This window comes from Hoplias malabaricus, chromosome 2, assembly GCF_029633855.1.
Source record: "Hoplias malabaricus isolate fHopMal1 chromosome 2, fHopMal1.hap1, whole genome shotgun sequence".
NCBI lineage: Eukaryota > Metazoa > Chordata > Actinopteri > Characiformes > Erythrinidae > Hoplias > Hoplias malabaricus.
The window spans coordinates 76,093,116-76,237,294 of record NC_089801.1 but is presented as its reverse complement, the minus strand read 5'-3'; the positions used below and the strand labels follow the sequence as shown (position 1 = coordinate 76,237,294).

At 39.6% G+C, this 144,179-nt stretch overlaps 2 protein-coding genes and 1 long non-coding RNA gene across 4 annotated transcripts; 1 reads left to right on the top strand and 2 right to left on the bottom strand.

Moving 5' to 3' along the window:
- Positions 1-29,115: 29,115 nt before the first annotated feature.
- Positions 29,116-31,265, top strand: LOC136687212 (uncharacterized). The gene is made up of 3 exons (XR_010800418.1): positions 29,116-29,562; positions 29,651-29,740; positions 29,844-31,265. It is a non-coding gene; the product is annotated as an uncharacterized lncRNA (long non-coding RNA).
- A 24,399-nt stretch (positions 31,266-55,664) lies between these two features.
- Positions 55,665-98,971, bottom strand: micall2b (mical-like 2b). The gene is made up of 17 exons (XM_066648795.1): positions 98,485-98,971; positions 97,723-97,771; positions 80,112-80,253; positions 79,398-79,519; positions 77,262-77,392; positions 72,859-73,314; positions 70,226-70,522; positions 68,947-69,119; positions 68,256-68,316; positions 66,011-66,222; positions 64,842-64,912; positions 63,463-63,586; positions 61,849-61,951; positions 61,680-61,753; positions 60,332-60,446; positions 59,211-59,257; positions 55,665-56,828 (listed from the first exon to the last, which is right to left on the bottom strand). The coding sequence occupies exons 1-17, from the start codon at positions 98,625-98,627 to the stop codon at positions 56,767-56,769; spliced, it is 2,382 nt and encodes a 793-aa protein (XP_066504892.1). The 5' UTR covers positions 98,628-98,971; the 3' UTR covers positions 55,665-56,766.
- Positions 98,972-102,048: 3,077 nt separating this feature from the next.
- gaa2 (alpha glucosidase 2) lies at positions 102,049-125,967 on the bottom strand. 2 transcript variants are annotated; one of them, XM_066661623.1, is made up of 20 exons: positions 125,915-125,967; positions 122,735-123,376; positions 120,172-120,317; positions 119,532-119,697; positions 119,230-119,326; positions 116,584-116,703; positions 116,341-116,459; positions 114,892-115,023; positions 114,547-114,657; positions 113,815-113,928; positions 113,609-113,693; positions 113,049-113,166; positions 111,977-112,110; positions 110,931-111,082; positions 109,977-110,125; positions 108,877-109,018; positions 107,796-107,894; positions 106,022-106,186; positions 105,588-105,734; positions 102,049-105,483 (listed from the first exon to the last, which is right to left on the bottom strand). In XM_066661623.1, the coding sequence occupies exons 2-20, from the start codon at positions 123,365-123,367 to the stop codon at positions 105,421-105,423; spliced, it is 2,892 nt and encodes a 963-aa protein (XP_066517720.1). In that variant the 5' UTR covers positions 123,368-123,376; positions 125,915-125,967; the 3' UTR covers positions 102,049-105,420. The 2 variants fall into 2 exon arrangements, with proteins under 2 accessions (XP_066517720.1, XP_066517719.1); XM_066661622.1 differs by lacking the exon at positions 125,915-125,967 and adding an exon at positions 125,586-125,793.
- Between the last annotated feature and the right edge of the window lie 18,212 nt (positions 125,968-144,179).

Sequence of the window (144,179 nt, the reverse complement as noted above, 5' to 3'; positions counted from 1 at the left end):
TAAGTACATGGCTTCTTCAGACCCTTCATTTAGAGCTGTATTCTCACAGTGGAAACATGGACAGATGTCAGATGAGGATTTTTTCAGTTATAAAGCAAGTGTGGGATTTGATTTCCCAAGTCCTCAGAAGCTTTTAAGGCGACGTTAATGATTTTATAACATTTATAAGATGTTCCTCACCATTTGCTAGCTCTCCGGCCTGTTTGTTATTATAAAGTGATTATATTACAAAGCTCCAATAACAGTAAACGTCTTTAAATAAATAAAAAAGTGTCTTGGGTAACATGCTAGACTTTCTCTCTCTCTCTCTCTCTCTCTGCTCATGACAGAGAAAAGGCATCTGGAATTGTTTAGACAACTGAGAGACCAACAAACTCTGAAAAGCATGACCAGAGATGAGGATAGTGCTGTATTCCAGCTCAAATGTTGGGTAATATTGACATTAATTTTTGCTGTAGTTACTATTTAAGGTGGAACTGACTCAACTTAGGAGGGCACTTATTGCATGAAAGTAAACACAAACTGAAAGTGCTAAACATCGAATCAACTCGAGTTACAAATGAGTTTCTGTCGTAATTCAAACAGTGAATAAAGTCTTAGGCATATTAAACATCGGCCATGTACAAACAAGTTTAAATTTTCCAGTTACAAATATCATTCCACCTTAAAATACACAGTGTAAACAAACCTGAGAGTTTCAACAGAATTGTTGATGTTGCCTTTAAGTACTGTCTGCTAGTCCCAGAGCCTCTCAATTTATTTAACATATGTATTATAACTTTACAGTTTTATGTGCTTCTTATGCTTACTGTCCTCTGAAACATTCCCATAAAATAACACAACTTAATACCTTTAAATAAATTGATTGTGGTATTTGACATTTCCAGGCTGTTGTAGGCTGGCTGTTACCATATATTTAGCCTTGAAAACGAGTTGAGAATTTAAGAAAAGATCTAATGGATTTGTTCACCCAATAAACAATGGAATTACAGAATTTGAATCACACACACAACACTTTGATACAATAAGACCATGCACCTAAACTGGCCAAAATGCGCAGACAAATAAAAGTGTTAATGATGTTGTTATTGTTAGCATGAGAGCATCCCCATTTCATGATCACTTACACTCTGCTACTGCCCTAATGCTGCTGCCATGGAAACAATGTGGGGCAACAAAATAACCCCTGGGCCTTTGCTTTAGGGGTCATATGGGATTTGGTAGGAAGCAAGTGGTGAGGGGTGTACACACACACAGTCACAACTATATATAACCCTCTTTCACACACTCTTCAAAACTCACAAATACAGTCACATGCGAATGTTTATTAGGTTTGTTTTTTTGGGTTCATATAAAATGTCCCAGAAGATTTTCACAGACCACAGTGTTTTGTTTTCCCCTTAATATATTTCATTTATATTAAAAGAAGTTGGCCTACAAGACTAATCATGATACAGATGCAAATGTAGTTATAAGAGTATAGCCTCAGAACTCTCGAGCCTCTTTCACACATAACCCAGAAATATACCACCGTTTACCCAAAGGAGCCATATGCAAATGCGTAACATTTGTCCCAGAATATACGTGGACTTTGTCCCGCTAACCCTTCCTAGTAAAGACTCCAGGTAATGTCAGAGTCAGCTCATGTGTGAAAGAAGCCGCTAATGTCCCGGAGTATGTCCTGCAGACTACACATTTCTGATGCAGGAATCCACCTGACACAGAAAATCTCCTGCTATCCGCTGAATGAGTGAAAGGACAAGTCCAGAACATCTCTGGGCCTGATACTCTGGAATTTCACTTCTCCAGAACTCATATGTGAAATGGGCTTCATAATGTCGTCTGTCTGCTTGAATTAAGAATCAGATCCTAGTCTTCCCCAAGGAGGGCGCCACACTATGACAACCACAGGGAATGAAGCTCGGTAATGCTGATTGTTTATTAAATACACAGTGTTTTCTATAGATGATGGGTGAATTAAATAATCAACAAATCCAAGCATATTATCCAATGGTGTTAATACACTGCATATGAAGGTATTTATGATTATGTTTTAGAAAGAAAGAGAGTGCATATGACTATGTGCGCACACAAACACACACACACAGACAATCATTGTAAACCCTTGATAGCTGTTATTAGGTTTGTTTTGTTGAAAGGCTTTATGTCAAAGGGTGGAATTGCTGCTACACAAGAACAAGATATGAAAATCTCCATTCTTAACATACCTCATTCTCTCTCTCTCTCTCTCTCTCTCTCTCTCTCTCTCTCTCTCTCTCTCTCTCTCCTAATCTGTCTTTAAGTGCCCTATTGTCTGCTAATTGGATTAGCTAAGTTAAGTAAACAGACTCAGTGCTAATCTGTCAACAGCACAAATACACACACAGCACTTTAACCTCAGTTACTACAACACTAGAAATATTCACTGAATGCTTGTATCTACACTCACTGTCTATGTTACCAGTTCCACTGACCAAACAGGAGCACTTTATAGTTTACAGACCGTAGGCCACCTGTTGCTCTGCATACTTTCTTATCCCCATTTCGCTCTGTTTTTATTGTCAGGACCCCCACAGAGGAGCAGGAGTGATTCCGGTGTTGGATCATTCTTAGCTCTGCAGTGACACTGACATCATGGTGGTGTGTTAGTGCAGCCCTGCTCTGTCAGATCCACTCATACCAGCACAACACACATTAACACACCACCTCCACATCATTGTAATGAGAGCGCTAAGAATGATCCACCACCCAAATCATACCTGCTCTGACGTAGAATGGGATAAGAAAGTATGCAGAGAAACACATGGACTGCAGTCTGTAATTGTAGAAATACAGCATCCTCCTGTATGGTCAGTGGAGCTGATAAAATAGACAATAAATGTAGATACAAGGTTGGTGTTCCTACCTTGAAGGCATAGAGAACCCAGGAACAATGAATATGCCAGATTTGTGTACCACCAAAATCCCCCCATCAGAAAAACACTACTTAAATCTTTCATCTTTGAGAAACAGGAGAAAATCCTCAGACCAGAAGAAAAGCCAAAGGTGTTTCTGCCCACCTTACCTTAAAATAGCTGAATTCACTATGTGTGTATGAGGGGTGTGTACACACCTTTGGGCCTACAGTGCAGCTCCAACTAAATGATTAAATCCAGCACTACGTTTAAGCCCAGAATGGGGTGTCTAATTACCCAGTAATCACCTTCCATTTCCTGGGATGACAACAAATAAGTATTATATTTTAATAACAATGTTTCGTGAATAAATGTGTGACAAATTTATTAAAGAACTGAAGAAATTAAATAATTCCAAACTAAGTAGAGCATTAGCGGGCTCTTACTGGAAGCACAAGCATGGCTAAGATAATATAATTAGTGTTAAGATATTAGCATCAAAAACAATCACTAAAACTAGTGCATGGAAAAACAAAGTCTACTAAATTGCAAATATGCGGCCCCAACTTTCTCTAGTCGGAATGTAAAAGAAAATGAAAATAAAACAATAATCAAACACTGACTAAAAATGTATATAAAAACAAAGTGAAAACACTGATTTTTATGAACACGGGGAAGCATAAACACAGCACAAATTGAATAATAAACACACACAGTGCCCAGAATGGCGCACTAATTAACTATATGCAACACTATTATAGAGAACTGAATTTAGGAGGCCAGGGAATGATTCCAGACACTATCTTAAGCGGTTTTCCCAAACAATGCAGTGAGTAATGTGTATCTGCTATACACTAGTGTACGGGGGTTTTACATAAAATTGTCCAGTGTTTTCAGACACTACAAAATGGCAGAACCCCAAATATAGTACACTGTATTGTGACTAGGGCACAGTTGCATAGATGACTGAATACACCAGAGAGAGAAACAGAGGTGCTTGAATACACAGCACTTTTCTTCCAACCATGGGTGTGTTGAGCTTACGAAGCTCCAGAGAGAGCAGAGCCTCAAATAAAGCGTTATGGTGCAGTGGGACTGGATGTGATCATTTACAGCGTGTTAAATAAATAAATAAAAATAAATAAAACAGGAACATGCTCTGTTTGTGTGTGTTTCTGGGGCTGTGTTGATCTCAATAAGAGGCGCATGGGCTACATTTCTCCACTGTTCACAAAGTCAGCAGCACTGTTCAGAACTCACATGTGTATAATATATCACCATGATCTGAACTCGCTGTAAACATGATTGTAACTATGATCCTGTCCTGACTCTGAAGGTTTATCTATGGCTCTGATGTTAATTTAAGCCACACGTTTAAGATGTATTCTTCAAAACTGGTGGAAACGCAGGCTGATTTAATGGAGAGCACCAAGGTTCAGAAAATCCAGAATGGAACTTGTTCAAGAACCAGAGATCTTTTAGTGGTTAAGGGCTAACAGTTGACTCTAAGTCTGTCATTAGCTGACAATTTGTAGGTGTATGGTGGGACCAGCTAGGAAACACAAGGAACAGAGGGGAATGAATAAGGACCAAAACACAACAGAAAATCACACAGAAATTGAACAATGCAAACCAGCATGAGGGCAGGAAACCATACAAGACAGGAGCAGATGCCAATCAATATACTGTTCCCCTCCAAGCTTGTTAAACTCCAACAATATCGCATTTACAGCAGTTTCAAAAGGTTCCTGTACGAGTTGCTGCATGTGCTGTCTCAGTGTCCTGGGTTCGACCCTGACCTCGGATCACTGTCTGTGAGGAGTGTTCTCTCAGTGTCTGTGTGGGTTTTCTCTGACTGCTCCAGCTTCCTCCCAAAGGCCAAAAACACATGCCGGAAGGTCGACTGGCTGTGTGGAATTATCCATAAGTGTAAGTGGGAGGGATCCATGATTAGTTCTGCTTTCTAAAATCCATTCCAACATCTATCCCAATTGTACTAGATGGTGCTCTATCATTCCAGAGAATACAGTACCACTTCTCCACAGCCAGATGCTTGTGTGGCTAACCCTCCAATGCTTTCTATGGATGTTATACAGGTGAGCACCTTTTTCCTTTTTCACCAGTACATATGGCCTTAAGAAGTAGGAATCACTCATTTTAAAATGCATAAAAGCATTTCGAAATATAGTGCATTTGTATTTTATAAATTAGGCAGTTCATAAATTTTGTTGCTCTGGGGCGACCAAAAGGAGATCTGAAAGAATAACAGATACAAATAAGGTGAGTTTCCCCAGGGTAATGTAGAGTTAATGAGGACCTTTACAGTTATCCTGTGCTGAAGATGGGGCTTTGTTGATGTTGGTATCCAGGCACCCAAATCCACAGACGAAAAACTCACATTTCCGTCATTAGGTTGAAGGCTTTTATTAGTCTCAGTTCCCCTTTGAGGATCTCTGTGGACTCTGTGGATTAATCACTGGTTATTTAAGTGTGTTTATATAAAAGTGTGTTCATCAAAAACATCTGGATCAGGTTTGAACACTTTAATTCCATGGTTCATAATATTTCTACATCCATTTTCCGCTCCACTTACCTTGTACCTATACAATTACAGACTGCAGTTGCTCTGCATACATTCTTAGCCTCCTTATACCCTGTTTTTTTAATGATCAGGACCCCGAAAAGGGCAGAGCAGGTGGTGCACTGAGCTGAGCAGCACTACAGTGACACTGTCATACAGGTGGTGTGTTAGTGTGTGTTGGACTGGTGAGTGGGTCTGACACAGCAGTGCTGCTAGAGTTTTTAAACACTGAATTCCCTCTCACCAGGCACTTTATTGGACAACCCTAACTTTTTGATCTACCTCATAGATGTCCGAGAGAGTAGACAGTAGCTCATCTGTGTCAGGATCACGGGGCCGCACTGACGGAGGCGGACGCACTTGCTATAACACAGTGACTCTTATTAACACAAGATAACAATACAGAGACAGACTATGATAACTAGAGAGAATACCTAAACAAAGACTGAGACAGAGAAACTTGGAAACAATGACTTGGACAGCGAGAGGGAACTGGACAGAGAAACCTAGGTAGAGGGAGCTAAACAGACAGAGAGAGAAACAGACTAATCTTAGACATAGAGCTAAATAGACATCTGGACAGCGAGAACTAAACAGACAAAGAAAACAGAAACAGACATGAGACAAGAGAGATACAAAGACTGACTTGGAAAGCATGAGGAAACAGACTGACCAGAGAGCACAAAATGAAGGTGGAATGTCTAACAAACAGGAAGTGACACAAAGGAACTTAAATACACAACACAGACAAGGGACACCTGGAACAGACAACGAGGAGGCAGGACTATAAATGAGGACACTGACGAGGAGGAGGAACAGAGGCAGGACAAGGGCGGTGACATGGACAATAACAAACAGAGCCATGTGCTAGTAAGCACGTGGTGGGGAAACCAGACGCGAGAGGACAAGGGTGAGTTGAGTTGCTTGTCTTCTAGTCCTTCATCGGCTGGTTATTTTTGGTTGATGTCCTTTGCTCAGTCCAGTGGTAACACTGAAGTTACAAAGATCTAAATAATACAGTTTGAGTAGTGGTCCTGACCATTGAAGCACATGGTGAAGGAAAGCTAACAAAGTATGCAGAGCAACAGGTGGACTACACCCTGGTCAGTGAAACTGATAAAATGGAAAAGGAGTTTAGAACCAAGGAGATCCTTTTAATATCATAGCTAGCTAAAGTATACTAAAATTTGAAACAGTCTCAATGTTAAAAGGAACTGCTGTGTCATGTGTCGCTAATGATACCAATGTTAAAATAAATAAATAATTAAAATGAGGTGCAAGTCAGCTGATGTACTGAAAATAATCAGCCGATATATTGCTAATAAATAAACCAAAGCTGACATGTTTGAACTAATCATAAGGCATTACACCAGCTGGGCATTGGCTTATTTGGGCACTGACTACACAACTTTGTAAACACTATTAAGTAATGATTCAATAAATATTAATGTGTATAGCAACTTGCAGCACATGATACATAACATATATATTATAATATGCTATGTATTTGTGTGAATTCAATAATTTAAATAAATAAATACATTCTGGTACTGTTTCGACTCCTTTATTCATTTTACCATCTGTTACTGTGTTTGCACTTGGTAAAACTACCTCCATGTACCACCCTCATAAGTGTAGTAAGCCCAGCTGATGACACTGATGACTGGCTTGCAAAATAAAAGTCATATGCCATTTTTTTACAAATGTTGGCAAGTTTGAATCTCGAATGAAAGCAAGACTACAAGGTAACAATGTATAACTTTCTTGTTCGGTCTGTTCCAAGGCAAGCCGACTACAAGCATGAACACACCCATAAACACACCTACTATCTGTGAAGTATGGTGGTGGATGTGTAATTACATAGCCGTTCATTTTTAATAGGCCATGAACAACTTTATATAAAGTATCATGTTCAGATAAATAGCATCATGACTCCTTCAAGTACCTTCAGATATTAATCAAATCTGGTTTCCTCTCTTAAAGAAATTACATTGCGCAGTTTCTGCAGTGCTGAGCCTGGATTAGAAATGACAGAGGCTCTTTTCTTCATATTAGATGTCAGTGAAGCATCACAATGATTTTGAAGCTGTAATTTTAAGGTGTAAAATAAAAAAAATACCTAATGTTCTTATAACTCTCTGCCATTCATTGTAAGGTATTTTGTATGCCACGGAATGGCTTATAACACAGGATTCACAACATAACACGTTAGAAATGTTACTTTTATCAGCATTATATTGACAAGTTTTTATTGATGATGAATATGGTTTTGATATTAACTTAGAATTGCACTGTAACATGGTATAAATATGTCTGAAAGAGGTTATACATGGAAACAAAGGAGAGAGGGAGCGAGAGACACCAGCAATCACCTCTGCGTATGCCATACCCATATGTAGCTTTAACAGGAGCCTGACTTTCTTAATTAGACCCCAGAGAGGGAGGGGTTAATTACTCCAGTTGCAGAGTGAGAGAGAGAGAGAGAGAGAGAGAGAGAGAGAGTCCCTTGAGCCTTCCTGTCTCTGAAGATGTTTAATGAAGTGCTAAACAGGCAGAAGCAAAACACACACATACACACTTGCCACTGGTTTTCCTAAGCTTGAATGGAACCCTAAATCTTAACGTGCCAGTCATCTGCCACACAGATTTTTGCATTTTTGAACCGATGTCAGCGCTGTCACTCAATATTCCTACCATGAGTGTGTAGACAATGACACACATACTGTACACAGATTTAAGTAGTAGTGCTGTGAATAGAAACACTAAGAAGGAGGGGTTAGTGGGAGATGATATAAATGTGCTATTACTTTGTTCATGTGTGTCTCATTTACACATTCCCAATACATATAACAATGTGCATGCGCACACACATACACATAAATGCACACAACAAGTGCAGTATGGCTTTTTGTTCTCAATTTACACCTTTTGCTTTGTTGTTCATTGCATCAAATTTACATGTTTTACACGATTTACACGATTGTTTTGTTGAAAACAGCAGGGTGCCTTTTACTTGACACATATAATTTGCTGAGATTCTGATGGACACATACTTGTGACCACAACTTAAAAACCTGTAAACTACACTGCAAAGTTATACACAGATATAAGAAACAGAGATTGGATTGTGTACAAGAATGAGTATAAACACTATCAACACTGGAGCACTGATTAAAACAGAGCATGAAGAGAACAGAACATTGCTGCGAGGAATTGGTGGCATTCAGCCATGATGGTATTAGTGAGGTCCCATGGCTGATGTTGGATTAGTTCTGCATCACAACTTATCCCAAAGGAAATAAACAAAGCTTCATTAACTCAGAGAACCCAGTTCCACTGTTCTACAGCTCACCGCTTGGGTGTTTTATACCCCTCTAGCCCAGGCTTGGTATGGATGGTGAACTGAAGCTCCTGTGCAGCTACTCCAGATCATATCTTTTCATTCAGTGATTTACTCTGAGAATTAAAACAAGCTAGGTGTGGGGTAGTGTACAAACCCATTTCCAAAAAACACTGTGTAAAATGTAAATGATGTGCAAATAATATAAATGCTATATTTAAAAGAGTACAAATAAAACAATTAATGTTGAAATTTGTGAAAGTTTTACAGTTTTTTGAAAAAAATATTTGCCCATTTTCTCTCTTCTGTTAACAACATTTTGTAAGTGTTTGGGAACTGAGGAGACCAGTCGCTGTAGTTTTGAAAGTGAACCGTTCTTTGATTCTTGCTTGTTACTGTTTCAGTGAGTGACAGGTCTGGACTAGTTTAGCTCCAGGACTCTTTTACTAAGTAGCCATGCTGTTGTAATCCATGCAGAATGAAAATGTACTAAAATAACAAGGCCTTCCCTGAAAAAGATTTTGTCTGGATGGCAGCATGTTGCTCCAAAACTATTATATATCATTCAGCATTAACAGTGCCTTCACAGATGTGCAAGTGACCCATGTCCCGTTGTACACGTTATACCATAATGGTTTCTGGCTTTTGAACTGTGGGTTCATAAAAAACAGGATGGTCTCTATCCTCTTTAGCCCAGAGGGAACAGCATCCAAGATTTCCCCCCCAAAAAATTAAATGAGCTCTGACCCAGAAAAAGTGGATGCATTCCTGGATTCATCTTATATATGATTCCTTCTTTGCATATATTATTATTATTATTATTATTATTATTATTATTATAACTCTATGCAGCAAATTAAAAGTGTTCACAGTGGATTGGGAAAGTGGTTCTGTGTCCATGCAGTGATTATCAGTACAGAAATGTCTCTGTTTTTAATTCACTGTCATCTGAGGGCCTGAAGACCACAGCCAGCTAATACTGGTTTTGGGCTTTGTCTTGCAATTTAAAGATTTCCCAGGATTCTCTGAATCTTTTAATGATATCATGTGCCATACCTGATTACATCACCAAGTTATTTATTATTTTAACATAAGAACTTAAGAAACATTACTCTGAAAATACTTCACAGTTTGCCCATGCAATTTTTCAACCTACTGCCATTTAAACCAATTTAATTATTATTTTTTGTAACATTATATCATTGTGCTCCTGCATCAGAAACCGAATGCAATGCTACAATAAAATGAATCATAGCATAATGGGTTATGATAATCATTTGCAAACCTAAATGTTATGCATATGTAGCCTGCTAACTGTTATTAACATATGTGGGTAATCATAGGTGGACTGTATGTACAAGTGGCTGCAAAATGCCGTGAATATGTATCATTATCATTATCTGTAACCGCTTATCCAATTTAGGGTCGCGGTGGGTCCAGAGCCTACCTGGAATCATTGGGCGCAAGGCAGGAACACACCCTGGAGGGGGCGCCAGTCCTTCACAGGGCAACACAGACACACACACACTCACACCTACGGACACTTTTGGAGTCGCCAATCCACCTACCAACGTGTGTTTTTGGACTGTGGGAGGAAACCGGAGCACCCGGAGGAAACCCACGCGGACACGGGGAGAACACCGTGAATATGTAATGCTCTTCAAACATCTCTGACACATTTGTTTGATAGTGTGGGTGTTAGATCATCTAAATAAAGATTCAGCAATCATTTTCTACTTTAACTCACCTGACTTTTTGAGTCTTAAACAGTTGTCTAGTGTCCTCATACCATGACTATTGTTGACTAGCTTGTACCAGGCTATACCATGAATATTTCAACCCACACCACCCCTACATGAGACCTCAGAAAAATACGATGTGCAATATTTATATCTGAAATAACATCTGTGTGAACACTGCTCAGAAACAGTCGCGCAGAGTTGGGCTGACAACATGGTCACTAGAAAACACCAAAGAAGTCATTCAAAGTCACAGTCCCCTGTCATAAAGAGACGTAACCAGTTATGGTGGTGTTGCCTGGTTATCGCCATGGTGATTTGCCTCCTGCCATCCCCACACGACGACCCACAGAGGCAGGAGCTAACACACAAACACAGACACATTCACATACGCGCACACACACACACACACACACACACACTACAGATGGTTCACTGCGAGTGACACCTGTTCCCTGTGTCTGAGGCTCAGCCTCCTGTCACTGCACAACTTAATACAATTAAACACTGACACTGTGTGTGTGTGTGTGTGTGTGTGTGTGTATACACAGTGAGTCACAAATGTTTTGCTGACTTTCTAAGTGATAGTAAGCACATGTGTGTGTGTAGAAAACTCCTCTTTAAACCTACAATTGGAAATGTTATGTTACTTTGCTGAAATTATTTCTATTAATGTAATATATTTCTTGAATATAATTCCAATGCAAATACAATTATCAGACAAATACCTTACTAAACACCTGTTTCAGCATTCTCTCTCTCTCTCTCTCTTTCTCTCTCTCTTCTCTTCCTCCCACCATTTCTCTTTCTCTCCCTTTTCTACATGATGTATTAGATCCAGTGACTTGTTTCGCTCTCCATATTTTGCCACCTGATCTGTCATCTTAACCTCCTCTGCCAAGCAGCACACACCAATTTAGCCACAAACACACACACGCACACACACACACACACACACACACACGCATAAACACGGCACACAGACGCACACACCAGATGCCAATTTCAAAAGAGACATCTTAATAGTGCTGTCAATGAATTAATTAGACGTGTTAATGAGCTAACGGCAGCTCGCTCTAAATTAAATTAATGCTGTAATGGGTCCAGACAGAGAGAATTAGCTTCAACTCTTCAAAACCAATCTCAAGTGTGTGTGTGTGTGTGTGTGTGTGTGTGTTTGTGTATATATATGTGTGTGTGTGTTTGTTTTTGTGCATTGTCAGAACCCATGCTCTGATTAATTATTATTTTTTTAATATCACCAAAAATTAATTTACCTACAAAATGGCATATGATGGAAAAATTGGGATTTATACAAATTTGTTTATGGTGTATATACACATACATTCATCTGTAAGCATTTCGTCCCGATCAAGGTCGGATCAAAAGCCATACATATGTATATATATATATATATATATATACAGTAGTTGAATGTAACTGTTGGAACAAAATGTTAAATTCCATTTGTTTTCATTCAGTTTTTTAAAATAAATGTCACTTTTTGGTCAATTAACAGTTAACAATTTTTATCAAATGAAAAGAGCAGCTATTCTTCAGCTGTGCATTGTAAGAAAATTATTATGATGACTTAATCAATGGAAACTGTCCAAAAAATCTTGGCAAGGGCACATTCATTAAATTTTTATAAGCATTTAAAAGAAGATAGCAATACTATTTACTGATAGTTATATTATAAAATATTCAAGAATTTAAGAAGCTACAAAGTTCTACTCAGACAGTGACTATGTGTCATATCTATGAAATGCCTTATTCCTATCTCCAAATGCTACATTTACAGGAAACTCTTTAACTGGAACAGTTTTGTGGAGCAGTTGTTGCCAAATTATTTTACACCATAGATCAAGTAATGCTAATGAATTATTAATAATTCTTTTTAAATTCTGTAAAATCATGAAATTAATCAATGGATTACAAAAGAAAAAACTGGATATTATGATTTTTATTTTTATTGGAGGGGCATTCATGTCCTCACAATGTACAAAAACAAGTGTGTGTGTGCGCGAGCGAGCTGTGATGTGAATATAATGGATTGTACACAACTAAAAAACCATGTCCTGCAAAGCTAATCAACAGACAATTTGTATTTAAGAAACTTAATTACAAAAGCTGAGGGACAGGGGATGCTTGACATTCAAATGTAACGGTGTTTTAGAAATGAAGAAATTACAAAATAAATAAATAAGTAAAGGATATGATGAAAGGGAACAAAATGTAATAAATGTGATATTGTGTTTATCCTTTACATGTTCATATCAAAACTGTTGGCAGCCTTGGCCTAATGCTTAGAGACCGGGCTTAGTACCGGAAGGTTGCTGGTTTGATCCCCAGGACTGACAGGAACATCCATGGCTGATGTGCCCTTGAGTAAGGCACTGAAACCCCAAATGCCCCCCCCAAAAAATGTGTGAGTGTGTTCACTACCACAGATGGGTGAAATGCGGAAGACACATTTTGTTGTACGTTGTACAATGACAAATAATTGTACATTATTTACAAAGAGAAACTAGGCAAACCTAGGTTTGCCAAACCTAGCCATATAGCCAACATTAGCCATATAGCCATTGTCACAGGGGTGTTTCTGGCATTTCAAAAATGCCCAAAATACATCCCTTTGTCATTGGAAGGTCTGGAGAAGCTTTTGGCTTCATATCAATGTCTTGGTTTAGAATAATAAATAATAACAAACTATAAAAATAGTTTATTTTGTCAGTTGCTGACAGTGTGTGTATGGTCAGGGAAAGCCTGTTATTTTCTGTTCATTTAAAGCTAGCTACAAAACTGAAGCACTGTGTTGAGATGACATTGAAGTAACTCGTTTACCAGAAACCAACAAAATAACATTTAAGTTTTTAGCATTTCTAAAACCAAGCACCTGGTGGACAGCGCTGGAGTTCAGCAGCGTTATCAAAGTGAACACTTCGATGAAGGATTTAGGGCTTATGTCAAGAAATTGGACAGGGGAAGAAAGCAAAATTGATGCTGATTGTCTGATGCTGATTTCTTGGCCAGATGCAATTTTTAGGTCCAAAACAGTGGACTTGTTCGGGGAAAAGAGGACGTTTGGTCACCGACCGAACAGTTCCAAATTTAGTTAACGTACTGCAATGTGAAATATGGCTGAACTAACAACAGACGGTGTAGTAGCCCCACCTTAAATTCTCTCTGTGAAATACGGCTGAAGTAACGGTTTCTAATCGCGCATGCACCTTTCAGCATTAGGAGTCAGTCATTAAGCGAAAATGCTTCTTTTTATTTTCAAAAGCATAATGTGCCGTTTCCGCAGATGAGTGTTTGAAATAGATTAAACAGTCATACTATGTATTTTACATAGTGAAAAATCACTGGATGTTTTGGATTTTGGACCTAAATTACTGATATAAAAATTCTAAACCCAAAATCTTAATTGCATTTTTCTACTGTCACAAATGTTATTTTTATTTACACAATTGTATTTACACAAAGTTGCTGTCCTTGGTTGAGACAAAATCAACCATATCAATATATCCAAATCAATATATCATGGACATATATATATATATTCCTCTGTGACTATATGTTTTGTGTTCTGACATTTCCTGTTCTATTATCTGTACTCTGTTTAGATGTCTGATGTGGAGTGAGACAAAGTAAAGTTGTGTGTGTCGATGTGCATGTTGGTTGTGTGTGTATGTAGTCCTGGGGTTTTGCTCTGCTGGGAGCTTCCATCAGTCGCAAACACCATCTGCTAACTACAGGATCACCTGCTAGCAAACATTTAACCAACACACACACGTACCTGCCCCTCGTGCAGCTAGCCGCCTAAACAAAGGATTAGCAGGGAGTAACAAGGAATAACAATGTACATGAAAGGTTGAATGATTGTCTGGCCAAAGAGTGAACCAAGGGTGAATTAAATTAAGGTTAGATTAGATTTCTTTAATTTAGCTTATTGCTCAGACCGTTTTAAAACATGATGTTCACTCAGTGTTCACTCTGGTAGACACACCAACCTCAGCTCATCTGTTACTGCAGTGTTTGTGTTGGTTGTCCTCTACTTTTTTATCAGTGGGCACAGTATACTGCCCACAGGACACTGCCAGTTGGATATTTTTGGTTGGTTGACTATTTTTAGTTCAGCAATGCCACTGAGGGCTTTAACTCCAGTAGCACTGCTGTGTCTGATCCTCGTGTACCAGTAAAACACACACTAACACAACGCCACCGCATCAGTGACAACGCAGCGCTAAGAATGATCCACCACCCCAATCATACCTGCTCTATGGAGGTCATTACAACTGAAGAACAGGGTGAAAGTGGGCAAATAATGTATACAGAACAACAGAAGGTCTCTAATTTTAGAGACACAAAGTGCTCCTTTGTAATAGAGCTGAGAGAATGGTCAGTGAGTGTAGAAAGGAAGTGGTCATAACGTTATGGTTGATAGGTGTACGCTATAAAGGGGAGAATTAATGTGTATTCAGAGAATACCAATGCAGCAAAAACTAATGAAGTTAAACTGTAGCGTAAAAGAAATGCATACAAGGATTTCACACTTCCAGCTTACTTCTGGAGACGCAAAAATCCAATAAGATAATTATGCTAAGCATAAGGTAGGTATATGAAGACTGTAAAAAGGACAAAAGCTGACCATTGAAAAGGCACTTTACAAAGCACTATATATAAATTCAGCTTTTCTTCTTGACTGAACATAATGACAAAAGAAGATGAGATGCTAATGTATATTCTCAATCAAAAATACAATACAGCAAAATCAAATAATGCTAAGCTTTAGCGTACAAAAAAGATTTGAAAACACAAGTATTGACCATTGAAGAAAGGCAAAAAGAAGGACAAATTGAGGACAAATGTAGCTCTCACTCCTTGAGTCAAATCTGGATGAAAATCCTCGTAACTGAAGCGTTGTACCAAAACAGGTTTCTCATCTCGGCGTGATCAGGAGCCTGCTGCCCGTTGCTTGTTAATTACTTCATCCTGCTTTTTGGCTGCGACACAAACAAACTACAATAAGCACTGAGAAAAAAAACCCTTTGCACTGCTCCCTTGTGGAACCTATAAAAAGCAGGCGTTTCCAAAGGGAAAGAAAAGCGTGTGATGCAGTCCCCCATTTTGAGGAGTCTGCAACAATTAGGTTTTGTTCCTTCAAAAACAGGGATAATATTAGTCACCCCTCAGATGCAGCTTAGAAACCTTCACACTTTCTCGTATGCGGCTATAATGAGGTTATCATGACGTTAAGATTATTCACCCCCTTGTTCGACAAGCCTCGTCTTCCACACGTACGTAAACAAACAGTAAAACCTAGCGTAGCATCATTAGCATACAATCTCCATAAAGAAGCATTGTTTCCCAATCCCCTTAAAAGGGAAGCGCAATAAAATGGAGTTGAAAACAGCTTTTCAGCTCTTTTTCTCTCCCCTTTTCAGCCTCTCCTCCCTTTCTTGTTCTCCTGTAATTCACCAGAGCCCGAAAAGCTAATCCTACGATTTGCAGTTTTCCAAAAAACCTCTTTTGCCTACAGAGGAAAGTTAACAGCCGAGAAATCTCGTACATAGCATCCAGTGTTGTTGTTATTTTACTTGTTTGCGGTGTACAAGTGTTGGAATCCATTTTTTACACAGATACATTGGCTCAAATGTAGCACTTTGCTAGTTCAGGCAACTTTATAAAGTACCAAAACTGTGTGTGGAAAGTGTGAAAGGTCAATTTAAGAGAAGGCATCAATGAGTGTTTTGGTGTACATATGTAGAGCCTAAAAATGTACAAAAACAGCTCTGAAACTCCTTCAAATCTGCGATCTGGAACATACAAAAAATCAAAGAGTATGACTGTAAGTCAAATCGATCTGCTCAAGCCACTGACTTGCTGTCTTGTCCACATTAAGGCTTCTGCAAAGGATAACAAGGGAATGGAATCACCAACACCGTGCTTTGAAGCAGGGCAATGCCTCTAAAGAGGCTTTTGAAATGGCAGGTTTCACACTTGGAGTGTTGTATGAAAGGCAAGTAATAAAAAGCACATCTCAAAGGGGAGACGTGTCAGAAGACGTCCCACAGAGAAGTAGCAGATAGGAAACAAGGTGAAGAATGAGTCTTAGTACATAGTTACAGCTGCGATGTCTGCTTTTGACACGATCATGAGAGTAGCATGAACAATGATTTACAGAACACGTATTATTCTTCTATTTATTCCTTTACTGATGAGTTTCTATAAAGGCATTTCAACACTCAGCTCTTTTGAAGCACCCACCTTGTAATTCCACTCACTGCCACTTTAGACTAAGAAAATGCCATAGAACCACTCTGTTTTCTATGAAGAACCTTTCAGTGAATATTTCTTTTCATTTCTGTAAATTTGACAAAACAGTCCATAAACAAATAAATCATAAATAAACAGATAAATTAACAGCATGGCGTGCTCTGGACCGGACAGGAGTCTGAAGTCATCAAAACTATCACATACACACACACACACACACACCACATAATTCACGTAAAACAAGCATTTGCACACACAGAAAACAGGAAAGGCCCACAGCAGCTCAAACACACGGGCACTGACTGACAAGCACGTGAAGTGCTCACGCACACGCACGCACAAACACACACACACTCGACATGCTAATTATACAGAGGAGTGTGAAAGCTCATTCGCCGGCCAGACTAATTAAACAGCATCATCTCATTTAAATTCGTAATTAAACACTTGAGCATAATCACACAACGCACCAGGACTCCAAACGAATCAATTAAAAGTGTCTGATTAATTAATTTATTCCAACTATGTTCGTCCCTCTTTCCTAATAAATGGATGCTTTGTAGCCATATAATTTTACCCTCATTTATCTACCCCCTCCCCCTCCTCCCCACTCATTATTCTCTCTGTTGTTTCTGGTGAAATAGACTGCAGGTCTAATTTGGGTCACATCATCTGTTTTTTTTTCCCCTTCTCTTCCTCTCATTGCAGTTGTATCACATTTTCACTCTTTAAAGTCACTGTGGCTGTGAGGCTGAAAAGGAACATGAAAATGAAGCGTGTGTTTAATTCCAGCTCCCAGTGACGAAAGCCTGTACTTAATTTTATTGCACAAGAAACTCTGGAACAAATAGCCTCCTGCAGAAGTGGACCCTGTCACTTACCCAGTCTATGTTGCAAACACTCGTTAACCCTGAAAAAGAACACACAGTGTCATTGAAGCAAAGCCCTTGTGTGGCACTGTTAAACACGAGTGAGTGAGTGAATGAGTATCAAGCCAGTTTCAAAAGAAGGACTGAATATTGCCACTTGGGGAACATTTGTTAAACATGAGTGAGTGAGTTGCAAGCCAATTTCTAAAATAAGCACTGAATAGCGCTACTTCAGTAGCATTTTTAAACACGAGTGAGTCTGTGAATGAGTATGTGAGTGAGTTACAAGCCAGTTCTAAAAAATGCACTAAATGTTACCCCTTGTGGGGTATTGTTAAACATGAGTGTGTGAGTTGAAAGCCAGTTCCAAAAGATGTATTAAATAGTGCCCCTTGTGGACCGTTGTTAAACACGAGTGAGTGAGTGAGTTATAAGCCAGCTCTCTTAGATGAGTTGCTACTAAAACAATTATAGACCATTGCTTAATTGCTGACCCTATTCATGGATTGATGGTTGCCATGGTGATAGTGAATACAGCCTGATTGTGTTGACCACTATATTGTTCACTCTTTTAATGTGTTTTGAGTATGTGGTACTGTTTGTCCTTTCAGTCTGTATTCCTAGTCTTGACAGGTCTTTTTTAGTTAGCCTTGCCTTGTCAATTACAGGCTAGTTATTTATCCCTGCCTGTTAGCACGCCCCAATTAAACTTACCTCACAATTACCTCCTGCTAACAAGTTTCCAGCATCACACTGCCCGGCCTAAGTTGGAATCTCCTCAGTGGTGAACTTGGGAATACGTATATACACTCCATGTAGTTTGTACATTTTTTGTAGATATTATAACACACTGTGTTATTGTGTTATAAGGCTTTAAAATATGAATAAAGGCTTAAAAATAAAGTGTTTACAGTGCCGCAAATCCATACGAAAAGAGAGAAGAGTGAACAAAAAAGAAAGCCTTGGTTTTATACACTGTCAGACATATTGTTATTATAGTGGGGATCATATCTGTACCTTATTCTATAATAATTGTAGCTTTAAAAATTGTGTTGATTTTACACCCCATCTGTACTTTTAACCCCTGTTGTACCTGTAAAAGGTACGGTGTACCTTTAGTGACCAATAATGTACTTCTACCGTACCTTTTTATCTGAGAGTGTACTTTGAATAAAGAGGTATTCTCATCACGGAACAAGTGGAATATCTGACGAAAGATTGTTTTCCTGCCCTCAAAAAGTAAATATAGCTACAGTATATAATCACCCACCTGGAGGTGGGCACTATAATGATGTTCATAACGTTATTTATGAATCACAAAACGTCACAATACGTTTTCTGAACATATGGTGGATGTAATATTTGTTTAGATAACTCATAATGAGGTTCTTAGCAAAGAGAGCATCGACCTGTTTAATTAGATTTTGTGCAATATATAAAATGTTTAACACACACTTTCACAGTTGGTTAATGTAAAAAACAAATTTAGACCATTTTCTATTGGACAAGTTCTAATTAAATGTAGCTAGTGTCAGTAAAATTAAAAATAAATAAGTTTTAAAAATTTTTAAATGTATACGACTATAAACTAATCAGCAAAAATATTAAAAAAAGGCTCCTTGAATCTGAACTGAATTTGTTAATTTTATAGTTCTATTCATCACATATGTGCAGTTTGTAGGTCTACAATTACAGATTCGGCATACATTTTAGACCTCTTTCACCCTGTGCTTCAGTGGACCACCACAGAGCAGGCATAAAAAGGTAGGGGTTGTGCATATATGTGTGTGGATCAGACACAGCAATGCTGCTCAAAGTTTCAAACACTTAAGTGTCGCTACTAGACTAAAAATAGTCCACCAACCATAACTTATCCAGCAATGCGCCATGATACATACCAATATATACAATGCAACAGAGGGTCAGGGGTGCTGACAATGAGTCTCTATAGTGTGAGGGAGAGAGAGATATTGTTTGCGTATCCATATGTCGTGATACAAGCACATTCAAGGGTATTTATAGGTAGTATATAATATAATGGTCCAATCATGATGTTGGATGATTGGTTCTAAGTTGCAAACCTCACTCCAACTCATCCCAAATGTCCTGTGGGATTTAGCAGTCACCTGTCAATGTGCATGGTGCTTTTCGTACGCAGCTACTCCAGAGGCTCTTACATGTTTCATGTTTTTCTATGAAGATTATATAAGCTCTACTTCTGTGAAGCTGAATTCACCAATAAAAATGGGTGTTTACACATTGTAGGACATATGTGGTACATTTGAAGACAAACAAGCAAGGGGCCTGTACATGAACTAGCTTAACCTGAGGGCAGTGTATCTCACACACACACACACACACACACACACACACACACACTGTGGTGCTCCCCTGAGCTCTACGTCTCTATCATTTATGTGTACGGTGCAAGGGGAGAGAATGAAAAATGTATGTTGACAGAGGGTTGTGTGTGCGCCGTTGTGTGTGTGTGTGTGTGTGTGTTTTCTGTCGACTGCTTCTAGCCCCAGTGGTCCCATTTACCTAGCGCACTGTTCGGGTCTGCGATATTAATTAAGATAAATTCACCTCCACATTCGGCGGCCACGCTATCACCCCATTTATCAAAATTAGCTTCATTATTTCTGCGCACGGGCCAGAATTATTACCTTTTTCATGTCTGATTTTTATTAATATTCATAATTTAATAATGCTGCATTTGAGGCTGTCCACAGAGGGAGCATCTGTGAGATAAAGCACCATGACATCCAGACAGGGACACGCTCGCTCGCTCGCGCGCACACACACACACACACTAATGTTTATCAGCAGAAAGAGACATAAACTCACCATGTACACATAAGCTGCATTAATAATTACCACCGCTGTCAGTGTCTTGCTGTTTTAAGTGGCTGCTTAAAGCAAATGTATATTTCTACTGTAGCAAACCTTTATAATTACATTTACTGTCTGTACCCTATGAGTGTGTGCATTATAGAGGATTTTTTTTTAGCAGCGTCCCCTACTATGACTATTAGAGTTAGGTCTTTGGTTAGGGAGATAAATGCCAAAACTTCTCATTAAAAATGTCTGCATTTCTACTAGCACTCATATGGAATTTAAAATATTATGTGAGCACTAACAGTAATCATATGTGAGGCAGTGCCAGTTTCAACACACAATTATTTATTTTACAGTGTAATCTTGATGTTGCATTTTTACAGGGACTCCTTCGGTAATAATACAAGCTGCAACTGATTTCCGTAGCTAAGATCGGACTGGAGCCTGTTTAGACTACTACTAAACGCTAGCCTGTATCTAGAATGTCCAGAAGGCTTGAAGAGATATTTGTTGAACTCTCCTTTCATTATTTTTTTTTAATTGCAAGCTCTTGAGGGTCCCTCACTGATTTGTAGAATGTTTTAAGGCCTGTCCAGTGAATAACAGGCATCTCCAAAATAGAAACTTTAGAAAATAATGTTATTCTGTTGTCCTTTTATCATGAAATATTCACACAGCTTGTATGTTAAAATTATGGAGTAAACAATAAACAGAGAAAAATCTTTCACGGTGATATCTTTCATTGGACAGCAATGATATGCTAATGTACATATAGATAAGAGCTTGATCAATATACCTTGCTGAAACACTATCAGTATACCATCCATAAACTACAAGCTTGGGTAAATGCTGATGTTGTATATTGTATTGTAAACAGTTCTAACATAAAAGTCATTTATATGTCAGTTTATTAACTGCTGTGCATGTCAGAAACTCAAAAAATAACAAATCCACTGAGAATGCAGAACTGACTTCATAATAAAAGACCCCACTGTTAAACGTTTACTTGATTTAAATAAATAATAAAATATAAAATAAACTCTATGCTTTTACTGGAAGTAGACCTTCAATCCTACAAACGTCAGCCTCTCCTGGACAAGACCAGCCGAATATTGGCCTTTGGAGTTTGAAGACCCTTAACTTATAATGCTGCTGTATATCATAATTTACTTGTATTGATTATACATTTTTGTTTGTAATAATAATGTGCCACTGTGCTGCTTTGTAAAAACATTGTATGTACAAATTGTATTTACATATGTATTATTTTTTTTGATATTTGTTTCAAATATAACTTATATATTTAAACCAAACTGACTCACTAAAAGCTAACATACATTAGTGGACTATAACTGCTATACTTTGTAGCACTATATTATGCACATTCTCATTCATCTCTCTCTCTCTCTCTCTCTCTCTCTGCAGGTGAACACAGCTGAATTGACATTTTCCCTCGTTTGTGTTCCCTCTCTCCTCCTCTCCGGTGCTGTAATTTGGCATAATTAATGCTAACATTACTGCTGATAATTTAGCTACTTAATTAAACTCAGAGGACTTCATTAAGGCCAGGATGGCACAGTGGAACGCAAGTGTGCATGTGTGTGTGTGTGTATCAGGAGTTCAATGTATGTGTGTCAAAGTGTGTGTGGAAGCATGATTTGACTGGTTAATTGTTTCTGTCATTAGATCATAGGTTGAAATGTACAGACAAAGATTACATATCAAACATTCATTCTAGCCCAGGTGTTCATAAACTTCATCTGCTGTTTTTATAGTGGTCAAATGAAAGAAAATGTGTTATCGAGCTAAAGCATTGACCGTGAAGCCCAGAAAACATGCAACCTTCATTAAAGGAATAATCCTGTATATTATACACCAGTTACCCATGCTGTGATAACCTTCTTTTGGCTAACACTCTTCTTATATTTTGGATATCAACCTGCTATATAGTGTAATGCTTTAAAACATTGTGATTAAAACATTTCACTCTTGTTTTGTCCCTTACCCAACGTTTTGGACTGTGTTGCAGGCATCTAATTCATATTTCGTTTATATTTACGAACCACAAAGGTCAGTGAAAACCTGTCTTTTTCATATTTTTGTCATAGATATTTGTTCATTTTTAAAATACTCCATCTCCCAATAACAATGTATTTATTCATTCTGCTTCTGTAAATGCCTCATCCTGACAAGGAACACACTCACACACACACACACACACACCTGTGGACAATTTCACACAGTGAAATGCCAACAGTTTATTTATTTATTTATTTTTCAGGAACCTGGGGCACCTGGAAAAAACCCACACAGACACAGGGAGAACACACCAAATTTGTCATAGGCAGTCAATCTGAAGTGCCTACTGAGGACCCAGAAACCCTGGAGCTGTGTGGCAGTGACACTACCTGCAGTACCACCATAATTGATGCAAATTAATAATTTAAATACCCAGATTAAGTTATCATTATGTATATCAGCTGTAGGACTGTGTGTATATACGTAATCAGACTAAATAATCAACCAGACTAAAAAGATTGGATGGCCTACCTACCTCATGAACAGTCCACATATGGGCCCTCTGTAAATGCACATAAAGCAAGAGCAATGTGACAAAACCTGAGGAATGGGAATTGACACCATATTTTTCTATTGTTCTGTTGTAGCAACAATCTTTTGTTGTTTTTGTTATTAATGGGGAGTGTGAAATGACAAATATTAATTTGTTAATGGTAGTTGTTTTTTTAACATGTGAATAACATGAGGTATATGAAGAGAGCAATATAATTGATGCTTTGAACCTTTCTATCCACTCGACCTTGTGACCTCCTCCGGCTGTAGTCAGGCAGCATTCATGAGTTTTGGAGTAGCAGCTTCGGACTATCGCTGCTTTTAAGTCCTGTTGGAAATATTTTATTTATGACATGAGTGTACAGGAATGCCATGGTAATGCTGCACTTACTAGTCGTAAAGTTTTATTTCGGTGAGACCTGAATTTGTGTTGGGGCTGTGTTAATAACAAAATGGTGGCTGATGGAATGGATGCTTTTTCGTACAGTGAGTGGTTTGGAGGTTATCAGTGGTAGTTTTCATGTTAAGTGTACATTTCAAGCTTGTATATGTATTGTATACATCTTGTAACATATGTGTAACTTGCACAACATGCCCTTATGTTAATGAGGTACAGCAACAAAGCTAATCAGAAGCAATGTGTGAAAACTGGTCACTCGATACGTGTCCTACTGGTGTAACTTTCTTGCAGTAGGGGGAATAAATGTCCTGTTTCTGATGACATAAAATCAAAAATTTCCCCCAGACCATAACCCACTTGAACTCATATAATCTGTAATTATTACCCCCAAGTTGTATGTAGGAAATCCCAGGAATACTTGAAGACAGGAAGTATTAAGCGCATGGTATGAACTACAACAACAGCAAAAATAAATAAATACATAGGAATTATCTTCACATACATAAATATACAATAAAAACAGTCAATGGTAGATTTGAATCCAAACTGGCCAAACATGTTCTCTACATGAAAATCAGCAAACCATAATATAAACAGGAGGCCTATACTTAGTGGTTACATTTTATGATATATATTATATATTAGCTTAGGCTTACTTTTCATAGGTTTCTAAGCGGAATAAAAAGTGACCAGAATGTAATATAAGATCAGCTGTGGTATCAGATGCACATGCCCAACATTTCTACACTGTAGCCAAAATTTCTGAACAACCAACAGTTGGAAATTAACGATATTAACAGGGAGTATGTCCCCAGTTTGCTTTAGGAACAGCTGCTGTTGTTCTAGGAAGGCTTTGTGTAGGCTACTAGAACATAGCTGTGAGGATCTGATTGCTTTTAATCATTCTGACGGTGACTTATTAGTACCAGATAACACTAACACCCCAACTCATCCTGATGACACTGGATATTCCACTGCTCCACATCCCTTCTATTTGAGCATGATGACCTCAGGCTCCAGAGCATCCAATTCTCCTGACAAATCTACATTTTGAGGCCTTAACCCACGTTGTGTATGCGTAAGTGAACTCTTGTCCGAGCAATAAGTAGCTGAATCTACCAATTAGGACTGTTGGGTCTGTTTGTGCTGCATTTCAAAATACAGTCTGGCTTCTGTTTTAAGAGAGATATAAGTTGACGGGTACAATATTTTTGTAAAATACAGATGCAACACATAGAAACTGGCTTGAAAAACACTGGACTGTTCCATTAAGTGAATGAAGTCACCGTCGTATAATGTGAAAAGAGACACTGTAAGAATCACGAGGCTAACACAGAGCTCTTTATGCGAAAACAGATGGAAAAAGCCTTAAATTTACAAAAATTTCTTTGAATTGGACACTGGGATCATCCAATCCATGGAGAATAAATCAATTGTCCGAGCCGAGCCTTTCTGAAGAGGATCCTCATTTTCTCCTCGGCGACGGAGAGCAGTTTAAAGTCTGTCTGTTTTACTAATCACTGTCCAAATGGTGGGATGAAATATGCTGGGCTCATACATTATGCATGCGAATCACTGGCAGTGTGTAACTTGGCTGGTGAGTTTGAAAGGCCCCATAATTCAGCGCCGCTGTTTTCCTACGACTCCGTGACCTCGCTCTCCCTCGCCTTTTACCACTTTACCACAACTGATTAAGCAAAAACGGTAAAATGGAGGTGTGAAGCTACCATGGAGGGCTTTACTGCCCATTAGCGTGGGGGATCCAGTTACATTGTCTTAAGACTGGATTACGAATCTAAACATAAAGGTCTAGTCGATTGTTTGCTTCAGCAGTGAGCAGAACAAAGGAAAGTCTGCAAATATGTAAACGCAGTGGCAGCACAATTTTGTCTGTTAATCATTATCATAATCCTCATTTAACACTGGTTTTCACTACCAGTGCTGTTCACAAGTTTGTGGACGACAGCTCATCCAAAATTACCTCTTAAATCAAAAGTATTAAAGCAACATTAGGTAATCTAAATGTTTTGGGGTTTTTTTTTGGCTCCCTCTACAGTTGCAGCATGTAATGCATTTTACAGCACTGCTGTGAAACCTCTGTGGACATTAGCACTCGCTAACTGCCAGCTACAATATGAAAGAAAAAAACAAAAATAATAATAATAATAATAAAACAATTACATTCTGAGGATGTTTCCTCACAATTTGCCAGCTCTCCAGACTGTTTGCGTGCTGGTATAACGTGTTTACGAAGCCACAGTTTCAGTAAATGGTAAAACAAACAAATAGTCTCGGTGCTGTATGCTAGGATCTCTGTCTTGAATCACAGCAGAGAAACTGCATTTTGGAGGTTTCTCCAAACTTTGAAAATCAGGAGCTGAGATGAAGATATTGCTCTATTCCTGTTCTATAAGTGGGTAATATTGACCTATTTTCTGTAAACAGAACTGTCTTTAAATCTGGGAGAGCATCAACTGCATGAAAGTAAACACAGACTGAAAGTGATACAAAACTAAACAATTCGAGTTAGAAATTGGTTTCTGTAGTAATTCATAAAGTGAATAAAAGTAATTTTTTTCCTCTCAAACAAACCATTCCACCTTAAAAGATGTGGATAACTGTCTCTGGAGCGTCATGGGATAGGTAGATCATAAAGCCCAATGCTAAGGGCTCATTGGATTTGTGTAAAACTTGCTAGCGTTATACTGTGACATTGTGTGTGTGTGTGTGTGTGTGTGTGTGTGTGTCTAAAGTGAAGCTTAGGTTCAGGCTTGTGTTCATGCTGAGTGTGCATGTGTGTGAGTGCGTTTGAATGTGGGGTCCAGATCTGGCCTGCGTTCATGCTGTGTGTGTGTGTGTGTGTATGTGTGTATGTAAAGGTGGGTTCCAGATCAGCTGTGTTCATGCTGTGTGAGTGTGGGATTATGTGTGTAGTAATTAACGCTAGGGCTGAGCAGGTGAGAGAGAGTCTGTCTCATGACGCAGAAACACACACACACACACACACACACTCACACATACATATACACACACACACAGTTGAGACAAACAAAGAGGAATCCATCTTAAAAAACTGAAAGTTATTTGCTTTGTGTTATAATTTTAATCTTGATGTTTCCGATTTGACCTAAGTTTGTTTGCAATGTAATAATATTGTGTGATTATATTCATTCATTTTTTTCATCTCATTCATCTTCTGTAATGTGTCCGTCTTGTTCAGGGTTGCCCAGACTTGGGCCCAAGGCAGGAACACACCCTGAACAGGGCACCCTTTCACACAGTGACCCTAAATGGGAATTAAACACAGAAACTCAGGACCTTGGGGTACTGTGGTAGCGACAATACTTGTTACACCACCGCTTAGCTCTGGTAAACAGTCAAGACTATCTTAGAACCAAAATAAAGTTGTATAGTACTCAGTATTAGAATGTTGGGCATGTTTAACTGGAATACATACAGAGATTACAGTTAGCCATCTTTACTTCACATGGTCTAATCCAGTGTTTCTCAACCTTGTTTCACTCAAGGCATCCTTTAAACTTATGCCCAATTTGAAGTCTACCCAAACTAAAACAGGCACTGGGAGCTGTAATCAGCCATATTTTTTTAAACATACTTCCTTGAAAATGAAATAGTTCCAACAGCAGATGAACTGATGATGGACTTATTTAATATTTTGCTTGATAATGAAATGCATTTTTGCCTGCATCCACTGTGTCCAATCAATGCAAACCCACCATCCTTCAACCCTGAGTGTGCAAAACCTCAGATGTAAATACTGACTAAATCTCTGATCAAGATTTTTTTTGATTATAAGTGATGATAGATATTCTGACTTTATTCTCAAAATATTCAGACTTTATTGGAAGTCTTGGGCATTGTGTTACGACCCAGTCTAGGGTTGAGCCGTAACAGAATGAGGAATGTGTTGAAATTAATATATATGAAGGGAATAACTGTAGCAGATGTAAATGGTGAAACAAAAAGGACACAAACGGAAACACAGAATGAATAATGAATAGAATATATATTGTAAATGTGATATGTACAATGAAACCAAACACCAGTGAACTTCAGGCTGGCCTTTAGCCGACAAAAACAACAAACAAACACCCCTCCTAACTGACCCACAAACAGCTCTAACTTACCTAAGTGTAAACAAAAGGAAACAAAAGACAACACCTTACCTTCCTCCCTGTCTATCCACAAAAACACACACAAAACCCACTCCCAAAACAAACGGCAGCCAACCCTACTCTGGTGAAATATATACACAAAATTTACAAAAGATAGATCTAGCATCAGTGTTCAAAAGGGCAAAAACAAACTCGTAGTCGAAATTGGAATGGATCAAAGTCAAAACCAGGCAAACAGAATTCAATATACACAATACAAATCACAGCACAAAACAAAGCTCTCTAACATCGTACACAGACACGTATTTATGACTCCCGCCGAGATGACGTAGACGAAGTGATGACAGACAACACATGGACTGGATGGTGGACTGGATGGTGGACCGGACTCTGGACGGTGAACAAATACACGAACTGGAACATGGAATGGAACAGATTGCAGAACCTATACATTTACAGAGATAGTGAGAGAGAGAAAACACACACATACACAGCGCAGCGTAACACCCCCTCCCACAAATACAAACCCTAGTAGGAACAAAACATTAACACCTAGACAGAGCATCTGCAACAACATTATCTACACCCCGCTTGTGACAGATAGACAAAGAGAAACCCTGAAGTATGAGAGACCATCGCATTAATCGCTGGTTCGAGTTACACATACGGCTAAGGAAAGTTAGTGGATTGTGGTCAGTGTAAATGGTGACTGGAACAGAACTATTACCAATATATACTTCAAAGTGTTGAAGTGCTAATAATAAGGCGAGTGTCTCTTTCTCTATGGTGCTGTACATTAACTGATGTTTTAAAAACTTCTTAGAAAAGAAGGAAACCGGATGGTCAATGTGATCTTCACCTTCTTGTAAGAGGACAGCACCCGCTCCAGTATCACTTGCATCTACCTCTAATTTAAAAGGCTTATTAAAGTCAGGTGCTGCAAGCACAGGGGCATTACTAAGCAGCAGCTTCACAGCGTCAAAAGCTGTCTGACACTCAGAGGACCAAACAAAAGAGACATTCTGTTTCAGAAGATTGGTAAGCGGTAACACTAAAACAGAGAAATTTTTGCAAAAACATCTATAATATCCAGCCATACCTAAGAAACGTCTTAGTTCACGCCTTGTCTTAGGAACTGGGAAAGCATTAATGGCTTGCACCTTGGCATCTAATGGCTTCACTTGACCCTGACCTACTATTTTCCCAAGGTAAGAAACAACTCCTCTACCAAATTCACATTTTTCTAAATTCAGAACAAGAGAAGCATTATGTAGACGAGTGAAAACTGATTCTAAAATTTCCAGGTGCTGGTCCCATGTGTCAGTATATACCACAACATCATCTAGGTAAGCTGCACAGTTAGGTACATCAGCCAATACACAATTCATTAATCTCTGAAAAGTGGCAGGTGCATTTCGGAGTCCAAAGGCCATGACTGTGTATTGCATAAAAGTATCTGGAGTGACGAAGGCAGAAATCTCTGAAGCACGAGAGGTAAGTGGCACTTGCCAATAACCTTTTAGTAAATCAAGTTTTGTTACAAACTTTGCAGAACCAACCTGATCAACACAATCCTCCATGCGGGGCAGAGGAAAAGAATCAGGCTTAGTGACTGCATTAACCTTTCTGAAGTAAGTACAGAAACGGTAAGTACCATCTGGCTTAGGTACCAACAAACAAGGGGAGGACCAAGGGCTAGTGCTGGGTATGGCAAGACCATTTTTAAACAGATACTGTGTTTCTTGTTTTAAGATAGCACGCTTAGCTGGATTCACACGATAGGGGTGTTGTTTAATGGGACCATGACCGCCAACATCAATGTCATGTTCGATTACAGAGGTACATGAGGGAACATCAGAAAACAAAGAAGGATATTTGTAAATAATGGTCTTAAGATCTGCCTGGATATCAGAAGGTAAGTGAGCTATTTTATTATCTAAGTGTAGAAGTGCTTCTGAATTGGGCAAACGGGCACATGGGAGACTATAGCGGCCTATGTGTAGTTCATCAGATTCAGGAGAATACTCAGTGGGAGACACATTTGCCACAGAGGCAACTACGGAGGAAGAAGACAGATGAGGGGCACGAGAGAGGTAAGGCTTTAAAAGGTTAATGTGGCAAACACGAGTTTTCCTTTTTCTATCCGGGGTCATAATTACATAATTTGTGTCACTTAATTTTTCTTTCACTTCATAGGGACCAGCAAAACGAGTGTGTAGGGAGGAGCCTACCACAGGCAGCAAAACTAAAACCTGGTCACCCACCTGAAAAGATCGGTGCACTGCATCTCTGTCATAGCGCTCTTTCATTTTATTTTGGGAGGACTCTAAAGCACGTCTGGCAACATCATGAGCTAACCCCATGCGCTTTCTAAGGGAACGAACATACTCTAGGACAGGCTTGGCATGTGTATGCGAACTGGGAGACAACCACTGCTCTTGCAAGGCCTTTAATGGACCTCTTATCACATGGCCAAACACTAGCTCAGCAGGACTAAACCCAGTTGACTCCTGCACAGCGTCTCTAATTGCATATAAAAGGAGTGGAACCCCCTCATCCCAATCCTTACCAACCTCAAGACAGAAAGTCCGTAACATGTTTTTAAGAGTTTGGTGGAAACGTTCAAGTGCGCCCTGTGACTCTGGGTGATATGCACTAGACACCTGATGTTTAATGTTAAGCTCTTTCATTACCTGAGAAAATAGTCGAGACATAAAATTGGAACCCTGGTCAGACTGTATTACCTTAGGTAAACCAAATGTAGTACAAAACTTAATCAAAGCCTTAACAATAACTTTTGAATGTAAAGATCGAATGGGAACAGCCTCTGGAAATTTAGTAGCAGCACACATTAATGTAAGTAAATAACTGTTCCCTGAGCGAGATTTTGGCAAAGGGCCCACACAGTCAATCAGCAGACGTTCGAACGGTTCACATGTTATCTGTATGGGGTGAAGTGGAGCAGGCTGAATAATCTGGTTAGGTTTCCCCACGAGCTGACATGTATGGCAGGTGCGACAGAATCGGGTAACATCTGATTTTACTGTGGGCCAAAAGAAATACCTAAGAACACGCTGATACGTTTTACGAATGCCGAGATGTCCAGAACAGGGATGGTCATGAGCTAGGGACAAAACTTGAGATCTAAAGGGCTGGGGAACAACTATTTGACACACATCAGCACAACCATCCAACGAAGAGGGGGGAGACCATTTTCTCATTAAGACATCATTGTCAACATAATAGGGACTAAAGGGTTTATCAGGACAAACATCAAGTGCAGAATCAAAACAGCGTTTAATTGTGGGATCTGACTTCTGAGCAGCAGCAAGCTCTGTACGAGTAATTCGCGCATCGGTGTAATTAATGTTACAAATATCTGTCCCTTTATCACCACTAGTTGGAACAGAAGCATCACAAAATGGGTCATCTTTACTTAAAAATGAGTCTGATAACCCCACTACATCCTCAAACTTTCTCTTTTGAGCCCGAGTGAGAACACAAGATGGAAAAATAGATGAGTTCTCCACAGCAGAGAGGGGTTCAGAAACCACCTCAGGTAGTGTAAACAATTTATTACCAGCCAGGTCATTACCTAAAATAAACGATACTCCATTTACTGGAAGTTGTGAACGAACTGCAACTTTAACGACACCTGAAAACTCAGGCGTTACCAAATAAACTCTATGGAGCGGCACACGGACAACTCCTAACTCAATCCCTTGGATTAAAACGTCACTACCACAATAACTAGAGCCAGAAAAAGGTAAAACGCTGTCTAAAATAAGAGACTGTGCAGCACCAGTGTCTCTTAAAATCCGAATAGACTGTTTATCTCCCGTATCACCAAGAGAAACAAACCCAGAAAATGTAAACGGTTTAAACAGTGCTTCTACCGAGGGCTGATCAGACGAGCAGTCACTATCAGGGGTCTTATGTAACGAACTAACAGCGTTAACTTTCTTTGGGGCTAAAGTGCGGGCTTCTTTACGTTTTAAAACGGGACAAGCAGCAATTAAATGACCAACAGCATGGCAATAGAAACATTCTCTATTTTCAGAAACATTAGACTGAGAGGAACTAACAGCAGGTTGTGAAGTGGGGGTGCGGCGAGACATGTCACGCTGAGAACTCGGGGCGAAGTTTGTTTTATGTGTGAGAACGAATTCATCAGATAAAGTAGCTGCAACAGACAGATTAGTGACTTTTTGTTCATTGATGTATACCACTATTTTTTCTGGAAGATTGTTTTTAAAATCTTCCAGGAGAACCAACTCCTGAAGCTGCTCGAATGTCGTGACATTACTAGCCGCACACCATCGATCAAACAACAGAGACTTTTCTCTGGCAAATTCCACATACGTCTGGCTGGGGGTTTTTGTAAGACGTCTAAAATTCTGCCTGTAGGCTTCTGGAACTAACTCATACGCCCGAAGAATAGTACTTTTCACGACGTCATAATCCAAGCTCTGCTCCAGCGACAGAGAGGAACAAACCTCCTGAGCCTTGCCCACTAACTTACACTGAAGCAGCAGAGACCACAGGCCTTTAGGCCAACTAAGAGTGGTAGCGATCCGCTCAAAAATCGGAAAATAAGCGTCCACCTCACTTTCCCTGAAAGCAGGAACCAGACCGATCTGCCGACTCACATCAAAATCCCGCGCTGTACTTAAGGCCGATGAGCGAGCTGGAGAGCGGGGCTTGGGAACCGGTGGCGTGGCCGGTGCCTGAACGCTATCAGGAGCAGGAGAGTGCGCCGTGGGAGAGGCCGCACTGCGAGGGAGAGGGACAGGCTTATAATCCCCCAGACTCATTCTTTTTAACGCAAGCTCCTTCTCAGCTTCAACTTGCACTGCCTTAAACCGGAGTAACTCTGCCTCACGCTCCTGAATCTTTATTTCCAGCTCTAGCTCTTTAAGTCGAATGGCCAAGCGCGGATCTAACACAGGAGAGAGGGAAACACCGGGATCTATGCGCGGCAGAAACTCAGAGTCGTCCACGGCCTCCGCCGCGTCCGTACTCCGAGCTGGACTTAAAGCAACACCCGGAGAACCCCTCCTCTCAGGCAAAATTCCCCTGCTAACTAACTGGGCCTCCAAGGCCTCCTTAATCTCCCGTTTTGGAGCAAAGCGAGGGACACTTACGGAAAACAAATCCGCTATCAAAAGCAGATCGACAACACGACACGTATCAAACACCTCCAAAGTGGGGCAAAGAGCAAACGCGGACAAATCAAAACTAGCCATCCTCACCCCCCCACAAAAAAGAAAACCACCAGCCAGAAAAAACAACAAAGAACAACCAGAAAATGAAGATAGGACGAGCCCCCAAATTCTGTTACGACCCAGTCTAGGGTTGAGCCGTAACAGAATGAGGAATGTGTTGAAATTAATATATATGAAGGGAATAACTGTAGCAGATGTAAATGGTGAAACAAAAAGGACACAAACGGAAACACAGAATGAATAATGAATAGAATATATATTGTAAATGTGATATGTACAATGAAACCAAACACCAGTGAACTTCAGGCTGGCCTTTAGCCGACAAAAACAACAAACAAACACCCCTCCTAACTGACCCACAAACAGCTCTAACTTACCTAAGTGTAAACAAAAGGAAACAAAAGACAACACCTTACCTTCCTCCCTGTCTATCCACAAAAACACACACAAAACCCACTCCCAAAACAAACGGCAGCCAACCCTACTCTGGTGAAATATATACACAAAATTTACAAAAGATAGATCTAGCATCAGTGTTCAAAAGGGCAAAAACAAACTCGTAGTCGAAATTGGAATGGATCAAAGTCAAAACCAGGCAAACAGAATTCAATATACACAATACAAATCACAGCACAAAACAAAGCTCTCTAACATCGTACACAGACACGTATTTATGACTCCCGCCGAGATGACGTAGACGAAGTGATGACAGACAACACATGGACTGGATGGTGGACTGGATGGTGGACCGGACTCTGGACGGTGAACAAATACACGAACTGGAACATGGAATGGAACAGATTGCAGAACCTATACATTTACAGAGATAGTGAGAGAGAGAAAACACACACATACACAGCGCAGCGTAACAATTGCTAAATCTCCAGCTGTTCCAAACAGGACCAAGGCCCACCCAGACAGCCACTGTTAATTCCCCCAACTCTGGGCTGACGCACAAGTGAGACGAGGGGAGCACAAACGTAAAAGTAAACTGCACACAGTCAACCAACTAATCTGGACACTCACTTTTACTTACCTTCACCACTGTATGTAATTAAATTACATGGCACTGAAATTATTCAGGCCCAGCTTATGGCATTGTAACTGCATTTTCATGATAAATATAACAAGCATAGTCACAAAACTTTATGTCAGCAATTGTCAGAATCAACACATGGTTGAGAAAGGCTGGACTCAGCTATTCTTTATAATGATCAAACTGGTTAACAAGCTGGACATTTAGCTGAACTAGTTAAAAACAAGCCATATTCTGGTGAACTCGCTTGTTAAGCTGGTAGACCACCTTGAGACATGTTTTTGATTGGTCTACCAGAATAATCGGCTTGGACACACTGGTTATGCTAGCCTGCTAGTTGGGTCAGCTGGTCATGGTTGTCTGCCAGCTTGGTTAGGCTCATAATGTTGGTTTATTTGTTTGACCATGAGGGTCATGCTTGGTCGTCATTGTCATTAGCTTGGTTGGTCATGCTACTATAGCAGGTAAGAACAGACACTATAGTGGTCAACTGGTCCTGAGAGTCCTGGCAAACTTGAACTTCTTTGCTCATAGATACTAGATGTATTAGGAATTTCCACTGAATTTCTACAGATTACTTCATAAGGCAATTTCCATCCATCCATCCATCCATTATCTGTAAGCGCTTATCCAATTTAGGGTCGCGGGGGGTCCAGAGCCTACCTGGAATCATCGGGCGCAAGGCGGGAATACACCCTGGAGGGGATGCCAGTCCTTCACAGGGCAACACAGACACACACACATTCACTCACACACTCACACCTACGGACACTTTCGAGTTGCCAATCCACCTGCAACGTGTGTTTTTGGACTGTGGGAGGAAACCGGAGCACCCGGAGGAAACCCATGCGGACACGGGGAGAACACACCAACTCCTCACAGACAGTCACCCGGAGCTGGAATCGAACCCACAACCTCCAGGCCCCTGGAGCTGTGTGACTGCGACACTACCTGTTGCGCCACCGTGCCGCCTCATAAGGCAATTTTCACAACATTAATCCAGTATGCTTTTTTATATAAAATTCACTTAATGTTTCCTCAACATTTGCTATCTCTCCAGTGTCCTTGACCCCAGAAAAAAAGGTGGTGTTTGTTTGCAGCCCCTGGCGTTGTAAATAGGTAACAAACAAAGTATCTGGGACAGAGCTGGCTCCTCAATTGCCTGTTCAGGCAACGCAGAGATACAGCATCTGGAGGCGTCTGGATGGTGGAGAGACTTCTGAATGTTGAAAAGCATGAAAAGAGATGAGTATGTTGCTCTATTTCTCTTCCGTATATATTGATTTTATTCGCTGTTACAGTTACATAACGTAAGGAGAGGCTGACTCCAAATTCACGAGAGTGCTAACTGCATGAAAACAAACACATGCCGAACACATTTCCATGATGCTAATTTTGCTCTTCTGCTTAAGATGTGTTTGGGAAGATACTAAAAGCACTGTAACTCGAGTATGGATTAGGGCTTATCTACCCCCATCTAAGCTGGTGGAGCGATTAGTTCTTGAACTGAGAGCTGTGCAGTTATCAGCTATTAGTTACTATTGGAGCATAACAGGCAGAAAGTATCTGAAACATAGTTCAAAAGCAAGGAATGATTCTCCATTATTAGCTAGAAGTAAAATGCAAGCGAGAGAACAGGCCTATCCAGCGACTCTAGGCAAGATGATACGATAAGGCATAATCAATCAGGAGCGTGCAGAAATCCTTAAGTGGCTGGTGTAGCCTCCCTCAAATTCAATCAGCCAGCCTTAGAGGAAGCCCATACAGTGTACAGAACCGTTAGAGTGAGCGTCTAGGATATCGGCTAATTCCATCATAGCAGCATGATGAAGTTCTACACACCCGTCGGAAAGGCAAAACTAAAAGGTCGGAGGATTTTTTAATATTGAAAATTGAGGGATATTATATCATTCAATTTGTAAGAGAGGCACGGGAGATCTGATTATGGCGTCTAATGTGCTTTGGTTGAGAGAGGCATCTCGTCCTCCACAGCAAACCAACAGAGAGGTTGTAATATACTGTGATTAACCGTCTAATCCACTAAATGGAGCAGGATCTGTCTTCATCTGTGCCGACTACATGGGCCGAAATCCGGTTAGCACTGAAATGGGAGGAGAGGGCAGGAGAAAAGAAGAAGGGAGGAGGAGAGGTGTAATGAGAGAGGGAAGAATATTGAGGACAGGGAGAGGGAAAATAAAGAGGTAGTGCACAAAAGCGAATGGCTGGGAAGGAACATGCAAGGACGCGCCATTAAACAAGTACTCACCCATTCCAGAAATGTTTGGCCATCTTTTAAAATGCAATAAAAGCAGGAATTTAAGATTTCTTTATTCTAATGAACCTTGCGAGCAAAGATTAATCGTAGCTCACCACTTTGTGACACACTTAATACGAGAAATGTCCAACAGTCCAGGAAGACTCAATGCAAGTATGCTAAGAATAAAAAAGATATATTTCTTGATAAGTATCGTGTATAAGTATAAGTAATAAGTAAGCGTAGGAGTGTTTCTGTTGTCATTTAAAGGCGATACAATTCTGAGAATGCTTCCTCATCAGCTTAATGCTGCAAAAAGGTTGAGTACTTTTATGCATCTCTGCTAGTGCTGGATGATAAAACGATATCGATTTTTTCGTGATTAATTTTTGCTCGATAACGACGATAAGCTTTGAGTAACAGAGCTTAGTAAACCTTAATTTCTATTCCAGGTTAGCACTGCCAACTGCAGTGTATACTCCTGCTATTGCGGTAAATGAACTTAGGAGACCACATTAAATTGAGAACGTAAACAAGACTAAAGGTTTAGTTCAATATATATATATATATATATATATTATAGCCTCCTGTTTACTCTGTTTTGGGGTGTATTTTGTCTGGTGTGGTGTGGTGACCCCCGATCACAAGCGCAGAAACTTTCCCTCGTGAACAGGGAGAACCTTGACTGTCCTCGCACAAGGTGGGTTTTTACTTTAATCAAAGTGTATTTTCATTTGAGAAATGTTTTCCCGTTTGCGAGAGCACTGTTCTTTGACTGACATGTTTTTTTCCTCACACAAAATTATATTCTCTCAGATTTTAACTGGATCCAACGCCATAGATCAGGCTGGATATGTGATTACATACAAAACTGAAAACGTTCTGGCTTTCCCACTTTTACAAGCACTGTTCTAAGCCTTCTAATGGGCTAAGTGCAATATGCTTATACATTTATTATTTTAAACTCTTCTTAATCAATCTTTTTATCTGTTTGTATTAAAAATAAATAAATGAATTAAATATGAGTTACGCATACACCATAGTTTATTACTTCTGTAAGGAAATGAGGGAGGGACAACGTTCACACAGTTTTCCACAGTGGGAAGGTGATCCATCAGTATTTTGTGAAATCCATGACGTAAGCAAAGGCAAGAGACCGATGTGAGCAATTTGGATTTTATTACAAAAAGGGCAAAGAGGAAACAAGAAAAAAACAAGCCGAGACCAATCCCGAGAAATAGTCTGGAGCTCAGAAAGACAAAATTCAGAGGCAAAACTAGAGACAAGTGAAGAGAGAAAATGGTATTTGGCTGTCATAAAAGTCGCTAGAAGTCACTAAATGACGCCATCGCCTAAATTGCAAACTTATTTATTCGTAATTGACGCTGTAGAAGAGAGAAATAACATCGTGGGAGAGACAAAAAGTGAGTAAAAAACACCCTAAATATATTCAGAACTACAAATGAACTTTCTACTGTTGATCATTTGTTTTTTACATTTTTGTCATTGAAATAGGCCATCACTTCTCAAAATAACTTCATGACTTTAATGCTTTGTCTAGACCCACGTTACATAAATCAGTTTCGCCCTGTATTGTTAACTGTTAGAATATCAAATTTAATCATAAGGCTTTTGTGGGGTGGAACTGCTAACTCTACTTCCAACCCTCCTCCTCTATCCGGGCTTTGGACCCACAAAATGGCATTAAAACAGACACACTGGCAGAGTTACTTAATTTTTTATTATTATTATTATTTTATTTATTTATTTTCTTAAATTGGGTCCAGTTTCAAACATTATATACACCAAGCTGCGCTGGCTCAAATGCAGTGATTTAAGTGATTTATTTTAGTGTCACACTGAAGAAACATTTACATCCCGCTCTGTGAGCCTTTGGGCATGCCCAGTTCATTTTCAGGCTGGATGCCGAGTGGAGTGGTTGTGGGTCTCCTCTCTGCTCTGACTGCCGCTACTGGGAGACCGCCAGTGAGTGCTTTGGGACAGGGGCTCATGGCAGCACCCGCGAGATGTGCCGTCATGTCAGAGTCTCCAAAAGTCTCCAGTAACCCCAGAAAAAGTCGCTAGATTTGTCACTAGAGGGGTCTGAAAACTCGCTAAATATAGCAACAAAGTCTCTAAGTTGGCAACATTGGGTGGTATTTGGTCTAAAAAGTTTGTGAACCACTGACCTATGCCATATAGCGCTGTATTGTAATGAACTATGGACAACTTGGTCTTTATACATGAAATAAATTGACATGAATATAACAAACAAAATGTTGCTATCTTTCTTTGATACATTTGAACAGCTGGCGTTCATGGACTAGCTGTGATTGGCGTGGTGAAATAAGTTACTGAAAATAGAGGATGAGGAGGATGTTTCACCTTGTTCCACTTAATATTATTTTAACTTTAGCGTCCGTTGTGAAGACGTGCCACATTTAAGCACTACCAGGTCCATCGCCAATGTTCTTGCACTTTACACCTGAGTCCTGAGTTTAAAATTAAGTTTGAAATACTGGAACAAAATATAGTTATACTGAAGAGCACAAGCATTTATTGGAAATCATACATGTATAGCACAACGTTTGAGCCCAAATTTTTTTGTAATTAATCGCCTGGATAAGCACATAAATAAATTAATCTGTTGATGGCAAAAATTCATGTGTTTTCACATTTTCATTTATATTTAAGTGTTCAGATTAATGATTCTAATGGAAATTTAGCACGCCATACGCATGATTAGCATGGAAATTTACCCAAAGTCTGTGCTGTAAAGCAGCAAATACACAAACAAACTTAAAATTTTGCCCTAAATAATTTACATTTACATTTACGCATTTGGCAGATGCTTTTATCCATATATATATAAATATCCATATCCATATATAATAAATAATTTTATTCATTCATTCATTATCTGTAAGTGTTTATCCAGTTCAGGGTCGCGGTGGGTCCAGAGCCTACCTAGAATCATTGGGCGCAAGGCAGGAACACACCCTGGAGGGGGCGCCAGTCCTTCACAGGGCAACACACACTCACACATTCACTGACACACTTACACCTATGGACACTTTTGAGTCGCCAACCCACCTACCAACGTGTGTTTTTGAACCGTGAGAGGAAACCGGAGCACCCGGAGGAAACCCAAGCGGACACAGGGAGAACACACCAAATATGCTGCCCCTATATAGAGTATATTTAATGTAATATCACTTTGAGACAGCTGTTAGAGGCTATTAAACTGTTTTGATATTTGATTCCTACCACCACTACTTCAATGTCACTAAACATTCTCTGAAACTGAGAACTTCTCTCCAAACACTTTGAAAAATGTTGTTTACTTTGAAAAATGGGGAAAATCCAACTTCAAATTCATAACGAATTTCATTTAAAGTGACTGTCATCTCCATAAACATGAAAAAAAGAGAATGTATTTAATTTCAGCTTATTTTCATTGAGCTAACTGAAGAATAATTGATAGTACATGTTATAAATATAACAAGACAAAATCTTTTAGGCCCAGCTCAAGCTAGCAGTGATTTAGCACATTTTTTGGCTTCGTTACTTCAAATTAATATCTCTTGGCAAAAGCCTGACATCTTCTCATTTCTCTATAGTGTTTAGCAGACTGAGGGGACAATTCATTATGAGCTGGAATAATACAGGGTGGAATAATTCTTAAGTAAGCTGTCATATTTTGGGCCACAACGTGTTGGCGTGGCGACGGCTAGGCGTTTTGTTCGGGAGGTTATTAGTCAGAGTATAATAAACGTCACAGAGAGTGATGGTGGTGATGATGGACAGTAACCAAATGCCTCACGTGTCCAAATTGAGGTCACACTTGCATGCGTTCGGACAGAACGTCTTCGGAGAACAAGACGGGTGCGTTCAAGAGACCGGACAGCATTCCATCACACTGCAACATAAATAGCAGACCAAAAAACCCCCAGAAAAACAGTCACTCGCTACTGACGTCAATTTGTGCATTCACAAACACAATGGCACACTGAGCCATAATTACGCTCCAGCCACGTTAGTCTTGGCCAGGGACTCTTGTTCGTTCATGACTTTGAGTTATCACTTCATATGGGTGTGTGTGTGTGTGTGTGTGTATGAGAGAGTGAGAAAGAAAGACACATGACAAATCATCCGTGCACTCTGACACTCACGTCAATGGGGGATGATTCACAACTTCTGAGTGAAAAAGCAGTGCCACACTGTATTACGCATAATTTTCCTTCCCTCTCTTTAAAGCCCTTCAAAATGGGGAGGACAGCATAGCCTCAACCAAACTGTGGGTTACAAATATAGACATTTTATTTACTATTCAAATCCACCATGAACTCGCACACGTCTTCCTACACAAGTTTCACCAGCCTTGGAGAGCCCCCGATAAAAATGGGATGGAAAAACTACATCCATACATTCGTAAATGTAAGCCTCCAGTAGCAAAAATTCAGCCATTTTATTTACTACTAAAAACCAGACTGAGAAGAAACCAGCAATATTTTAGCAGCATCACAACCCCATTTCAAACAACTATGACCAATGCAGGTCTAGTGTTCTCCCCGTGTCAGCGTGGGTTTCCTCCGGGTGCTCCGGGTTCCTCCCACAGTCCAAAAACACACGTTGGTAGGTGGATTGGCGACTCAAAAGAGTCCTGTGAAGGACTGGCGCTACGTACAGGGTGTGTTCCTGCCTTGCGCCCAATGATTCTGGGTAGGCTCCGGACCCACCGCGACCCTGAACTGGATAAGCGCTTACAGACAATGAATGAATGAACAATGCAAGTCTAGTCTAGGGTTCATGAGGGAGTAACATAAATAAAGACAACATAAAAAACATGTTAAAAAACTCTATATTGGGAGTGTAACATGCCATTTTTTAAAACCTCGATGTAAGCTAAATACCAAAAGAATAAACAAAACAACCACAAACAAAACTTATCTACCATTAGAAAAATGAATGAAAAAGAAACTCAACATTAAATATTTTTTTTTCATTTCATTTTTTGTAACCACTTATCCAAGAACCCAAGTCTAGCAAACCCTGCTGAAACCAACAATCCAAGCCAAAATGGCAGCCAGATGGTCACCGAACATTGACCAGACATCACCCTGCTGAAATACACTATGTGGCCAGAGTTGTTTCATTGTAAACCTCCTTAGAAAAGTTTTGGAACATGAAGGAACAGCCATATATTAGTTTAAATTTACCACACCCCAAGCCAAGTGTCGGCTGAAGAAGTATACAGTGCCCTTGTCTATAAAATACTCTTCATTTCAGAGTATTTAAGGGGCTTGACTGCTTTGGATCATTCGGGAGTGCTGTGTTAGCCTGGGTTGGACGTTGAACTGGATAACAGAAGGAGCAAAGAAGGTGGTAAATGAATCTTACTTGTAGGACACCTTTCCTAGCATGCCTGAAAATGAAGCCAAATGGGCCTTGGCCTTTAAATGACCTGACTACCTGATACTAGCTGGATCCGTATTAGCAAATATTTGCAGCAAAAATCACCTTGATTTTTCTCAATGTGTGCTAACTCAATGCTATCTGCAAGCCGTTATTTCAATTTCCAGTGTCAAGAATCAAGGGATAGTTTTACTGATACATTTACTTAGTTTTCCATTAACTTAGAGTACTGTTGAAATTTGTGTTTGTCAATTTATCCTCTTTTATGAATACTCCCCACCCCTATCCACATTTTATATTTCCATTTCCGTCAAGTGGGCTCTGCTGTTTTTAGGTTGCCATTTGTAAAAAAAGAACTTGGTAAAGGTTAAATGATATTAATAAATAAAAATGTACTAAAATTTACTAATTTTTTTTCTAGAGTTTAAACGCTATGTCCAGTGAAAACATTTTTAACATATGTGTGTGGTGTTTTTCATTTGCTAGTAGGTGTATCATTCATGAAATATTTGAAAGTGTAGTGCTTAAGGAGACTTTCCAATAGGTGGATTCCGACAGCCAGGGTTTCTTAAGTCTTAAACCTAAGCAAGCGATCCTATCAGCTCGATTGGTGGGTCTTTCAAGCTGAGGATGATCTATGAAGGGTCAAGGGTTAGTGTAATTTATTTTCACAGCACAGTACTGAAATAAACAGTTAACGTCACTGTCACACAGCTTCAGGGCCCTATGGTTGTGGGTTCAAGCCCAGTGATTCCAGGTAGACTCTGGACCCTGAACTGGAGAAGCTACAGACAATGAATGAATGTAATGAAATCAATGGGGAGGGCGGGAGAAGGTTACAAAGTTACATAGTACAGTTACTGCAGTGCTGAGCCCAGAATAACAATAGCAATGACTCTGTTATTCCCATTACAGCACGCTGGGCATCACAAATATTTAACAGCTAATTTTAAGGTAAAAGAAAAATACCTAGTGTTCCTTTAAGGCATAGTGCTGTTGTATCTAGGCAGTTTTTAAGGGATTCGAAGACTTCTAAAAATGTCAATTCGATGAACAAATTTCAGTCTTTGGGGTCGTCCTAAAGTCACTGTCTGGAATGGAACGTTAACCAGTGCTACCCTCCATTGTTTGTTCAGTTATTCTCTCAAAAATAAATAAATAAATATATTTTTTAATAAATGGAAAAGTGACAGAAAAGCATCAATTCTATGGCATTCATTTTGTTTTAAATCAAATCTTGCAGTAGTATTATCTAGTGCTTACTTAGTAGTATCTGATGCTCACCAAATAGAAATAGGTTATAAAAAAACACTGGTGTCTGTTTCATATCCTACAGCATTTCAGATGCTCTACAGCATGGATTCCTTCATTGTAGGTAGTCAGTAGTAAAATATGGTAGAATATTAAGTGTAAAATGCTTATGATGACATTGTTTGATGTATTTATTTTCAAGTTGTTAATAGAGGTTGCTTAAGCAGGGCACTCAGACTAAGAAAATATAGCCTTTATTTTTATCATATTTTTCGCTTTCTAAAAGAACTCCACATATCTCTGTGCCATGGGTCACCTTCAAATGAAACGGCAATACAATTCTGCTGCATTTAAGTAAATAGATAAACACCAAAGTGAGGGAATAATGAAAGCTGCTGATAAAGGGATACTTTACTGCATTAATATCTGGGGATATTTTTCTACTGAAAGTCACATAGTTGTGGTAAGTAGTTAAAGGCAATTAAATTTGTCTTCATGATCTAAAATAAATCACAGGGTCTTTAAATATCAGAGAGAAAGAAATCACATTGCTCAGAGATCAAACAAAAATAAATAGGAAATTGTGGAAATCATGGAGGCTTATTTTCCGCCTAACACAACAGCAGAAACCCTTCAAAAATAACAAAAGCTAGACAATATATCTGCATTCCTACTCAAATTTCCAGTATCAATCTCCATCTCGCGTCTTGACCACAACAAAACCACAACCAAATGCTCTTTCTATTTAGTTCTGTGGAACACCATTCTCCATACATTCCTCCTGTTAAAGGTGACCATGTTGGTAGGTACTGACCACTGCTGAGCAGATGTTATCACACCAAACTTTGTGTTGAGGACCAAATTACCTGGACATGATTTGGTCCATGTCAAAGTCACTCAGGTCTTCATGCTTGTTCATTAATCCTGCATTAACACCTCAGTTACAACGGACTGTTCACATCCTCTCTAATACAGGTGAGTGCACCTGTTTGCATCCACTTACTCTAAAATAACAAAACTATTTAATTTTAATATATTTATGAAGCTTTTCCACTGCATGGAACTTACTTGACTCGACTTGGCTTTGCTCTTTTGCTTCTCCACTTGCCAAATCTGGTACTGAGTACCCTTGAAATGAGTACTTTAATTAGTCACCTGGTACAAACAGAGAAAGCTGACAAAAAAAGCATCACTTGTACAACTTTAATTATCAAAAGCATACATATTTTTCTGTCCTCAGAATTTTTCCTACTAGCGTTATGAGGCTGAGGGGTAAAATAAATAAATAAATGAATGAATGAAAGAATTTATTTTTTAAAAACTAGCATGTTACACCACTTTTGACTGGTAAGTATAGTTAGATATTGTTTTCGGTTAACCCTCAGGGATTTGTTGATACATTTTTAAGAGAAAAAAAAAATTCCGAGGATCTAGGTCAGGGGTAATTCATTAAAATTGATTAAGTTCCAGTTAGAGAAAATTTCCTCAAGCAAAGGTCCAGAATATAATGTATAACTAGCATTATGATCAGTGTCATATACTTCATATTTGAAGTAGTCTTAGCAACATTTTATGTAGTTAACCACTGAATGTTTAATCCAATTACACTTTCAATTACATTTCAGCATATTTCCAAAAGATTTATAAATAATTATAAATAACAAATACTCTAAATGAAAATAATTTTTCTCATTTCAAGTAAAATTTACAAGTAAAACAATGAGTTCCCCCCCCCCCCCAAAACAAAATAAAAAATTTCAAAAGTCCCTAATAATTTTAGTGCGTTTCGATAACCAGCAATCTGATTGGCTTTTATTGGTGGAGGGCGGAACTTTATCTGTTAGCCGCATTCTGATTGGCTCTTAATGATGAAGGGCGGGAATTTATCCGTAAACAGAATCCGTGTTCAGCTTCATGAGAATATTTGAAACGGTAACCATTCCCGCCATATTAAAGTTTCTGGTGTTACCTCACACAACACTGTCGTCCCGAAAATGTCCCAAAAGAGCTTTTATGAGTTTTAAAACACTGTGTTCAAATTTAAATATCACTTAATAGTTTATCAGTTACCGCCTATTTGTGACCCTTGATCTAGGTATTAAAAGTGACCATGCTGTTCCAGCTTTGACCAAAAGGAAGCAGTCCAACTCAATAAATGCGTCACCCCTGAATCATGAGTGAACTGCCATCAGGAGAAACAAATTGTTCAGCTGTTGTTTATTATAAACACAAAAACACTCAAATTTCTGTATTTTGTTTTCTTTTGATATCCAGACTCAACGTCTCAAACTAAACATGCTAGCTAGCAAAATGTCTTTTAAATACATTTTAATATTTAAAATATTTCCCATTAAACATTGTATTTTTTATTCCAATTTTAATAATTTCCTGTTCCACTCAGCTAGCTAGGCCTGTCAGTTAACATCACCACCAAGTTAGAGAAGTGGATTCAACCGCATGCTTCTTCTGAGATGTGAAAAACCAAAAACTACTTCTTTTCAAACTGTTCCTACAGGGTGTTTTTTTTTACTTCTAATCATGCTTGGAGGAGAACACTAATTGTCCAGTGCTGTTATGCTAGCTAACAGTCAATCCACTTGCTAGCATCTTGTTATTTAAGCCCCCCTGTAAGTAGGAGTGCTAAGCCAAAATGGTAAGACCTGTTGTGTTCTGGTGGCACTTTTCCATTGCCTGCTACCTACTCAACTCGGCTCGGCATGCTTTTCAGTCCCTGGTCGCTCCCCCATGAAATGTAGCTGATGACATCGTAAAACCCTGCATCTAATGGGAACCACATGTTTTGAAATGTGGTCAATAATGGTGGCAGTAACATTAAGCACTGTTTACTCGTTGTGTATTCACATGTTTTTATTGTTTTATTGCTGTAGCTTGGAGATTTTTATAAAAATTTGTCTTTCTGGTTAATCAGTCCCTTTGCAGGGCTTACCTGTCATGGTTTAGAGGTTTTGTGGACAAAATGCAGGCATGCTATAGTTGGCTAAGACTTGACTCTACTTTGGGCTTCACCTTTTTGAGGGCAAGTATTGGTTTTAGAAACTTCACACTCAGTCTACTCTCTCAATCACATTTACCACAAAATTTCAGCTTGTCCTTCCCTGGAATGTCAATCACTGGGCCAGGTGCTTCCTCATTGGGATCCTGTGGTTACTACTCCTCTGCACTCAACTTTGTGTGTTCAGCTCCATCAAATCTGGAGGCGCCCAGCTCGCCAGCTTCAAATTCTTTTACTGTGGAATTAACATATGTTATATACACAATATATACAATGATTCTTTATTTGACATTTAAATATCCACGATGATAAGCTTTAGTTTTAAGAAGGGACAGTGCAATGAATTACTGCAAATTGTTCGATTAATTTTCTTTAATCAGTCACATTACTGTGCAGAAGACTTAGGCACGTGAGATTGTTATTGTTTAAAATAATTTATCCTCTCAATTAGTGTGGTGCTTGTATAGAATGATAAATAATTACAACAAATACATGAATATAAAAAATACAGTAAAATGATTTATTTATTCTCAGGGGAGGTTAAGATTGTCCAACTGTATGAAATAAATAAGTAAAAAAAATATATATATATAGCTTCCAAAAGTAATGAACAATGCTCCTTCACTCCTGAGAAAGTAGATCCACTGCTCCAAAGCCAAATGCTGGGTTTAAATTTCTGTAGCTGATGCTTTGCATTGTGCAGAGTTACCTTAGACTCATTTGTAGCTGCTCCAGTGCTCCATTCTATTGTCAGACATTTTCTTTGACAATTATTCAACCTTTACATTTCTGTGTCCAGAATGGGTGCACCTTAAATCGGATATATTTAGAAAAATTAAAAAAAAAGGCCAATAATTATTTGGAAATACAGTGTACAACCTTTAAACTTCTGAGAACCGCTATACTAAAACAACCTCGCAGACTTCTGGGGGATCTGGGATGCCTGCGCTGCTATTCATTTAGATGCTCACTGCTGTTTCTCCACACTAACTCAGACACTTCCCATTTAGCAGACATGGAAGAGTTAGATTTAGCAGTATTGCTCCTTGGGGCAGTACTGGAATGCTTTGCTGACTCTGACTGGTTACATAAAGTTGGCTGTGTGCAATCTGCATACCTGGAGAACCTATGGTATTGCAAGTAATGTTTTTCACCTTGGCTCTACAAATGGAGGTCACCCTCAATGTACTCCAAGTTTAAATACAGATTGATTGATTGATTGGTTGGTTGATCTATCTACCGATTTTCCTGTGCTCGTTGTAGCTTATTTCCAGCTGTGAGTTACTACTACACAGAAAAATGTTTTCTTTACAGGGAGAATATTACACACCACTTTCCACAAGATAACTTACATTTTGGTTAAAATACCACAAACATCAGACACATTCTAAAACAACAAACCCATTCTCCCTGTGTCCCCCCATTCAGTCCTGTTCAGACCAACTGGTTTCAGCACCTGCTCCTTTAAATAAATACTACAAAATATCATACCTAATGTTCCTTTAAGTGACACTTAAGAGATATTTCACTGGACTATGAAAAAGAAATAGGTTAAATGCATGTGCACATTAATTCGGGGATGTAGAGCCTAATAATACACAAGCTGTGAAATAAGTCACTCCAGTAAGGCTCACCATTTGCTGGTTCTCCATTTCGTTTGTGTGCTGGAAGATTTACGAAGCCCTGTGTTAGTAAACTGGTAGAAATCAAAGGGTCTCAGTCTCAACCTAGGCTTTCTTTCTCTCTCTCTCTGCTCACAGTAGAGAAACGGCAGCTGGTGGTGTTTAGACATCAGACAGCACTCCAGACTTAAAAAAAAAGCCTGAAAAGAGATGAGGATGTTGTCTCTGTCTTCCCCTCTTTCTATCTCTGTCCTTGGCAGACCTAGAGGTTTTTTTAACAAAGGAGGAAACTCCAAATGTTGAAAGGCACAAACTGAAATTAGAGTATTGCTCTATTCCTGCTCCATAGATGGGTCATATTGACTTATTTTGTACTGTTTCTGATCACTTAAGGTGGATATGTCTCCAAACTCAGATGATGGCTAACTGCATTGCTGAAAGTGCTACAAAACTAAACTCAGGATACAGATGAGTTTGGAAGCCCATTTCTGCATCATAAAATAATAATAAAAAAGGCACCAATTTGTTTTCCATTACTATTTAAATATTTGACGGAATATAATTGAAACTGAATATAATTTCAATAATTTCTCAAAATTTCAAGATACTATCTCATTATTTTGAGATACTAAGTCAATATATTGAGACACTATCTCATTATTTTGAGATACTAAGTCAACATATTGAGACACTATCTCATTATTTTGAGATATTAAGTCAATATATTGAGATACTATCTCATTATTTTGAGATACTAAGTAAATATATTGAGATACTATCTCATTATTTTGAGATACTAAGTCAACATATTGAGACACTATCTCATTATTTTGAGATACTAAGTCAACATATTGAGACACTATCTCATTATTTTGAGATACTAAGTCAACATATTGAGATAATATCTCATTATTTTGAGATACTAAGTCAACATATTGAGACACTATCTCATTATTTTGAGATACTAAGTCAACATATTGAGACACTATCTCATTATTTTGAGATACTAAGTCAATATATTGAGACACTATCTCATTATTTTGAGATACTATGTCAATATATTGAGATACTATCTCATTATTTTAAGACAGTATCTCATTATTTTAGATAATAAGTCAATATATTGAGATACAATATACAATCTCAATATATTGACTTAGTATCTCAAAATATTGAGATAGCAAACTGCATAATAATGAAAAATAAAAACTGGTGCCTTTTTTGTATTATTTTGTGGCGGAAACAGTCTTCCATAAGTTTCTGTGGTAATTCAAAGAGTGAATAAAAAGTTACACTTCAGCCACATACAAACAACAGTCGTTTTTTTCCCCCTCAAACACACACCGTTCTACTGAATGTAAACAACCGGAGAGAACAGCATTTCCCCACAATAACAGACGCTCCCTTTAACTGTGAGGAGAGGTAACAAGGCTGTCACTTTGTCCGGTGTAGTTGCTGTGATTGGCTGCAGGAGTGTTGGGGTGTGTGTGTGTTCAGGTTTAGGCATTAGGTTTCATTATTTTCTATGGAGATGTGGTGTATCTGCAAATATATGGATATGTAGTGTAGTTGATATATATCACTCCACACAAATGTGTTTGTGTGTATTTGGTAGTTATCACAGCTATGAATGGCAAAGTGTATTTGGATAGAAATGTTACAGTGGGGGACATAGATGGTGGAGTTGGACATAGATTGTCTCTCCAGGTCAGCTCAAATTGTTTTTCCATCGCTAATGTCTTTTCCAGGAGTGTACACACACACACACAATGAAAGGATTATATTTTAAATGTGTGTTGTGAGTGTCAGCATAAACTATTAAAGTGAAAAATTTGAAGTTGGCAAACCGCTGATCTGAATCAATGGCACTTTTCTATGGGATATTTGAAAGCAAATGTATCACACTTAATTACTTTACACTCCACATCTGAAAACATATTTTAGTCTCACAACCAGAGCTGTTATAAGTGTTCAGGACTACCGCCGGACCACCACAGAGCAGGTAGGATCATTATTAGTCCTGCAGTGAAACTGATGTTGTGCTAGTATCAATGGATCAGACACAGCAATGCTGCTGGAGTTCACTCACTGTCTACTCCTTGGTCAACCATGTCAGAGAGAGTAGCTCATTTTGTGTTTGTGTTGGTCGTCTTCTAGTTCTTCATCATTCTAACCATGAATGAATGAATTCTTGGTGTTTAATGACAGCATTTTTGATGATAGGATCTGCATTGAACATGCATTTTATGGCATGATGATATACTGTATGTAAGTGATTACAATATTAGAAAGAAATATTACATATTATCATATCTACAATTGAAAGGAGGCTCTAGTTCCCTGTTGGGCTGCCTCTAGCCTGGATGAGATACAGTTGGGCATGGTATTCAGGTATTAAGGTATTCAGATTCCTTATGGGATTCTGCGGCACATTTGCTCACATATGTTGCAGCTGGGCCTGTAGATCCTGCAGAGCTGTAGGTTGCTGAAGCTAAAATTCCATAATTTCTCGATTGGTGGACTGTGTGGAAGGACATTATCCTGCTGGAAAATGCCTGTTGGATGCCCTGCCATTAAAAAGTACATGGGGCCACAGTTTGTCCTGCACATATCACTGAGCTGTGTACCTCGTGACACTACCAGAGGTGATAAACTGCCCTATGTAATGGCTCCCCCAAATCATCACACCACAGAGCTTGTTGCTCCACAGCAAAGGCAGGATTAAATCGCTCAACATAAGGCCTCCATACTCAAAACCTACCTTTTGTCAGATCCCAAACAAAACCTGGGTTCCAGTGTGCAGCAGTCCAGGTTTCTCGTTCACAACACCACTGCTCCCAACACCTCTCAACGGCTTGGTCAGAATGGCCTAGATGACAGGTAATTATCAAAATGACCATCCTACATCTTTCACTTCAGTGATATGCCCCTTCTCAAAGTCTGTCAACTGGAAAAATGTCTTCGAGTGTGTTGTAGAGGCACGTCCATCTCTCACCATGTGGTACACTGCCCAAAAGTAGCATTGAGAGGACGGGCAGAGCCAGTTTAAATGTCCATAACCATGCTCACCACTGAAGATTTATTGCCCATTTACTGCAGTGATATGAGCTCTCTTTCAAGCCATCTGAGACACAAAGAAGTCAAACATTGTAGAGTGAAACTTACACAAGGGGTTGACAAATTTCAGCATCACTTGTGTATGATCCACTCTTGTGTACCAGGACTGCACACACTAACACACCACGCCGCATCAGTGTCACTGGAAGTCGTCCACCAGCTCTACGGTGGTCCTGATCATTGGAGAACAAAGTAAAAAGGAGCTAAACAACTTTAATTGTAAAGTATAAAAAGCATGAACATGGCAAACATTCCTTTTAAAAGCACTTTCATGGCTTGCTTTGTAATTCTGCTTTAAATTACATTTAATATACTCAGTATACCAACTGGGCTTTGCAGAGATGCTGTGCAACAACTGGAATAAACCTTTTAATAAATTATTTATTGTCAAATATTACATTAAAAATAAAAATGTAAGTAACTTCTGTGAAATGTTTTAGTTTTACATTTTGATTTAAAATATATCTAAAGAGGCACAAAAGTTTGGCATTTCTCCTATTTTAACAGGTCAGATTAAAACTTTTAGGTCGCTTTGGCAGTCAGCCACATGGCCCCAGTTCTGCATCTAACATTTCAGAGTCGCGGTGACTTTACCAGTCCAATTGGAGAATTTTGAATGTTTATATGTTATTTTTTAGCCTTAAAATTTGAATATATATATATATATATATATATATATATATATATATATATATTGGTGGTTGGGTGCTTTTGGCAAGTCTTCCGGTGCTTACACCTTGACCAGTGAGCAAGGAACGTCTCTGGACGTTCAAAATAGGTCTAAAAAATAATCAGTCCGTCAAGGACATATTTTTAAATGTCACTGGATGTCCAAAATACGTCTGATAGTCGTCTTTCCGTTAACATTAAGAAAACGTTGATTAGATGGCAGTTATTCATTATCTGTAACCGCTTGTCCAATTCAGGGTCACGGTGGGTCCGGAGCCTACGTGGAATCACTGGGCGCAAGGCAAGAACACACCCTGGAGGGAGCGCCAGTCCTTTACAGGGTGACACACACTCTCGCATTCACTCACACCTATAGTATGGACTTTTGAGTCACCAAACCATCTACCCACCTGTGTTTTTGGACCATGGAGCACCCGGAGGAAACCCATGCAGACACAGGGAGAACACACCAACTCCTCACAGACTGTCACCCGGAGGAAACCCACGCAGACACAGGGAGAACACACCACACTCCTCACAGACAGTCACCCAGAGGAAACCCACACAGACACAGGGAGAACACACCAACTCCTCACAGACAGTCACCCGGAGGAAACCCACGCAGACACAGGGAGATCACACCACACTCCTCACAGACAGGTCCCTGGAGCTGTGTGAATGCGACACTACCTGCTGCACCACCGTGCCGCACCTAGACGGCAGTCATTACGTTATTTCAGCATTGAATCAACGGCTAAGAGTTTACTGGGCCATAAGCCACTCCCTTGCTCTGCCCGCTGATTGAGAGCCTTTATATGGGGCAGAGGGGACACACTTTTACATGCTTGTGACAAGACCCAGTTTCTAATCAGACCACACCTCTAATCATTTATATATCCACCTGAGACCTAACTACATGCAGAGTGTTGCAGCAAGCTGGGTGTATTTTTCTTTTGTCTATGGGTTATAATGGAAACCATTATAAGGCATAAGGGAAAGGGAATGACCATTATTAATGCATCTTTCTGGGGTGAGCAGAAACCCACATTTTAGGATCCTTTATCCCTTCTGCCATTGAAAACATAGGCCTACCCCAGTTAACGCTGGTCATTTCTACCCATAAGTAATAGCAGCATAGTGTGTAAAGAGCAGCTGCTCTACAGTGAGCTGGTGTCCTGAGTATTGTGGTGCTGCAGTGGATCAGATGGAGACGAACAGGCTTAATCCACTCTGCCTATCAGCTCTGACTCAGTCAACACACACATTAGCATATGTTAGCATTTCCATTCTCACAGCTCTACATGCTCTATAATCTGTCAGCGCAGATTTCTTTACGGATCATGGAGAGCTAAAGATGGATAAACTGGGGAAACATGCACACATTAAACGGCATGCACTCCACAGTATGCAAAATATGCTTAGTTATAAAGCTGAATTACTGAATACAGTAGGGTGATGTTGTACAGGAGCTATTTCTGAGGAGATCCAACAATTAGGTGTGCAAATATGTTTTAAAAAGTTTTATGCGACGTATAATTGGAATTCACATTTCAAACAATCTCCCACTCGTTATTTAATGGTAACTTGCGTATTATTAAAAATGATTATTGCACTTTTGCTAAAACAAATGCTAAAAGTATTAATACACTACATTCACCAACACTAACATAAAAATCACCATTTTTAAATAGTCGAAACCAATATTCGGCGGCACGGTGGCGCAGCAGGTAGTGTCACAGTCACACAGCTCCAGGGACCTGGAGGTTGTGGATTCAAGTCCTGCTCCGGGTGAGGAGTGGTGTGTTCTACCCGTATCCACTTGGGCTTCCTCTGGGTGCTCCAGTTTCCTCCCATGGACCAAAAATAGACATTGATAGGTGGATTGGTAACTAAAAAAAAGTGTACCTAGGTGTGAGTGAATGTGTGAGTGCATGTTGCCCTGTGAAGGACACCCCTCCAGGTGTCAATATTTTCCCTAAGAACAGAACTAATCAATACATGTTTTGCAGCACTTTTTCCCAGATGGACCTTTTAACTACACATTATTCACACCAAAACCAATTGAAAAAATATTTATAGCATCACTTGTACAATTCAAATAACCATCAATTACATAAAATAACATTATTTTCATCCTCAAAATGTCTTTCATATAATTAAAGTGAGTCAGAATGGTTAAAAAAATATGGCTAACGCTTAGCTTGTTATATCAGTTTTGACCTGCAGATTTTTTTTTCGGTTACCCCTCACGGCTTAAATGAAACAGGAGAAAAAAATTCTGGGTTTCTGAAAATTCTGATTATAGGTCAAAAAGGACATGGAGCTATCTTACTGAAAAGGAAACACACAATATATATAGAAAGTATGCATATTATTGCTAAAAAAATGTATAATTTGTCTTTAATATTTATGAATACAAATTAAATAAATTGCAAGCAGCTTCTTTGTTTGAAGCATACATAATAAACATGTAATACTAAATAACAATCACCACCAAAAAATCAGATGCTTCTATTCTACCTCATTGTGGATGTTATTAATGCTGCTCTAGACTGAGAGATGGCTTCCTTCCATTTCTCAATGAATTGCTAAATGTATCCAAATGGGCCATCTGGCAAGTGGACAATCAGATCCCATTGCAGTGTATTAAATGAGAAGGCGCAAAACAATCTACATAAATTGTACGCATCTTTAATTAACGTCTTCATTTCACACTGGCATGTGTATGTTGCAGTGCAGTCTCGCCCAGTTTGGATGCATTATACAGCGTAGATTGGCTGCTACTGGGTTAAAAATGCAACAAAGTACACAAAGGTTTAATGCAAGCCTCCAGAACATAACATATAATATTTCTAACAGGATTCCACTTTTTTTTTATTGATCATACACACCATATGTGCTGGTACAAGTGGATCAGACACAACAGTGCTACTTGAGTTTATAAACCCCTAGTCCACTCACTCTGCACTCTGTTAGACCCACCTACTTTGTTGTTCCACCTTTTTATATATATATATATATATATATATATATATATATATATATATATATATAATGCAAGACAGTAGCTCATCTCAGGATGCTGTTGGCTGAATATTTTTGGTTGAAACTGGATAAGAATTGGTATGTTTCTCTTGGCCTCTCCCTACAGTTCATTCATTCATTATCTGGAATTCTTATCCAGTTCAGGGTCGCGGTGGGTCCAGAGCCTACCTGGAATCATTGGGCACAAGGCGGGAATACACCCTGGAGGGGGCACCAGTCCTTCGCAGGGCAACGCAGACACACACTCACACTTTTGAGTCACCAATCCACCTACCAACATGTGTTTTGGACTGTGGGAGGAAACTGGAGCACCCGGAGGAAACCCACGGGGAGAACACACCAACTCCTCACAGACAGTCACCCGGAGCAGGAATCGAACCCACAACCTCCAGGTCCCTGGAGCTGTGTGACTGCGACACTACCTGCTGCGCCACCGTGTCGCCCTTCTCTACAGTTGTAGAGTGTAATTAACTTTTAGAGCACTGTCCTGAAATCATGGAGTGGGTGTTGTGGTGGAGGTAGGGAGAGGGATTGTAATTTCCTATCCTCCTCCAAGTTACATAGTGCATTTTCTGCAGGGCCGAGCCCAGATTAGCAAGGGCAGTGGCTCTGCTCTCCCTATTACAGCTCAGTGAAGCATCACAATGCTACTGAAGGTATACATTATACCTAGTGTTCCTTTAATGTTGATTTTAAGATTAGTATTAGGGTATTTTGTGTAACCAGATAAGGTGCTACTTTCTTTTAAATCACTTACAATTAATGCATCATAAGAAGGTAGCATTCCTAGTTTTAACACCTGCAAAACTCACTTGAGAGTCCCTTGTGGTCCTGTTTTATGAGGCGAGATTTAAATTTAAGTTTTCAATGCCCTAGCATTCATTTGTTCATAATTTACCTGAAATATCCTTTCAAATACACAGCTTTTATATATTACTCTTTGTGTTGCTTGGCTGTTGACCAGTGGACGATAACCTTCTACTCCAGGGGTGTCAAACCAGATCCACGGAGGGCCGTGTGGGTGCAGGTTTTCTTTCCAACCACGCAGAAGCCACACCTCATTCCACCTGTTTTTAATCATTGGATCTAATCAATAGATCTTGACTTTCAGTAGTGTGGGGCTTTTGCGTGGTTGGAAAGAACACCTGCACCCACGTGGCCCTCCGTGGATCTGGTTCGACACCCCTGCTCTAATCCAAGTCTTGCTTCTTCTCAAAGTTTCTTCCTTGTGCTCTGAGGGAGACCGTCCCTGCCACTGTGTCATTTGCAACACTCACCTGGGTCTAAGACACAAAATGATCTATACACATTCATTTTATATATGTACACACACACACACACAAATAGATTTATCCATTCTTTAATATCCCAAATCTATGACACCAGGTTGCTATTAACTGAGAATGGAGACAACGTTAAGCTTAAACTTTATTATACATTTTAAACATCATCTTAGAAGAGTTTGAGTGACCAGAAAATCAGAGTAATAAAATTCATCTTTCATTTTTTTTTTTTTTAAAGTTGGATAAAACAGCGCAGATATTTTACATTTCACACTTGACTGAAGTACACTGCAACATTTAAAACTTACACATAAATAGTCAAAGTTAACTGTTTAATACTGGCACGTTTATGTTGTAATTATAATGATGCTAGCTTTCAGTTTTCTATTTACATGTTCAAAGAGTCTGAGGCTTAAATCTAACAAGAATACAGGCTTAAACATCCTGGGGTTTCCATACGTGACTAGATTTTTACTTCAATGGTAGAAACATCAAGGATTTTAGGACCCTGGGTGCCCCCTGCTGGTCCACCGTATACATATGATGACCCAAAAAAAAACACAGTAACGGTATTTTATCAACAAACTCTCCTCTACACCCCGTATAACACAAGCAAAAACAAACAAACAAACAAAAAAGTAACCCCCCTTTATAAAAATGTATGTTGTATAGAGGCTGGACTTTTACAAGTGGTCCGTTTTAGCAAACTGGATCCAATATGAATCAGTACAATGTAATATTCATGTTTTTAAAGCTCCCAAACATAACCCGAGAATTGAGAAATAAAATCTATAAAAGTCCACACAAACATCCGATTAGACATGTGTTTTGTTGATTTTCAAAGTGAACATTTGTAGACTATGGAACATTTTCTCTCAAATATGAGTTTAACATATACATTTTAAAAAATTACTAATTAGTGCAAAGGTCTACTTTTTCCTCTTTATATTTAACAAATAACACAGAGAATATTTTTTAAAATGTGAAGGAGTGTGTTTCCATTAGATGGTATTTATTACAACTAAATTAAAGTGAAATATAAGTACATACGAAGGGGTGCTCAAACATTTGCACACAACAGTACATTATGTCCGTTTTCTTCTATATCAAACAACTCGTGCACTGACTGAATAAAAACCTGTGTACACTTCCTTCTTTTGCTCGAGGGTCAGCTTTCTGCCGCCACGTGCTATGATTTCCAGCCAAACAACTTAGACATGGGGGACTTTTTCTTTTTTTCCTTCTTGATATCTGTTGAAGAGCAAGAGAGCAACAAGGTTCACACGCTGGTCACACCAGGTCAAACATATAGATATATATAAATAAAAATACACTGAATTTAAAAATAAGGGAACAATTATTAAACCTGCAAAAGTCTGTATTAAATGTAATGTAGTGGTTAATAAAGTGTAGTACATTATTTAAAATATCCTGTGCAGAGACTGTACAGTAAATTCTCATGTACATAGTGTACAAGTAGCAAGGCAAGGAGTTTGGGGGGAGTGGGGGAGAAAAAAATAATAATAAAAAAGTGGGGAGCTTGCCTTGGAGTTCATTACATCGCTGAACATAGTTCTAGTGTCGTGTTGGACTTTCACGAGTTTAATGGCCTTCACATTATAACAAGACTCAGAAATAGGTTTAATTATTAGCATTTTAAAAGAACACTAATATTTCCCCCTTATAATTACAGCTGCACTGCAGAAACTGTACTATGTAACAGTTGGAAGAGGATTTGAAAACTCTTCCCCTTCCTTCAGGAGCAAGCCCAAAATTATCCATCCATCCATCCATTATCTGTAACCGCTTATCCAATTTAGGGTCGCAGGGGGTCCAGAGCCTACCTGGAATCATCGGGCGCAAGGCGGGAATACACCCTGGAGGGGGTACCAGTCCTTCACAGGGCGCCCAAAATTATTTATTGATTTATTTATTTTACCTAGGGTCCCTTTAATTAAATTTACAAAATTTCAATAAACATCTTTCGATTGTTTTGTCCTTCTACATTATTTGGACACTCCTTTATTCTAGGTGAAAAATAAAGAAGAATATGCATACATTTATCATTTTGGATATACACAGTTTTGACCTTCTTTGCTTAGATTTATTCAGGCTACATCATTTTACATCAAACCTCTACTCCAGTCTTAATCAGAAAATTCTTATTAATTCCTATGATTCTGTGATGATGCATGAACAAAACTAACTGATATATACACACACACACACACACCAGATCCCGTGCTGCAAGTGCATTAAAGCATTAATATTGACGGCATTCTCATGGACACAGTGTATAACCATGTAAAAAAATGATCTTGCCATATGTTATGCCATAATTGTTACGGGAATAATAAGAACTACTTATGAGCAGTTATACATGCCTATACCAGTTATTATAAGGTGGTATGTGTACCATTAAAAGACACAAATGGATTTACAGAGGGTGCTGAGAGGGTGCAGAATTCATAAAAGCGGTTAGCGACAGTTCTTTTGACTTAAATGCGAGTAAAATCAAAGTTAGCTCCGTCTAAAAAAGAAGCCAAAGGGTCATTCAAAGGGATACGACACAAGCTTTCAACACATTCACAAAAATCATGAATTGCAAATGGTTATGACTTTTGCCCACATTTCTGGGGATGGCTTAATTGGGTTGGTAAATTATACATTTCGCTAATATGCATTTCAGCGCTTAAAACGCTGGCGAATCATTAGCCGCGCCTAGATTCTGATAGTTTTCCATTAGTGGTCATTAAATCAAAATGGAATGCAGAACTTCTGTTGCTCACATTTTGGCCTTTAAAACACACACACAGAATACATAAACACGCACACGCCAATTAATGCTAAGTTTGTGAGTGTAGTTAGCGGAGGTGGAGGAGGGCTAAAGGGTCAGCTCTACCCAAAATGAAACTTTGGTTTTTACCAACTTTGTTTCTAAACAATATTAGCGCCTCAGCAGACTACACTGTAGCTCAATGGAAAGTGTTTATGACCTAAAGTTCTCGCCCCAAAATCAGCCTGCAGTTTCATTAATGTATGAATACCTCTATTTGTTCAAAAATATATTTATCAACCCTTAAACACTGACCGATCACTGGATTAGGAACACCTGCCTTTTATCTGAAATCACCGTCCATTCTGTCAATGTCTCTGACCACACAGGAGCACTCTGAAGATCTACCTGTTCTCAGCATACTTCCTGGTCCCCGTTTTACCCTGCTGAAAAGCCCACCAAGGAACCCCACAGAGCAGGTATGATTTAGGTGGTGGATCATTCTCATATGAGTGGATCAGACACAGCAGTGCTGCTAGAGTTTTAAAATCCCTCCATGTCACTGCTGGACAAAGATTCACCAACCAAAAATATCAAGGCAACAGCATCCTGCATCCACTGATGGACTGGAGCATTTTCTCCCTCAAGTTTTTTTTTTTTGGATCATAGCACTCTTTAAAAGTATGCAAAACTTTCCCAAAAGTCACCTCAATCTTAAACATGAAAAAAGCTACTTCCTTTAAATTCAGGAAGTAAACAGTAGTTGTCCACTGGAACACGCAGGCATTTTTTCCCCCACTGTAAATGATGTGCGCATGTATTCACTTGTGGCAATGGGTAGTTTAATCTAAACTTACCAAGGTCCTGCATCATTTTATTTAACTGCTCGTCCTCCTCTTCCTCCCTACGAAAAGCAAAATGATGAAGACATTAAAAGGATGGAAAATTGTAAATAAGAGGGTTGCTGTGAAAAGTTTCTAGATGAAACTTCTGGTGCTTGAAGCTGAATTCAGTCACAATTTCATACAATAATTACCATCATCAAAAGGTCCTCGACAAGCTTTTTGATTAAATAGCAGCCTCCCATCAGTCAAAGTGACATTAAGCCTGCTTGACTTTAAATAGGGCAATAAAGCCGAGATATAACTGTACGTCAAACATGACAGTTGATATGAAAGGTCAAACAAATAAGGGAGCGATATAATACCTATTATATAAACACAATACATTCCCACGCTACAGCTGTATAAAAGACAGTGGAAATTATAATAAGGAAATATGAAAAATACACTAAATATAGTTAATTATCTATAGGTTGAAAAAACTATCTTGAAGTTTAATTAATGTCAGAAGACTTCACACAACTTGAAATGTATGGAATACACCTTATCATTACACTCAGAGGCCAAAATAAAATTGTGCTAAAATTATAAATAACACAACACAAGTTTATAAATGGTTTACAATCTGTTCATTAATGATGATTAATTAAGCTATAAATGTATTAAAAGTCATCAATAATCATTTTTAAAACGTAAATAGAAAGGGTTACAGTGACCCCGTTGTTTGCCAAATAGTGAACCCACAACCATCTCCGCTGTTAAACCTCGAACCTTGCCAGAAACTGACCTTCTCCATTAGTCGACATTAAAGTTTAACCATTTACTCAGTTAACAGACAGTATAAATTTTTAAACATTGCTGATAATGTGGTGTGTACTTTAATATACGAAAGGACTGCAAAAACATTATACTGTAGCAGAAATATTATCTCAGTTTGGTGGAATTGGTCTCTCAGCAGAAAGGCCTCTATTTGATTCAAAACAATAACTTTCTCAACTTGGGTAATATGCTAAAGATACCCATACATTTCATCAAAACACTCAAACAACAGACTGGCTAACATCTGACCTATTCATGTACAGTATTATAGTACATGCTCATCTCTTTGCATAAGGAGTGTTACATGGCATACACACCTCAGTCTGTCTTCATCTAGTCCATCCACAATAGCGTTTCTGTCATTGACTATTTCTACCAGTTTCGCCATCAGCTCCTCTTCTCTCTTGCGGTCCCGATATGTTTTCAAATGGTCTGAATAAAGAGAAACATTCATGTGACAGGGTAAATTCAACTGGGTTCTTTTTTTCTCTCCAGTGGAATCTGCCACATTTGTCTTAGGAAAGAGTCTTAATATTCAAAAATTCTCTTATTTTCTCTTAAGTCTAGAGGATTAAAATAATTTTTTTTTAAACCTGCCACCCCCTGCTGGCCATTTCAAAAAATATATTTATACCTTCGGGTTGCTCAGCTTGTAGTAAATTCATTTATGTATTTATTAAAATAATTAGATGATTTATCTATTTATTTAAAAAATGTGTGATGGCTAAAATTGTACAGGTAATGTACTATTTAAAGTAAGTAAAGTAATGTGTTTTCAACTGTTTTTTGGTGTGTATAACAGGCAGGGAACATAAACGAATGTGGAACTTGGTCTCAGGAACATGCACATGAGGGTTACAAGGGGGAAAGAGGCAAATTGTTCAGCTGTTCTTAATTATATACAATTTATATATTTATAACTAAGAAAAGCTGAACAGTTTATCTCTTCTGGCTGTGTGACGGCCAGTTTGCTCATGTTTCAGCTGTGGTCACCGTATTGCGTTGGACTGCTCCCTTGTGGTCAGTGTTGGCATAGCATGCTAATTCTTAGCACTTAGCTGCTCCAAAAAAATGTGCCCCCCTCTTCTGGCGACGTATGGGGAGAGGGGGGAATTATCAAATTATCAAAACTGGTATAACACTCTAAAATGTTAGCCTTTTTTTTTACCTCCCTGTAACCTTCAGGTGCACCTCGCTAGCAGGAAAAAAATGACTTTTTATGGCTAAAATTGTGGTATACATAAAGTGTTACATACATTGTGGTATACAAAAGTGATGGTATACATTTTAACAGTTGTTGGTGTATAATAGGCAGAAAAAAATAAATAACGTGGAACTTTGTGATCTGAGGAACCCCTTGTACTTCATGCCTTCCATAGTTTTTTGTTTTTTAAAAACTATCCATCCCTTTCCTTCAGCTTCCTCCAAAGCCACTCCCCAAAACACACTGCCTGACTACAGCTGGAGGAGTCCATGACAGACAGCATGTTGGATAGAGGAGCATAGAAGTTTATAAATGCTGTATTTCTTTTCTTCTGTCCAACTGAAATGACTGGACAAGTTTTTACAGTTCTGATTAACAGTTATTTTTCCAATTATCAGAGCATTTGATTTATGTTAAATGGACTGTTAAGTGCATTAAAAAAAATTAACAAAAATGCATACCTGGTTTTTCCATCAGTTTTCGAAGTTCTGCCTCAACATTAGGCTGCTCTTCTTCAAGGTCCTGGGTCCTTGCTCTGTCAGAGATTTCAATGTATTTTTAGAGATACTTCAGTGATGTGTGTCAACATACAGTAAATATAATCCTTCTTTTATGAATCCTCACACTTACATATAGACCAGTTCAGACTCTCTGCGCATGTAAACCTGCTTGTTTCGAATGAGGTTGAACCACTCCACCATTAAGTCATTCATTGATGTGTCTTCTTTACCCTCTGAAAAAGAAACACAAAAATTAATAAGAATTCTTATTTTTAAAGAATTCACAATTTTCGTATCCACGCATGTAGTTCCACCTTAAATGGATCGGTTGAAGAATCTTATTTGCTTTGTTCTCTAGTTTTTCTTGAATACTCATTTCCACCTTAAACAGCTATGCAAAGTTAAAGCTAGCGCTAGGATGTACAAACAAAACTCATTTGGAAACATTTATTTCCCTATTTATCGAACAATCTACCAAGTGTCACTACAACATCTACCTACCAGTGAAACACTTAAGGTTGCTGTGTACTACCAAGCTTGATTTCTCCGTTCCACCTTAAATAGGTGAATATGCGAGGCCTTTTAAACACAATTCTTACTCCTTAATTTGTTTAAAACAACCCCCACACACACAGAGACATGAATCTGCTTCAATTTCTTTAAAACAAACAAAAAGGTATTTACACTTTTGAATCATGTTCTTAATCACCTTCTTCGTATAAAACACACAAAACACAGTCCTGACACCTTTCAAACGTTGCTATCCCTCACTTTCTTTATATAAAACACACAACCTATGGCGTTTACTCCTTTTATCAGTATCTTAGGAGCTCTGCTCCGGACTGGGCACTTCTGAAAGAGAATATACTGCTTCAGCAATGCTGTGAGAGGCTGCAGTGGTTTCCTTAATCTATGATCACACCCTCTGGTCATTTTATGACCAAGAACAGTAAATATCCTACAGATTGCTCCTTTAAACAAGAATGCTGCATATTCCAAAATGTTTAAGCACACACTGCTTTTAACGCCAAAAAATTCAAGTCTCATTTCGAGACTTTTGCAACCAAAATTACACATCATGTCTAGTTTTGAAAACTTGTTGAGGTCATGTGACGTCATGACAGGAATCCTACCAAAAAAAATGGATGATCAACATTTTGCCACCCCCCAACCACAGGGAATTAGAGGAATGAAAATGTGCTATTACCAAGATCTGCTACAACAGGGTCATGCAACATAATAAGCCGACAAGCTCAATATCTCCTCACCAAGATATTTACGCTGAGCTCCATAATTATTCACTAATTAAATCTAATTAAACTGAAAGCTAATAACCTGCAGCTATTTTAGTAATATATGTATCGTCGTATCGCATGTATCATTCCAAGCAGTGAGATGATAACCTCTATATATTAAATCAGGTGTTATATGTAGAGCTAGATTAATAAATAATGACTGAGTATTCTAAATTAGTGAATATACGAATCCCAGTTCCAAAAAAAGTTGGGATAATAATTAAAAAAAAAAATTGTACTTGTTATTTACCTGAAAAAAAGTACAAAGAAAACTACTTCTGTGTTTTTACTGATAAACTTACTTGTTTATTCTGTGTTGAATGTAATAGAAAAAACAAATCTAACTCATAATTGCTGACCGCTAACATTGACAGTATGGCTATTCTTCTAATCTGAAAAGTTTATTATTAACTACGTGAGTCAAAATATTCACTGCATTTTATACTCACCCTCCTCACAGGATCTGAGCTGTTTCTCCAGGAGCACTCCTTGCTTCTCCAACTCATCCAGATTCAGCTCTATGTCCCTTAGTTCTCCCATTATCTCATGCTTAGGAATGTAGTTAGGCTTCAGCTACAAACAAAATTAAACATGCTTTAATATTAACACAGGCTATGAGTATTTATTCAATATCAGTGTAGAACTGGATGTAATTGATAATGATACACTGCCGGACGGTAGTGTTGCAGTCACACAGCTCCAGGGACCTGGAGGTTATGGGTTCGAGTCCCACTCTGGGTGACTGTCTGAGGAGTTTGGTGTGTTCTCCCCATGGGTTTCCTCCGGGTGTTCCGGTTTCCTCCCACAGTCCAAAAACACACGTTGGTAGGTGGGCTGGCGACTCAAAAGTGACCGTAGTTGTGAGCGTGTGAGTGAATGTGAGTGTGTGTGTCACACTGTGAAGGACTGGCGCCCCCAGTAGGGTGTGTTCCTGCCTTGCGCCTAGTGATTCTGGGTAGGCTCCGAACCCACCGCGACCCTGAAGTGGATAAGCAGTTACAGATAATGAATTAATGAATGAATGATACACTGCCTTGAATCTGAGAGGTATAGGACGGTCACAAGTGATAGATCATATTATATAGATATATTATATAGATTACAAGTGATAATTAAATGAATGATCATGATTCAAACAGCTAACTACTTGCTGTAAAATCATTACAAATATACACATGTATTTCAATAGACGAGCTGTGTGGGGATAGGTTTACAAAGATAAGCTGTATATTTTTACACCAACATAGAGAGAAAACAAATATTTACTACAATTATTTGTTCCACGTTCTAAAGGTGACAGAATGTAACTGCTGCCAATTAAGGTTGAATGGAACCCCCGAATAAGTAGTCCGTATTAGACTAGCAGGTTTACAGATCATTCCGCTTCTTCAGTCTAAACACTGAGACGTATTCTTTTTGTTGAAAACAACACATATTTTATATCTTTACCTTCTCAGATAGATACAGCCTCAGTATATCTGTAGGCTCATTAATCGCCATTAAAAATATTGGGGACATTATGAATAAACATAATTGAAAATGATCTCTAGACATGAGCATTTGAATTATTATATTCTATCAGTGGTAAATTTGAAGTTTATTATTAGACACACTACTAAGCACTATTCATTCATTCATTCATTGTCTGTAACTGCTTATCCAGTTCAGGGTCGCGGTGGGTACGGAGCCCACCTGGAATCACTGGGCGCAAGGCAGTAACACACGCCAGTCCTTCACAGGGCTAAGTACTTTTCAGTATATAGCTTTTAGATACAGCAGTTAAGAAACAACAAAACAGAACAAAAAATAATAATTTAAATAACACAACCTTGGGCAGATTCTCTGTCTTTGTCTCTGAAGAGGAGTCTCCAGGTGTTGTACTGCTGCCAGACTTGGAGTCTAAACAAGAATAGGGACAGAAAGAAGACAGTAAACACTAAATTAGCTTAGGGTACACCATCATAAGTCATTCGGGAATAGCATTAGCAATTTGGTATTTAATTACCCTTGTGAATCTGTACTAATGAGAGAGATAAAGGAAGAGAGAGATGAAGGAAATTATGAATAAAGGAGAACAAAATGGAGTAATACTTGAAGACAGATACATAACACATAAAAAGACACAATATAAAAAAATGAAAATAAATAACATTAATTCATTGTGTGAAGAAAAAAGCTATACAAATAAAGATTGGCCGTATACCACTATTTAAAATGTGGACGGTCTCTTAAAATGAGGGAGGTATTTATGACGTGGAGAAAAAGACAGTTCAAATCTGTTAGCCACATTAGCATTTTCGTCACAGGATCTAATGGAAAACTGTTAGCACTTCAGACGCTAATGCGTTTCTCTGCTCTTCCGTCTGAATCTGAGTGAGTTCTTCATACACAGATCATATACAAGCTTCAGTAATCGTTTTATCTCACGCATGTGTTGTTTTAGCATGTAAGAGACATTCTTTTCCTCCTGTTTTACAGGGAAAATGATCTGATCCCACTGTCCTTACGCTCTGAGTGGAACACATTTTTGGTGGACAGTGTTTTATTGCGACTGCCTGCTTAAATCAGCGCATGATTCCTGTCTGTATTATTAATGTTATAATCTGTGATGCACACTATGTAGGGAATGTGGGAATTACTTTATTTTAACATTTAAATGACTACAAGTGTTGACAGAAACAATAAAAGTATTTAAATATCAGTTTTTAATTTGAGTTTTGTTTTTTGTAATGAATAGGTCCCTATATTTTAGCACTGAATTATAACAATTGCTAAATTAAATTCAATTTTGATTTAAATTTTTCTCCTTAAAGAAAGAAAGACTCGGCCCCAGTAAAAATCCATGATCACAACGAGTGAACTTGAATATTTAGGTGTGACAAATGCCTGTCTTTCCTCCCTCCAGGATGTCGCCTATATACACTCACAGCTGCAGAAAATACTACAAAATTTGTAGCGTAAAACTGAGAATCTATATTCATTTTTGTTCCTACTTACCAATGTCCTTACTGAAAGGCGCAGGCCCATTTTTGCGTGGCTTGGCTACTGGAGATTTGGGTCTTTCGCTGCTTGTAGAAACAGGAGTGGGGAGAGACGGAGCAGCTCTGGAAGACAGTGGAGTGTTTGTGTCTGGTGCCATGGGCCGTGACACAGACTCGGGTGTTTTGCTGTGCATGTCAGGAGGTGTGATGATTTTGGTGTTTCCAGATCTGATAAACATAAAAAAATAAAAATAAAAAGAAGTCAACAAATTCTAACTCACAACCAAGTGTGACGTGCAAAGCAACCTTCTCACCTCTGGCTACGTGAAAGCTAAGGAGGACTAGGAACAGAAGAGAGAGAAGCTTTCAGATGCGACATGCTGCTGGTTTTGTGCGGCGTACAGAAGAACGCTCAACCACGAAGCGCGAGGAAGTTAGAGCAACAGAGGATCTGGAGAGTCAACCAATCGGTTAAAAGCAATTAAAAGCAAGTCATGGAAAAGCAGTCAGTGTTATAGAGAAATACATAGAGCCAGTATAATCCACTTAAAAACTGTGCCAAGTGGTTTTTATTGCTTTTGTTTGCTGTTTAAAAGAATACTACGTAGTTTTTTGTTTGTTTTTACATAGTTTTAAAAACAACGTGATGCACCACTGAGCTGTTAAAGAGAGAACAGAGCTTCTGTTTTTGCTCCTCTGGACTCAGCACTACAGAAACTGCACTATGTGACTTGAAGAAGAGAGAAAAACTGTGTTCCTTTCAACACTTAATTAATTACAAGGTTGAAGGAAAAGAATAACGTATTCTGTTGATTTAAAAAGGCCCATATACCCCCAGTCTACTCAAGTGTGTGTAGTTTTTATTTGTATGTCATTTCTACACTAATTTTCCTACGTAGGATGAAAAATGACAAGTATAATTTCTGTTGTTGAATCCTAACCCAATAATTGTGTGGCTGCAGGTAGGAAGAGAGTGTGGTGGGCTCTATGTGAAGCTCAATCAGATTGCTCAAACAGTGGCTTATGCTGAGGCAGTAAAACCAATAGTACGGGTTAGTACAGGTCAGTATACTTAAATCACACATAATTAAACAAGCAGTTTTTGTTACTGTGCCTTTAAGGCTGATATATGTAAGAGTGGGTGGACACATGCAATGGTGTCTGTGACATCACAATGTCTGCCCAATTAGGGACTAACTACATAGACAGCTTAAGTAGGCAGTGTTCTAAACCTCGTCTGTCCTCATGAAGCAGATTATTATATAGCTGTCTAGAACTAGAACTAGCAAGCATGTTATGTCATAGTGTGCTTGCTCTTGACACATGAGCTGTCCCAATCCTTCGATACCTCATTATGCCGTCTACTAATGTCGCTGTTCCACCGCATGGGTCCGGCTCTAATCGACTCGACTCTACACGGCTCTGCTCGCTTAAGGCTTGTCGCTCTTCCACTGGCAGGGCTCCCCCACGATAGTTACGAGCTGCTGTTTTGAGTCCGATAACAATAAATAGGAAAGCTACTGTAGTTTAAGACATTTTACAAGCAGCGGTTTGTGCTGGATTTGAATGAGCTCTGCATTTCGTGATGATTGACATGGCTCTGGCCAATCAGTGCTCTGCAGGGTTCACACATCACCATTTAGTACCTACTCATGATGGTTGGAACCCTCGAGGGAGCTGGGTCTGAAAACCCACCAGGTTCCAGGGACCAGGTACTGGATTTGGGCAGTGGAAAAGCCAAAGAGTCGTGTAGGTTTTATGCAGCGGAAAAGCCCCATAAGATATCTTAATTTGGCTACTTTTTAAGCCAGCTTCGACCCTTTCCCAGCCGCAAAGGCAGTCCCATGACAACCCCCATCTATTTCGCTCTTCTCCCCAAGCAGTAGAGTAGATTCCATCACGCTGAGGGAGGTAACAGCGTTTGCATGCAGTGGGCCGGAACAAGCCTTGACTTCAAGACTTCTTGAGCAAGCTCTCTAACTATAGTATCTCAATAATCAGGACAGACGACAGTCAGAATTCTGCCGATGCCAAAAGCTTACTAGGTAGTCAGCGCCTACTTAGACAGCTCACTAGATTTTGAGACAGACCCACAATAGCAGTGAACAGAATGGTGAGGTGCTTGCTGTTTAGTTTCCGTACACAGACTGCATTGAACGGGGATGAAAAGACATCCAAAAGATAAACACTAAATAATTCCAAAACTATGAGAAATATTTGAGAAGCGAGACAAGCAGGTAGGATCAAACAGCAAGACATACTTTGTGTCCTTGGCAACAGGCTTGAGCATAGACCTCCAGTCAGAAGGAGCTGTTTCGGCTTCTGAAACGAGTAAACAAATGTGTATCATCAGTTTAAGTCACATCTCTCAACGTAAATACAGCTGAAGCTGTCAGTCCAGTAAATGTATAGATCATCCACAACTTTAAAATCGACCTCCTTGTTTCTAAGTCTATTGTCCATTTTTAGGGTTGTGATGCGTTCAGGAGCATACCCGGTATCACGGGGCGCACACTCTGGACAGGGCCCCTGTCCACCTGTTGCTCTGCATACTTTGTTAGCCCTACTTTAGACTGTTTCTCAATGGTCAGAGCTCCAACAGAGCAGCGTGGTGGTTCATTCTCAGCACTGCAGTGGTGGTGTTGTGTTGGTACAAGTGGATCAGACATAGCAGTGCTCCTGGAGATTTAAACACTGTGGAGTCACTGCTGGACTAAGTATAACGCACCAACCAATAACATCCATCTTATGGGAAACATCCAGTGACCACTGATGAAGGGCTAGAAGACGACTTATGTAAACTGTGCAGCAACAGACGTGAAAAACAGAGTGAAATCTGTAATAACATTTTCTGACAATTAAATAAAGGGTGGGTGTGGCTGTGACTGTGGATGAATAACAATGGTGCAAACATTGTAACATCCACAGCTAATGTAATCAAAGCCCCTTCACCTTTGTTACTGGGAGGCGGTGTAGTAGCTGGTTTTGATGTCTCTTTATCCTTGTTTCTGAACCATCCTGATGAAGGCGAGTTGTTATTTGGTTCCAGATCTGCAGCCGGGGGAGTTAACTTTGTCCTGACATGAGGTCCTTTACTGCTATTTCCCACAGGAGAAACACTACAACTGTTAAAAAAAAAAAAAATCATTAACAATCAAGATTCACAAGGGGGCGACATTGACCAGCACTTGAACAAAACCATGTTTCAAGAGAAAAACTGCTTTGAGGGAGTATAATGCATTTATGCTTTCTGGGAAGGCTGTAGACTAGGTGTAGACTACATTTCTGCGAGGATCTGATTGCATTCGGCCACAAGAATGATAATGAGGTTAGGTGGTGAAGTTGTGCGGTTAGCTGTGGATCACAACCGCAACTCCAATCACGCTGCTTTTACTGCTCCATAGCACAACACTCGTCCATTGACGAGGTAGATGTTCCTCTCTGTGTAAATCTGACATTATTAAAGTAATGCAAATTACTAATACAATACAATACATGTGGTAGACGTTTAAAACAGGTTCAACAGCTGCCCCAGGGCTAACTGCTTAGCGAAAGCGAATGTGAAACTGTGGAAACAGCCACAGATTCATGGATTTGAGCAGCGTGATTTCCCGAAGAAACCAAAAAGGCATTAAATCATGACCCAAAAAAGAATCCAAAATCAACGGACACAGGATAAAGAAACCAAAAGCTTCAACTCCTTTATCCATTTAACATTCCCACATTCCACCAGACTGAACTGGGACAAATTGTTTACAGACTCTGGCAGTAAAGAGAGGAGAAGAGCCCAGTACAAAAAAAAAATAAAAAAAAAAAGTGAGATTTTAGGCAGAAGTTTCTCTTTCAAAAGACTACAGTGAGAACTCTTCAACAGCAATAAAATAATTCACCAAGCCCTTAGCAGTTCTGAATGTAAGATCCAGTTATAATGAGTGCAGTTGACTGATTATTAAAAAAAATTAATTAACTAGTTGATTGCACAATTTGTGAAATTAATCAAACAAACGCGAACCTGTGGTGATTTTACTGCTGTCCAGATGAGAAACATGTTTCACACTACAAGTCTCATTTGTCAATTCAGTTTGTTTTGCTCAGATCAGATTCGGCTGTGTGGACTGTTCACATTCATGAATGTAAGTGGCTTTTCATGTGAACTAATCTGTTTCTGAAAGGGCACATACGATTCACATGTGACATGACAGAAAAGTGTTTAATAAGATAAATAACATACGTGACATTTGTTTTCAATTTGTATCTGTTGCTGTTTTTGCTGGTTTCCTCAATCACCAGCTGGCTTATGAAAGATTTGGCTTTCTCCTTCTCGTTCTCTTTTTCCTTTACTTTGTCCTTCTTCTCCTTCAAGACGTCTGGTGGCTGCAGTAGAACCCTGCCTTTCCCCACACCTCTGCTGGGGCCTGCACCTCCAGCTTGACCAGAATTTGCCACCTTCACTTCAAAAGACGGACTTGTCGTGCTGATATTGCTGGCCGTAACGCTGCTCCCTGTGCTTGTGTTTGCCTCGAAGAATCTGTTAGAAGAAGAAAGAGGAGTCACTTTTCTACCTCACAGTTAATCACATTCCAATGGCCAAAGAGTATCAAGTGTCAGAAACCGTGAATATCATTATGTTATTGTAATTATTTACACCGATCAACGTGATCACATTGTTTCTTCACTCAGTGTCCATTCTTTCAGATTCACTGACCATACAGAAGGACTTTGACGTTCTACAACTATAAACTGAAGGCCATCTGTTGCTCTGCATACCTTGTTTGCCCAGGGACCATATTTTATCATCTATTAGAGACTCTCTATAGCGGAAATCTCTACATTAGCATCAAATTCTCGTCATTAAAGAAGCAATAATTAATATATTTACAGAACTAAAATATTTCTTTAGATTAAGGAAACATGCTAAGCGTAAGCACTAGCATATTTAAAAACATCTGCCTCCTAAACAATGACATTGTACATGGGGCGGGGGGGGGGGGGGGATTTTAAGTAGAAATGGAGCGTCAAACATGAAGCTGGTAAATACAGGTAGAAACGGCAGCTGCTTAATCACTTCTTGCCTGAAACATCATACAGTTCACTATGTAAATAGACCGATCGTGGCACAATATTTATAGCTATGAAGCGCCAATATTTTAAACTCAGTTTTCCTCAACCTGGCAACCTGTAAGAGCTTCATGGCTGGGAAGAAGGAAGAAAAGTGGGGCAAAAAACTCTCTCCAGTGTTTTTAATTTGGACTGCATATTTGAAACAGTTGCTGTCAGAAATAGAGATTGCTCCTTTAAGGCTAATGCTACGTAGTTTGGCCTTCTGTGCAGCAACAGCTTCTACTTGTCTGGGAAGTATTAAACTAGATGTTGGAACATTACTTTGAGGAATGCACACATTATTTGAGGCATTCCATTGCTTTACTGAGGGAAGGAAACTGATGCTGAATGCTTAAGTTTTAGATCACAACAGTCACTGCAACAGTTTCATTGCTACATAGCTGCTTAACACGCTTTGGTGGATTAATGACATGCAAGTAGAAGACAGGTGATGTAAACTGAATTTGTGCCTGAGAAAATGCTTTAGATCATCATCACCTCTAACCAGGTAATTCTGATCAAGGTTGTGGTGGGTATCACTATTTGCAAGGTTACAGTGGGTCCAAAACGCTACAGCTAGGTTACAAGGTTACTACAGCTAGGTTCATTTTCATTGGCTCCTAGTCGCTTTCAGTATTCGTTTTAAAATCTTGCTTTTAGTTTTCAAAACCCTTCATGGCTTAGCCCCAGTTGCCTAGCGGAGTTGATAATGCAAGGTCGCTCCGATGTATTAAAGCTGGGATTTTCCCCTAGTGTTGTTCTGAGATTATTCATCACATTTTTTTGAGCAGTGCACTGTTCATATTTGGTGATGTGATTGTGTAACGGTTAACTTAGGTCACAAACTGTTTCTTCAGTGTTTACATTCGACTTTTGTCTTGTCTTCATATCAACACGTCTTAACAACAGACACTTTCTTTGGCACAAGCTGCTCGGTTGGTCTCAGTGTTTAGGGTCTCCTCCACATTTCACTTAGGCTGTTTCTTATTACAATGTACGAGTACAAACTCCAGAGGACGGGAAGACGTGTGGGCTGCATTAGGTACCTGTATTACCCTGTATTAAGTGAACAATCAAAAATATTATTTTCAATATTAAAATTATTTAATTCATTTAGGCAAGATTACGTTGATTTGAATTCCTGAATGTTGATTTCAACATTTTTCAATTTATTGTCCAAAACCTACTACCTACCAACTTGTGTCTTTGGACAATGGGAGGAAACCCCAGCAGACACAGTTAACACAGTTAGGGAGAACACAGTTAACTCCTCACAGACAAAAGAACCCAGGACCCTAGAGCTGCAGCAGTAACACTACCTGCAGTGCCACTGTGTCATTCATTTGTCCTCCATTCAGCTGAATGGAAAGTTGTGATGTCACAATCAACTCTAGCTGTAAGCCCAAACTGGCAGATTCCACTTTTCAGCAGAAAATCCTTCTAAAATCCTTATACTTTTACATAGGAACGTCATTTAAACTTTAAATGATAGAGAGATCCTTCCTCTAACACGTGTGAAATTCTTGTCAAATTAAACTGCTATACACAAACAGAGCTTTGAATGATACTTAGCTTTTCCGAAGCTTATGAGTGTCTGAATGTCTCACACTTTCAAACTGCCAGCAAGAGATATCTGTATCTTACATATACTTGTATCTCTACCAGTGAACTGCAAACACATGCTCGGTTTTGACAGAAAATGCACACACTAGTTGTGTGTGTAAAAATAAACTCAAAGTAGTCAACATTAACTCTTATTCTCACCTCTGCCTGGCCTCCTGGTTCTTTAGAACAGTGCTGTTGGGACGCTTAGGCGTCTCTGTGAGCTGTTTGGTGTCTGAGGGACCTTTCACAGTCACATTGAGGGCTTCAGAACGTGCTGTTGGGAGATTCGAATGAGGGGTGGGTTTTGGGCTAGAGGGGCGATCAGTCTTTCCAACTGACCAAGGAGAGCTTGGTTTATGCTGAGCAGGGCTCTTCCCTGAACTTGTGGAAGCTGGTGTTGAATTCTGGTCTTTTGGAATGTATGGTGTGATTTTGATGGCTGGCGTGGTCTTGACGGCCGTTGAAACGCTGTTATTATGCAAAGTTGGAGTGGCCTGTGTGGCTTGGGCAGGTGGAGGCTTCTGCAGGTTTGGGTGTGTCTTGCAGATAAAAGTGTTGGGCTGTTTTCCAGGTTTGTAAGTACCAGATAGAAGAATGTTGGAGCACTCGTTGCACCTGTTAAAAGAAGTGTTAATACATCATTAAGGCCTTAATATAAACTTAAGCTGTCATCATTATATACGCTTTCTATTTGTAGACATTTAGAACCTAAAATCTTACATCCATTATAAAGCAAATATATTTTAAGCCTTCTATTCAGCTCCTGAAGACCTAATTAGGCTGGATCATCCATCTACCTTGTACCTACACTCAATGTCCATTTTATCAGCTGCATTAACCATACAGGAGCAGTTTGTAGCTCTACAATTATAGTCTGTTTGTTAGCACACTTTCACACTGCTCTTCAAAGAATCCCTACAGGATTCCCCACAGAGCAGGTATGATTTAGCTGGTGGAGCACAGGTAAAATGCTAGTTTCATGGGCCACCAGCTTTGGGAACAGGCCCAACACACCATTACTATATCAGTGTCACTGCACCACTGAGAATGATTCACTAGCCATATTTGGTCTGTGGTGGTCCTGTAGGTGTCCTGAGTATTGAAAAACAAGGTGGAAGGGGGCTAACAGAGAAATGCAGAGAATACAGAGAAATAGATGGACTACAACGTGTAACTGTAGAACTACAAAGTGCTCCTGTAAGGTCAGTAGAGCTGATAAAAATGGACAACAAGCAAAAATACAACGTAGGTGTTCCTAATCCTGTGATCGTTCAGTGTATATGAATATGAAAAAAACTAACAAACAATAAGAAGGTGTTTCAATACTTATCATAGTATAGACCAAAACTTAACAGTCAGCAGCTTAATTCCATAAATGTATTATGTTAAAGTGGCTTTCGAGTGGTGCAGCATTGGCCCTTCTAGCAGGATCACCAGCATTGTAAGCCAGGAGATGCCTCAGCTGTTCAAGGTAATCCAAAAGAGCATAAATGGCTTCTCTCTTTATGGGTGGGTAGAACAGACCCATTCTCCCACATCATTGCCCATGGTGCTAGCCAGCACAGGCAACAGTCAACTGATGCAACAGATCTGGACAAGTTTGAGTTCAGTGGCATTGCATCATTGGCAGTTATTAAAAAAAACCCCAATAGCTGTGGTTTAACCTCAAGTGTCTCACAAGAAGCTAACATTTGCAACCAAATTGGGGCTACTAAATTGGGCATAATATAGTGTGGCTGTCCAATTATACACAAGGCTGTTTCTCACTGTAAGAGTTTAACAATAGGGCTGTGCCATCTCGTATCATGAACAATAATATTACATTTTATATATATATATATATATATATATATATATATATATATATATATATATATATATAAAGTGATTATCGTGATATTCTGATTTGTTTACATAATGACGTCATGTGGTTGCACGTAATACGGCATACATATAAATATATAAAATATCAATATTCTAAATAGTTTTAATACAATGTCAGAATCTTGGTAAGTTATGGTTGTTTACAAAATAATCAGATGTTCACACATTTATTTGTTGTTTCTTCTGAATGTTTGAAATAGTTAGATTTGTATTAAAATAAAATGTAATTAAATATATGATTATTTTAATATAATTAATACTAATATAACATTTACTTTGTTATAATAGTGTGTTCTTGAAATAATACAATTATTTTCAGTGTTTTTTCGTATCACCAAGAATATCGTTCGCCAAAATACCCTGAAATATCATGATATTATTTTAGGCCAAATGTCGCCCACCCCTAATTAACAATGTATATAAAATTGTAAGTTTCCAATCCAACCTCATTTGTCCAGCTGTTATGGCCTGGGTGCACTATACAGGGTTTCCCCAAAAGTAAGGAGCCAGAAATGAAAGTAAACACCCATATGTAAATATGATGATCCGATTTTAAAAGCAAGCTTTGAGGCGAGGTGGAATCATGGCCTAACAGGTTTTGCTCTTCCCTTACATCATGTGTCTAAAATTGGATCACCATTTTTATGAGTGATCACATGATCACATTGGGTCATCTTGTAGATAAAAGCAGTGCCACATCTACAAATTCGCCTACGTTTGCTTAATTTTATTCATGAACATTTGGTTTCAGATCAGTTTAGATTTTAGAGTGTGTCTGCTTTTAGCAGAATATACAAAACTGCTGCACAGTGCTTAAAGGCTTAAGGTCAATTGTTGTTCAACACCCTCATGTCCCAGACAATAGCCATGAGTCACTGGTCATATGTAGCTGATGATATTTGACAGCACACGAGGAGCTAAAATTCCAAGCCAGTAGGAAGTGATTCAGCCTGTAATTCTTACATGTGCAATGACAAAAAGTAAAAATGCTATATTTAAATGGTTAAAAACCCAATGCAGTTTGTAAAAATGTACATGTTTGTTGCTATTTAATTGATATATTTTATGACAACATAAACATTTTATATGGGTTAACCAACTAAAATGTGGAGGAACTAGTCTTTGTTCTCTCTTTTCTTTTCTTTTTGTGAGAAACAGTTTGTAACATGAAGGTCACTTTTGGGTTGTCTTTAAAAATATTCAGCAAACTTTTGCATTAAACACATTCCAATTCCTTCAAATGTTACAACAAAAGGTATTGTATTCTGACATGTTATAAAAGCGTACAGAAAGATTTGCCAATATTTATTTCATTAAAATAAACCAAAATGTCAAATAATATCATTTAACATGTGATACCTAACAAAGTTCACTATTCCTGAATTAATGGACGGTATGAGGGAGTTTTTTGGGGTTTTTTTTAATGCCAAAAATCATCATCTTGAGGCAATTGGGAGGGGTTACACACATTAACCTGTGAAACAGTTAGTGCCAATCCTCCATTCCTTTTCTCTACTTAATAGCACAGTGAACACACCCATATCTTCAGTCTGTTCCAACAGCCTCCAGTTATGAAGAGTTAAAAGAGAGACAAATATTGATTTCATTGAAAATTCAAGCAAACACAAAATGGTTTGTAACAACCATTCTGTTTCTTCATTTTAATCCACAAAGCTGGCAAAATAAAGCAGACCGATACACTAAATTGCACAAAATGCAATATAGTGGCATCCCATTCATAATCCATAGGGTTTAATATGATATCGGCCCACCTTTTACAACAATAACAGCTTTAACTCTTCTGGGAAGGCTTCCCACAAGGTTTAGGGGTATTTTTATGCAAATTTTTGACCATTCTTCCAGAAGCTCCAATTCATCCCAAATGTCTTCTGTCGGGTTGAAGTCAAGACTCTGTGCAGGCTCATTCATTTCTTTATTGACCTTGCTTTGTGCACTGGTGCACAGTCATGTTGGAAAAGGAAGAGACCATGCCCAAACTGTTCCCATAAATTTGGGGGCATGAAATTGTCTAAAATCTCTTGCCATGGGCTTGGATCTGAGGGTCCAAGCCCAACTCCTGAAAGGCAAGCTCACATCATAACCCCCCACCTCCACCAAACTTTATACTTGGCACCAAGCAGTCAGACAAGTACCGCTGTCCTGGAAACCACGAAACCCAGTCCCCCTGCTTGCCTAGGTGCTTGGTTTTATAAACCTGTGGCCATGGATGTGATTGAAACACCTGAATTCAATTATTTGGATGGGTGAGTGAATACTTTGATAATGAAAATGATGATTTAAATTATATTTTAAAGGTCTGATAATCAGATAATATTTTCAGAAATATTTTAGCAAATTTATTGGAGAAAGCATAGACAATTTGGCCCTTTTTCAGGGAACATTATTAAACACATAACATGCTTGGCAATGGGAAGAACACATCGGGTATACATATCATAAGAGCTCCCCAAAGCCCTGTCCCCTTAAGGTAATCATGACACGCAGGGACCAGAGGAACAAACAACAAATCATTTTCCTATAATTTTCCGTAGTCGATGGTTCTTGCGGCCCAGACCCCAACAATGGCCCGGTACAAATCCATGGTCCAGTGGTTGGGAATCCCTTTTATATGTGCTGCCCTCAATATATAAGTGCTATGAAAAAAATAATATTCGTACTTGAAACAGTTCCTGTGATAGAGCTTCCCATCCACTAGGTGGCGCTGCACAAGGTGGACATGGTTCTGGCAGACATTGCAGTTGCTGCTGACGGAGCCTGATTTATTGGAACGCTCAATCAAAACATCTCTCTGTAAAACAGTAGAGGAAAAAAAGAAATAATTAAGAATTAGTACGCCATGGACCCAATTTAATACAAGTCAAAACTATCATTTAGAATTGTAGGTAATTATTTAGTGTTTAATATTAGTGAAATAAAATCAAGGACATCAATGTATTAGCACAGTTACAGCATTCCTCTGCCTGTGAACTGGTGGTAAGACCTAACCGTTGTGGGACTTTGAAATCTTTACAAGTGCTGTCTTCATAATATTGACTGGGCTAATTCAGTGATTAACATTTATTGCAGAAACCATTACATAACAAATAAAAATATTTATGAACTTAATTTTAAGTCAAGCAGGTGGCTTTGTGTCTCAAGTATGAGGTGAGCCTTTGAGTCACAGGTCATTTGATATTAGTTGTAGAATTTAAGTACTGCCTGAATCACGAATCATATGATCTGATGGCTGCATCGAATCATAAGATCTGAAGATCCTAGAAAGTTGCCAATTATGGACATAAATCTGCGTCAATCCTCCAGTAATCAGTTGTGAGTTAAATGAACACCAAGTAAGATTTGGGCTCCCACTACAGCTGTAGAGTGTAACTAATTTTTATAGTAGTGTTCTGAAATCTAGAAGCAGGGGAAGGGGTGGCAGGGAAGTTTCCTACCCTCCTTCTAAAGTTACACAGCTCATTTTCAGCAGTGCTGTGCCTGGAGTAGCAATGAGAGAGGCTCTATTCTCCCTATTACAGCTCAGTGAAACATCACAACGATTTTAAAAGTTGTCATTTTACGGTAAAAATACGAACCAGTGTTCCTCTATACCGCCAGTTCTGAAGTCTGAGTGAAGAGTTATTATAAATGAATAAAAAAACTAATTATATACACAGACTTCAGATATCAGTCATCAGTTATCAAATGTGTTGCACTTCAACCCCTTTTGTCCATCACGTTTCAAATTAACTGAGGACAAAGTTAATCGTCTGTGAGTGAAGTCTGTGTCATTTATTACCTGCTTTTTAGGCATGATGCTCCTTGCTATATAAATACATGCACCTTCATTTATATATATCTATCATTATGGTCATTTCTTACAAGGTCAAATTTAACAACAGGCGCACTGTTCTGTAAAGTTGCCATCAATAACTATACTTACCCGCACCTACCCTCAGAATAGTGTCTTGACAACAGCAAAAAGCCTTTACTATACACATACAAAGTTGATCTAAACATAAACTCATTGGAGAAAAGTGGGAGGAGTGGGGAGAAAAAATAATAATAAGTGGTCTGATTAGATAGAAAGAGCACATAAAACTGATTTCCCCCTCTGCCCTACAAAAACGCTACCTCTCGATAGCATACGTCTTTGTGACAGAAGGCCTCATGTGATGAACAAGAAACCCAACCTGCTACGGACTGGATCTTTATCATCTTTAGCGTCAAATCCAGGTTCAGTTTGTGATCCGCTGACAGTCTTACTTGAGTACTGAGGCCTTGTGGTGAGCGCTACAATCCTGCCTTTCCAACTGCTGATGTGATTATCTGGGAATCCAATGCATACTACAGTTGATCACTGCTAGGGGTGACACAAAAGACACTAGCAACTCAGTGATATGTGCAAGACGTCCTGTGGCCACACGTGTTGCCTCTTATGGTAGGGCTTCCAAAAGTCATTTTTAGCAGGATAATGCTCATCCACAAACAGCAAGGATTGCAACACTTCTTTGGCTTTGATCACCATATTTATCACTAATCCAGCATTTATGGGAACAGATGGGATACCAGCTTGGGCAACCAATGACAGTGAAGGATCTTCAGTCCCAGCTGCAACCTGTGTGAAAATGTGCTGCAGGATGCCATATGGAACCTGTATACCTCCATGTCACACCATATCTCATTTTATATCCCCAACAGGGTACTGGAGCTTCCTTTAAATTGTAGAGTTATCCCAAATGAACTTAATATTGTGCTTTAAAATTGTAATCAGAATAAGTGTACAAGTGTACCCTGGACTGGGCTTTTTCTCTTACCTTATTTTCTGTATCTGTTTTAGGCGTATTGAATACTTGAGCTGTGACCGGCTGGTTTTTCTTCCCTGGTCGCTCCTCACTGGGCTCATCAGCTGGCCTTTTAATGCCTGCCATGCCTCCAACTTCAGAACAAAGAGTGTTGAATGTTAATGAATATTTAAAAAAAAAATCCCATCAACTGATTACAACTGATTTAAAAACGGGGGGTTTTATTGTTCTCACAAAAGTCAGAATTAGTGAACATCCTCTTCAGAACATGCTCCTGCACAGTTATTTTATATTGGCTTAACATAGCAAACGTTAAATGTAGCCGGCCCAAACAATTCTGGCACACTTATAAATTCATTCATTTTACTGTAACCAGACTACAGCTTTTCTAAGGAGGATTTACACCCTATTTTGAAAACATGTCTGTGAAGATGTGATGGCATTCAGACACGTGAGCATTAGTGAGGTTAGGTGCTGATGTTGGATGATTAGTTGTGGATCACAAACACCACCCCCAACTCATCCTAGAAGCATGGGTTGGAGTTTATTCACATTTAGGCTTTTCAACAGACCGATGCTGATCGTCTTTTTACTCATCTAGCCCATGCTTGGTGTTGAGTATATTGACAATGATCTGCTCCAGGGTGTCCCATTTCATTTCATGCATCTTTATTAATATTATCCCATAGTTTCCTAAATCATATATAGCTTCAAAAAGTGTCTTACTTGGATTACGGCCATGGAAGTAGTTGTAATACTGAGAGACGTAGGTGAGAATACTGAGGCGGTCAGGCACTTTAAGGGCCACCATGTCTTCAGCATCCAGCAGGGCAGGGATGCTCAGCTCCTCCTCAGCCACACGGAATGCCTGGTTCATACACATACACAGAAACAATGAGTAAAATCAATGCACAAGGTTAATGCATATTAATAAATGAATATAATTAAGTATGCAGATTCTGTGGCTGAGGGAACGCGCGTGGAAGGCACATGCAAGATCGTTGGAGATGGGTGTTAGGGGATTTGTAGCCAAGCCGTCCATATCCCTGCTTGTGCAGTTCGGCATCAGGGGCTAGAAACTAAGAGCAGCTGTGAAGGAGTTATCAGATACAGCTGAAAGGTGTAGTCAGTGGTTGTGGATAAAGAGAGCACAGATTAGTTGGGGAAAGGCACTGTAGAGGTGCTGTTGTGGTGGTTGGTGATGTAGCACGTAAAGATCACATGGAACTGGTGGAACTGAGCATGCATTAACGGTGCCAGTGGGGCTAGGAATTAAAACATGTTGAATTCTGAAAAACAATCCCAATGCTAAAACAAAACTGGACTGATAACTGAGCCAAATGAGAATGACAAGCCGCCAACGTGGACGTGACAATTATACCGTTTCAAACATGAAGCAAACATTAATTCCTTTTTTTCTAGGTACGAGCATTGATTAGATTTTCTTTCTAGGTTTGAGACCTGACTAGATTGTATTGTGTATTGCACTTACTACATTTTCTTCTTTCTAGATATCAGCACTGGCCCTTTTCTGGCGTCTGAGCTCAGAGGGAAATTGGACTTTAACCCATTTGTACTAGCTAGGATACACATTCTGTCTAAACACGAAGAACTTTTGTGAGTTGCTCTGGATAAAAGTCATGTTTAACAAAGCAACACAGATTTCCAACTCCAGTGTTTTCATTTTCAACAGTGGATTGTAAGAAGATAATACCTGTAAGACACTACATGCTTTTCGTAAGACTGTGCCAAGTCTTGGCTCATATTGACTCAGAAAAGATTATGAATCAGTGTAAACACCTCAGGGACTACGCAGTAAAAGGCTCCTGACTGTGATTTCACCAAAAGACAATACATTTTTAACTGAAGATTGATTAAACACTTGAAGTATTAGCACAAACCCCTGATATTAGGAGGTTGAGAAGCCAAACAATTCAGCTGTTCATATCTTATAATCAACGTTATGAAAAAAGGGTATATGCGCTAAAATAACAATATTAGTGTCACACAACTATATGGACTCGTCTTTTCAGTCACATTGAAATAACATGCTTTTGAATGTGCACAGGAACCACATACGGTGCAGGACATACCCCTGTATGCACTTCATTCATTCATTGTCTGTAACCAATTATCCATTTCAGTGTCGCAGTGGGCCTGGTGCCTACCTGGAATCACTGGGGGCAAGACGGGAACACACATGCATACAAAGTCCTTGACATATTCACTGACACCTAGGGACATTTTTGAGCAGCCAATCCACCTACGAATGTGTGTTTTTGGACAGTGGGAGAAAACCCACATGGACCCGGGAAGAACACACCAGCCTCCTCACAGGCAGTCACCCTGAGTGGGACTCAAACCCAGGTGCAGCACTGTACGCATTTCATTTACTATAAAAAAAAATTGAAGATGATATTACATTTATAAGAGGGCATACAAATAAAAGCAGAAAACCTATTTAACAGTTTATTAAACAAACTGTAATAACTACACACAACCTCAGATTTCACAGTATTAACTGTAGTCGCTCCCTTTCCATTTTCCAAATCTACAGGGGATGTTTGAAATATCTTTCCTAAATATTGGTTTTATTTTCCAATATTCATGATCCAAGTAAGTATTTTTGAATGCGGTTCATAGACATCCGTTCAACTTTCAACACTACAATTCCTCAGATACAGACAGTACCTGACTGACAACGGTGCCAACTGTGCCTAAATACCTCCCTCTGAAACTGAAATCATTACAAGAACCAAGTTCACTTGGTGTTCCCTAGTGTTCACTCCAGGGTCCTGAAGATGAAACTGGTTGTATGAAATCAACACAATTTTCAAAACGTCAATTACAATAGAATAAGTTACAATTACGTTCCCCAAGAGAAAGGTACAGAATACGGACCACCGAGGGTACAACCACAAACAACCACTTCCATCATTATTAATCATAGTATAGCTGTAGTTTGTATAGACACCCTAACCACGATGATTTGCGCTGAGCGCTATCATGTTATATTTTATTACAAACCCTACAAACAGAATATCAATTACGTGTATTTCTAAACAAATGGTGAGACAAACGAGTAAGGAGATTTAGGCTGTGCTTATCTCCTACTTATACTTCTGTTGGCAGCATTTTTTATACGCTGTATTTATTAGAGTATGCGTTTTATTTACGCAACTAAGCATAAAAGTACACTATGTGGCACAACTCATCAGGACAGTCGGATTTGCTATTAAACGGTGGCTGTAAACAGGTGCCAATACAACAAACCGAGTTCCTGGCAGCTGGCTATTCCGGAGGCTCTCGAATCAGATTTTTTTTTTAATTCTGTTGTTCAAACTGTCTATGTAAACGTCACCTATATCTGACATCAATCTGAACAGATCACACTCCTAAACTGACTGGAATGGGACCGGACTGGTGTTTCACTGCAGAGCTATAGTGACAAAACCTCACCTATTTATTCCAAATGAGTTCCATGTTAAAAACAGAGTATCAATTAAAGAAAACGAAAACAGATTTTTCTTTCACTCCAAGCTCAAATTTCCCGGGTCTCTCACGAACACAAGGCCTCCAAATAGAACTAGATGAGCAGCGACATAACGAGTTTAATATTTCTATGAGCCACATTTATGTAGCTTTGTACTTACATAAATAATATAAAACTGATATAGAACTACTTAAAAGAAACTTAAAAGAAACCCCTTATACAAATTTCCTCATTTTATTTTGTCATAAATGAAAGATGGTTTGGAACCTGGTTTGAGGAGTTTCACAGGTTTTTTGTTTTCCAATTTTTTATTATTATTATTTTTTTTTTTACACAACAGAAATGCTTTGACCTGGCTGTTTCCACTTCCTAAACACCTCAAATTAAAATGAAATGGCCGTTCAGACGGAGTGGAATTTCCACAAACCTGACAAGGACAAGAGTTCAATGCCACATATAAAAGTGGCCCAAATATGATGTGGAAAAGTCCGATTTAATGCGATTTGTGCTGTTCACACAACCACATGGACGACACATCCATGTCACGCATGACTGGGTCACTCTACCTGCTGTGTGAACGTAGCCTTAGTATTCCTTGCCCGGAATATGGCAAACCAGTAAATAACAGATGTTAACTTATGTTGCCATAGTACATTTGATTTGAATTTTTTTTATTATTATTATTTCTTTTTACTTATTTTGAGAATTTGCAAATATTCTTTCCAAGCATACAAACTTAATTTTAAGACAGGACAAGGGACAAATATCTTTACATATTTCAATAAATAAACTATTCAATAAACTGCCATTCTTTTTCATAGTGTGTTTACATTATTATGCTATCATTAAGCATACGGGCCTATTAATATACTGGGTGTGTAAAAATAAATAAATAAATAAATCATTAATCGCAATTACTTATGACAAATAATTGTCAGTTAAGACATGATCATGACAGCCGTACCTAAACCTTGGATTTAATTTACTGCACTGCTCAGATAAGAGTAAATAATAAGCTAAAGTAAAAAGAATGAAAAGGGAAATGACTGAAGGCATATACACATGAATGCACTTTAGGTGGGAAGTGAATATGATTAACCAGACGTTGTAGAAACTGAATTGTTAAGCTATTAAGCAAGTAAATAAGTAGTAAATAAGCTCACTGGAGCAACAACGTATAATGTTAATAACATGCATACTTAATTCTGTACCAACACTTGGTATAAATGGAGAGCTTTGGGCATTTGTAAGTCAAAGAGTCAAATAAGTCTTAAAATTTCAGGCCAAATTCATAAAATTTCAGGTCTCATTTTGGCCAAAAAGGATCATATCGTTTGTGTCCAATGAAAAACTCCTAAAGAGTAAATTTACAGTCTTCTTAACTTTCAGTGTTAAACTTTTTTTCAACACTGAAACACCAAAATTACTTCAAACCAATATCTACTTTTATTTAAAAATAAACTGTTTCCAAAAGTATTCAGTCACCCATCCAAGTAACTGAATTGAGGGGTTCCAATCACAAGCCAAGCACCTAGGCATGCAGACTGCTTCTACAAACATTTGTGAAAGAATGGTTTGCTCTCAGGGGCTCAGTGAATTCCAGCGTGGAACCATGATAGGATGCCACATGTGCAACAAGTCCAGTCATGAAATTTCCTCACTACTAAATATAAGTCAACTGTCAGTAGTATTATAACAAAGTTGAAGCTACTGGGAATACAGCAATTAGCCACGAAGTGGTAGGCCACGTGAAATGACAGCTGTGTCAGTGGATGCTGAGGTGCATAGTGCATAGAGTTCACCAACTACCTGCAGAGTCAATAACTACAGACCTTCAAAACTTCATGTGGCACTTAGATTAGCTCAATAAGTGTGTTGAGAGCTTCATGGAATAGCTTTCCATGCCCAAGCAGCTTCATCCAAGCCTTACATCACCAAGTGCAACGCAAAGTGTTGAAAGCAGTGGCATAAAGCACACCGTCACTGGACTCTATACCAGTGGAGATGTGTTCTCTGGAATGACAAATCACATTTCTCCATCTGGAGAAATCTGGGTCTGGTGTTTGCCAGGAGAACGGTACTCGTCTGACTGCATTGTGCTAAGTGTAAAATTATGGTGTGGGGTTGTTTTTCAGGGTTTGACCTCGCCCCCTTAGTTCAGAGTGAAAAGAACTCAATGCTTCAGCATAGCAAGAGATTTTGGACATTTTCATGCTTCCAACTTTGTGGGAACTGTTTGGGGATGGCCTCTTACAACATGACTGTGCACCAGTGCACAAAGCAAGGTGCTTAAAGAGCTTGACAGGCTTTGGTGAGTCCTGACCTCAACCCAATCAAACTCATTTGGTATGAATTACAGCAGACTGTGAGCCAGACCTTTTTGTCCAGCATCTGTGTCTAACCTCACAAATTAGACACAGGTCATAAATTCCCATAAATACACCCCTAAAACTTGTGTAAAACCTTCCCAGACGAGTTGAAGCCATTATAGCTGCAAAGGGTGGGCCAACGTTGTATTAAACCCTATGGATTAAGAATGAGATGTCACTTAAGTTCATGTGTATGCACAAAGGTAGACGAGTGAAATACTTTTGGAAATACTTATATAAAAAGTGTGTGTGTGATCCAAAGAATGATCCAATATATGACAGTATACCCAATACAAAACATGACCAGGGGTGACAGTAGCAAGGAAAAACTCCCTCAGAGCTGAGGAAGTAACCCTGGGAGGAACCAAGTCTCACAATTTGGGTATATCCTCCTCTGGTCTAACTACTAGAAATCATTGACAAAAGATTTTGTATCATCACATAATGAAGGTTCATGTGGAGCCAACAGTGTAGATATCTCACAGTTCAATATGAGAACACAAATATAGTAATAATTACTAGGAATGAAGTTTAAAAAAAAAAAAAAAAAAAACAGCAAATTATAGAAACATGGAAGGTTTAATGAATAACTTGAATAAAAAATTAGGTAAATTAAGTTAGCTTCTAATTTGGTTTTGGCTTCAAGCTGTGATTTGTGCCCCATAACACCCCCATTAGGAAGAGACAACTGGATTTGTCTGGGCCGTAATTTTCCACATGAGGGATTCCCTGCAGCATTCCTATGCTGACCCATCAGGATGCCAGTCAAACTGAACATGACCCACAGACACTATCAAAAAAAGAGATCAACATAAACAAGATACAACAAGACCAGAAACTGAGAAATCTGATGGAAAAAAACCCAAACAAGAATAAGTTAGCAGAAGGTGTTAAGCGTATTGTGTGGGTGCACTGCCATTAAATAAATAAATACCTCAAGCATTTCCACTGAGTAAACACCACTGCCAGTTTACATAAAACTGTTTCCAGAAAAGCTGGAACTTTTCTGGAAAATGCAATAAAAACCAAGTGCGTTTTGTTAATTTCCTACAGCAAAAAGTATCATACCTTACCATTGAAACTGAGGTGTGTATTGGGAATGTAGAGGAATGTAGACTGCAATCAAGGCAAAAGATTTTAATTGGGAAGTCCATGGTTATTTCAGCAAGACATAGCTACGCTATAACAGATCAGCTTCGTAGTCAAGAACGGATGGTTGACTGGAACATCATACAGTCATGTCCGAAAGTATTACCACTTTTGGCCATGACTGTATCCGTCTCATATGTCAGATCGTGAAAAGAAGAAGATCGATTGTGGTTAGGGTGATGACTGCATGGTGGCTTCAGTCATGTATTAAGAAAGAACAGGCAATAATTCCACTTGCAAAACAGGATTGGTTTCCTCTGTTCTTTAATGATTAAACTTAATGAAATTATACTATAAAGTTGTACCTTTGTCATTTCAATAAAATTTCAAGAGGTTCATCAAATCCCAGATTCCTGTTTTATGGCATTTTACAAAAAGTTGTATTCTGTATTAGAAACTCCAGCCATACCATTGCAAATTGCAGCCAGATGCACTAATTGGGTAGAAACATAACTAGGTTAAAATGAACATCTATCTATTAAAGCAGTGTTATCTTGCCATATAGGTTTCCTAAAATCTTTTTGCACTCCAACATAAATTGTGCTGCATTTATCCTGTATTACCTCAACTTCAAATTGCTGCATCATTTAATGTGGTTCATAAGGCTGTGTGTTTTGAGGCTGAGGCTCCCTGCCTTTGAGACAAAAATTTGACAACTAGAAGAACCAGTGAATCTTATATCTTCTTTAGCCTGCATTTTTACTGCACTGTGCAGAAGTCTTAGGCACCTAACGTAATTATATACATTTAAACTGCAGTCTTCTCAGTGAGCAAGGTGCTTGTATAAAGTTATAAATAATTACAGTAAATACAAAAAATAAATAAGATTTTTTTCTATAAAGTAGTAGGTGAGAGTGAATTTGAAGAACAATGTTTTGTTCAGATTCTCCTTGATTTTTGATGAATTTCTTAAGTCAACAGCAAACATTATTTAAAATCATCATTTGTTATCCACTAAAACTAGGTATTGGATGATAACCTCAAATAATACAGACCCAACACATTCACACACAGAGTACCACACTGGAATAATGTTATTTAGTTTTATTATAATGTTGGGTGTTATTTGTTGTTTTAGCAAATAAACACTTACTGCTCAGATAAATAGCTTTTTAAATCTCAATCTCTGGTGCCTAAATCTTTTACACAGTACTGTTTGTCCTTCTCCAAGCTCCCTATTAATGGAGAATTTATGTGGGTGCTGGATAATATTCTATACAAAAGACTGACTGACTTGGAAGTGTGTGGGAAGCTATTCTGCACCGTGAAGTTACTGCTTGGTAACAAACAGTCTTCCAACCAAAAATATTCAGACAGCAGCAGCTCTGGTGCTGTTTCTAATCATACCACTTAGGCTACGTTCACACAAGCAAGTAAAAGTGGCCCAAATCTAATTTTGTTTTTCTGCTATTCACACTGCCTATATATAAGGTAACCCATATCTGATTTCAGAGTCACGCCCTTAAACTCACCTAAAATAATGATGCTTCAGGCTCTGAGCAGAAGGAAATATTCGTCTGTTCCATCCAAAGTACTTTTTTATTGAAATAGAATAGTACTGATGTTTTATCAAAATAATAATAAAATAAAGAGCGACACGGTGGTGCAGCAGGTTAGTGTCGCAGTCACACAGCTCCAGGGACCTGGAGGTTGTGGGTTCAAGTCCCGCTCCGGGTGACTGTCTGTGAGGAGTGTGGTGTGTTCTCCCTCCCTGTGTCTGCGTGGGTTTCCTCCGGGTGACTGTCTGTGAGGAGTGTGGTGTGTTCTCCCTCCCTGTGTCTGCGTGGGTTTCCTCCGGGTGACTGTCTGTGAGGAGTGTGGTGTGTTCTCCCTCCCTGTGTCTGCATGGGTTTCCTCCGGGTGACTGTCTGTGAGGAGTGTGGTGTGTTCTCCCTGTGTCTGCGTGGGTTTCCTCCAGGTGACTGTCTGTGAGGAGTGTGGTGTGTTCTCCCTGTGTCGGCGTGGGTTTCCTCCGGGTGACTGTCTGTGAGGAGTGTGGTATGTTCTCCCTCCCTGTGTCTGCGTGGGTTTCCTCCGGGTGACTGTCTGTGAGGAGTGTGGTGTGTTCTCCCTCCCTGTGTCTGCGTGGGTTTCCTCCGGGTGACTGTCTGTGAGGAGTGTGGTGTGTTCTTCCTCCCTGTGTCTGCGTGGGTTTCCTCCAGGTGACTGTCTGTGAGGAGTGTGGTGTGTTCTCCCTGTGTCGGCGTGGGTTTCCTCCGGGTGACTGTCTGTGAGGAGTGTGGTGTGTTCTCCCTCCCTGTGTCTGCGTGGGTTTCCTCCGGGTGACTGTCTGTGAGGAGTGTGGTGTGTTCTCCCTCCCTGTGTCTGCGTGGGTTTCCTCCGGGTGACTGTCTGTGAGGAGTGTGGTGTGTTCTCCCTCCCTGTGTCTGCGTGGGTTTCCTCCAGGTGACTGTCTGTGAGGAGTGTGGTGTGTTCTCCCTGTGTCGGCGTGGGTTTCCTCCGGGTGACTGTCTGTGAGGAGTGTGGTGTGTTCTCCCTCCCTGTGTCCGCGTGGGTTTCCTCCGGGTGACTGTCTGTGAGGAGTGTGGTGTGTTCTCCCTGTGTCCGCGTGGGTTTCCTCCGGGTGACTGTCTGTGAGGAGTGTGGTGTGTTCTCCCTGTGTCCGCGTGGGTTTCCTCCGGGTGACTGTCTGTGAGGAGTGTGGTGTGTTCTCCCTGTGTCTGCGTGGGTTTCCTCCGGGTGACTGTCTGTGAGGAGTGTGGTGTGTTCTCCCTGTGTCCGCGTGGGTTTCCTCCAGGTGACTGTCTGTGAGGAGTGTGGTGTGTTCTCCCTGTGTCCGCGTGGGTTTCCTCCGGGTGACTGTCTGTGAGGAGTGTGGTGTGTTCTCCCTGTGTCTGCGTGGGTTTCCTCCGGGTGACTGTCTGTAAGGAGTTTGGTGTGTTCTCCCTGTGTGGGTTTCCTCCGATGATCCAAAAAGCACATGTTGGTAGGTGGATTGGAGACTTGAAAGTGTCCGTAGGTGTGAGTGTATGAGTGAGTGTGTGTCGCCCTGTGAAGCACTGGCATGTCCTCCAGGGTGTGTTCCTGCCTTGCGCCCAATGATTCCGGGTAAGCTCCAGACCCACCGCGACCCTGAACTGGATAAGGGTTACAGACAATGAACAAAATAAAACAGTGCAGCGCTCTATAACCCTTTTCTTTATTCCAAATAAGTGTGAAAAAAATAGGTATAAATTAATTACTTAAGAATATTATAACCTGAACCAGTGTTGCCAGGTCTCTCGCAAACATGGCATCTCCAAAGAGAAGGAATCAAGTGGCAACATAATGACAATTTTAAGCAGTTTTTTCTAATGATATTACCAATATAATATTTTAATTTTTAAGAAAGAAGTCTTTCCATGTCCTAAACGCCTCAAATTTAAATGAAAAAGCTTTGAAGCAGAGTCCATGGTCCTTCTACCCTTTCATTCACAGCCCACATAAACCCTGTGGTTAAAAACTGCATTCTTCCACCTGCGCAATATAGCCAAGATACAACAGTCCCTTTCTCAGTCTGCTGCTGAGCTCCTTGCTGAATGGCCTTTGCTCTTCTTCTGTCTATAAGCTCCAAATGGCTCAAAACCCTGCTGCTTGGCTACTCACTCTCACACCACATTACACCTGTTCTGCAGGATCTTCACTGGCTCCCTGTTAAATATTGGATTCTATTCAAGATGCTTCAACTTATAAGGCTTTAAATAATCTGGCACCTCCTCATCTGTCTGATCTCCTTCTCGCACTCTCAGATGTTCCACTGCTGGGCTGTCACATGTCCCGACATCTTAACTCTGTAGCTTTAGGGATCGAGCTTTCTCTAGGCTTGCTCCTCGACTACAGATTTCCCTCCCAACTGTGGTTAACCAATCTCCCTCTTTTTCAATTTCAAATCTAATCTCAAGTCTCACCTCTCTCTCGCTTATGGCCTCCCTTTGGCCTAACTGGCTAATCTTAGATTTCCTTGTAAGTAGTACTGCTGGTTTGATGTTTCTCTGTAACTGCTGAACCTGTATTGTGTGTGTGTGTTGAATGTTTCTATTCCAATGACTGTAAGCATCGTTGCGTATTAGAAAAGCGTTATATAAGAATAAAGCATTGTCGTTATTATTCTCAACAGCCCAAGTGATGTAAAAGTCACATGACTTCAGATCTGGCTGTTCAGACAGAGTGGCACTGCCACAGATTGAAGAGGAATCAAGTTTCAATAGCCACATAAACAACACATTTGTTTCAACATATTAAGAAACACAAGATTTGGGCATCTTTTACCTGGTATGTGAATGTAGCCTAAGAGTGGATCTACCACCTGAAATATGTCTGGCCATCAGTGGTCAATGTTTCACTGAGAGAGGTAGATGTAGTCGTTGAACAACACAAACATTTCTTAGAAAAATAGCCGTAAGTGTTGACATGTGGTAGAAGAAACTAAAGCAGGTGTGAGAGAGTGTGTGTGAGAGAATGAGACAGTGGGAGAGAGGGAGAGAAAGTGAAAGAAACAGATTAAAATGGAATTTCCAAAGTAAAGATATTTAATGACAGAAAAAGCAACACCCAACAGGTCAGATAAAGATCACACAAGTCCCTACCTGCAATCTGCTCAGAAATCACTAACACAAGGAAAGGTAAAGTTAGCTAATGTTTACCCAAGATAAACCACAACCCAACTTTCACTTGGAAAATAAAGAATTTGGTCAGAAGACAATGACAAATGCCAAATTTCCAGGATATTCTGAGTTCATGCCTTGGGATTCCAATGTGCTTTTACTTTCCCCCACATTTTTTTAATCATTTTTTATGAGTCTGAAAGTGAACAACTCAAAAAAGGGGGAACAAAAAAAAAAAAGTTATTTGTAATTGCACAAATGGTTTAAAAATTATTTACATGGAGTTGTGTCATATACATATACACATTATATATATATATGTGTATATATATGTATGTATGTGTGTGTATGTATGTATGTATGTGTGTGTATGTATGTATGTATGTGTGTGTATGTATATATATATATATATATATATATATATATATATATAGCACTAGACACTGGCACACACCTCAGTGGAATATTTGTGAACAGGCCGGGACACAAGAAAAACAAAATCGTTTGTTTATTTTGGTGCTAACAACCAACCATGAACTGTTATTAAAAGACACATCTAATCCAACCTCTTGAATGACTGTGCCAGGTCACCTCACATTTATATACTATTTTATAAATTCCCCCTGCATAGTCCACTTCACAAGGAAATACCATGGTGGACTTAAACTGTGGTGTAAGCCCCTTAAAACAAACCTGTCTTCCATTTTGGATGTACAGTACTGCTGTATAAAGCCCCTCAGGTCAACACGACCAAATTAGCAGCGCTATTGGTTGAGGATGTGAATGTCCAAAACACTGCCCTATTCTCTACAGAGTGCAGTATTTTGGGGTGTCCACCATTTTGTAGCATTGTCTGAAAACACAGTGCACAACTTACAGTGCACTTAAACAATCCCACAATGCACCACAATTAGTCGTTTACGTCTGATGTACCCTACCAGACAGCGGATAATGTGCTGTTTATTAAAACCTGTTGGTTAAGTAAAAATGAGGTGCTGTCATAACTACCTCCTGATTTCAGTTCCCTATTGTCAACTAGATTGTTGGAAACGGATACCTGCTCAATATTCCCTACATTAATCACACAGAGCTAAATGTTATCAAACATGAATTTAGCATCAAGTGTGACAAATGAAACTAGTGAGAATATTCTGTAATACGTCTTGCTAGGACAAAGACATCCTTACCATTTGTTAGCTCTACAGTCTGTTTACAATATCCTGGAGTCAGTAAATGGCAGTAAAAAGAAGGGAAGGGAAAAATATAAGAATAAAAAGGTCTTATGCTAGGCTTGATCTCTCACTGCATTCACTGCACTCCAAACATTGAAAAGCATAAACTAAGATGAGGATATTGCTCTATTCCTTCTCCATTGACAAGTAATATTGACTTCTTTCTGCTGTGTTGAATCACTTAAGGTGGCGCAGCAGGTAGGTGTCGCAGTCTCACAGCTCCAGGGACCTGGAGGTTGTGGGTTCAAGTCCCGCTCCGGGTGACTGTCCGTGAGGAGTGTGGCGTGTTCTCCCTGTGTCTGCGTGGGTTTCCTCCGGGTGACTGTCCGTGAGGAGTGTGGCGTGTTCTCCCTGTGTCTGCGTGGGTTTCCTCCGGGTGACTGTCCGTGAGGAGTGTGGCGTGTTCTCCCTGTGTCTGCGTGGGTTTCCTCCGGGTGACTGTCTGTGAGGAGTGTGGCGTGTTCTCCCTGTGTCTGCGTGGGTTTCCTCCGGGTGACTGTCTGTGAGGAGTGTGGCGTGTTCTCCCTGTGTCTGCGTGGGTTTCCTCCGGGTGACTGTCTGTGAGGAGTGTGGCGTGTTCTCCCTGTGTCTGCGTGGGTTTCCTCCGGGTGACTGTCTGTGAGGAGTGTGGCGTGTTCTCCCTGTGTCTGCGTGGGTTTCCTCCGGGTGACTGTCTGTGAGGAGTGTGGCGTGTTCTCCCTGTGTCTGCGTGGGTTTCCTCCGGGTGACTGTCTGTAAGGAGTGTGGCGTGTTCTCCCTGTGTCTGCGTGGGTTTCCTCCGGGTGACTGTCTGTGAGGAGTGTGGCGTGTTCTCCCTGTGTCTGCGTGGGTTTCCTCCGGGTGACTGTCTGTGAGGAGTGTGGCGTGTTCTCCCTGTGTCTGCGTGGGTTTCCTCCGGGTGACTGTCTGTGAGGAGTGTGGCGTGTTCTCCCTGTGTCTGCGTGGGTTTCCTCCGGGTGACTGTCTGTGAGGAGTGTGGCGTGTTCTCCCTGTGTCTGCGTGGGTTTCCTCCGGGTGACTGTCTGTGAGGAGTGTGGCGTGTTCTCCCTGTGTCTGCGTGGGTTTCCTCCGGGTGACTGTCTGTGAGGAGTGTGGCGTGTTCTCCCTGTGTCTGCGTGGGTTTCCTCCGGGTGACTGTCTGTGAGGAGTGTGGCGTGTTCTCCCTGTGTCTGCGTGGGTTTCCTCCGGGTGACTGTCTGTGAGGAGTGTGGCGTGTTCTCCCTGTGTCTGCGTGGGTTTCCTCCGGGTGACTGTCTGTGAGGAGTGTGGCGTGTTCTCCCTGTGTCTGCGTGGGTTTCCTCCGGGTGACTGTCTGTGAGGAGTGTGGCGTGTTCTCCCTGTGTCTGCGTGGGTTTCCTCCGGGTGACTGTCTGTGAGGAGTGTGGTGTGTTCTCCCTGTGTCTGCGTGGGTTTCCTCCGGGTGACTGTCTGTGAGGAGTGTGGTGTGTTCTCCCTGTGTCTGCGTGGGTTTCCTCCGGGTGACTGTCTGTGAGGAGTGTGGTGTGTTCTCCCTGTGTCTGCGTGGGTTTCCTCCGGGTGACTGTCTGTGAGGAGTGTGGTGTGTTCTCCCTGTGTCCGCGTGGGTTTCCTCCGGGTGAAAACACACATTGGTAGGTGGATTGGGTACTCAACAAGTGTCCGTAGGTGTGAGTGTGTGAGTGAATGTGTGCGAGTTGCCCTGTGAAGGACTGCCGCCCCCTCCAGGGTGGGTTCCCGCCTTGCACCCAATGATTCCAGGTAGGTTCCGAAAACAGAGTAATATCTTCAACTTCATGAGACTGCTAACTACTTTACCGAAAGTGCTACAAAGTTGAACAACTCAAGTTACAAAAGGAGTTTTTGTGGTAATTCTCAGTCACATACAAACAGTAATTTTATTTCCGCAAACATATGGTTCCACCTTAAAAAGCCACGGAGCTTTTGAACCTAACCAAACCAAAAAGAACAGCATTTTCCCCATCCTAAAAGGAAAAGTCTAGCGGTATAAGTCTGCTTCATCCCAACAGGAGTTACAACAGAACATTCAGAGCCTCGTTCAAGTGAAACACTCAGTATATATGGCCTGGATGCTCTCAGCACAACATGATTCATTAAAGCAAATTCTACTGAAATGAATGGGATTACGCTTATGAAATATCACCAAATAAATTCATCTGGGAACTTAGCTTAAAGCAAGTTTTAGCCATGTTTCGACTGGCTGCCTGCACTTCTGCCGCTCCTGTATCACATACTGCCACGTTAAACAGATACACCCTGTGTTTACACACATCATTTGCTAATCACTATTGCACAACCATAATCATTTTATTGTACAGCAGCAGTTCACCAACCCCTAAACTAAGATGAACTTGGTGTGGGAAACACTCCATGCACGGCAGAACTGTTCTAGATGAAATCTTGGTGGTTTTAATTAGTGAAATCAGACTATAAACACTATTAACTGTTGCCCTAGTTGGACACAGCTGATTACGCGATACCGTAATGTGAATGCAGCCCTCTTCTTCAAATACATGAATTATAAGTTAGTGCCATGCCACCACTGCCGTGTGTTTAATAACCGTAATATATAGTGTCCAATGCATCACCTACCAGCCCAAAACACACTGCTAATGCAGGAATATCAGAAAGAGCTAAGCTGACAGACCATGGTCATTATGTTGTGTTCTTCTCTGTTCATAGGCATTATCACCATATCCTTTGCTGTCAAGTTACTATCCATCCTGACTCTCCTTCTCGTCCACTTTTCTCACGTTTGCGTTTTCTGGTAATGCCATTCCTGCACCAAAAAAAGTCCCTTGGGAAGGAGGACAGGAATGTATATGATGGATGGTGTCAAGTCCAGCCTGTTTCCCAACTGCATCCTTTTTTTTTAACAAAAATAAATAGCATCTCATGGCAACGGCACAATAGCGCATTCCACAAACGGTCACTCAGTGCTCAGCTCTTGACCAGACAGACTCGGAGCTCTCGCTAACTATGAGAGTTTATGCATTAATCACCATTGAAATGAAGCCTCTTCATGGAATGGATGAGTCAGAAACTCCAAAGTTGTGAAAGTACTGTGGTGCATTGTGCAAGATCAGTTGTGTTGAATGCTTCATTGTGATCAGCCAGTCTTTCAGTAGATGGCCATCAATATGTATATCATGCAGATTTCAGAATATAAAAAAGGGACACTACATGGACATGGTAATAAGGTTTAAAAATAAATAAATAAATAAAAAGAAAGTTCTGACAACTCCTCCACCCCTTCCTACCTTCACCTTCCTCCTAAGTGCTGTTTCTGCAGTGCTGACAGATACTATTTTCCATATTAAAGGTCACTGGAGCATCACAATGGTCTTGAAGTTCTCATTCATTATCTGTAAGCACTTATCCAGTTCAGGGTCACGGTGGGTCTGGAACCTACCTGGAATAATTGGGCAAGGTGGGAATACACCAATTCACTCACACACCCCTACGGACAGTTTTGAGTCATCCCACCTACCAACGTGTGTTTTTGGATCGCAGACACAGGGAGAACACATCACACTCCTCACAGACAGTCACCCGGAGGAAACCCACGCAGACACAGGGAGAACACACCACACTCCTCACAGACAGTCACCCGGAGGAAACCCACGCCGACACAGGGAGAACACACCACACTCCTCACAGACAGTCACCCGGAGGAAACCCACGCAGACACAGGGAGAACACACCAACTCCTCACAGACAGTCACCCGGAGCGGAAATCGAACCCACAACCTCCAGGTCCCTGGAGCTGTGTGACTGCGACACTACCTGCTGCGCCACCGTGCCACAGAATTCTCATTTTAAAATAAAAATTAAAACAAATTCTACCTGGTGTTTGTGTTTGGGGTTTTAGTAAATCAATAGTATTCATATTTTTCCAATAAATCAAAATCAGATTAATATCTAAAATAATATTCAGCGGCAGCTCTAAAAGAACCAGTGGACTGGCCTCACGTGTCTCTGAGAAAGCAGGTGTTCGGCTCCATCCTGCTGCTCCCATTCAGCAATTTCATCAATATTTTGCTGGTCTGGTAAAGGCCAATTTTAATTATAATCCAAAATGGATTCAATAAGTTAAAGAACCATTCATTTTTTCCAGTGATTCCTTGTCAGTAACAAAGGGCTATGTTCATATACTTAATCCAACATACTTTTTATAAAATTCAGAGAATGCTTTAACATTTGCTAACTCTCTGGTCTGTGTGAGCTTTGTTTGTACATATCCACGAGTCTCCTCCAAACTGGCCCAAGATTTCTCTCACATCTAGGTGTTTGGACAGTGGAGAGACTTCTGAACGTTATAAAGTATGAAAAGGGTTGAGGATGTTGCTCCAATCCTGCTCCACACGTGGGTAATACTGACTTACTTTTGCTGTTTCAGATACATTACACAAGTTGGAACTGACTCAAAATTCAAAAGCCGCAAAAGAAACACACAAAGTGCTACAAATGTAAACAGCTCAAGTTACAACTGAGTTTCTGTGGTAATTCAAACAGAGCATAAAATCCTAGACAAGTCAAATTTCAAAGCAAACAAGGTACAGTCAGCTTTCTTTTTACGCAAACATATCATTCCACCTTAAAAAGATGCAGAGCTCCTGAATGAACACAAATGGGAGGGGAGAGTTTGTTTTGCTGTGAAAATAAAGTAGTTCTCCAGAATTGTCCATTTAATTTAATATCTAGTAGCCTGTAAGTCCTAAGCATGGCTAACCCCATGTGAGGACCCACTCTGTGGAGCATAAACTAGGGACTAAAATTAATAAGCTACAATTTCTCAAGGAACTTGCCCTTCATAGAAACATGGACAGAAATAAACAGATGTTCACTTTCATAGATATTTTTGTTGGTATTGCTCCTTTAAGCAAACAAATCTGGGAGCACTGCTGAGAACAACAGAGAGGCACAAAAGCCCCTCAGAATTAAAAATCAGCTCCATGCATTCAACCTAATGAACAACAGCTCCCTATTGAAACCAGGAGAGTGGATCCAGACCGTGAAAAGAGGAGGAAGAGTGGAAAGAATAGGAACTGAAAAGCAAATCGGAGAGTGGCAGCTTCGTTCAACAAAAAAAGACATCATGGTTAATGATATGGGTAACTGCATACAGCTTGGTCAAGACTCTGGAGTAGACCACTGGGGTAGTTTCTGAGGTGAAATGGAATCCCACAGTATGCTGTGCGCTATTTCACAGTAGATTTGTTGCAGGGTTTAATCGCCCAACATAAAGTCTCCATTCAGACCGTTTTTTTAAATAAACAAACAAAGTAAAACAGGCTTTTATCAAAAGCAGGATCTCAGACTCAAACATGCGGCTGTTGACATGCTTGAACAGGTCAACTCAGGACAAACAGCTCTTGCTTTCCTGTACTTGCAGATGAATTTGGAAAGAATAGAAGTGAAAATAATCATAGTGATTATAATGTATGGCTTAGCTTGGGGGGGGGGGGGTGCAAACACAAAAACATCACTTACCAGGTGGTTGTTCTCATAAATATTTTCTTTGCTCAAGGAGTCAAACTTTCTACAATAAATATAACACACACAAAAAACAAGATTCAGATTAAAGCACGTCTGTATTTGCTGTACTTGAGATTTAATTTCATATTTAAAAGTCATTTCCCAGATAAATACAATTAGAACCTTCACCTTTATTCGGTTTGTGTAGAATTATGACGAGTCCACTCCCTGCCTTTATCTCTACTTACCTCACCTCACGTGAAAGCTCCACCCTTCAAGTAAATAGGGTCACATGATTGGCTCCTTAGATTTATGACTTAATAAACCTTGCCGCTCTGAATCCAGCCATTTAAAAACTATATTCCAAACAGCAGTTTCAAAGAAAAAAAATCTAAGTACAATGTTTTCTAGCAAAACTATCAACACAAAACGTTTATTAGTTTAATTTTGGGTAGTTTTAAGGACGTTATTCAGTCCGTTCTGGCGTCTGGTTACTATCATTTTGACTGTGAAATCAAAATTCCCAAATAAACGTCCATTTCCACACCAAAGCAAAACTGAACAACGGCGTTCAAGTTTTAAAGAATTTATTATGTGGACAATTTGGGAAAATTGATGTAATACTACGTTTTTACCGTTTGGAATATTACAAAAACGTCACAAAGCAGGCGTCAGAGAGTACGTTCATCGGCTTCCAGCGTAACTACACCGCTTTTAAGAGGTTTCTCGACAGAAAAACGAGAGAAACGGGTCAAAAAACACTGGAATGTGACTTACATCAGGTCCGGTCTGTGTTTGTGGATGAGAGCACAAAACGCTAAGCCGTCTCTGAAGGACGTGGTCATGTTGGTAATCGCCACATCTCTGTAGCCCTCACAGCAGAGTTTACACCACTGCTGCAGAGCCTTCACTGCGGCCATGGAGATCTGCAACCGACAAACGCGCGCTCAGACACGGACTCGGACTCTGGGAACTACGTGTGGATTCACCTCGACCACAGAACGGCTAGAGTTATTGTTTCTGAGCCGCCTACACGTTAACGCACTTCCGAAAGACCAAAAAACCCAACTAAATACTGCCCCGGTGTAAACGGGGCGGAGACAACTGGGTTTTACGAGTTCGTGGGAAGTTTCTCCCTTCGTTTTTCCCCTTTTCACGGGAATATTCCAGTTAGTGGCCAAAACCGATATAAACCCTCACATATTGAGGACATCTGTTCTCTTCTAAGACCACCACAATGATTAAAATCATACCTTTAAAGGTGATGACATGTTTTAAAGTTGAGTTAAAGCTAGGGTTAAGGTTAGGATGGGGTTAAGCAAGTAGTACTTGGGAGATAGTTAATGGTCTCCTCAAAATGAATGAAAGATATGTAAAGTCCCCACAGTTCATCAGTTCACAGACACAAGATGGTGTGTTCATTCACTACATCACTGCCTGGCCCGAAAAAGGACTGTCCCACACTCTTTACCAGTTCCACTTCACATATATAAGTGCGTTTTGTAGTGTTACAATCAAATAAATGTAATACATTTGTGGCTCCACATGATTTTCAGGCCCCTTAGCCTGTTTTTCAGTGGTCAGGACACCCACTGGACCACCACAGCGGGTCATGTTTGGGAGATGGATCGTTATCAGCAGTGACAGTGACACTCAGTTTGTGCTCTGGTATGAGTGGTGGATCAGAAACAGCAGTGCTGCCCAGAGTTTTAAACATGACTGTTGCTGCCCAATCATTTTGTACTGGTTCATATGCCTCTATGTATTGACTGTCACAGTGCACATATGATTTATGTGAGGTTTAATAGTATGTACATGCCGTTTGTACAGTTGTATATTGGCATTTTCTTTTCCTTTTAAAGACATGTACATAGTAGATTCATACATATGTTTTGTAATATCAAAGAATATAAGGTGTTTGGGGTGAGAAAATATAAGATTATATAAGTGACAATAAAATTGATTTGATTACAAACAAGAGAGCGAGAGAGATTTTCCCCATGCAACAACATCACAACCCAGAGCTAGAGCTCTGCATTAAGAACATTTATCAGATAAGTGTCGTTTGCTCTTGGCTGTTGACCACAGCGCAGTGATTCTAGATATCTAGAGGGAATGCTAACAGTCTGAGACAATGTCTTATCAGCTGGACATCAGACCCAGAATGTTGAGTTTATGTCTTACATTGGAATGTCGAAATTAAATACAATTAAACAAATCCACAGGTATTCATTTATTTATTTATTTATTTTAGACTTAGGCAGGAATGGGCCTTGCATTTTAATAGTTGTTCACGATGTAAGCTTTTGGTGCTGTTTCTGATGTGAACAGTTTTGGTGTCCTACGTTTAGCAGCCTGAAACACTTTTACAAATGGCCAAAACAAATTTGTGACACACTTCTATTTTTAATGTGGGACGTCTTTACAGATTTTAAAAGAGCAGAAGAAGGTAAGGCAACATCTAAACCAATGTCTAAAATGCTAATTACAGACAATGTGTGTAACTAACTATAGCAATTCCTGTGCATTGTACCTACGCTTTCCGTCTGATTTGCCATTTGTAAAAGTGTTTCAGACATTTATAAAAGTGTTTTGGGTTTCTGGAAAATGCTTCAGGCTGGTAAAAGTGTTTTGGCCGTTTGTAAAATAGTTTTGGGCTAATAAATTGTTTCGCAGCTTGTATTTAATTTTGTACATTTGTTTTGCCCTTCTCAGCCACTGTAGTTTTGTAGTGTTGAAAAGGACAATTTTCATTTAATAAAAAAATAAAAATGAAGTAGTTTGAAAAATAAAAAAATATATAAAATATTGTTCTATTGTCATTTTATAAGCAACAGTTTCCATAAAATGACAATAGAACAGGAAAATGTTTAATTTTCTTAAGTTAGATTTTGAATTGAATTTCTATTGAAATTCTATGGATATACTCCTGTAAATCATTAATCATAAGAAGCATGAAAGTGACTCACAAGGTGAAGCCTAAACCCGGTAATACATGGACTACAAATTAAGAGTCCTACCTTGTAGAAAATTGGAAAAACAATAAATAATCAGTTTCATTATTCATTGCTATTTTCTGTTGCTAACACTAACACTGTTAACGTAACCCACACTCATGCACCAGGGTTATATGTTAAACAAATTTCCCAGAACCCCCAGCTAAGCACACTCCATTTTCTTTACATTATGGCTGCTTTCTGCAGCAGATCCAGATACGTGACAAACTCTGACACGGAACTTACTGCCAGGTTTACCACCACAGTAAATTTCATTATTCATAGCTGGGTGTGTCTAGGAGAAAGCCTGTCAGGTGTTGCAGGACTTGTTTAGTCTTGCTGAGTCACATCGGCCTGACACATGACCATTTTTTGGAGCAGTTTGTGAGTTTTACAATGTACGTCACTGTTTTTAGCCTTTCTCCAAGAGAGCCATTTCCAGAGGTAGCTAGTGACTACTTCAATTTACTGAAGTAAAATGACAATACTGACCTCTTCTCAGTTATGAAAACATCATTTACATTTCCTCCTCTTACATTTTATCCACTCATTTATAGGCACATTCGTTTTAGGGGTTCACTTCTGTTAGTTTTTCCACTGCCGTTTTAAAAGTGACTGAGTATTTTAGTCGCTTTTTGAGTTATTAATTATTATTATTAGGGATGCGGGGGGGGAGGGGGGGGGCATATAATCTATTTAGCTATAACACAGTATTGCATCCATGTTTGAATATATATATATATATATATATATATATATATATATATATATATATATATATATATATATGCTCTCTATTGCCCTCTGGTGGGCTTTGATTGTTTTACTGCTTCCCAGCCATGCTTTATTGGAGTTCACTCAAGTGCACTGAATTGTCACGTTCCTGTCTCACCTGATGTTTGAGAAAAACTGTCCAGATTGGGGTGTCCCCACATAACCAGATACTTCTCCAACTTTGATAATCAGACAGCATTTTTGACGTAAGAAACCGTGGCTGTCTGCATTTGCCTATTTGGAACCACACTTTCAAAGTGGAACTGCTCAGACATGGCCGTTTCTAGCGTATCATCACTGTTCAAAAAGCATGCATCTCCAAAAAAAACTTTCTATATTTTAATGGAAATCAATGTAAAAAGTTTTTTTTCGCCAAATAATTTTGGAGCATTTCCATTGGTCCATTCCTCATAACATTTTCACACAACGTGAAGGACAGCCGCTGTGTTCAAACGGTGTACTAAATGATAAAGATGATATAAAACCCGACATGAACACGTTAGCATTGATATAAACACTGCATCAGTAAATGGTGATGAAAGACACATTGAGAAGAAAAGCAATTGATCTTTATTTAACAACGTTCACAGAGTCAAATGACGTTTCTATCCATTTAAAACATGAATGAAAATTTTAAGTCAAAATTTGACAAAGCAAATGACTGAAGCAGTCATGATTTACAAATGCTCGATACCCACCCCTTCCACATGCTTCTCTAAACTGAAAGAGATCAAACGAAAGGTACATAATGGACACGGGTTTGCGGATTTCGCTCCAAGCAAAGAAAGCAACATTCAAGTATTTTCAAATCAATAACAACAGAATGAAACTATATAAGCGTCATATTTGGGGAAAACACTAAAACTGCATTAACGCGCACATCTGTTTACATCTTAATACTTCAAAAGTTGGGTGAAATTCAAACGGTAGAATAATTGGTTTTCTTTATGAAAAGCATAGCGTCTTATTAGTAAAAATAAATCATCCAGTTCTTGAAGTTTAAAGATCCAGCACAGTGCACAATTCATAGACAATGATCCTTAAAAAAAAAAAAAAAAAAAAGAAAATGCAAACAAAACCCTGTAGAATTTCCAGAAAAAAAAGCAAAAGTGCGAACACTAAAAATAACTATATTCTGTTTTTATTATTATTATATTTCTCTTTTTCCCCTGAAAGATGAATTACTTGCACTAAATGGTGGATATGAGTTGAAACTACAATGGGGGGCAAATAAAAATCGTCTCTGACATTCGCTCTAGTTGTGTTAAGTATTATTCCAGCTCCTCAGCCATGAATTATGGCTCATCCCTAAATCCACCTCTGACACCAGTGGTGTTGTAGGGCTGGTTTTCCAGGCAGGAATTAAGCCTCCTCCCGGGCTACACAGCATTTTGAATTGCGATCTGCTATTGAACAGAGGATGTTGTCATGGACTAGAGGCTTAATGCCTGGCTGCGAAACCAACCTTAAAAGCTTTATTTAGTCTAGGCTTTGTGTTAATCTGGGTCTGGGAAACTGAGCCTAGGTAGGTGTTCCAGGGCAGTTTAAATGTGGCTATAAACATATTTCTCCAGGAAAATATATAGAATTTAAATCATTCACTGTAAAGTGACTAGAGTTAATCACAGTTATGCTGAATTATAAGGCACTGTGTGTTAAGAATGACACTGCAATGTCTTTCAACAGCAGGTGACTACAAGTGCAGGGAGCAGTTATAGCGTATTCATGAAAAAACAATTACAGATTTTTACTAAAACCTTCATCTGTACTTCATAATGTTGCCACAGGGACATTGACATGTTACTATCATTAACAAATATGCCATAAAAGCTTCCCACACACGTAGTTACTTTAATAGCTTCCCAAATACAGTCCCAGAGAGACTTTACATTTACGTCACAGTGCTCCATTCTGACCCCCATTTTCACACCATTAAGCCCCCACCTAGAGAGTCTGTACTTAACAAATATTAAACCATGTGTGTCCATGTGGAGTGGACTAACTCTTTGGGCTGGTTTTGTTTAACGACTACATTCTTCATCACATTGGAATTTACAGAAAAATATATATATATTGACAGAGTGCTCCTTTAAATCCAGCTCTCCAGACAGTTTTTGCAGAATTGCTCTAGTGGTCGGAAAAAAAAATTTAATAAAAAAATGGCAGGCCATGAAGGTTTAACATGCGAATAATTTATATTTCAATATCTTGCTCTACTTCATCAGTGCAATAAGCTTAATAAAGTCTGATTAAACTATATATACACACATTATTCGGAATCTACAGCGTGTAATGCTAAGGGTCGGGTGGGTTTCCTAAAAACCCCATTGCATGAATATCAGCTGACGATGGCGAATGTATACGTACAAATATATAATCAGTGTGAAGAAACACTCTAGTTACCATGATCTAATACTGTGGATGAGTGGTTACAAATGTATCAAGGAGTGTGGGCAGGAAAAGGTTAATATAACAGGTAACACCTCCTACAAATGCCATTATAGATTTCCTTAAAGGAACACTAGGTAAGATCTGTTATATTTGTTCCTGTGCTCTACTAAGTCACTGTTACAGCACTGTCCTGAAATCAAAGGGTGGTTGGGGAGGTGTGGAGGGGTTCCTATCCCCCCACACAACAGTTACACAGTGCAGTTTCTGCAGTGCTTAGCAATGACAGAGGCTCTGTTCTCTCTATTACTGATCAGTGAAGTAGCACAATGATTTTGAAGCTGTAATTGTGAGGTAAAATGCTACCTATTGTTCCTTTAAATGTTCAGCAGGGCAAATGGAGGTCTATTAATACGTCATGCACTGATAATATTATAAATATTTTTTTTAAATGTATGAGAGAGCTGGCGCTGCAGAACCAGAAATCCATAGGTTTCTCGTGTTTTCAATGGATTACACTAAATCAGGCTCCTCCCAGTACAACCTAGCCCTTACCCTATCCCCTAACTGGATGTGGGCGGAGCTGGATATGACTCCACCCACAGGATTTCTGTTTCAGCAGTTAGGCGTACTTGAAATGTGTGGTTACATTCTTTCTGCCCTATGTTACAACGTAAGGACTCCCCTTAACAACGTAAGTTATTTTCATGGTGTAGCATGGTGCTCCTGCCTGAACTCTGAATCAAATCCAGCTTTACCCCGTACCAACACATACATACACGGAATTCACAGAAAGGTTTACCATATTATTGTCAGAAGGTTTGATTGCTCCCACTCAACCTTATTGCACAATACCCTTCCCCTGAATGTCTCTCAAGAAAAAGAAATGCTCATTGGACAAATGTCAGGTCAAAAATAATTCCCATGAATCCTGTTTTCATAGTAATTGTTTATATATTTATATTTAATATATAAATATATATTATATATTTTACAAGTATTTATATATGCATTAATAAGCATATCAGCTTTAAACACCTGGCCCTTATATGTTCATACGTTACGCATTATAAAGCACGAGTAAAAGACTTCCACAGCATATAATACTTGTTTAAAAACACTGCAGATTAGAACCTGGTCTTGTTTTCTTGATGTTATCATTTGATAGATAGCCTGAAATTGTCATACACCATCTTATAAAAGATATTAATCACAGCAATCAACACTTATGAGTACATTTATAAAGTCTTAAGAATACAGGATTCATAGGAAGTGTTACCAATGTTTTCAGCTACTTCAAAAAATTTAAAATCGATGAAACTGTCTTAAAACAGAACTCCATTCTCAATTTTTTTTGCCAGTGTTCAGTCAGTGGTACCAAGTGCACTTGACTAGTGTCCCAGCAGTGATGGAAAATTAATACAATCAGTCGGTACATGTCGATTCAGCGAAGGCGGCTGTGTCCCAATATGTTCAATTCACAGATTACTCACTCGTTCCACTATAATGTAAAACAGCAGCATGTATTTACTGGTCAATGCTGATATCTTTGGGACTATGTCCAGCTGATGGTGAAGTTTTGATTAAGGTTTAAACCCAACGCTCCTACTGTCAACACCTGTAGGAACAAAGACAGAACCAATGTTACATTTATTATTAATAGGAAGGAGTGATTGTTATCTTTAGGCTTATGATGTCCCTCATTCTTCAGAATACTCTTACCTGATTAGCGGAGTAGCTGAACTTGGCCTCCTGGAAGTTAACAGAAACAGTGGTTGGTGCTTTCTTCACTCCGTAAAAAGAAACGGTCTCCACTGTGATATAGGACGCTTCCTGGTGACTTTGCACCACTTGTGAAGTCAGTGTGCTCTGGAAAACAAGTACACAGTGTCTTTGCAGTGATTTTTCCACTCTGGAAAAATCATGAGTAAAACGCAAGTAAATTACCAGTAAAAATAGTCTCTAGAGATGCTAGAGTTCTCTTTACAGAGTTCTGTCTACGAAATCCAGCAGCAGGGAAAGACCAGCCATTCACACAGGTGATTATTACAGACTCTAAACTCTTACTTAATGTGGATTATTTAACTGTGTAACTGATTGACCATGTGTAACACAAAACTAAAACAAAACCCTGTACAGATATGAATTCCCAGTACCTGTTTCAGTCTGAAGGTGATGTAGGCGTACTGATTACTCTCAAAGGTGTCGAGGGTCTCCCCATCATCCCAGAAAACGTCACCCTCTGCCAAGCCCTCCTCAGTCAAGCACACTATCAAATGCAATGGCTGACCACTGCTGACCCACAAAGTGGTGTTTGGTCTCTGAAGCACAAACATAAACACAATATAGAGTGAAAATTAAGAAGCCTACACAAACAAAGCTTTTATTTTATAAGTTTTAAACACATAATTTGAGTAACCAAAAACCCAAATGAGCAATTAATCATTTTATCCGGTAATAATTATTTGTGTTATCCTTCCATTTCCGTCTCATGATAAAAATGCTGTGGTCGCCATTTTGTGGACAAAGTGTATATTAACCTCATACACAGGGCCTCTACAAATTCACAGATGCCCTCTTGAGTGAGATAAAGGATCCCATTGTGTTGCACTTGTGCACTTTTGTCCTGTGTGAGTTCATTGTATACAGTTAAAATGACAATAAAATCCACTTGACTTGACATATACTCTGTTAGCCCTAGTAGCATATTTGTCATAGAATCTCTCATGACAGAATCTGTGAGAGCTGTTCATACATAGATCATATACAAGCTTCAGTAACACTTATCTCACAGATGTTTTGTTTCTGTAAGAGACTACAAGCACAAGCCATATATATTCATTTATCTAATTCTGTTCACTCTGTTTACACGGTAAATAATTTGATCACCCTGCCCCTGCTCTCTGAGAATGTCTTCAAGCTGAATAAAGTTCATTCATCTCATCTTTATCTGTAAGCACTTATCCAGTTCAGGGTCGCGGTGGGTCCAGAGCCTACCTGGAATCATTGGGCGCAAGGCAGGAACACACCCTGGAGGGGGCGCCAGTCCTTCACAGGGCAACACACACACACATTCACACTGACGGACACTTTTGAGTCGCCAATCCACCTACCAATGTGTTTTTGGACTGTGGGAGGAAAACGGAGCACCCAGAGGAAACCCACGCGGACACGGGGAGAACACACCACACTCCTCAAAGACAGTCACCAGGAGGAAACCCACGCGGACACAGGGAGAACACACCACACTCCTCACAGACAGTCATCTGGAGTAAACCCACACAGACACAGGGAGAACACACCACACTCCTCACAGACAGTCACCCGGAGGAAACCCACGCGGACACAGGGAGAACACTACACTCCTCACAGACAGTCACCCAGAGGAAACCCACGCAGACACAGGGAGAACACACCACACTCCTCACAGACAGTCACCCGGAGGAAACCCACGCAGACACAGGGAGAACACACCACACTCCTCACAGACAGTCACCCGGAGGAAACCCATGCAGACACAGGGAGAACACACCACACTCCTCACAGACAGTCACCCGGAGGAAACCCACGTGGACACAGGGAGAACACACCAAGCTGAATAAAGTTATTGTCTGAAAATGTGAGATTTTTTGCAATGTTTCCATATTGTAGCGAAATCAAGGCTGAATCTCAAATGCCTCTTTGTCGTATGTCAGATTACATAACCGTTTACTTTCAGCTACAAGATTCACATCTCCCTGTCAAACTAGTGCACTGAGTGTAGTAGTCTTAGTTTTCTAATCTGCACTTGGACAGTCCAAGACTCTCTACTTACACAGCTGAACAGAAGCGGCTGGTAAAAGTAACCTACTGCTCCTTTAAAACTGATTACAGAAAGACCCTTTAATGTAATAAGTAAAGTTATTGGAATCAGCCAGTGATTCCTCTTACCTGTAGAGGAAAGACAGATCCTTCTCGGAAATGCAAGTTAATTTTATCCAGAGGAGCATTAAGCTTGATCATTTCACCCTTGCTGAGCAGAGAGTCACCCTGTAACAAGCGCACACACAAACATTCAGTTTCGTCTCCATGGTTTCAGTGGATATTGCACAGATTACCTTCATTTTGTGAATACATGCTCTAAATTTAACCTTAAGCAATAACTACTACCTTACCCTGGTCAAATGATGTGCTTGAAACAGCATAAAATATGTACACATTTTCAATATGTCCATATTTTACATTTTATTCCAACAAAAATAGTAGACAGTTTGTTAGTTTAGTTTATAAACTGCAGGACACTTATGGAGTATTATGTTATATATGATATGATATGAAGAAAATAGTTGGAGGGAATGCTGCTCATTTAAATATTTCAGTAATGCAAATGTTAGGGCATAATTTCTATGTATTTGCTGGGTTTAATACTAAAAATCAAATATATAAAAAAGTGTTTAATAAATTACATTTCTTCATTCATTTATCTTCTAGAACTTCATCGTTAACAGAGTCATCGGACACAGAAAGGTGTTTTATGTAGGAGGTGCTGAAATGTATTGTGATACCAATCATCCACTGGATTGGCCTTTTTGATTTGTTTCTGGGAATAAACCTCAGTAAATAATGTGTAATTAAGCTTTAGAATCCAATATTTTTTGAAGTCACTAACTACGGCTTTCAGCGAGAAGTGCCTCACACACTCAACTGTGAAAATGCAACATAGACATGCAAGTGGAACAAGAAGCCGTCTGGTAATAAAAATGACTGTACTTGCTCTAAATATGATCGCTTATTCCCAATCTATATAACAACTCTGATCAGCAGGGGGTGCTGCATAGGGCTGCGAAAAGGATGTCAGTCATTTGATCAGGGATCAACTAAAACCGCAGCCAAAACAGGGAACCAAACCCCTGTCAGTGTGGAAAACTTGTGTTTCCCTAAACTGCTCTCCCTATAATCAGATGCAATCTGTCTTTTTGGTTCACATTTCTCTGTTAAATAATTGTTTATTATAAAACTAAACACATCTCACCGTGTGGAAGTCATACCACAGACCGCGTGGAAAATAACCAGCGACATAATTCACACCAGATTGCAAAACTGGCGTCACCAACAAACTCTTCCCCAACAGGAACTGTTTATCAATGCTGTATGTTTTCTGATCTGTGGGGAACCTGAAACATAACAGAAGCAAAAAGGGTAAGTGTATAGTTATACATACACACACACACTCTTAGTACACAATGGACTAAATATTAATATTCATATGCATCTTATGGAAACATTTATCAAACAAACGTTTATACCACGTGCCACGTTTGTGTAATACTGTTGACCATCTCCTATTTATTTTAATTATATACCGTTCTACTCAACACAAACTGTGAAGTGCATTCAAAGACTTACTTTCTTGATTTTCATGAAAATGCATATACATCCTCTACATAGGACACAGATTTTAAACATACAGTTGTTTACTAGCTATATATATATATATATATATATATATATATATATATATACACACACGACAAACTGGCGAAACCTCTTTATTATATTGTTATTATTATTGATTTTTGGTTGTGAATTAGTCTCTCTAAATTTGTGGAGTAAAAAGTTTCAGGGAGGGCTTTAGCATCGGAAACAGAAGTTTTAATCGAGAAAATTAAGAGCTGCTGGTGTTTAAAAAAAGGAAATAGCTCTCTGTGTGTGTCTGTGGGTTTCAGCATAAATAAAATTTAATCTACCACTTGAACTCAAAAACAGCGACGCCGTGTTTACTGTACTACAATAAAAAGGCATCACTTTTTGTACACACTCTGTAAAAAGAGTGATTGAGTGGTAAAATTTGGTAAAACTATTAGCGCCAAAAATTAAACGTTTTGAATTCCCGAGTGCGTTAATGTGTTCATTTAGACAGTACTTTTTAACAATAACTGTAAAACTCTGTAACAGCCAGAAACTACACAGTAAAATATGCAGAGAAAACCTATATTTAAGTTTGCTCTCTTTATAGTGGGTTTTACTTATTTTCACTTACAAAATCAACAATACTTCTCATTTGTTATTATTATTAAAACCTATATAATTGCACATGTCTAAATTCGTGGTGATAAAACATAAGCATCTTACTCGAAAAACAGGGGTCTGGCAACAGTGTGTCCATTCAGGTGTGCGTGATGGAAGAGAGTGTAGAAGAAAGGAAAGAAGGAATAACGGAGAAGAAGAGCTTCCTTCATTGCTGTGCGAGCAGCTGAACTGAACACAGTGGGATCTTGAGCCTGAAGAAAACATAGTAAAAAGGATTAGACAAAAAACGTTACGAGAGAACATAGAATTGAGCTAAAAAGTTTAGGTGTACGTTTAGTCTGGTTTCTATCACTATGAGAATGAGAGAGAATGCATATGAAAGAGTGAGATTACTACAAGCAAGAGAGTGACAGTGGTAAGCCCTTTTCATACAGGATTAGTTTTACCTGTGGACATGAGGTAAAACAATTATTACCAAAGTATCTCAGTAGTTTTATTACTGTCCAAAAAGACATTTCAAAGCTCCCGCTAGAAAGATTCCTTAGCCTTTAATCTACTGTAAAATGATAAGTAAAAATAACCCCAGGTTATATTAATCGCATAAGAATAGACGTGTTTGGAGAATACTCCGTCATATCCCAGGATTTCTCAAGTATGTAGGAGCTGGATGAGGCATTTAGCGATTAAATATACTGTTCAAGTTCAAGAATAAGCTCGGCAGCTTCTCATAGGAGAGAAATATCTGGCAGTTGCAGCACAAGTATTATGAACGTGTATCATACTCACTGAGTTACCATTAAACTTTATACTATCAGCTACAATAATTATGTGAAGAAATTTTTTTTTTTTTTTTTGCCACCTTCTCACATATTACATATTTTAAAGAACTAGAAGACAAGGTCGTTGAAGGCTGGATAATTTTGCTGAGAATAGTTTGGCTAAGAACAGTTGTGACAGTGTAAATACTCTAATAGCTCTGCTGGGTCTGTTCCACACTACATGACTGTGATGTGTGAATGGTCAGATAGTACTCCTCTAACACAGATTCCCACACACCTTAGAGTCCTTAGTGTTGTGGTTTCTGGTGAAGGGGTAGAAGGCCCCCAGCTGAGTCCACCGCACACAGAGCTCCTCAGTGGTATCCTCTGAAAAGCCACAGATGTCTGCTCCCACCAGAGGAATGCCCAGAAGGTTAAAAGTCAGCATCCCTGGATAAAGACAGTTAAGCAAACAAAATCAGAATAAACACAGTAGCAATAAATATTATATTTACAATATTTCCATTCCCATACAATTAATTAGAATACATTCTTTTCCTTAACACAAACGAAATGTGCCAACAGTTAAATGCCAAGGCAGTAAACTTTATACAGACGTTGATTTTTATGTAAACAAATAAAAACACCAATTAAGATTCAGTATTTTGCTCCTGGGCTCCCCCTACAGTTGCAGAGTGTTTTTACAGCACTGTCCTGAAATCAGCCAGGTTCTGGTTTCCTAGCCTCATCCCAAAGTTACAAAGTACAGTTTCTGCAGTGCTGAACCTGGATTAGCAAAGCCAGAGCTTCTATTATCCCTATTACAGGTCAGTGAAGCATCACAAGGAACAGCCTACTGTTCTTTTAAGTGAAAATATATATTCAATAGCAATTCCACTCATTATACAGGCCTCCCACCCTGAGAGGTCCCTGGAGCTGTGTGACTGCTACACTGTCTGCTGCGCCACCTTTTTTTAAATGTTTGTGATTTATTGGGAGACTATGGACAAATATCAATATCAAAATTAAAGCGAAAAATATAATAAGCAAAACGTCAGTGTACCCCTACATTTTTATTTAAATTCCCCACTCATATACGCAAGTTTGAAAAATTCCAAATTCAATTTACATTTGCAGTTTCATAGACCTCGTCTTATAATTTATTTACATGGAGATTTGAACGCTGTATGAGTATTTAGTGAGTATATATATATATATTTATTTATATTAAAACATATTGCCCAGTTTGAATTAACCTTTCATGATGCAACAAATGTGTCATAATTATCATGAAAATGTTATTCAACTAACATTTTATTTATTGATTCTTTTGAGTATGGATACCTGGAATGGACATGTATAAATCTTTCCATTGGCTCCTGTTGTCCCCGAGCCAGTGACCAGAATACATTCCTTGGCTGGGAAAAGTGGAGCGAGAAATCACAAACGGACGCTTCTTCAAGATCTTCTTCAATGCACTGAAACCAAAGCGCACACACATGCACAAACTGTGAGCACAGGTAAGCAGCCTAAACCCAGGGTTTCCCCGTAGTAAATCCGTTAATCGAGGTGGTACCTTTGCTGACTGGAGTGGGGTGGGGTGGGGCTCACGTTGGGAATCAGAGCTCAAGAAACAAATCGAGTCATTGTTCTGTGTTATAAAAATCCACTGATATTTCGTGAATTATTTGCCTTGTGTGGTGCTTGGACGGTTTGAGGAATTTAAATGACGGCCTGAATGTAGAGTCGACTCATTGAGTGAATTGGTTCACGAATCAAGTGCAAATTCAAATCAATGATTCAAAACATTGTTTACAAACATGGGTTGCACATGGTCTGACCTCGTGTACACAGAGCTCGCCTTAAACTCTGGATTATACTTCAGAATGCGCGTTTGTGACTGAAAACCAAGGAATAACACATTAAACGAGTCACAAAGTATTTTGGAACTTTAAAAGAGCTCTTAGTATTGAGTGTTCTCTTCAATGGACTGATTAATCATGGATTATTGGACAAAACAGAAAGCCAAGTGCAAACACATCGGAGGCCTCGATAAGAATCTGAACGAACTGCACAAATGAAATTGTGGGGGTGAGGGGAGGGGGCGGACGACGTTGTCAAGGCAGCCGCCCTAACTGTAAAACACTACAGGAAACCCTGAAACTCCTACCCAAATAAAGTATTGATACCTTTGTACTTATTCATAAATGATATTGATAATTATTTATTTTTTTACAAAGTAGACCTTTAAAATGACTGAAATAAAAAAATAATAATTTTGGAAATTCAATGGAAAATCTTACATACACCAAATTAACGTTTCTACGTCAGCACATACAGGGAAATTGTGCACTAAAATGTAGAGAAAAATCCCATATTCAGGTCTGTTTCTGCACACAACATTTCTGTATGCTACCTTGCTGAAGCCTTGGCTTCCATGAGTCCATATAAGCTGTGTATGTTGTAGTGAGATGTGATTTTCTGGCGTGCAGATGCACAGACTGTCTTAGCCCTCAGACTGCCACCTAGAACACCTGTACAGAGAAGATAAACATTAAAAAAACATCCCTGTTGAATTTATATACACAGTTTGAAACAGGGCTGAAAATCCTGAGTAGACATCTTTATGTAGCCAGTCAAATATTAGTATTGTTTCCTAAATTAATACTTAGCAGCATACTACTACTACTACTACTGCTCAGTCTACTACTTTCCAGTCTCAGATCACTGGAAAATACAGCCTTGAGCAGTGATGTGGCCATTGCTAGTTAAATTAAACCCACTGTTCTCATATGATTGTCCAAAACAGACAGACATTGTTGCTCCCTATCAGAATCCACTGTAATAATGGGTGGTTTCTCAAGACAAAATAGGCTAGGGTATAAATCCCAGCTTATATTGAGTTTGAGCACATTGTCACAGCAGAGGAAAAGTATATAAACAACATCATACATATTGTACGGAATGAAGTTATACCTGGTGTATAAGGAGGATTCTCCCAATCATTATCAGGGCAGCCACTGACAGACCCATCAAAGAAATTAGATGGTTCATTCATGTCCTATAACAGAGGCAGGATATACTCAGAAAACGCAGGTAAGTGTAAACAGAGCACAAAAACAAAAGTAATGGAAGTTCTGATATGGACGAGGTCATAGAAAAAGTACAACGTCTTCACTCACAATCCATAACCCATCAAAAGGAACTTTCTCGTGTAACGTCTTCAGGTTCTGGTACCACCACTCGTGCGTGTCTGGGTTGGAAAAGTCTGGAAATGCTGTGAGTCCAGGCCAGACCTGAGGAAACAAAATCCAACTGTCACTCATTTAATTCAAAGAACTAATTGAATTTTTGGAAGTTGTTTGATATTGGATTGGATTGTGATCAAATGTGTGACTTAATAAACAGACAGGTAGAAAAACCTGCCTTTAAACATTATGACAGGTTTATTTGCGGAAAACAGTGCAATGTGTTCAAATATAAAATGTTATGTATTGTTTATTAACAGTTTAATATTAATATAAAATTCCCTTTTTTAAGTGTGTGCCCTGTAGTAGCGAAGCCGAGCCATGGACTAAATTCAGTGACTGGGACTGTTAAATGCAGAGGCTCAAATTCTTTGTAACTCTGTGTAATAAAAATAAAGGCATGTTTACCTACTTAAATGTAAACAAAACAGGTCATTGGTCCGAGGTTGTCTAAATGTTTACATACAACTGTATACTTCTCAACACTGTTTGTATGTGTACTCTCCTGAAAACATATTTTATACAAGAAATCATGCAGCATTTCTAAAGCCATGTGCTAATGATTTGATATATGAAACATGGAAGAAATATATATATTAGTTTATATAATGATCCATTTATGGTCTTCAGATAGTGATGCCCTAACATATAACCTGCATTGCTCACCTGGCCGATGAGCACCTCCCCACTGGAGTTCTTGATGAAGATACCCTGCTTTATTCCCTCATCAAAAGGCATGTAGGACCCTGATGGCTGATTACTGCTAATTCCAGGATCCTGAACACAACAGACAAGGCAAAAATTTGGAATAAAAATAAATATGTTTTAAAAAAATTAAATATATGTAAAAATAATACACATATAAACATATATATACACACACATTTATAAATAAAAGATCTGACAATTAAATTATGTATACGGCATTTTCAAAAGTGCAATAATCAAACCCCAACAGCTGCAATATTTATCTGTCTTTATTTATTGAACATTTTTATTTGTATTTATTACCAGAATCATGACGTAGCGCTGGTTGTGTAGGTGAAGGTCTTTGACGAGGTCAGGCAGGGTGGAGAAATTCCCAGGGTCATAGGTGAAGTCTAGGGCACGGTCCATGTAATCAATGTCATTCCATTGTACGTCCTAAAAACAAATTATTATTCAATACGTTTTATTTTTAATATACAACTTATTTATTTATTTATGAACAGCCATACATACATTTGTACTTTGTGGGAATGTGATATAGTCATTGAAATAAAAATCAACAAAAACATTCCTGATTGTCACTGCACTTGTGACTCATACTGTGTTACTGACTTTCCAGTTTATAGCAATGTATCAGTGGACTTCACTCTTAAGCCATCACGAGGAAGCTTGAGTAATTCAAGAGATTCCGTGTGAATAATAATATTTTGCAAGAGAGCCACAGAGATTAAGAGCTCAGATGTCAAGAGGAATATGTAGGGCATCTACTCGAGGAGTGTGGGAGGGGGGGGGAGTAAAAACGCAATGTTGTCTTCTCTTGCTCTCTGGTACTTGGAGACTTTATCATGTTTACTGTTGTTTTTAATGGCTGAATGTATGTGCTGTATTGTGTTATAAATGTTTTCTTTATCAGGTAAGTGTGACATTAGTTACGCCAGCAAAATACTTGTAATTTCTGTCATTTTTTTCTAAAAAGAGGATATGCAGCTTTCTTCTGGGTCATCTTTGAAAACACCATAAAAGGCTTATCTAAGCCCTCGTTTATCACAACATTCCTGATAACACAAAAAAATGAATGCATCTTATAAAAGTCAGGGCAATAAACACAGTACTAAAAGTCCACAAGACACAGTAACCTACTTATTGTGTTGTGGCATCATACCAAAACTAAACATAGCACAAAAAGTAAGGAAATGTGTGTTTGGTAGATTATTTCTTTGTGGTAACAATGCTTCTTAACAATGAACCTTATACCATTGGAGCCTGTTAATTTCCCATGAAAAATTTGCCACATCCTCTCTGCCAGAGTCAAACAGCTTATTCTGCCATTGACTCGTTTGGTGTTTGGTGACTGGATGATTGAAGTTTGAAGCTGTGTTGAAACAGCACCATTGAAAAGGGAAATTATCAGGCTTTTCAGCTGTATAAGACTCATTGCCAAGAAGCATTCTTACAACAAAGAAAGAGTCTACCAAACATATATTTCCTTACTTTGTATGCCAAGTTTATTAGTGAAACTTAGCACATATCCTCCACAGTGATAAATGGACCATTGTAAAGAAAAATTAGTCTGACTGACTTTCACTACTATTACTTCCTGGAATAATTCTGAATGTCTTGTGAATGAGAGCTTAGAACCACTTTAGAACTAGTGTATTTGGTTTTAGTAAAGTAACACTACCTTATAACAATCTCCTTTGCTTTCTTTGAACACAAATAAATTGTGTGGAAAATCAAACACAACATCTGTACCTGAGGGATCCCATAGTTCCTCATCGCTTTCACAACATCCCACGTTTTGGAACTGGATTCGTAGCCCCACCGACAGAGATGATATCCCAGGGCCCAGTACGAAGGCATAGCTGGCTTTCCTAATTAGTGATCAACACAAAAACGGTTTGATGAATCACACATGGACACAGTGACAATGATGGGATTGCACCCCTTGAGGAGTGATCTACTAAAAGGCGAGTGAGTTCCATGAGTAAAACTGACCTACAACCTCTAGATACTCCCCGACCACAGAGCTGGGATCAGGGCCAAGAAAAAGGTACAAGTCCAGGATTCCCCCAATCGTGCGCCATGTGAGTGCAGGGGCCGGCTGAAGAACCACATCTAAATAACAAAAGAAATAAATAAATGAAAAGAAAAGCATTTTAAAAAGTACACGTTTGTAAAGCATGAATTATGTGGCTCTAGATGTACAATATACTACATAAAATAATTTTAATTTTCATGAGGTTTGATAAGCTCTAACAAAAAGAGAAATAAAAAAAATAGCAACAAAGTGATAACTCGGTTTGGAAATACTTCAATATTTCCATATAGAATATTATAAACAAAAGATATTTATACAGACTGTTTATGCAGTACAATGACCAAGAGGTACGACAGGTTGAAAACCACCATAAAAACAACATCCCACTAGACACACTGAGTACAGAGACACAAGAGAAGCAGAAAAGCCCCCAGACAGAATTTCCATAGCTGTGACAAGGGTAAAGCATAACGTAAATAAATATGCTATATTCGGCTTAATACTGAACACATTTTTAATTAAAATTCCCAGTTCTACCTTCAATGGTGCAGTAGTTACATTTTTATGCTTAGGCACCACAGTGTTACTGTTCCACCATTTAAGGTGGAATGAAAATTTTAAAGTAGTTTTTCACACTTTTTATAAAATTTTATGGATGTTTTTTCAGCATTTGCTAGCACTCCAGTTTGTTAGTATGCAGGAAACAGGTCTAATGTGTTTACGAAGCCCCAGTGTCTTAAAATGGTTAAAAAAAAGAAAAGGTCTTGGCCCAATGTGCTAAGCTCTCTGGTGGCGGTATGCAAGGCATCAGGAAGTAATTAGACAGTGGAGAGACCTTCAAACATTAAAACGCATGAACCAAGATGAGGCTAATGCTCTATTACTGCTAGATAGGTGGCTAATATCGACTTATTTTTGCTGTTTTTGATTATTTAAGGCGGAACTGTCTCTAAATTCATGAGTGCGCTAACAGCATGAAAGTAAACAAACCAAAAGTTAAACTTCAGCCACATATAAAGCCTCATTAAAAGACACAGAGCAGAGCAGCAGTTCCCCCACAATTATGGACGTTGCTTTTAAGAACCTTTAAGATAGGTAGAGCCTCTGATTTAAGAAACTTTACACTAGGAATGCTAACTCATCTGCATGGCTAATTAGTTTATCATGTATTTGCAGAACACTTGAATTGCCAGTATAGCTTTGCTGACGCCATACCTAACACTGAAAGTTTGAATGAGCAGATATCCACAAGGTCATATAGTGTATATAAAAATAAGTTATAGCACAAACGGCTATACGTGAGATGGAGATGTCAGTAAATCGGCTTCAGAGGGGCTAAAACTGCTAAAATAGTTTTAAAAAATTACCCCTCAGAATCAGTGCAAATACCAGAACTCAACAATGTGGTGGAAAATGTCATTATGCTCAAATGTAAGTGACCAAAGCAGGTCTCACTTCTTCTTTTTGAGCACTGTAATTAGCTTACAGTGATATTTTTCAGTAGTACGTGCTAACAATCATGTGCAAAAAGCCTCCTGACTGCAGACTTTGGCAAAACTCGACTGTAAATCAGGCCTCAGTTACTGTACTTCCTTTACTGCTTACTTTCATTATGAAGCACAAGATATGTTACAGTATTTGTGGTATAAAGTTCATGACTGATAGTGGTGCAGATGCATGAAAGAGGCACATAGTGTACCTGTGACCATTCTAGTGTATATATGGCCCAGTAAAATCTTCCCACCTAGTGATAAACCAGCCTTTCTCAAATGAGATGCCATCTGGCTGCTAAGCTCCAAACCAAGAAGTTTGGACCAGCTGGACCTGAGGCCACGACCCTGAGTCCAAAAATAAATTGAGAATATTTCAAGAAATAAAGTACGAATATTTTGAGAATAAAGTCAGACTATTTTAACATTCTCTTCTGTCTTCTGTGCAGTTTCGACGGAGCTGGATGGTACATTTGTGATATGATTGGACACTGCGGATGCAGCCAAAAATGCATTTCATTCTCAAGCAAAACATTGGGCTGACTTGAGGTTGAGAAATGATATACTAAATTAATACTCTAACACTCAGTAGTGATTTAGGCTCTACACTAAGAAAACAAGGTTGTAATAAAATGTGTTGAAGATTAACTGTGCTATGAATGCTAGGCACTTAACCATTCACAGATCATCGTCATCAAATATTGAAATAAATACTGATTTAACTGAATATTTGCTTAATTTACTGCAGGGGAAATAGCCTTTTCATATAAAGCTCCTTTATCCTTGGGATAATATTCCAGTCAACTTTTGGCAAACAAGTTCCTTCTTAACACACTCAAAACTTGATTTTATTCTTCATTCATACCTTCTTTCTGTTTATACACTGCTCTTTCTTTGTTTCCTACCCTCCTCCAAAAGTTACCTAGTGCAGTTTCTTCAGTACTGAGCCTGGAGTAGAAAAGAGAGAGGCTCTATTCTCCCTTTTACAGGCCAGTGAAACCTCACAATAATTTTTAAGCTGTAATTTTAGGTACAAATTCTACTTAGTGTTGCTTTAATGCAATCACAAACAGTTCAAGCTGTTAGGTTGTGTGCATTCAGCTGTTAACCCACCCATAGCATTGCTGTTGAGTAAGAAAGACCCATGCGACAGGCCATCGGGTTCCATGAGAAGATAAAATGGATGAACGCCATAAAGGTTTGTGAGCTCCTACGGTAAAAAAGTGACAAAGAGAGGGAAAATTATAAATGTGTATATAATTTAAATAAAAATTTACTTACTACAAGTGAACATTTATATATGTATTTTTTCCAAATCAATACTAGATTAATTTACATTACATTAGTAATTAGTATTGTGTTTTAACAAAAACATGTATGTAAACAACAAAGTTTAAATAAAACAGCATTATTACCACAGGCGCTGCGTCCCGAGCCCACATGGTCAGCGTGTTCCACTGCACGTCATGCAGGAAGTTGGAGCGATGTTCACCCAGGCCATAAACAAAATTCGATCTTAAAGATGTGGACATTTGTAGAAACTGATCCGCATAGAAGAGTGGTGCCACTGTAGTGTTCAGCCTTTGGAAAAATAACAGAACCATTAGGCCCCGCCCACAAGAACCTCCGTTTTGAAAAACAGAGATTTTCCGCTTTCTGTTTTTGAAAACATCCCTGTTCAGACGAAAATGAAAACGGCTGCATTTTCACATCAGTCCATTAGGGGGCCAATGTACCTCTTTAAGAGAGACCTCAACACACAAAACATGGGAGAAACAGTGGTTTAATCCCGTATCACTATGTAGTGCACTGCACAAGTCATAACCATTATACAGTATTACAAATATGACATCATTTATATTTATTTATAATTATTCATATGTAGGAGTAGTCTGAAATCTACTGATATCTGAATGTAAATATTGTAGTTTTATGACATACATAATTCATTATATAGGGAGTTAGGAGCTGTTTGAGTTTCAGTTAAACACAAAACACCCTGTGTTTCAGTACTGAGGCAAGATATATTCACCCCCTTTTCTTATATACACTCACAGCACTGCGCCATTTTGTGTCCTCTTGACAATAAGCCCGAATGGTTGCTTGATGAACTCCACAGTGTACAAGGGGTTTGGAGCCCGTTCTTTTACCACAGGAACATCTATGGGAACTTCATACCTCTGCTGTACTGGGTCTGTTATCTGAGGAAAAGGAGGGAAAACAACAACATTTAGGAATCTAATTCACCCCCTCCTACGACAAACACAGGCCTAATAGTTCAGCCATACATATTAGTATCTGGAGTCTGTTACCCTTCACTCTGCAGTGTTGCTAATGTATGCTAGCTAAGAAGTAGTGAAAACTTACGTAAACAAATTAGCATTCTGCTGACTGCAAAACCAAACTCTCACACTTCCTTAAACTCATTTCAGGTTGTTAGGTAATCTCAAACAGATTTCCTTTTGTGGTTTTAGACATTAGATGACATACTGGTGTTGCTAACGGTATAGCACATAGCTACAATATTAGCAAACCTTTCGAAGCCTTAGATCTGTGTATACTTTGAGATGACATAGTGGCTACAGTCACACAGCAGGTAAAAGTGGCCCAAATCTGATTTTCAAATCTTTATTATGTTGTTGTTGTGCTGTTCCCACTGTTTATATAAATGTGAGCAGCATTCATACTGACATGAACTATTCAAAATTGATAAAGAACTACTAAGAAATTAGTTCTTCTTTTATAAAAACACTTAATACTAGTTTCTACAAGTTAATTTTCTCATAAATGAGTGGCAGGAACCGGGATTAAGAAGTTTCATACATTTTTCAACAAAAACAAGAAATGCTTTGACCAGGCCGGTTCCATGTCCTAAACATCTCAGATTAAAATGAAAATGCTTTGGAGCTGAGGCCACAGGCCATTGAGTAACATAAAAGTCACATGATTACTGATCTGACCATTCAGGCACAGTCATATTGCCACAGATCGGATATGGATCGGGTTTTAATACCACATATGAAAGTGGCCCAAAGATGATTTTAAAAACATCAGTCAATGCAACTTTTGCTGTTCACACAGCCACACAAACAACATATCTGTGTCACATATGAAGAAACAGATCAGATGAACTGTATGACAGGGTGACCAGACGTCCTCTTTTACCCGGACATGTCCTCTTTTTTAGACATTTTTTTTTAAAAGTCCGGGCAGAGTTTCACAAACGTCCAGGATTTAGTTTTTCTAGAGCTTACATAGAACTTCGAGAAGCACTTCGTTCACAAACTAGTCCCGCCCTCCCCTACTCCGATTGGTTCGCTTGAGTGAAAAGGGGGTGTGGTGAAGTAGCCCTAAATCTTCTGATTGGACGGTCTGACTGTAGAGCTACCGTTATTGGTCGATAACCTTCTCTGTAAACATTTAATTGGTCAGTCTGCACATCAGTAGTCCTTGTTTATGTCAGGTAAAGCTCATGTACCTACCCTCATCTCGAGCAGCTATGCCAAAACGTAAATGTAAGTTCTCGGATGAATGAAAAAAGAAATTCCCAAGTTTTGTGTAGCAAATAAAGGTGTAAAGGACCTAAAAGCACACACATGTTCAGCTAAGCACACAACGGCAGCCCTCTTTTTCACCATCTCAGATCTGGTCACCCTACTGTTTGAACGTAGCCTATGTCACACAGTGCCAGACACAACCAAATCATACAAAAACAAAAAATCAGCACTGTTTACAGTCATATTAACAAAAGCAAAAGTACTACAAATGTGCGTGATCTTTAGATGATGTTTAGCTACTGTTCCACATTCATATGCAGGGTTGTTCTCAAAGGTTGATGACAGGACTTGCTGCTTTTCTCAGTGTAATTAAGTAAACATCCTCCACAAATAACACATTTCTGAACATTTAACTATTGTTTGACTAACACACTACCACCACATTAGTGCCACTGCAGCACTGAGAATGAATGAATCAAAAACTGTACTTTTAAATACAATATTATCCCCAAGAAAAGAACAAATCAATGCACATTATTTTCTTTGAAGGAACTAATAACAAATGCGGTAATCAATAAATACTTCTCATTTGCCATTTTCAAACCCTTTTTTCTTGAATAAACTGACAATTGTCATTTTTAATAGTTACCATAAAATGACAAAAGCAGGAGACTGTTTAAATTATAATTATACACTACACACATCAAAAGAAGACACTTTAAAACATACTTCTACACCTAAGAGCGCGAAACAACAGAATAATCAATAAATGAACTGAGAAATACGGTGAAAACGATGATGGAGAATGAAAACAACCAAGCCAAAAAGGCTAGAAGCGAGGGTTTCTGCTCCTTTCCGCTGTGCACTTGTGCTGTGGTAAACTGTGGCTTATGACAGGGGGAGAATGATGCTGTGGTGCTCTATCTTTGTGGTATTTTGAGTAAAGCATGTTAGAGATGTTCCAATAAGACACCAGAGAACTGTGTTATCTCATAGGAAAGGCGTATTATCTGGCTCTTATGGTTTTATCATTTATAGAGGATATATGAACTTAAATTATAAACTTAACAGGGGTTTTTTAACATTTAGTGAACGTTTATTTTAATAAAATGTATTCTCACTTTCACACGTAGCCTGCTGTTAGACTCAAACAGCACATCCAGCTGCAGAGCCTCTATGTCATTAGGGTAGTAGGTCTTCTGCAGACGACGCAGCGTCCCCCTGTAGCCCACCTCCGTCTCGTTGAGAGTCACCAGCTCGTACGATGGAAAGTCTGGAGGATAAAAGCACCAAGGAACTCCGTTCTGCCCTGGTGACCGTGCCTTTGATACTTGAATAAAGCAGCAGTTCCTTTTACGGCACATGTCCTCGGTTACCACAACATCTCTCTCTGGGTAGCAGTCGAACCTCCAAGCCTCTGGGATAAGGGTGCAGGACTCTGGCTGAGGCCCACCTTGACCCTCCCTGCTTTGTCCTGAAGGTGCCACAGGTGCTGGGGGTTTGTGGGGTTCTGTGGAAGGTAGACCATGGAGCCACAGCACAGTTCCCAGCAGCCAGACGCCAAGGACCACCAGAACAAGCCCTCCCAGGGTCATCAGAGCACATGTAGCAGAACACTGTGGTCTCCGGTCCAGCAGGGGGTGCTCTTCTTCTGCCATTAACTCTGTATCCCCAGAACTCTCAAGTGAAGGATCCATCATAGCAGTACTGGAAAAGCACACTTCCTCCGGGTTCAGTCTCTTGTAGGACACCATGGCTGGCAACTACAGGACAAACAAAATAGCAAACAGATTTAAAAGAGCAATGTGTAATTTCCTCCACTGACTCTTCTTCACGGTATGAAGCAGACAGTAACCTGACACCTAGTGGCCTGGGTGTTTAAAAGTTTTAATCATAATTTTCCCATGAGGGTATCAAATGTTAGAGGTATAAATTACGTATCTTATTTTTACAAGGTAGCGACAGTTAACTAAACATACACTAAGCTTAACACAACATTTTCTGCATTCTAATGAATCACTTTAACTTAACTTCCACCCATAATACACTCTTTTTACAGAGTCTAGTGATGTATTAGTGGTTTTATCGAGCAATGTAAACACAGTGTCACTACTGTTGAGTTTAGAAGGTGGATTACATGTTATTTTTGCAGAATTCTATATTAAATATCAGATATATCTGATTATCATAAATCATTCCTTACTACCACTACAACAATATAGAGTCACTGTAGAGTCACTCAAGTTCCTGGGCACCACCATATCCAGGGACCTGAAGTGGGAGAGGAACACCGTCTCTATCACCAAGAAAGCTCAGCAGAGAATGTTCTTCTTGAGACAGCTCAAGAAACTTGACCTGCCACAGACCCTGATGATCCAGTTCTACACAGCGATCATCGAGTCCATCATCACCTCATCCATAACCACCTGGTTTGGTTCCTCTACCTCACAAGAAAGAGCAAGGCTCCAGCGCATCATCGGATCAGCAGAGAAGATCATTGGATGTAACCCGCCAATGCTTCAGGAGATCCACACCAGCAGGGTGAGGAAACGCTTGACCCCTCACATCCTGGACATCACCTCTTCCAGACTCTCCCTTCTGGTAGAAGACTAAGGATCATCAAAACCAGCACAACACGACATGCTAACAGCTTCTTTCCCAGAGCTGTAGCTCTCCTCAACCACAGTGAACACCTCTGAGTCTCCAAACCACTGAACTACACCGACTGGACTTAACTGCACTGAACAGGACACTTTACTCACTTGCACTTTGCTATTTTGCACAGCCGTACAGAAGTTCTATTTCTGTAACTCCTACAACAATATATAATATAACCTACCTTAGGAATATTTGGAAACATTTATATTCATACTCATATCTGTACAGTATAGATTTATATTTTATGTTGTCTAATTTATGTCTTAACACTCTTTTTTTTCCTAGTACTTTAACTGTATTCTTTAGTCTATTTATTGTTTATTGTACCTCTTTTAGAGTTATGTTTGTTAACAGTCTGTGTTACATGTCATACAGGTGTTGCTCTCACCAAGACAAATTCCTAGTATGTTTAACATACCTGGCGAAATAAAGAGATTCTGATTCTGATTCTGATACAATGATCCACAAGGTAAAGAATTTTTAACCACTCACACACACTGATATGCACTGAAGTAATTATTAAATTCTGGACAGATTCGTTTAGTCCACGCAGAGCTTTAATTTCTTTTAAAATGGGAAATAAACTTTTATCAAGTTCAGATGTGGGTTCTTCAGACAAATGTGACGAAACGTAAAATCAACATGAAGAAATTGATTGTGAAAAAACCCTTCGAATCCTTAAACACAGTACAATCTCTTGAAAAATATGCATGAGGTCAATGGAACAAATAAAAATAATAATAAAAAAGACATTTAAATAATGTCTAAAAACCTAAAATAACAGACCATAAATTGCTAAAGTTCTATTTAACGTTTTGTCAAATATATAAGTAATTTCAGAACCCAATGTTATTCTCCTCTGAATTTATTAAAGACTATTTATTTAAAGGCTAAGCACCATCTCTATGAAAGTGTCAGACAAATAAATTCAGTGGAATTTGAGTTCCTAACTTGTGTTTATTGATAGTCAGAAAACATGTTATTTCTCACTAATTGAAGGAATAAGGTTTAAAAGACCGTTCAAAATCAGAAGCCTGAATGTAAATTAATATACTGTTAATACGTTTAAAATCTTATACCCATGTCTAATTGAGCATTGGCAGGAGTCATTTTCGTTTAGGAAAATACTGTTAGTAAAAATGAAAATAAAATAATATAAAATAAAAGTAGGTCAAGCATTATGTTTACTTCTTAAATCCCAGGTTCACATCCTCTGTGTTGATTCCATGAGCACAATATATTATATCCTGACTAGCCAGACTCAGAAAACAAACTTTATTTGAAGTAATATGAGACAATATGGCAGACACCAACCTTCCAGAATCTTCCACCTGAAGACGACACGCTCAGCACAGGTCACATACCGCTACCATCATCAAAAACCTTTAGAGCCAGTGAAGATTCTGGCCTCTCCTAACAACACAGCCTACTACTTCCACATTATCTGTCGATGGGTGCCTTCAGTGCTGCAAAACATTCCCATATCTCACGCAGCTCCCCATTCCCTAAGTAGTGCACAACACGACGGTGTTTTCTTTTACTACATTCGTACGGCGCCCTACGTGTCCACTAGTGTGTGATGTGGAACAGAGCCAGTCAAGACTGTCAGAATATCTGCGCAGCAATGTGTTACGTGAACGTACCCGGAATAATTTGGTTGACGACCACCACAAGAACAACACTGCCCTCTACTGGCGTGGAGACAGGTTCAAAAGATACCGGAAATCAAATTGTACTAATAAATATTTATAATGTATCAATTATTATTTATTTAAAAAAAAACAACAACACATATTTATGTTGTAACACTCAGTAGAAACAAGTATGTGATTTTGTTAATTCTAGTCAACCTTTATTTAACTTAAAAATACTAATAAAAAAGATATAAAGATATAAATAAGTTTCCAATGTTAACCGATTTTTTAATTGTACTCTGCACATACTTTGAATCTGATGCCTGCACATGCTACAAAAAGTCAGGGCACTTGCAAAATGAGAAACATTTATACTTTATCCACTCGTAACAGCGCAGTAGACACTAAAACACCACCACTACATCAGAGTCCCTGAAGAGCAGGGTGAAATGGAGGTGAAAAAGTATGCAGAGAAACAATTGGGCTACAGTCTGCAATTGTAGAACTGTGGAATAAAGTGTTACTGTATGGTCAGTGCACCTACAAACTGTAGATATGGATTTAATCCATAACAATCTGAATAACGGCAATAGTACAACCATTTCAGCAGATGGCGCTAGCATCCCGGATATAGATTCTTATGGTGTTCCGTCACACAAATGTAGGTGTTTCTGTACCAAGCTGAACATTAGTCTATTGCCTCTAATCTGATGCTGGGGGAGCGGGGTGGGACAACTCTGACCAGAAGACAGCACATTGTGATAACAGCAGTTTTAAAAAGCATTCTATATCCAATTCAACTGAACTGAATAATAACAAACATCGTCTTACACTAAAATCCTCTTTACTTATTTTTGAAGTTCAATTATTACTTTATTTAACAGCTAAATCCTGTTGAGGGTTGTGGTGGATATATATATAATCCCCCCTCCCATCTATTTAAGGTGGAATGGTACGCTTGATTAAGAAACAGACGTGGTTGTATATGGTTGATGCCTTGGGTTGTTAATCATCAAAACATGTGGCGGTGTGCACTTTACTGTACTGAGCTGAACTGCACAGCACAGATACTCAGAAAACCCTTCAATTGAGTTTGTGCTCACCGATATGAGGCTCCAGCTGTCCCACAGTGCACAACCAACCCCATGGCAACACTGCATATCGTCCTAATATTTTGAGATTGTATGGCGGTATGACAAAATGTGGATACCGCTCATCCCTAGTCTACAGCATTAGGAGCTTTTGTTATACAATAGTGTTGAAATATATCCATAGCCTTTCATGAAATATCAGTTCAGAGCTTAGAAGCATTAGCTTTCTTGTAGCTATAGTCATTCTCTCCCTAGAGGCCTCACAAGTCAAAAATCACTCCCCCACCCCCACCCCCACCCCCACAGAGTCATGATCCACTACAAGGTTTAACAAGTTGTTCTCCAATGTGTATTCTAGTCATGAGATCATACCTAGCCCTGCAAGACTATTATGGAATTAGTCATTTCCAGCAGGGAGAGAGAATATCCGAACAGCAGGATGCAAAATATCATCATTTAAGCAGTAAAAGCAAAGACGATTAGATATACAGATGCTTTAGAAAGCTCATTTGGGATACTAGAGTCTTATGTGCTCCCATATTTTGCTTGCAGAATGTCATCCCAGCAGTCTGGCGAATGTCTGTCCGAGTTCTTTAGATGACTGGAGCACTTACTTGCAAATGCCACTGAACCTGACCTCAGGCTACTCTGCCTCAGACTGAGAGAGAGAAAGAATCAACCCCCATTTTCTAAAGCTCAGTGATATATATGATGAATAGTGTGAAGCAGCAAGACAGAAGCTTAGCGTTACAGCACTGCCTCAGTAGGCCCGCACAGTGTCTCCGAAGGGAAAGGTGAATCCTGAGCAGGCTGTGTTCAAAGGATTGAAAGGAGATCAAAGAACATAAGTGAAATAACAACTAAGGCATCTTATGCATCCACTGTCAAAGCTGTGCCTAGTGAAACTCAGAAAAGCTGTCACATCAGAAGATGGAGGGATGAAAGATCAAATATTATAAGAATAGCACTCAAAGCCCATCTGCTCCTTGAACGTTTGAGCTAGCTGCTGTCTCGCCCCAAGGATTGATAGGACCATCATGCCTGTAGAAGTTTGAGAACATTCCATTCTTGTCAAGTGGCAAACATGTTTGAAATTGGATGCTCCAAGCATCTTATATGCCTTTCCTTCGCTTACCATCTGAGTGAATTCAGCTAGCCATGCTTTGTGGTGGCCAGCTAACAAAAGTGGGCAGTTAGTGTTCTCCTCTGTTTGTGCTTTTGCACTCTATGATAAGAACACCACTCCACTCGACTCAGCTTTTTTGCATTTCCATTAGGCTGGGTACTTTTTTAGTACCTGGTTCCAGGTAAGCAGAGTAGGGAATAAAACATGGGTAAACCTTGCCGAGCGGTGATTAGCCTGAGATACTTCTCACTCTACAGGATGAAATGCAGATATCCAGCACAAATTAGCCATTTGTAAAATCTTCAAGCTACAGTTGAGATCACATTTGTTTCTATCCAACTCACAGTGGCAGCTTGGAAAATTACGCCCTGGTTTTTTGAAGAGGTACAACATGCCCTGGATTGGCAACTGATGAAAGAATACTGTAACAGCTGGATGGGGCAACAAGGATTGAAAAACCAATCCTGATCTGTCTGAGCTGATGCAGGGCTAAGCTGTGTTCAGTCCCAAAACACAAATACAGCAGGCACATTCACAAAGTGTACATAACACTTAAATGTTACCTCAACTGCTTCTGTGGTTTCAAAGCCTGCGGTTCGCATTAATAATAGTTATTATCAACAACACCGACTAGATTTCAGTGGGAGTTGTGGCAGCCTAGCGGAAAACAAACAGGTACTAGGTACCAAAAACACAGTAGAAGTGTAGGTACCATGCTGTAGAAAATTGCCATAGGTTTGCTGAGCTATGGCACAAGAGGGACCACCCCCACTAGGACTGAACTTGAGCTGGCCCGGGTCAAGATTCCTGAGCCATACCCCTCCAAGTCCACTATAGGTACTGTAATCCACACATCTCCTGGATTCCAACAGCTCACACACAGCATAAACCAAAGTGCACTGGAATTCCAGCTGTGGAGGAAGCTCACCAAAAGAAGCCTTGTCCAAAGCACCTGGGACATCGGGTTTGAGAAGGGACATAAAATAAGGTATGAGAAATATGGTGTTGCAGAAGCCATACGGCTGTCCACAGGACTATAGAGTGTGATAGGCCCCTTGTGTTAATCCACAAACTTCTTGCTGCACCAGAAAACCCTCGTCAATGTGCTGGTCTGCTCCCACCCCTCTGAGGGCAATAACCAGAGGGAAGGCTAATGTGTATTCCCAGCAAAAAGCTGACCAAACCCAGGAAGTGAATTGTGCACCTCTGTAAGAATAACTTTGAAAATACCATAAAATCTAATCACATGCTGAAATAAGGCCACTGGGGTCTGAAATGCTGAAGGTAAGGAAGTAAAGGATATGAACTGGACCCCCTTATAAGAATCTGTCTGTTTAATAAAGTGAGACCAGAAACAAAGCCTATGGTGTTGTAAGACCAGGAACATTCCGGTAAGGCATGAGCTTTCCAGCTGGATGAGATTTGGGCATTTTACCTTGCGCATAGTTTGCTGGCTAGGAGCGATCTGGGCATTTTACAATGTGCATATTGATCCAGCCTAGAACCTGGATCAAAGGTCTGGTTTTGAAGGCCTCTGCATTTTGATTTTATGCATACTCTCTCACCAATAATGTTCTGCTAAAATTTGTTAAGTCTCCTGTTCGCCTATAAGGCCTGTGCTGACTGAGAAGTGCACCCACGAAATTAACCTCTGGAAGGTAATCCCTCTAAGGAAAGCACTGTTCTGGAACTGTCCCACCCACCACAGCCAAACTGGTTTCCTCATCTATCTGCAGTTGTATGCCAGAAATATTGAACAGACTCTTGATCCTCAAATCAGCTTAGAGAACATCAGTTTAGAGAACATACTCTTCTAACTATAGTTTAACCAACAAGCACTCACTTCCATTTTCCGTAGCTCCATTCAGCTGGAGTAAGATTGTGAGAGTAAAAATCACAAGAAAAGGCCTCTGGGTAGGGTCCACTGTGTTGGGATAAAACAGCTCCCAGCTATTTCAGAAGTACCCACCTTGACTGTGAAAGGAACAAATGGGTTTAGAATTCAGTGTAAGAGCTTTTGTGAATGCTGCTTTCAAAACGTCAAGTCTCTTGGTCTCGTTAGACCATGTTTTTTGGCATATCCTTTAATGAGCTTCGTAAGAGGAGTTGTGATGGAGTAAAAATGAAGTGTAACCCTCTTGTAAAAATTGTAGAATTCTAACACCATTGTCAGGTGTTTCGAACTAGATGGTTTTGGCCAGTTTACAACTGTCTTAAAGGCAACATGGATGACTCTGGAGAACTATTGTTCTCACAGCAAACACACTTCATTCATTCTTTCATTCATTGTCTAGTTCAGGGTCACGGTGGGTCCGGAGCCTTCGCTGAATCATTGGGTGCAAGGCAGGAACACAGCCTGGAGGGGGTGCCTTCACAGGGTGAAACACACTCATGTGTTCACTCACACCTATGGACACTTTTGAGTCACCAATCCACCTACCAACGTGTGTTTTTTGATTGTGGGAGGAAACCGGAGCACCCGGAGGAAACCCACGCAGACACAGGGAGAACACACCACACTCCTCACAGACAGTCACCCGGAGGAAACCCACGCAGACACAGGGAGAACACACCACACTCCTCACAGACAGTCACCCGGGGGAAACCCACGCAGACACAGGGAGAACACACCACACTCCTCACAGAGAGTCACCTGGAGGAAACCCACACAGACACAGGAAGAACACACCACACTCCTCACAGACAGTCACCCGGAGGAAACCCACGCAGACACAGGGAGAACACACCACACTCCTCACAGACAGTCACCTGGAGGAAACCCACACAGACACAGGAAGAACACACCACATTCCTCACAGACAGTCACCCGGAGGAAACCCACGCAGACACAGGGAGAACACACCACACTCCTCACAGACAGTCACCCGGAGGAAACCCACACAGACACAGGGAGAACACACCACACTCCTCACAGACAGTCACCTGGAGGAAACCCACACAGACACAGGGAGAACACACCACACTCCTCACGGACAGTCACCTGGAGGGGGACTTGAACCCACAACCTCCAGGTCCCTGGAGCTGTGTGACTGCGACACTACCTGCTGCTACACTGTGCCGCCCTGAAGTTTAAATTGTCTGTACATTTTATTCAGTCTTTGAAATACCACAGAAGCTAATTTGTAACTCCAGCTGTTCAGATTTGTAGCACTTTCAGTATGCCGTTTCTTGGCCGTTGCTGAGCCAGTGATGCACAGAGAGAATACCTGAGTGTATTGGAACTCTCCTTTAACCCTGCCTTTTATAAAGAAGGAACAGAAACAGGAGGCCACTGAGCAAGTGGATGTGTGAATGAAGCCCTGCTAAAGGGTCTCAGTAAGAAAACTATAGCAAACAAGTAGTAAGTTAATTAGAGCAAACCATGTTAAAGGGCTAGGCAAAACAGTAAGCTCAAATTCATGAATGCAAGCTTCAAAAACCCAAGAAACAGCTTAATAAGATGCATGGAAACCCAAGGCAATACTACGCAAACACACTTTCCCAGAATGCTGTTTAAATACCACAAAACAGGAGTGAGTGACACCATCTCCCAAACTGTGAAGCTGGGGGCTGCCTAAATCAGAAAACCTGGGATGAAACAAGCCGTTCTGGTTTTGTACTAATTATATCAAGTACAGAAACTGAATCTCTCAAATCACATCGCTGAACCAATGTTTATATGAGGGCGTAAAGACAAGGTCAAACCAAGCAAAATATACAAGTATAGGGAAATGTGTACTGACTAAATACGGTGAAAACAAGAATGGAGAAGAAAGGAAAACAAACAAAAAAAAAGGCTAGGAAACAACTTATGCTTGCTCGCTCCTTACTGCTGTGTGCTCAGGGTTGGGGTAAACAGTGGCTAATTATCATTCAAAGGAACAAGTGCTGAAACAGGTTGTTTTGAACAGGATTGTTTGGACGAGGGAAAATGACCAAATCATGACACAGGCAATTTATAAAGACCACAGAACTTGTCAGTTTGTGGAAGAGGGGTCACAATATGCCCCTTGTACCCTGTGAAGGACTGGTGCCCCCTCCAGGGTTGTGGAGGTTGGAGGTTGTGGGTTCGATTCCCACTCCGGGTGACTGTCTGTGAGGAGTTGGTGTGTTCTCCCCGTGTCTGCGTGGGTTTCCTCCGGGTGACTGTCTGTGAGGAGTTGGTGTGTTCTCCCTGTGTCTGCGTGGGTTTCCTCCGGGTGCTCCAGTTTCCTCCCACAGTCCAAAAAACACACGTTGGTATGTGGATTGGTGACTTAAAAGTGTCTCTAGGTATGAGTGTGTGTGTGTTGCCCTGTGAAGGACTGGCGCCCCCTCCAGGGTGTATTCCCGCCTTGCTCCCAATGATTCCAGGTTGGCTCTGGACCCACCGCGACCCTGAACTGGATAAGGGTTACAGATAATGAATGAATGAATGAATGAATATGCCCCTTGTAGATGTTAAATTCAGCAAACAATATGTAACTGAAGCAGAAGATTGTTCTTGGATGCATACCTACTTTCACTGAGAAAATCTGTGGAACATGTAACATGTCCACGGCACACAATCTTTCACTTTAAACTAAATCTAATCTTATTTAGAACTAAAGTGCCAGAGGGCATTTGGGTTTCTCACAGCACTGTGTCTTCTTTAATGTGCTTTTATTGCCAAGCTCCTTTTTTATGTGAAGCACAAAGTAAAATAAATGCTTCAAATACATAGCCTAATGGGGCCAGTAATTCACTGCCACAGAAGACTTAATCCAAGACCAGAAAACAGATTTGGCCACAGGCAGAGCGCATTAAAGCAGAGCAAGACTTTTTCACTGAATTAACAAAAGCATAACTTTCTCTGTTCTCCAATAACTGCATCCATAATAAGTAATGTCAGAATCAATGGTAATGCTAATCAAAGCATGTCTGTGCTAATGGATTAGTGTGTTTGTCAGAAAAAAAAAGTAGGCTGCTCTTAAAAATTTTCCAAATTGTACAAACCAGATGGAAATGACAGGCTCCCACCCAAAGAATAACTAAACCGTATGGCAGAAAGCTAGCATTCAGCTATTTATGTGGAACACCCAGAGGACACCCACAGAGATACAGGGAGAACACAGACCCAAATATAACAAAACAAAGACAAAAAGCTAAATAAACAGGTGTACTTTTGAGTAGTTTAAAAAGACCCATGACCTCTAACTGCTTTCATTAATATTTTTTATATTAGCCACATTATGAAAAAAAAATGAAAAATTGAAAAATTGTTTTATTTAGGTGTAATTGGTTTCTTTTAAACCTTTTTAAATTATGTTTTTTTTTGGAGTTTTCTTGTTGTATAACCCATTAGATCTTGTACCAATGTCTGGATTTGCTGAATTCATGGTTCTGACATTTATGGAAAACTACCTCCACCATGTTTAACCTCATTCTTGAGTATGCTCAGTGGTGGCTGGTGAAAGATACCAAAGATCTGTGAAAATCAGTCATATTTAATTGATATTTATTTGAAAATAAATAAATGTATGAATTGACAGACTAATAGTAATAATATAATCACAAATCACAGTTCTGTTGTGCTCAGATGTAAGCTTTTGTTACACGAATCATTAGATTACAGACTAGTTTAGAGAAATATAGATTTATTAGCAGAAACACTAATAAGGCAATGATTTCTAGTGTGGCACATTTTGTGGTATTGTGATGACCTTCTGGTGGTCATCAACTTCTATTGTTTTCACTAAAACTGTGAAACACTAGAACAGAGAAATGATTTACTTTGCTGAGGTTAAGGATAGATGTAGGTATAATGTTAGTTAGCTACAGTAATCATTATTTCTATGGACCTTACTCACAATCATAGCATAACCAACATAGGTTTTTGTGTGTGCATGTGTGTGTGTATTTATCTGGACCGAGCTCTTTGACCTGTAGTATCTTCACCGAAGTTCTCCTCTCAGACATATTTTGGAGAAGAGCGAGATTGTGTTGAATGTGGAGGCTGAATCCTGTGTCCTGATTAATCACCATTAACCATCAGGTCTCCACTGCTACTTCACTGCTGACTGACTCTGCTTTGGACAAACAATTAAGAGCCCTGAGGACCCAGTTTTGAGGACCATGATTGAAATAAAAAGACGATGTAAAATAAAAATGTAATTCATGGTAAAATTCTATTTCCACAAGGCAGGGTGGCGCCTGGAATAAAACCTCTCTGGTGGAAGAGGAGCCTGAGCTGGTGGGCGAGGTTGGGAGGTACCGGATATCGCCGGGCTCACCTTGACACACAGTATGGGCTCTGGAATCGATCTCCTCGAGGGGTGCTGGAGTTGCCCAGGGTGAGAGGCGTAGGGCAGGAGTCGGATTACTCATAGCCCCCCAGCTCAGCGCGTCATAGTTTATCCATAACAAACACCACGTTTGAGCATAAGGGTGTCCAGAAGTAAACCTGACATCAGGATACCCTAGGCCACATTTCGATGATTGACTTTATAGTCGTATCGCCTGACCTGCGGCCATATGTTCTGGAACCTCGGGTGAAGAGAGGTGCTGAGCTGTCAACTGATCACCACCTGGTTGTGAGTTGGATCAGATGGCGGGGGAGGATGCCGGACAGACCTGGCAGGCCTAAACGTGTGCTGAGGGATTGCTGGGAATGTTTGGCAGAGGAACCTGTCAGAAAGATCTTAAACGCCCACATCCAGCAGAGCTTCGACTACATCCCTGGGAGAGGCTGGTGACACCTTGTTCGAATGGGCCATGTTCTGGACCTCCATTGTTGAGGCGGCCAACCAGAGCTGTGGCTGCAAGGTTGTCTGTGCCTGTCGTGGCACAGGCACTCGGCGGTGGACACCCTGGGTAAGGGAGGCTGTCAAGCTGAAGAAAGAGTCCTATTGAGCCTGGCTGGCTTAAGGGACTCCGGAGGTAGCTGATGGGTACTGAAGGGCCAAGCGGATTGTGGCTTCGGCTGTCACAGAGGCAAATATTCGGATGTGGGAGGAGTTTGGTGAGGACATGGAAAACAAATTTCGGTCGGCTCCGAGAAGAGCTAGGTCACGCGGCTGAAATGCGTTTTCCCCTGCGACCTGGACCCGGATTAGTGGTGGAAAATGAATGGATGGATGGAGGGTGGCACCCTAGTGCCCTCTATTTACCAGCCATCCCTGGGGATGCTTTTCTTCTTAAGGACCTGATAGTCAGTTGTAATTTTTAGAACTAGACAGAGGAACACTTTATTTCTACATCATATGTGAGTGTAAGAAGAACACAGCAGGGACACTACAGATCTCCTGCTGACTGAACTGCCCTTTGTTACACTATACAGCTCTGTGTTTACAGTACGTTAATGCACTGATATGAAATGTGTTGCTACTGAATCTGCTACTGTTACAACGCTGTCACATTTATTCTGCACTTTAGACTGAACACAGGGATTACTGTGATGCTTGGTAATAACTTATCAACAGTTTACCACCCTGTGTTTTGCATTGGTTTCCTCCAGGTCATGGGCGCTTTCAGGGGTGGGGCCACAGAGGCACTGGCCTCAGTTAAAGGGCCTGTGAAGTCACTTGTTGCTTCGGAACAACTTAAAGGCACTGTCTATGATTGTGGGGAATTGCAGTTCTCTCTGGTTTGTTTACTTTCATGCAGTTAGCATCTCCCTAATTTAGCGTGTGTTCTTACGTTAATAATCTAAAACCGCAAAAATACCTGCAGAAAACCACCTATGGAGCAGGAATAAAGCAACATCCTCATTTCTTGTCATGATTTTCAACGTTTGAAGAGTTCTTTGCTAGTATGATATTTTTAACTTGTTTATTGACACTGGGACTTTGTAAACACATTAGACCAGTTTCCAGTACGCAAACAGATTGGTGAGCTTGCAAATGGTGAGGAAACATCTTCTGAATTTTTTTAGAAATGTTTTTTTTTTATATATAATCATGAACGTTGCATTTAGAGTGTAAATAATATGCCAAAATATAAGAAATTAAATTAAGAGATAAAGATACTTTAATTACGATATGTTCTCACTTTCACAAGTTTCATGCCTATATTAACACACACAGATTTAGCATGCTATGTAGAGGTTAATTACTGTGCTTAAAGGTCACAATCTGTTGAAGGATACGCCGTGGTGTCACAGACTCAAAGCGCAAAGCAGAAAGTGTTTCTTGTCCCTGTAAGTGCTATTAACTGTCTTTAAAATGGTAGTTCATCCAGTTTCAAATTCTCTTCACCCTTCTAATCTTTTGTTCTCATCACAATTGGCTGTTCTCCAAATGTTTGTCTCTTGTGACACTGTGTGTGTCTTAGTACATAGTGAACAGCCTTGCTCCCTACGGCCTACATAGTCAGCTGTGTAGGTAACAGCATGGTAAACAATATTAAATCTTATGAAGCAACGCCCTACTGTTAGACAGTGATTAAATCAGCAATCATTTCCACCTCTGCTAAAGTTGCTCAACCTTCAATTCTTACACTTCAATCTGTGTGAATCTGGGATTTAAAATTCCAAGAGGGAGACCATGTTTTTTAATCATTACTGGTCCATTCATCATGAAATTCTCACATAATGTAAAGAACAGCTGGTGTTTTTAAACTGTGTAAATGAGAGAAACAACAGAGGACTAGCTAGAACTTTGAGCCTCCATAGAAAATAATATGTTGCTCCTGTGGCTTTTATCATATGTTAATGTGCATGCATACTGAGATTCACACTTTTTAAGTGCATTGCCTGTGCATTTAAATGCACTCTAATCAGCTTAGACCTTCATAAAGAATCCCCACACAAAACCTACCTCCTGCTGCTCACAGCTGAAATAGAGCCCACTCAGACTGAACTAGTGTTTCACTTTTAGTCAGTAGCAAATGAATCAGCAGACACAAAAATAACAGTCATGAAACCTACAAAAAAGTAATGCCAATATCCTGTCTGATTACTTTTTGTATTTGTTTGCCATCGAAACTATGAGTGCCCTGTCAAATTACATTTAATTACAACCCAAATTCCATGAAAAGTTGGGACGCTGTGCAAAACAGTACAAAGACATATATTTTACATGTTGAATTTACCCATCTTGAATTTGATGCTCTCAGCACGCTCCAAAAAAGTTGGGATGGTGGAATGTTTCTTTTACTGTGTTGCATCGCCTCCTCTTTTTACAAACCCCTGTAAACATTTGGGAACTGAGGAGACCAGCTGCTGTAGTTTTGAAAGTGGAAAGTTCTCGCATTATTCCTTGTAGGATCTGAGGTGCTCAACAGTTCAGGGTCGATGTAGTATATTTCATTTATAATATGCTAAATCATCATAATGCGCTAAATGATTTCAATGGGTGACAATTCTGTACTAGTTTTGCTCCTGGACTCAATAAGCAGCCATGCTGTTGTAATCTATACAGAATGTGTTCTCTGAAAAAGACAAGGTCTCGATGGCAGCATGTTGCTATCATTCAGCATTAACGGTTCCTGCACTTATGTGCAAGACACCCATGCCATGTGCTGCCTCATACCATCACAGATGCTCTTATAACAAGGCACATGATCCCTCTGTTCTTTAGTCTAGAGGATGCCTCATCCATGTTTTCCAAGAAGAAATTGAGACTTTTCCACTACACCTCAGTGAAATTACACAGATCTCTTTGGATTCTCTCAATATTTTAATATTATGTACTTTAGAGAAAGGAATCCTCAGGTTCTTTGCTATTTTAAGTTGAGACACTTTAATCATGAATTGTTTCACTATTTGCCCACACAGTCTTCCACTGTGGTGAACCCTTACGCATCTTTAGTTCTGAAAGTATGCCCTTTTCTGCATACTATTTTGAATATTTTTTTTGTATTTTTTAGTGTGTGTTTACTCTACACCCATGTTATTGGGATGTGATTTAATTCACAATTTCTGATCGTATGGGTTTTAACATTATATAAACATTCCAGAATAAAAACTGCATACTAATTTGGCATCCAAACATTTACATAAATCTTTGTAAAATCCTGAGAATATTCTTTTAATATTTATTAGGGACAATGAGGTATTGACATCCTACAATTAAATGGATGTTCATCTGATCAATAATATGGACCTGACTATCTACTAAGAACACTGGTCTCTTGTGTGCTATGGGCACAACTCAGTGGTTGCATCAGCCAAGCTTTATTTCTGGGCTACTGATGGGAAGATGCCTAAAAGCTGGTTAAGCAGGCCAGCTATGTCCAGGGATGTCCCCTCAACCCAGTGGAGGTAATGGAAAATAGGCGAATGATGGCTAAGCTATCATCCATCATGGAGAATATTTCCCACTCCATGCAGGACACTCTGAGCTCACTGGGCAGCTTCTTTAGTGACAGGCTGATTCACCCGTGGTGTGTGATGGAGGGACACAGCAGGTCCTTCCTTCCTGCTGCTGTCAGACTTCATAACAAAGACTGCTCTCGGTAGACCACACACACCAAATCACAGAAACTGACAATCCAGTAGACCTCTCTTCACTGATGCAATTATCGTAGTCTTATGGTGGAGTGCAGTTACTGATGTACACACTAAACTGTGCAACGGTGTATATTTTATTTGTATTAATATTTACATGTTTTTCTTGTGTATACTCAATGCTTCAGAAGCTATGGTACCATTCTTTTTGCGGCTGTAACACTGCAATTTTTGCTGCTGTGTGATTAATAAAGTACAAATCTTACGAAGTACGATCTTATGAAACCTTACCTTAACTTACCATACCTTAGCCTACCATAATTAACTTACCTTAATAGAACACAACTTTTTTAATGCCTTAAAGGAGTGAACTGTAATACTGACACAAAGCGTTTAAAACCTGAACTATAATACAGTTTCAAAACAGTGGAGAGAGCTGTCTGCCTCCTCCCCCTCCTTCTCAGACGTGCATTTTGTTCTTTTTAATTCGATTAAAACACATGGCACCACCCCTCACCTGCATAAACATGGTGGGCGTGGCCAGCAACAGCTTATTTGCATAAAAGTGACAGAGTCCTTCTGAAAGGGACTGAAACTGTCAAGAATAAAGCCGGTGACTGTTCACTGTTGAGTTTTGGTAAAAAAAAAATAAGTGTTACAAATTTAAAACCAATATCATATATATATATATATATATATATATCTTGTTCAAATAAAGGCTCAGATAAATTTTAGAACCTTAAAATATTTGTGCTCAGTCAAGAACAGTCCAGAGGGAACTGGATGACCTTGAGCTATCGTGAACTGAAGTGTGGCTGTCTGAAATGTAGAATGGTGTGAAGTGTGAAGACATACACAGCGTTATAAGCAATGAGATGGGAAAAAATGCTCTCTATAAAAAAATTGTGTCTATAAAAAGAGTGATGAGCCACAGAAGGTAAACACTGTGTGTGTGTGTGTGTGTGTGTGTGTGTGTGTGTGTGTGTGCGCGTGTGTATGAGAGAGCGAGGGAGAGAGAGAGAGACTGTACATAATGAGAACAATATTGTTCAATATTGTAATGTACACTTTTTAATGCCCCCCCCCCCTTTACACACAGAGTATATATGCTTCATTAATTCATTCATTCATTCATTATCTGTAACCGCTTATCCAGTTCAGGGTCGCGGTGGGTCCAGAGCCTACCTGGAATCACTGGGCGCAAGGTGGGAACACACCATGGAGGGGGCGCCACACACACACTCGCACATTCACTCACACACTCACACCTACGGACACATTTTGAGTCGCCAATCCACCTACCAAGATGTGTTTTTGGACCATGGGAGGAAGCCGGAGCACCCGGAGGAAACCCATGCAGACACAGGGAGAACACACCACACTCCTCACAGACAGTCACCCGGAGGAAACCCACGCAGACACAGGGAGAACACACCACACTCCTCACAGACAGTCACCCGGAGGAAACCTACGCAGACACAGGGAGAACACACCAAACTCCTCACAGACAGTCCACCGAAGGAAACCCACGCAGACACAGGGAGAACTCACCACGCTCCTCACAGACAGTCACCCGGAGGAAACCCACGCAGACACAGGGAGAACACACCACACTCCTCACAGACAGTCACCCAGAGGAAACCCACACAGACACAGGGAGAACACACCACACTCCTCACAGACAGTCACCCGGAGGAAACCCACGCGAACACAGGGAGAACACACCACACTCTTCACAGACAGTCACCCGGAGGAAACCCACGCAGACACAGGGAGAACTCACCACGCTCCTCACAGACAGTCACCCGGAGGAAACCCACGCAGACACAGGGAGAACACTCCTCACAGACAGTCACCCGGAGGAAACCCACGCACACACAGGGAGAACACACCACACTCCTCACAGACAGTCACCCGGAGGAAACCCACGCAGACACAGGGAGAACACACCACACTCCTCACAGACAGTCACCCGGAGGAAACCCACGCAGACACAGGGAGAACACACCACACTCCTCACAGACAGTCCACCGGAGCAGGAATCGAACCCACAACCTCCAGGTCCCTGGAGCAGTGTGACTGCGACACAGTGACGCTCGATCTATAAACTGGTTTTTACTGTGAACTTTGCATTATTGTTGTTATTATTATAATTTATTTTTATTTATTTTTTTCCTTTGCTATCACCAAACGTCATTGTGTGAATTACTTTGCTGGCCCAGAGTTTAACGGTGTTTAAGTTTAGCTTTAGTTCATTAACAGGTGGTGTGATATCCTATACATTAGTGCACTGCTGTCACCGTCAGGTGAAAGAAAAAACTGCCAAGTGACAGCGGGCTGTGGGGCCAATTAAAATCTGACCCGGACTTTGGACACCCCTGCACCAAGACATTTAAAATAATAATAAATACTTTTTCACAACTATGACTTTGTGGGTGTCACAACAGCATTATGTTGAATTTAATAACTAAGCATGGGAACTGCTATGTTTTGGCCGTAAAAACCAGCACAGAATGCTACTTCAGCACTGTGTTTTTTAGTATTTGAAGTGAGACAGACTTGGACACATGAAAGCACACGAATGTACACATCAGTGCCCGAAAACAAAAATCTGGGACAGTTCCCTTTAGCAGCATGCTACGCTATATCTAGCTTAAAATGGTGTGCCCTGGTAGAGATAAACAAAATGATTATAATTTGATAAAAAATATGTGTACATTAGTTTCACTGTTGCTATGACAAAACGCATTGATAGATGGATAGCTCAAGTTGGGAACACGAGAGAGAGAGAGAGAGAGAGAGAGAGAGAGAGAGAGAGAGAGAGAGAGAGCGCTAGCATGCTAATACTGCTCTCTGTCATACAGACCTTTTGTTTTCCCCAGAGTAAAACCAGAGACTTATTTATTAAAATCATTGTCACTCTGCTGGTGAAATGACTTTCTTAGTATTAAACACACTCCCACACAAATGAACAGAGCTAGGAGGAACAAAGCACGAAGAATTAATTAACTGCTGTGGGTGAACAATCAGGCAGGCTTCTTTACCAAAGCTCATCCTAAAATGATTTTGCTCTGTCTCTAATAGCTGGAGGTCCATTTGTATATATTAGTGTTTTTCATCTTTTGTTATTTTATCCGGCCCAAATTTGTCTTCCCTCATCTACTAATGGATGACTATACTTTTTAAAGTTTTCTCCCCATATAGTGTTTGGATAAAAGTTGGTCAGCCATTCATTAACCCCTTGCACTCCTATCACAGAACCCAGACATCTACATCACTGAATGCGAGGAACAGAATGTGTAACCAAATAAGGCCAAATTCCCAGATTCTTCTTATTCCCCCCCCCCCCCCCCCTTATGTAAGTACTTATTAAGACCATGAATGTACTCTTAGCAGAGCCAGTCTGGACTTACATGGACCTAAGCCAAATTCTGATGAGGGGTGCTTGTTCCTGAACTCTGTGAGCATAGCATCTGTAATTTTTACAATATAATTATTATTCATTGTGGCAGCTCCTTTCGGGCCAAAATGGCTCCTGCCACATTTCCTTTCCTATTTTTTCAAAGATAGGTGACTATTTATATTATTATCTGAATACTATCACAAAAAACAACCAGCCAAGAGTGTCCTGTGGGATGTGTCTAGTGTCCACCGACTTTACTCCACTATGACTTTACATCTACGAGGTGGACCAAGGCTGTAGGTGTGTCTAACCGAGTGGCCAGTGAGTGGACACGGTGTTTAAAAACTAGCAGCATTGCTGTGTCTGATCCACTTGTACCAGCACAACACACATGAACACACCATCACCATATCAGATGTGTTGTGCATTAAATCTGGGCTGAATTACCATTCCAATTTTTTTTTTTTTTTTTAAATCAATGGTATTTTCAAGTGTTTTATGATTTTTGCCCTTTATTGTTGTCTGTGGACTGTGCTAAATAACCCACCATTGCACAATAATTTTTGACATAATATGACCAAATATAATGCCTCTAAATTGCTGGGAATACAAGTTTTCATTAACTTACACTGCATATTCCTTCTCTAGTAAAGATTCCATTTTGCAGATATGAAGGTGTGTTTAAGCATCTATATTAAAGCCATCTATAGTTGACATTTTGAAACTGTCAGAAATGTTAGGGAACATTAACTTACATTTAAAATTAATCTGTTTATGTCTTTCATAAAAATAGTGTATATGGCAACACAATAATAACCACCTGGGAAACATATATATGCATATGTCTTCATGCCTTCTGTCAGCAGAATATACACACCATAAATAGAAATAAAGGACTTTGAAGTATATGCAAGGACAGGCACTCCACTCTTTCTCCTGGGAAGTCATTAGAGGCTTTTGCCTGTACATCAGTGCCTGTGTGAAGAGAGGAGAATTGGGCAGGTGAGCGTCTCTGGGAAAACACGGGGGATATTATAATATACATCTTTAAACCTTACTGTAGCCCTCCTGTCACTTGCATCTGGTTCCGTAGACTGTGGTGATGAGGGTTTGTTATTCAGCTGCTGAGGACATGATGGTTTTAATAATGAGAAGCTCCTGAGTTAAATGAGGTGCTTCAGAGGAAGGAAAACACCAACTAATGCAGTGATGTGGCCCTCCAGTATCAAATGTCATTGATTCAGAGCCTTTGATTGGCCTCCACCCACAGCAAATTGGCACCAAAGGCAAACAGGTGTTTGGATAAATGCATCATGACATTAGCATACAGCAGGATAATAGTACGCTAATGTCATAGCTGTATTGTCTTATTTGGTGGTAATTGCAAAAATTGTTATATGTTGCACTGGAAGCGGCTATAAGCAGTGGAACTGCGTACTCTGAAGTGATGTAGCTCCATCTAATACATGTGAAATGAGTTGAAACAATCCAGAAGTAACCATCTAACATCGGTACCTGCCTTATCTTCTTTTTACATGGCAGAATGCAATCAAATACAAATAGCAAACGTTTCCAGCAGCCTTTGTGTAAGTTTTTATTGCAGGAAAGGAGGGACTTAGCCCATATTATTACCCTTAAGTACCATTAATAAGTTTTTTTTTCTATTAATTTTTGACAGATACAAAACAATAAGGCAATATCATGAGACTGCAATGCATGTAAACATCACAGGCATTTACTGAGAATCATAATTACATCCAAAATGAATGGTTTCATACATTTGAGAAGAATAATTCGCACATTTGAAAACTGCCAACCAAGCACACACTGTGTCAGTGCAAGTGTTCACCCACGGCCATAATCCCTGAGCTGGATTAGAATAGAAGTAGCAGACGTAAGTACTATTTAGACAGTTTTCCAGACACAGATCCATGAAGTAAAGCTACCACAGAAAATCTGCACTGTTTATAACTAGTAAAAAAAAGAATACAAGCTTGTGTTTGCATAAATCAGACTTGAGAATTAGTGCCTTAAAAAATAAACATGTCAGAATGAATCCTGTGTAGGAATGGCATAGAAAACACTTCAGTGAAACACTCATGTTCAAGAATACAAGGTTTTAGACACTACTTTTGTTCATTCTGTTCTGGGGCTGGACAATTAATCAAAAAATTAATTGAAATCGACATTCAGAATTTCTAATCTTGTCTATATCATTATATTGATTATTTTTATTGTTATGTCCCCAC

What these genes read in the sequence shown, in the direction of transcription:
- gaa2 (XM_066661623.1), bottom strand. Translation starts at nt 123,367, where the DNA reads ATGGTGTCCTACAAGAGACTGAACCCGGAGGAAGTGTGCTTTTCCAGT. An exon ending in CTCGGGACGCAGCGCCTGTG is followed by an intron (nt 119,327 to 119,531) that starts GTAATAATGCTG and finishes TTTTTACCGTAG; the next exon opens with GAGCTCACAAACCTTTATGG. An exon ending in ACAACACTAAGGACTCTAAG is followed by an intron (nt 110,126 to 110,930) that starts GTGTGTGGGAAT and finishes TGTTTTCTTCAG; the next exon opens with GCTCAAGATCCCACTGTGTT.
- micall2b (XM_066648795.1), bottom strand. Translation starts at nt 98,627, where the DNA reads ATGGCCGCAGTGAAGGCTCTGCAGCAGTGGTGTAAACTCTGCTGTGAG. An exon ending in TTTATGAGAACAACCACCTG is followed by an intron (nt 80,254 to 97,722) that starts GTAAGTGATGTT and finishes TGTATGAACCAG; the next exon opens with GCATTCCGTGTGGCTGAGGA. An exon ending in TATCACAGGAACTGTTTCAA is followed by an intron (nt 73,315 to 77,261) that starts GTACGAATATTA and finishes TTCTTTTAACAG; the next exon opens with GTGCAACGAGTGCTCCAACA.